This window comes from Molossus molossus, unplaced genomic scaffold (genome assembly GCF_014108415.1).
Source record: "Molossus molossus isolate mMolMol1 unplaced genomic scaffold, mMolMol1.p scaffold_m16_p_21, whole genome shotgun sequence".
In the NCBI taxonomy this organism is placed as follows: Eukaryota; Metazoa; Chordata; class Mammalia; order Chiroptera; family Molossidae; genus Molossus; species Molossus molossus.
In genome coordinates this window covers 30,382,063-30,494,884 of record NW_023425357.1, presented here as the reverse complement: position 1 = coordinate 30,494,884, position 112,822 = coordinate 30,382,063, and the positions used below count along the sequence as shown (strand labels likewise).

Below are 112,822 nucleotides of genomic sequence, written 5' to 3'. Positions count from 1 at the left end.
AGGAACAAGACCCTGTGGTGTCTGCAAGGCTCACGCAGGAGCATTCTGCCCAAGGCCTCTTCTTGATCCTGTGTGCTGGCAAGGCCCACGCAAGAGCATTCTGAGCGCTGGGCAAGAATGTATAGACAGTCTCAACCTTGAATTCAGAGGCTGGTGGAAACATTTGGTGTTTGAACTTCCCCCCTTCATTATTGCTATATAATAAACATGCTGAGCTAGCTCAGGGTCACTGTTTCTCCATCAGACAGCAGTGTCCCACCTGACGCCAGCTTTCCTCTCTACAATGTCTCTGTCTTTCTTGATCTCCCGTCACCCCTCCTCAGGTCTGGTTCAACTAGCCATGCAGGTCGCAGCAATGTGGTAGGAAACTGGAGTCCCTAGAGAAAACCCGTCCAAACTCCACACAGTGACCCTGGCTGCGAAGCGTTTTTCCCCCCCGATTATATCAATGTTATAAAAAAAAAAAAAACCACATTGAACACATCTATGTTATTTAAGGATCTGCTGTACTCACTGGTGTCAGGCCCTCTGCTTGGGGCTGGGGAATCAGAAAAGAATATAATGTCCTAGAGAGGTACTATAACCAGGACACAAAATGGGAAGGATTTGATGAGCAAAGCACCATGTGAGTCAGAGGGAAAGTTCTTGTGTCTGCTTCTCTGTGCTTGAGAATATTGGGAGGCTTGGGTGGGGGGAGTGAGGGAATAGATACACCTAAATGGGAAAAAAATTACCTCCTCCTCTAATGTCATTGCAATGAGTTCTGTTATATTGTGAGACATGCTGTGTCCCCAGCTAGAAAGTCTAAGTGATCTCATTCATTTACTCATCTGACTATTTTCCTATGAAAGGACAGAATTGGATTGTATTAAAATACTTTTTGGATTCGGAAGCCAGGGGTGGAGGATACCTAGGATACATTTGTTTATTCATTTATTTGTTCCTGACTTTTTTTTTATTCCTCACCTGAGGATATTTTTCTACATATTATCAGATAGAGTGGGAAGGAGGGAGAGAGAGAGACAGAGAGAAACATTGATGTGATAGAGACACATCTAGTGGTTGCCTCCCGCATGACCCAACCAGTGCCAGGGACAAATCACATCTGAGGTACATGCCCTTGACCGGAATTGAACCCGCGACTCATTGGTCTGCAGGCCGATGCTCTAATCGCTGAGCCTAACCGGCCAGGGCGTTTCTTTTGTTCTCCATCTACAGCATCATCAGTTTTCTTCTTAGGTCAGGTTCCCTAGAAACAGAGTTTGAGAAAAAGATTCAGATATATGAGATTTATTGAAGGAAGGCTCTCAGGACGGAGAGTAGGATACAACAGGGAAATATAAAAACTAAGCACGGATGTGCTCCTAGTGGAGACTAGCTTCAGCCCATTCCATGGGGGTATTTGGAGCACGAAGCTCTGGAGTGAGAACCAGCTTCCACTCTGCCCCAGATAGATCACACTTGAGATCACAAAGTCTTAACAAATTTAAGAAGATTAAAATCATACCAAATATCTTTTTTTTTTATCCTCACCCGAGGACATTTTTGCATTTATCTTCAGATAGAGAGGGAGGGAGGGAGAGAGGAAAGGAGAGAGAGAGAGAGAGAGAAGTGAGAGAGACACTCACATGACCCCAACCTGGACCAGGGACAAACCGCAATGGAGGTACGTGCCCTTAGTGGGAACCAAACCCAGGACTCTCTGGTCCGTGGGCCAATGCTCCAACCGCTGAGCCAAACTGGCCAGGGCACCGAATATCTTTTATGACCACAATAAAATAAAACTAGAGCTCAATAGCAGAAGGAAAACTGGAAAGTACATAAACATGTGGAAATTAAACAACTCTTGAATAACCACTGTGTCAAAGAAGTCAAAAGAAAATTAGACAATACCCTGAGACAAATGAAAATGAATCACAACACACCCAAACTTGGGGGATGCAGCAAAAACAGTACTAAGAGGGAAGTTCATACTGACAAATATCTACATTAAAAAAGAAGACATCTCAAATTAACAATGTTGTAACTAACTTTACAACCTAAAGAACTAAAAGAACAAACTAAGCCTAAAGTGAGCAGAAGGAAACTATAACAAATATTAGAGCAGATATAAGTGATATAAAAATAGGAAATAATAGAAAAAAAGTCAGTGAAACTAAGAGTTATTAAAAAAAAAAAAGAAAATCCAAATAAATTAAATCATAAATGAAGGATATTACAATTAATGTCACAAATAAAAAGCATCATAAGAGACTATGATGAACAATTATATGCCCACAGAAGGGATAACCTAAAAGAAAGAGTTAAATTTCTAGAATCATACAACCTACCAAGACTAAATCATGAGGATTTAGAAAATCTGAACAGATCTATAATTACTATGGATATTGAATCAGTAATCAAAACTTCCCAACAAGTAAAGCCCAGGGCCAGATGGCTTCACTGGTGAATTCTATCAAATATTTAAAGAAGAATTATATCAATTCTTCTCAAACTCTTGTTAAAAAAAGAGGAGCGAACATTTCCAAACTCATTTTATGAGGCCAGCATTACTCTGATACCAAAGCCAAACAAAGATACTACAAGAAAAGAAAATTACAGGCCAATGTCCCTCGTATATGTAGATGCAAAAATTGCTCAACACAATACTAGCAAACCAAATCCAACAGCACATGAAAGGATCATACACCATAACCAAATGGGATTTATTCCTGGTATGCAAGAATGGTTCAACATAAAAATCAATTATCTTGATACACTATATTAACAAAATAAAGGATAAAATACATGATCACCCAATAGATGTAGAAAAAGCATTTCACAAAATTTAACACTCCTTCATGACAAAACTCTCAACAGACTAGGAGTAGGTATATAATAAAGACCATATGTGACAAGCCCACAGATAACATCCTACTCAATGGTGAAAAATGGAAAACTTTTCCTTCAAGATCAAGAATAAGTAAAGGATGCCCATTCCCACTTTTGTTTAACATAGTAATGGGAATTCTAGCCAGAGCAATTAGGCAAGAAAAAGAAATAAATGCTATTCAAATGGGAGAGGGAGTGGTAAAGTTGTGTCTGTTTATAGATGACATGATCTTATATATAGAAAACCCTAAAAACTCCATTAAAAACTCCATGAAAAACACAAACAAAAAACAGAACTCATAAACAAATTCAGTTAAGTTGCAGGATACAAAAATCAGTGTGTTTCTATTCACTAACAACAAACTATCTGAAAAGGAAATCAAGAAAACAATCCAATTTACAACAGCATCAAAAAAGATAAAATACGTAGGGCCCTGGCCAGTTTGCTCAGTGGTTAGAGCATTGGCTTGTGGTCCAGAGAAGCCCGGATTTGGTTCCCACTAAAGACATGTACCTCAGTTGTGGTTTGTACCCGGCCCTGGTTGGTCATGTAGGTGGCAGCCACTTGATGTGTCCCTTTCATGTTGATATTTCTCTCTCTCTTCCTCTCTTTCCCTCCCACTCTGTCTGAACAAAAATGGAAAAAATGTCCTCGGATGAGGAATAAAATAAAAAATAAAAATAAATAAATAAAATACTTAGGAATGAATTAACTAAGAAGGTGAAAGAATTATACAATGAAAACTAAAAAACACTGATGAAGGAAATGAAACAAGACACAAACAAATGAAAAGACACCCCATGTTCATGAATTGGAAGACTTAACATGTTAAAACTGTCCACACTACCAAAAGCAATTTATAGAGTCAATGCGATCCCTATAAAAATCCCAATGTCATTTTTTACAGAAATAGAAGGACAATTCTAAAATTAAATATGGAATCACAAAAGACCATGCGTGAATACACAAATCACTCTTGAAAAAAAAAGAACACTGCCCTGGCTGGTTTGGCTCAGCGGTTAGAGCGTCAGCCTGCGGTCCACAGAGACCCGGGTTCGGTTCCCGCTAAGGGCATGTACCTTGGCTGCAGTTTGTCCCCGGCCCTGGTTGAGTCGTGTGGGTGGCGGCCACTCGATGTGTCCCTTTCACATTGATGTTTCTCTCTCTTCCTCTCTCTCCTTCCCGCTCTTTCTGAGTGAAAAATGGAAAAATGTCCTCGGGTGAGGATAAAAAAAAAAAAAGAAAAAAAAAAAGAACAAAACTGGAGGTATAATGCTTTCTGATTTCAAAATATATTACATAGCTACAGTGATCAAAACATTATGACACTGGCCCTAAAGGTCAACATATAGACCAATGGAATAGAGTAGAGAACCCATAAAGAAATTCACACTTATATGATCAACTGATCTTCGACAAAGGTGCCAAGAATACATAATGGGGCAAAGATAGTCTTCAACATATAGTGTTGGGAAAACTGGATATCCACATGCAAAGAAATTTTTTTTTAATTGGACCCTTATCTGACATCACACTAAAAAATCAACTAAAAGTGGATTAAAGACTTAAACGTGAAACCTGAAACTATGAAACTTCTAGAAGGAGACATAGGGGAAAGCTTTGTGACACTAGTCCTAGCAATGATCTCATGAATATGGTACCAAGAGCACCATTAACAAAAACAAATAAGTAGGGATTCTAAAATGGCAGCAGAGTGAATGGAAGCTACACAGACCATCTCCAAGGACCAAACTGGAATTACAACTAAAATAAAGACAAATTGTCGGGGAAAATCAACAGAAAAGCAGCTTGCAAGGACCATATAAACAGGGACACTGAATCGATTCTGGTAGGATTGCAGAGGCATGAGAGGTGGGCTGGGAGCCCATGAACAGCAGTGCTCTTAGCTGTGAGCAGTGCCTTGGGGTTAAAATCCCAAGCCAGCTCCACAGCGCAGAGGGCCAGGACAGAGCACTAGATTGGCTACAGCCACTCACCTGGGGCTCCGGCAGAGGGAGGGCAGACTGGACTGAAACTGTGTGGGGACAGTCAGCATTTGGAGGGTGCTCAGAGCTTTTGCTGAGTTTCAGCCACACAGGATGGTGGCCATCTTACTCCTTCCCAGGGTTCTAGGGAGAGGCGGTGGCCCCTCCCTTGGAGATTCAGTCCCACCCAGGTGGGCCAAAGAAATGCAAATTGAGGCTAATTAACAACCAGCATCTGCCCCACCCTTGGGAAATCCTTACGCTGAACACCTGAGGGAGTTTTTTTTTTTTTTTTTTTTTAATCCTCACCTGAGGACATTTTCCCATTGTTTTGTTCAGGTAGAGTGGGAGGGAGAGAGAGGAACAGAGAGAGAGAGATACATCGATGTGAAAGGAACACATAGAGTGGCTGCCACCCGCACAACCGACCAGGGCCGGGGACAAACTGCAACCGAGGTACGCGCCCTTAGCGGGAACCGAACCTGGGTCTCTCAGGACCGCAGGTCGACGCTCTAACCGCTGAGCCAAACCGGCCAGGGCCTGAGGGAGTTTTTCATTCAACTGAGAACCCAAGTCTCTTCAAGTAACCAAGTCTAATAGCCTCCAGGCAAAAAGCTAGAGGATAACTAAACCATTCCTGGGCTTGCAAATTTACCCAGGAAAGTAAGACTAGATAGTGGTGTTTAACGTGGGTCCTCCCACACTCATCCAAACCCAGTAGAGGGAGCCACAAACAGTAGAACACCAACATCCACAGGGAAAATTTGGCAGGCTCCAAAACCCACTGAGATAGCCAAATGGTGAAACAAAGAAACAAATCCCAAATAAAGAATATGAGATCTGTAACGAAGAAAAGAGAAATGAAATGCAGTTAAGCAAGTTATCAGAGGTAGAGTCCAGAGCCATAATCTTGAGGAAGCTCAACAGCATGAGTAAGGACATCAATACCATGAGTAAAGATATAGAAGCACTGAAAATCAACCAATTGGAAATGAAAAACCACAAAGAAGAAATGAAGAATGACAGCAGAAATAAAGAACACATTGGAAGGACTAACCAGCAGAGTAGAGGAAGCTGAGGACCAGATCAGTGAATTAGAAGACAGGGTAGAAAAAAATCAACCAATCAGAAAAACAAAAGGAAAAAACAATTAAACAACAGGAAGACAGCTTAAGAGAACTGTGGGACAACTGGAAATGTAATATGTATTCGCATCATAGGAGTCCCTGAAGAAGAAGATGAGCAAGAGTTAGAGAATATATTAGAAGAAATAGTGACAGAAAACTTCCCTAATTTGGTGAAGGAAGAAGGCATTTAACTTCAAGAAGCACAGAGAGCCCTGAGTAAGAAGAATCCAAACAGGCACACACCAAGACACATAGTAATTAAAATGCCAAAAATTAAAGACAAAGAGAGAATTCTAAAGGCAGCAAGAGATAAGCAACAGGTTACCTACAAAGGAACCCCCATAAGGCTCTCAGCTCACTTCTCAACAGAAACACCACAGGCCAGAAGGGAATGGCATAAAGTAATGAAAGTCATGAAAAACAAGGAGCTGAATCCAAGACTCCTCTACCCAGTAAGGCTATCCTTCAAAATAGAAGGTCAAATAAAGAGCTTCCCAGACCAAAAAAAAGAGGTTAAGGGAGTATATTAACACCAAACCAGCACTGCAAGAAATGTTAAAAGGTCTGCTGTAATTAGTAGAAGAAATAGAAAGAAAAATATAACCACACTAAACAAAAATGGCAATAAACCAATACATATCAATAATCACCTTAAATGTAAATGGTTTGAATGCTCCAATAAAAAGACACAGAGTAGCTGATTGGATAAGAAAGCATGACTCATATATATATTGTTTTTTTTATCCTCACCTGAGGACATTTTTCCATATTTTGTTCAGATAGAGTGCGAGGGAGAGAGAGGAAGAGAAAGAGAGAGAGAGAAAAACATCGACATGAAAGGGACACATCAAGTGGCTGCCACCCGCACTACCAACCAGGGCCAGGGACAAACTGCAACCAAGGTACGCGGCCTTAGCGGGAACCGAACCTCTCTCTGGACCACAGACTGACACTCTAACCACTGAGCAAAAGCAGCCAGGGCCATATATATATATATTTTACAAGAGACCAACCTCACAACCAAAGACTCACATAGGTTGAAAGTAAAGGGATGGGAAAAAATCTTCCAAGCAAATGGAAAGGAAAAAAAGCTGGGGTAGCAATACTTATATCTGATAAATTAGATTTCAAAATGAAGGCCATAACTAGAGACAAAGAAGGTCACTACATAATATTGAAAGGATCTATCCAACAGGAAGATATAACCTCGGTAAACATATATGTACTCAATATAGGAGTACCAAAATATATTAAAAATCTTCTGGAGGACTTCAAAGGAGAAATTGACAGCAATACAATCATAGCAGGGGACTTCAACACCCCATTGACATCACTGGATAGATCCTCTAGACCAAAAATTAACAAGGAAACAGAGACTCTAAATGAAGCACTGGATCAAATGGATTTAATAGCTATCTACAGAGAATTACACCCCAAAACTTTAGAATTCACATTCATCTCAAGTGTACATGGGACATTCTCAAAGATAGACCACATTTTAGGACACAAACTAAGTCTCTACAAGTTCAAGAAGATTGAAATCATATCAAGCGTCTTCTCAGATCACAATGGCATGAAACTGAAATTAATTACAACAAGAATATGCAAAGACATTTGACAACATGGAGGCTAAATAGCATGTTATTGAACAATAGATGGGTTACCATGAAGATCAACGAAGAAATTAAAAACTTCTCACAACTTAAAGAACCAGAAACCAAACAAAAAGAAAACCCCAGAACAAGTAGAAGGAAGGAAATAGTAAAGGTCAGAGCAGAAATAAATGACATAGAGACCAAAAAAACAATTCAAAGGATCAGTGAAACAAAGAGCTGGTTTTTCAAAAAGATAAACAAGATTGATGGACCCTGAGCTAGACTCACAAAGAAACAAAGAGATAGAATCCAAATACACAAAATCAGAAATGAAAGAGGAGAAGTAATAACTTATAGCACAGAAATACAAAGGATCATTAATTAACAAACACTATGAACAATTATATGGCAACAAATTTAACAATCTAAGCAAAATGAACAAATTTCTAGAAACACATAGTCTCCCAAAACTGGACCAAGAAAAGATAGAAAACTTGAACAGACCAATAACAATTAAGGAAATTGAAGAGGTAATCAAGACTCTTCCAGCAAATAAAAGCCTAGGTTCGGACGGCTTCACGGGGGGTTTTACCGAACATTCAAAGAACTAACACCCATTCTCCTCAAACTATTTAAAAAAATTCAAGAAGAAGGAAGACTTCCAAACTTGTTTTATGAGGTCAGCATAATTCTAATTCCAAAACCAGAAAAAGACACTACAAAGAAAGAAAACTACAGGCCAATATCCCTGATGAACACAGATGCCAAAATCCTTAACAAAATACTAGCAAATCGGATCCAGCAATACATCAAAAAAAGTATTAACCATGACCAAGTGGGATTCATCCCAGGGATGTAAGGCTGATACAATATTCGCAAATCAATAAATGTGATAAACCACATAAACAAAATAAAAGATAAAAACCACATGATCATATCAACAGACGCTGAAAAAGCATTCAACAAAATCCAGCGCCTATTTCTTATAAAAATGCTCAGCAATGTGGAAATAGAGGGATCATATCTCGACATAATAAGGCCATATGTGAAAGAACTACAGCCAACATCATACTCAATGGGCAAAAAATTAAAGAATTTCCCTTAAGAACAGGAACAAGACAGGGATGCCCACTTTCGCCTCTCTTGTTTAACATAATACTGGAAGTCTTAGCCACAGCAATCAGACATGAAGAGAAAATAAAAGGGATCCAAATTGGAAAGGAGGAAGTGAAACTGTCATTATTTGCAGATGACATGATATTATAAATAGAAAACCCCAAAGACTCCACCAAAAATCTACTAGACTTAATAAATGATTTGGCAAAGTAGCAGGATACAAAATAAATGTCAATAAATCATCGGTATTCTTATACACCAATGATGAACTCACAGAAAGAGAAACTAAAAAAACAATCCCATTTACCATTGCAGCAAAAAAATTAAGATACCTAGGAATAAACTTAACCAAAGAAGTAGAGGACCTATTTGTAGAAAACTACAGGTCATTGAAAAAAAGAAATAGAGGAAGATATAAAAAAGTGGAAGCACATACCTTGTTCATGGATTGGAAGAATTAACATCATTAAAATGTCCATACTACCCAAAGCAATCTATAGATTCAATGCAATCCCCATCAAAATACCAACGACATATTTCACAGAACTAGAACAAATACTTCAAAAGTTCACATGGAACCAAAAAAGACCCTGAATAGTCACAGCAGTCTTGAAAAAGAAGAACAAAGTAGGAGGGATTACAATATCAGATATCAGGTTATACTACAAAGCTACTGTAATCAAAACAGCTTGGTCCTGGCACAAGAACAGGCATATAGACCAGTGGAACAGAACAGATAACTTGGAAATTGACCCAAGACATTATGCCCAATTAATATTTGACAAAGGTGGCAAGAGCATACAGTAGAGTAAAGACAGCCTCTTTAATAAATGATGTTGGGAAAATTGGACCGCTACATGCAAAAAAATGAAACTAGACCATCAGCTTACACCACACACAAGAATAAACATAAAATGGATAAAAGACTTAAATGTGACTCATGAATCCATAAAAATCCTAGAAGAAAATGTAGGCAACAAAATTTCAGACCTCATACTGAGCAGAATTTTCACTGATACATCACCTAAGGCAAGAGAAACAAAGGAAAAAAATGAACACGTGGGACTACATCAAACTTAAAAGCTTCCGCACATCAAAAGAAACAACCATCAAATTGGAAAGGGAACCCACTGTATGGGAGAGCATAACTGCCAATGATACATCAGATAAGGGTTTAATTTCCAAAATATATAGAGTGCTCACACAACTCAACAAAAGGAAGATAAAGAACCCAATTAAAAAATGGGCAGAGGAGCTAAATAGACTCCTCTCCAAACAGGACATACAAATGGCCAAGAGACATATGATCTCACTCTCCTCAATCCCGCCAACCTTTTGCCAGTGCCTGTATTTGCAGAACTGGCAGCCAATGAACTAAAGAACACACTGATTCTGTTCACACAGATCAGCCTCACAGAGCACTGAGTGGTGTGGGGAAAGATGGAGAGTGAATCTGGAGAGCAAATGAAAGATCTCTAGCACATCCCACAGTTTCAATACCTGATGTCATTGTGGGTGCTTATAGTTCTTGGAATCTCAGTTGTGGGAATTTTTTGAGGGCTAGATTGAAGTTGCATTTCTCTAAAAATTTGTAAACGCATCTTCTGAGAGCCTTGTGATTTACCGGCCAGGGATATTTTACACCAAAATTTTGACTTGGAGTGTTTCAGACTAACCAGTTTGCATGAATTCAGGCCTTAGACCTCCAAAGGGTTGTGGTTGTTCTATATTATCTAAAGAGCCTTTCTCTGCTCCATGCAGGCAATTTTACTTGCAGTGCCCTGGAAGGTGGGTTTATTTGTGGTTCGGTCTCACAAAGAACTGTGAGGTCTGGAGCAGACTCATCTGATGATTCTTGTCATATTCCTTCTGTCCATCTCTGGTCTTTTTTTTATCCTCACCTGAGGACATTTTTTTTGCATTTATCTTCAGATAGAGCAGGAGGAGAGGGGGAGGAAGAGAGAGAGAGAAACATTGATGTGAGAGAGACACATCAACTGGTTGCCACCCACACGATTCCAACCAGGGCTGGGGACAAACTGCAACGGAGGTACGTGCCCTTAGTGGGAACTGAACCCAGGACTCTCTGGTCCGCAGGCTGACGCTCCAACCGCTGAGCCATACCAGCCAGGGCTCCATCTCTGGTCTTAACCTCAGTTGTCGTGGAAGGTTCTGCGTGAACACTGTCTCAGCTTTGATGTGTGCCATAGTTCTGGTGGATCGTTCCTAGCAAGCTCACATGCAACTTGTACTGACTGCATCCCACTTCAGGGACACACATCCATCTGTTTGCTCTTGCTCCAGGACTTCCATCAAAGCCAAGGAATTTGGTTGGCTTGCATGCCAGGACAGCCCATAAGTGAGGAGGTAGTTGACACCCCTGAAGACAGTTTTTAACCTATAGGAGAGGAAGCTTGTGGATAAATGTTTCGGCCTCTTGTCCTTTGGGTGGACAATTCTGGCAGTTTCTGTCTGCTTCTCAGGATGTCCCTGCAGAATCTGTATGAGACCCTCACATCCTCATTCTTATCTGGCTCCCCTACTTTCCCTTTCTAACTCTTCCCAATCTCACACTCCTTATTTCTGCAATCGCCTCCCAAATAAACTACCTGCATCCATGCTCCCATTTTTGGTTTTGCTTTTTAGGGAACCTAAATGAGGACATGATCCCCCCTTTATGCTTTTACCAAAACAATATATATTTTTTCTTTTTCTTATTGTTTCTTCTTTTTTCCTGCTACAAGCTTATAAGTTGTCTGAGATGGCGTGAAGACAACAGTCTTAGCATTTTCCAGATTTCACATCTATCCTGCAGCACCTTTAATAGATGCATTTTATACATTGTGCTGTTATTACCTAACTGTAAAGAAGATCCAGTCAATTTTTGTGCATCCATCATATCTTTATAGAAAGTTAGAACTGGGAAGTTCATATGTACACGGTTCCAGCCTCCTCTCAAAAACGGTAAATGAGACAAAACAGTAAGTCAAGGGAACAAGTAAGGTGAAAAAGTGCTGGAATCGGAGGGGGCGGAGGGGACATCTGTAATATTTTCAACAAACAATAAAGATAAATTTTTGAAAAAGAAGAAGAAAAGGGCTGGAATTTTACAATTACAGTCATCTGATTCCAAAACAGTCACCATGAAGGCAGTAGTAAGGAGGCAGAGCTTCATGCTGTCACAAGAGGGCAGCAGAGGCCAGGGAACAGGTAGAGAAGCAAGGCCCAAATAATGTAAACTGCCAGAAATCTGATAGAGGCAAGACTAACATTTATTGGGGCCTGTCACAAGCGGGGCATTGTGCTGGCACAATAAGAAATCATACAGCCCTGGCCGGTTTGGTTCAGTGGTTAGAGCGTCGGACTGTGGATCTGGAGAGTCTTTGGTTTGGTTCCCACTAAGGGCATGTACCTTGATTGCAGTTTTTCCCCAGCCCCAGTTGGGGTCGTGTGGGTGGCAACCAGTTGATGTGTCTCTCTCACATCGATGTTTCTCTCTCTTCCCCCTCTCTCCCTCCTGCTCTATCTGAAGATAAATGCAAAAAATGTCCTTGGTTGAGGATAAAATTAAAAAAAAAAAAATCGTACAAAGTTCAAAAGCAGAGATCAGAGGCCAGAGCCAATGGAGAAGTGAAACAAGTCCAGTTATGCTCAAAGACAGCAAGCATGTCTGGAAGAACAATGCCAGGAATAAATGTGTATAATGGTTATGGGTCTGTTCTCTGCCAGGGCAGCAGGGTTGCTGCTGGAGAATCAGGTAAGGTAGCCCTGGCCGGTTTGGCTCAGCGGTTAGAGCGTCGGCCTGCGGTCCGGAGAGACCCGGGTTCGGTTCCCGCTAAGGGCACGTACCTCGGTTGCACTTTGTCCCCGGCCCTGGTTGGTCGTGCGGGTGGCAGCCACTCGATGTGTCCCTTTCACATCGATGTTTCCCTCTCTCTCTCTTCCTCTCTCTCCCTCCCACTCTATCTGTACAAAAAAAAAAAGAATCAGGTAAGGTAAATTGCTAGGATCATTGAGAGTCAGTTAACCTGCGTATTTACACTGATTGGAATCGAAATAGCCTTTGCCTGAGAGAGCATTCAACTTTCTAGATGACTTTTGTGTCTTCTCCCACTACAGAAATAAACATAATCATGTGCCATAAGTTTCAGACTTTCCCATCTTGCTAGATGTGCTGGCATTTTTATAATATCCCATGCTTGTTTTAGCATCTAATCTTTGATTCTTTTGTCTCTTGCAATTGATAACATTCTCCAACTCTACCAGATGGTCACTGAATTTGGACTGCACCAGGACTGCCAACTGTCTTGCGATTAAGGGCTTTGTGGCACTTCCTATATTCTTCTCTTCTATAAGGTGGAGCTCACTCTCTTCCATAGGCTTTGTGGAAATTCCTAACCCTCTGGAAAGTTATAGCAGGTTCAAGTGGAAGTTCTGGGGGAATCCATCCTATGTACACTGAGTGAATCTTTGCATTTAGGTTTGCTTAGTTGCGTGAGCGCGCGTGTGTGTGTGGGAGGGGAGGTATCTCCCCCACCCCAAATCTTCTCATTGTCATGATACAAACTCACTTAGATTTGGGCATTTCTTATTAGTTCTTTTTCAATCTTTTTAAATAAGTTTTTTTCCCCCCAGTTAATTTTTTGCTCAAACTTGCTCAACTTAGACTTTTCTCTGGTGGACTTACATATTTACAACTAGTCAATCTCTTCCTTTGCTCCTTGTTTTTCTTTCTTCCTTCCCCTTGAGTGTGATGCTCCATGGTCAGGTTTCCAGTGTCATCTGGGAAATGGGAGATGTGATTTCTGCTGCTTGAACAGTCTGATTCCAGTGATAGATTCCAGGAGCTTGAGGGATGGGTGGCTCAGGCAGGTGGTCCTTATCTTCAGGCTTGAATCTGCAGGGACGAAGCCACCACATGGCTGCCGGAGCCAGAAGCAGCGAAGCCCGAGACTCCTTCCACATCGCAGGAACCTCACCAACATTACTTCACGTCGGCTTCTGCTTCTGCATCCTTGGGGAGGTGAAGCCAGGGCCCACCTTGCCGGGCCTGCTGAACCAGACTCTGTGTGTTGCAAACTTGGAACTGTATTTTGAGAGATTCCTCAGGTGGTTCTGGTGTGGTGGCTACGAAGACATCCTGAGAGACCGTTTCACCTCGACTGAGCCGTCCTGATGTTCTAGTTCCCACAGTGGGTGTTTGTTGCTAGAGTCTTCCTCCTTTGTGTTAGGAAAGTCAGCTGGAATTTCAGTTGGGGTCTGAGAGATTGCAGAGGAGCCGTCTCCCAGTGGTGTGCCAAGGTGGTTGATGGGAGTCATACTGCCCACACCCCTGCCCCATGTGCAGGCAGTAAGGGGGCATGCTGTCTGCGAGAATTTAAAAACAGTAACAGAAACAAGTCCGAGAATAGGAGTTGCTCAGCTTTTTATTATCAGCATGACCCCGACAAGTCTACACAACCTGGTCAGTGATAAATACTCCTCCTCCTGGATGGGCCATTCCCATCCCCTACCCTCCAGGATAAAGTCTGGTGAATCAACCTCAATAAGTAGCAACTACTCTTTGTTTCTTTTAAAATGTTTTTATTTTTCAAAATATACAATTTATTTTACACCTTTATTTCACAATTGTAGTTTGTATATTTATTCCAAAATCTTTAAATAACTCCACAGTAAACAGTACAAATCACAGGAGCGGTCAAACTGCTTCTCTTTAGCCTTTATGCTCATGGAGTTTTTGAAGTTTCAAGTAGTAATGGTTTGTGGGTAAGAAGGGAACAAAAATAGGATGAAAGGTTTACATAAGCTCAACACATAGGATTAGAAAGGGCAATCTGAGCAGCTACTCGAGCATTTATATAGTTTATAAATAAGACCCTCTTATGAGCAGTGAGGGTTTTGGTTATGAGGAAAAAGGGGCTGGAACCTCATCTGCTGGGGTGGGGGTTGGTAGGAAAGCAAATGGGGAGGGAGATAAGGCACTGAATAAAGTCTCCTTCTTGGCCTACGGAGGCACTGGTTGGAAGGGTCCTGGGTGAGGGGACAGGGGCCCACCTGTGCAGGTGGTGGTCAAGAATGGATAGAAATGAGGTGGGGCTCCCACCCATAGAGAGGCCTCTTTAGCCTCCCTTGGAGAAAAGCTTTGTGATTCTGGAGGCAGAGAAGAGACGGCCAGAGCAGCTGGTGGTTCCTAAAGAAAGAGCCCTGACTCCCGTCAGCCTTGAGGCCAAGGCCAGCTAGCCTCGGCCCATCTGCACAGGCAGGCGAGGGCTCGGCATGTGTCTCAGCCTGAGGCCTCTGGTGGTACAGCTGGCACTTGTGACTGGCAGTGGACAGAGGCACTGCCCTGGGACCTGGGATGGCATCATGCTATCTCTTCTTGTGAGAGCTCTTCATCCACCTCAGTGTTCTCCATTCATCAGGAGAAAGCCAGAGTCATCAAACCGTCCTCAGGAAGGGAAGGTGGGGAAGACTAGGGCCAGAGGCCGTGCATACCCCACTCTTTCTGTGGGAGTGGCTCCCAGGGAGCCCGAGGTGCTAAGACACAGGTGGGTCACAGACCTGTCAGAAAGTCACAGGGGTCCGTTTCCTTCATTCCCCTTGGGGCTGATATTGGCTGGGTCCTAAAGCAGTCCTGTGGCCTAAGACTCTGGGCAGAGATGCTGGTGGAAAGGCTGGGATGCTGCAGGAAAGAGCTAGTCCCTGAGGGCCCAAGTGGATGTGACCCTCATGTGGTGGGTTAGGAGGGAAGTCTCAGGGTCAGTCTCAGTCTCTAGGGTCTCCCAGCACCCTTCACCAAGCCCAAGAGCTGGACAAAGCTCATCCTGCCTGGCCAGGCACACCTTTGCAGGGTCTGGATGGGAGTGGGATAGGGCAGGGGCCACAGTGGGGCTGGGAGTTGTCACTGGATCTTCAGGTGGGGTTCTTCCGGCATATGAGTGTGGAAAAGGTAATCCCAAAATTTAGTGCTGATGCCAAATCCTAGAGAGGGAGATGAATAAGGAGAAGGTAAGGCACTGTCCAGGGAGGAGGATAAATCTGCTTAGAAAGGGAGCCAGGGTAGGGCCAGCACTGGGAAGATTTTAACATCTGTCCCCACTGGCCTTCCCAACTCTCAGGGCCATCCTGGCAGAAGGCAAGAGCAGCGTACCTGTGTTTCCAGTCTCCCAAGGATGCCATTGGAATAAACCCAAATTCTTTATCTGGCACGAGTTCCTGGGAGGGCCTGGCCCCTGCCTGCCTCTTCCTCTTCCTTCTCTTTGAAGGTGCTATGTTTGTTTCGGCTTCAAGGCTTTGCACCTGTTGCTCCTGAGATGTTCTTTCCCCAGAGGTCAGATGCTGGCTTTTTAAAATTTAGATCTCAGCTCTAACGACATCTCTGCAGTGACATCTTCCTAGACCACTTTATCTAGTGCTTTGCCATCCCACATGGTAGCCACTAGCCCACATGACTGCTAAGCACTGGAAATGTGGCTAGAGCAGCAGAGAGACTAAATTTCTAATTTCATTTCATTTTAATTAACTTAAATTTCAATTTTAAAACGTATGCTCAATTCAATTGCTGAAAACCTTTCAAGTATATTCAGAGCAATTCGGGTATGTGAATTTCCTGTTTTGTTTTTTTTACTGTAAATCTTATACACTCTAAATACAGATTCAATATTTCCAATGAACATTTAGCACCTGGATTGAGATGTGCAAAATACACACCAGACATGGAAGACTTAATATATGAAAAAGAAAGTAAAATATTTCATTAATGATGTTTTACATTGATTATATATTGACATGAAAATATTTTGGCTATATTTGGCTTAATATAATATGCTACTAGAATTAATTTCATCCATTTATTTTTACTGGCTAATGTGGCCACTAGAAAATTTAAAAATCACATCTGTGACTTGCATATTTTGTTAGACAGAGCTGGGCCTCTCCCCTGACTTACATGGTGCCTCTAGCATCATCTTGCTTTATTTGTGGCACTTGTCACCGTCTGAAATGATCTTTTACTATTGATTGATTTCCTCGTTTGTCTCTGCATAGCCCCCCACATTAGAGAGTCGGATGGGAACCCCAAGCTTGCCTTGCTGTCCGTGTATCCCCCAGTACCCAGAATAGTGCCTGGCCCTTGGTAGGGGCTTAATGGTAGCTGTCAAATGATTAAATGATTAAATGAGTGAGACTAGGAGGTGTTGGCCAAACCTCACCTGACTTCTGGTGTGCGAAGTGATGCCTGACGTGGTGGGCCTTCATGCTGTACAGGTAGGAGCCCTTGTGCGGCGAGCCAAAGTGCAGGTAGTAATGGGTCATGTCGTAGAGGACATAGCCCAGAAGGCCCCCGGCAAACACAGTGCCCCCCACCGCCTCAGGCAGGATGATCTGTAAGCCTGTGTAGAAGAAGGCAATCACCAGGGAAGCTGGCACAGGGGGAAAGACCAGGCGGGACTCATCGAAGGGTGCCTGTAGATGGAGAGGCTCGAGTCAGAACGCAGCCTGGGGCCTGCGTATAGTTGCAACAGAGATGTTCCCCACGGAGGATGGGGTGCAGCAGCCCAGATATCCCAGGCAGGGGGCAGTGACTTTCATGGGTAGGCTTGGCACTTTCAGTGGCTTTGGAGAGGGCAAGCCAACATGCCTGAAAGCCCCAGAGAGACTGTCCTGTTCCCAATTTCCAAGCCAGATAGGACCTGGAACACTGTCCAAGAACATGGGGGTGGATGTGATGTGGGCGGGATGCTCACGGTTTTGAGTCCTGCTTTATGCTCAAGCGGCCACTTTGGCTCTGGAATTTGTTAGGTGCTGGAGAGGAGCCCCACCTCTGAAGACCAGGCGGGGCACTTAGATGCTGTCCGGGAGGGCAACACACTGGCAAACTGAGGTTAGTGCAGATTCCCATGGCGGGATGATACTGGAAGTGTAACATACTTCCTCCACACCCCCTGGCCTACCAGGGGCCCTTCTTTGTTCCAAGCCAGTATTGTCATATTAAACAAGAGAAATGGGCTTTAAAAGCCAAAGGCCTGGCGCAGAGGTAAGATTTTAGTGACTACTTGGTGAGTATTCTGAGAAGAGACAGACACTCTCTGGGCTGGAAGAAAAGAGAGGAAGCAGGCAATAGTCATAAAGTGATATACCGATGAGGGCCTCTCTCCACACAGACAAGGAGCAACAGGACCAGTGTGTGCTGGAAAGCCAGCTCCTGGAGAGAGGGAGGGAGGGAGGGAGGGGTACCCTGGGACAGGCTGAGAACAGCATTGTATGGACAGTGGAATGCAGCTTCCTCAGGGCAGACCTGGCTTTCAGCCCCTGCCACTGGGATTGTCAGGTTGCCCTGGAAGAGCCTCAGAGTGGTGGGTGGTTGAGACTCTGGAATCCACAGAATGAGGCACAAGATCCTGGTTGTGACAAGTGTGACCTTGGGAGAGTTCCTTAGTTTCTTATTTTCCCCAAGGCTCAGTTTGCTGCTCTGTGTAATGGGAAGAATTATAGCATTGTCTTCGGAAGGAAGCCCCACCAGGGCAGTGATTTTTTACTGTTTTGTTCAATGGTGTCTAGAGTAGTGCCTGGTACAGAGCCAGCACTCAGTGAACATTTGTTTAATGAGTTGTTGTGAGGATTCAAGATGGTACATGGAAGGGACCTGCAGAGTGCCTGGTGTCAATAATGATGGCATCTAGACCCACATGCCCACGCTGCTTATGCCCGGTTCAGATGAGGACCCAGTCCTCCCTCTGAGCAACATCAAATGCCCCAGTCTCCTCCTGTTCCCAGCCCGCCTCCCAGCTGTGGGCAGCTCCTAGGAGTGGGTTATAGTCGCAAGGCCCTGGGTGGGAGCCCACCCTGCTCACCTTGTGGTGCTGGCCGTGCAAGATGAAGTGCAGCGTGATGAGGTAATAGCTGTTGCTGGGGGGTGTCATATGGAACAGGAAGCGGTGGAGGAGGTACTCTGTTAGGGTCCAGAGGAGCATCCCCAGCACGAAGAAGCCTGGGAACACGGACTTAGGCATGGCTACTGAGTACTCTGCAGGGTGGCAAGAGAGAGGCAAGGTCAGGGCAGATGGTCCCAATGGGCAACAATGCCTGGTGACTCCAGACATCCATCTCACTATCCCATCACCTTGGGATCTGCTACCCTCTGTCCAGCAGCAATGGAGCCAGGCCACACTGCTGGGGCTCTTAGGTCAAAATGGGAAGGAGGCTGTGAGGATCTGTGCTGGGCTTGGAGGGGTCCTCTCAGGGAGCAGTGGGGCCACTGGCCAGAGATCTGGGATCTTCTTTAAGGGGACTAAGTGGAGCAGCTGTGGCCAGTGATGGACCTTTGCTTAATGCTATGGTCTGAATGTGTCTCTTCAAATTTCTTACGTTGAAAGCTAACCCCCCAAGGTGATGGTATTAAGAGGGGGGACCTTTGGGAGGTGATTAGCTCACAAGGGTGGAGCCCTCTTGAATAGGATTAGTGCTCTTATAAAAGAGGGCCCCCAGCCTGGTCAGAGTGGCTCAGTTGTTTGAGCATCATCCTATGCACTGAAAGGTTGCTGGTTCAATTCCTGGTCAGGGCACATACATAGATTGTGGGTTTGATTCCTGGTCAGGGCATGTATGGAAGGCAACCGATTGAAGTTTCTCACACTGATGTTCCTCTCTTACATTAATGCTTCTCTCTCACATCAATGTTTTTCTCTCTCACACACTTTCTCTCTCTCTCCTCTCTAAGCATGTTCTTGGCTGAGGGCAAAAACATAAATAAAAAGAAATAAAGAGGGCCCACAGAATTCCCTTCCCCTTTCATCCATGTGAGGATGCAAGGAGTCTGTGACTTGGAAGAGGACCCTTACCTGGCACCCTGGTCTGAACTTCTAGCTTCTAGATCTGGGAGCAACAAATTTCTTTTGTTTATAAGTCACACAGTCTGTGATGTTTTGCTATAGCAGACCAAATGGCTAAGACACCTGAGAAGGGTGACTTTGCCTTGGGGGCATGGGGGAGAGCGAGGGACAATCCCAGTGAAGCCAGTAGAGCTGGGCAGTCATTGATGAAAAACGTTAACAACCAGGGACCGGAGAGCAGGAAGGATTAGGAAACACACAGAGAGAAATCTCAGTGGACAAGACTTGAAACATGAGAAAGATAGAAAAAAACCAACAACAACCAAAACTGAAGATGATTAGCCTGTAGACCAGAAGTCTGGAGATGTACTTGTGATCAAGTGTGAGGTTCCCAACACCAAACCCTCCCCCAACAGCCTGCAGTCCTTGGCGCTCCTGTTCCTTTGCTACACTTCTCTCATTCTGTGACTTCATGGGGACTTCAGGTCTTGTTACTGTTTTCTCCATGTCTATCCTCCACCTCTTAGCTTTACTTCTTTTTTTCCACAAGCCAATGCTTTGGCCATACTTTCTCTCTCTCTCTCTCTCTCTCTCTCTCTCTCTCTTTTTTTTTTTAAAAAAAGGAACAGCTTTATTAAAATATAATTCACATATACAATGCACCACTTAATGTGTACAGTTCAGTGGTTTTTAGTATATGCAGAATTGTGCAACCATCACCACAGCCCATTTTAGAATGTTCTTATCATCTAGGAAGAAATCCTGTACCCGTTAGCAGTCATTCCCTCATTTCCTCCAACCCCTACCATTTCCCAGCCCCTGAAAACCACACGTTTACTTCCTGTAAATCTGACAATCTGGACATTTTATGTAAATGGAATTATATAATATGTAGTCTTTCATGACTGGCTTCCTTTACTTATAATATTTTTAAGGTTCATCCATGTTGTAGCATGTGACACGATTTCATTCCTTTATAAGGTTAAATAATAGTCCATTGTATGGATATACCACTTTTGTTAATCCATTCATTATTTGATGGACATCTGGATTGTTTCTACTTTTTGGCTGTTCTGAGTAATACTTACGAACATTCACATACACTTTTACATCTCTAGGTTCAGCTGTCTCCCCTCTGCCCTCCAACATTCCCCTCCCCTTCCACCCAGCCTCCTATTTGCCAGGAAGGGGAGAGGAGAACAGCTCCCTCCACATGCTTGCTTCCACCTCAACCACACCTGATTCTGTTCCACCCTAAACTTTCTTCTTGCTCCTCAGGGAAGGGGTGTGACCCTAAGCACCTGTGCACTGGATGATGGTAATAATAATAATAATAGCAGATATGCATTGATCAATACCTATGTGCCAGGCACTGTTCAAGTGCTTTATGTGGACTACTTCATCTAAATCCAACCTCATAAGGGAAGCTCTGTCATTGCCCATATGAGTGAGGATGTGGAATTGCAGACAACTTACAGTACTTGCTCACTCACCCTGCTAGGCAGTGCACAGCCCTCAGCTTGCCTGTCCCAAAGCCCCTCCATCCCAATCACTTCCCTACGGGCATCTCCTTCTCTATTGGTTCTTCACTCGCCTTTAAGACTGTCCTATCATGGGCTCTGTCCCTTCGTAGCCAAGCCTACTGAAAAGGTAGGCTAGACTCATGACTCTAAGTCACTGCTTCCTATTTGCTCAATGAGACCCTACAGTCTGTCTTCTGTGAAGAATGGTGAAGGCCATTCATGATGTACTTCTTGCCAGATATAAGTAATTTTTTTCATTTGTCTCTAACTTGGTTGTGGCATATGATATTAGTGACCATGTTTTCCTTGAATCTGCAACTACATAGGTTATTCACTTGGGGCTTATGAACACCCAGAGAGTCTCCGGTTGGATTCCACAGCATCTGTGAATCTGCTGACATGATGTGTCTATGTGCATGTTCTCTGGGGAGCAAGCCCACAACTTTTCAGATTCTCAAAGGATCTGGGACCAGTAAGGTTTAGAATATGCAGCTCCCCTCCCTGCCTGCTGGGACACTTGGCATTTCTCCTCTTCTCTAAATGTCCTTGGTCAGGCTCCATCATGGACACTCTGCCTCTGTCTCCAGGGTCAAACCTGGACCCTCCCTTTCACCTGCTCTCTGCTGCATCCCAGATGTCAGTCACACCCACATGCCAACTATCCCCAGATCTATACCAGCTCTGGACAGCCACTTTCTACTGGCTATCTCCCTATAACTGTTCACAGGCCCCACAAAGTAAACAGCACCCAAATAAAGCCAATAATTTCCCTCTTCCTTCTTGCCTACAGCACCACCCCAGGCTGCTCCTCTTGGGTTCCTTCCTCAGGGAGGGGTATCAATGTCCACACATTACCAAAGGTTTCACTTATCCCTTTGTCCCACATCCAACCAGTCACCAAGCTCTGCTGGCTCCCCATCCTTAATATCTGTTGACCAAGTAAAAGAAGCAGATATGAAAGACCACGTGTTGTATAACTCTACTTATATGCAACGTCCAGGTGAGGGGAATGGATAGAGACAGAAAGCAAATTGGTGGTGCCATGGGCTGGGGGAGGTAGACATGGGGAACAGCTGCTCAGTGGGTCTGGGTTTCCTTGTAAGGTGATGAAAATGTTTTGGAACTAGACAGAGGAAGCGGCTGTACAACACTGAATGTGCTAAATGCTACTGAATTGTTCGCTTTAAAATGGTTAATTTTATGTTATATGAATTTCACCTATATTAAAAAAAAGTCTTGCTTTTCCCGTAAATGGCTTGAGGTGACCTCTGAAAACAGTTTACTATTCACTTGACCCAGAAAACCTAATAAAATCATGCAAATCAAGACATTTAAATATTCACGTGCACTTTAAGAACACTGGTGAAACTGCCCGGACCATAAAGGGTATGCATAATCGAAAAGCCACCACAGCCCTGGCCAGTTTGGCTCAGCGGTTAGAGCATCGGCCTGCGGTCTGGAGAGACCCGGGTTCGGTTCCCGCTGGGGGCACGTACTTCGGTTGCAGTTTGTCCCCGGCCTTGGTTGGTCGTGCGGGTGGCAGCCACTCGATGTGTCCCTTCACGTCGATGTTTCTCTCTCTCTCTCTCCCTTCCTCTCTCTCCCTCCCACTCTATCTGTACAAAAAATGGAAAAATATCCTCGGGTGAGGATTAAAAAAAAAAAAAAGAAAAGCCACCAAGTATCTGAAGGGTGTCACTTTCCTGAAGCAGTGTGGGCCATTCTGTTGTTCCAATAGTAAAGTTGGTAGGTGTGCCCAGGCCAAACTGGGGCTGGAAACAGGGTTGGTGGCCTAAAAAGGGTGCTGAGTTCTTGCTGCACATGCTTAAAAATGCAGAGAGTAACACTGAACATAAGGGTTTAGATGTAGATTCTCTGGTCATTGAGCACATGCAGGTGAACAAAGCTCCCGGATCCATCCCAGAACTTACAGAGCTCATGGGCGATGAACCCGCACATGAGGTCTCCCTGCCACAGTGAGATGATCCTCACTGAGAGGGTCCTCTTCCTAAACCAGAAGAGGAGGTAGCACAGAAGGAAAAGATATCCCAGAAGAAATTGAAGAAACAAAAACGTACGGCCCAGGAGTAAATTCAGCATAAAAGAAATACTAATATATGTCTCTCTCAGGTCAGTTCACTGCTTGTAAACTTTTCACCTGCTCCATGACTGCACCAGCTACCACCCTGACTCCCTGCCTCCGCACACTGTCTAAGCCCTTCTCTGGAGCCTTATGACCTTCAGGAAAATCAAGACCCCCAACATGTCCCTGAAGTTTCCTTAAGACCTGGCCATGTGGGCCATATCCCTGCCTCATCTCCCCATCACCCTGTACCGGGGCCAAACCAAATCACTTCCAGCTCCTTAGATGTACCATGTACGCCCCTCCCACCCCATATCCCTAACTTGCTCAGGTTTCCTTCAATGGAGCTCCCCCGCCTTATCCTTGGAGATTCAGCCCATGTGTATCCTGTGAGGAGCCTCTGCAGACACCCCCAATTCCACAGAGGCTTTGAGGCTCCTACCACACCCTCCCCATCACCCTCACATCACCGTCTATCACACTGAATTGTGGCTGCAGTTTGACTCATTCATCCCCAGTAGGATATGAGAATTGTATGGGCAGAGTGGGCCTTTTGTTTTATGTCTCCAGTGCTTGACCCATTAGGTGCTCAGACACTCTTTGGGAATTACAGTCGGCCCTCATTTATCGCCGTTAATCAGTTCCAGGCTCTACCGCGATAAATGAATTTCCGCGAAGTAGGATTCTTTAGTTATATGCAGTTGTCCCTGCCACTTAGCGCTTTGACTTTTGGGGTTTCATTCTTTTTTTTTTTTTTCATTTATCTTCAGATAGAGTGGAAGGGAGGGAGGGAGGAAGAGAGAGAGAGAAACATCAATGTGAGAAGACACATTGAGTGGTCACCACCCACACGACCCCAACCGGGGCTGGGGACAAACTGCAACCGAGGTACGTGCTCTTAGTGGGAACCGAACTCAGGACTCTCCGGTCCGCAGGCCAATGCTCTAACTGCTGAGCCAAACTGGCCAGGGCTGCGGTTTCATTCTATTAAAAACCGCGATAGACTGAAGTCGTGCAAGTCCAAGTGCGAAGTGGTGAGAGATGACTGTAGTGGGTGAACGCATGCCTTTCTGAAGGGTGGTACTGTTGTTACAAGGGAAGAACCAGGCCCAGGGGAGGCACGTTCTGGTTCTGAGTAAGGAAGCCCTTCTGAACACCTGTGCCCAGTGTGGATGACCACAGGAAGGCAGGACAGGGAGGTGACGATTCCAAACAACTCTATGCGATGGGGAGATTTTTCATGCCTCACCTGGAAAATAACATGTGATGCAGCTAAGATTCAGTCCCCAAACGGCCCTTCTCTCTCTAAACTAGGTTAAGCTAGCCTGACATCTGTCACCAGTGGGGCCTGCTGTGACCCTGTCTGGTGCAGGACACCTGCACAACAGCATTGCCTGAAAGTGGCTCCTCAGCCCTGGCTGGGCTGCTCTGGTTGGCCAGAGGCCCTGCTTCCAGGGAAGCCTTGGTCCTTCTGGGGGCCTTCAACACACCTGGCAAAGTGCAGAGAGTACAGGCCTTGGATTTGCAGACCTGGGTTTAAATCCTGCCTCTGCACCCTCTATGTGTTTGCTCAACAGTGAAATGTCCCATTGTAATGGCTGGTGTTAGAACAGAGGGAATGTAATACCTGATTATATGATAAGATTATATTATATTATATTATATTATATTATATTATATTATATTATATTAAACATATTATTATATATTCATACTTATAATACTCATACATAACAAGTAGCTACTATAATTTTTAAATATAGCCCTGGCCAGTTTGGCTCAGCGGTTAGAGCGTCAGCCTGTGGTCCAGAGAGACCCGGGTTCGGTTCCCGCTAAGGGCACGTACTTCGGTTGCAGTTTGTTCCCGGCCCTGGTTGGTCGTGCGGGTGGCAGCCACTCGATGTGTCCCTTCACGTCGATGTTTCTCTCTCTCCCTCCCTCCCACTCTATCTGTACAAAAAAATGGAAAAATATCCTCGGGTGAGGGTAAAAAAAAATAAAATAAAATAAATATAATGAGTCAAAATACATCTAAGCTCTACTTGTGCCCACTTTCTCTTGATTCTCCTTGAAGAGCTCTGGAGGGTCCCTGGTCTGGGGAGAGTTTCCCAGCCCCCTGCCTCCCAATCCCAGAGAGCAGGAGCCCTTCCTTGCTGCTTAGCTCTCTTGTCAGCAAGGAAAGGACTGGACCCACTGGAGCATTTCTGGCCTCAGGCATTTGTCTTGACCTTATCTGGGGCTCCCACAGGATAATCCTGTTGGAGACCTGCATCCCCACCCAGCATGCCACTTGGTCCCTGCCCAGCACTCACTGTAACCTGCTCGCGGGCACTGCTCTTGGGCCGTCCTGAATGAGCAGAACCCCTCTGCTTTTCGAAACAATTGCATGCATGCATCTAGGAGTTTCAGCCTTGAACTGGTGTCAGTTCAGCTTCCACTGCTGCTTGGCTCCCAGACTCTTCTGCATGGATTCTAGTGCGCCCTTTGTCCAGCAGCTGCGTGGGGACCTGCTCAACCTCCCCACGCCTTGCTCTGCAGCTCTTATTTTCTCTGCCTTGCCTGACAAGCTGGGAGGTGAGGGAGGCAATGGGAAGCATCTCTATCATGCCGCCATGTCTAGCATCATGGTCACAGGCTCCACATTGGACATTTATTAAACAGCACATCTCAGCTCTCTACAGAGGCCTGCAGTTCTGACTAAGCCCTCCAATCACCCTCTCTGCCACGCAGAAGAGCCCCCTCCTATAGGTCAAGTCTCCGCCTGCTCCATCACCCCAGCATCATCCCTGTTGGCACATCCCCCGGAGCTGGTACAGAGTGGCATCTCTAGAGGAATCCTGCAGAGGGACCTGGGCCAAAGCTCTGGCTGCCCCTTCCCCCTCCAGCCGCCAGCCCTGGTGGCACTGCCACTGTTGCTGATTGTTAGGGGAGCGCTGGGTGGACAGTGGGCGATTCAGTGAGCAGGCCTTCTGAGCAACAAGCCCTGTGCTATGCCTGAGCTATTCAGCGTGGGCAGAAAAGGGTAACCTTGGCTCGTGGGGCATGCGTGTTAACCCTTGGTGACCGGGAGCAGTTCTGGGCTCTGGGGCACTTCCCATAGTTTGTTCATCCCCCACCACGTCCTGGGCCAGGTGGGAAACCTGAGGCTCCCATCACTGTGGCCGCTTTCATCTAAACCATTCAGGTCCTCTACTTGCCACTCCCAAAAGAGGTGGGCGGGAGGGAAGCCTGAGTGTGGGGGGAAGGAGCCTGCATCTGGCAGAGAGGGGGCGCTCCAAAGGCTCACAGTCAGAAACATTACATGTGATCAGAAAAGGAAAGCCCTGAGCTGTCCCAGCATCCCTCTCCTGCCTGTCCCCTGACCTGGCCTCTACCTGGGCCACCGCCATGGGCCAGCACCACCCCGAGACAAGCTGTGCTAGGATGAACAGACCACCTGGGCAGGCAGCATGTACCTGGAGGCCCAAGATAGGAGTCAGCTGGGGCAGGCAGGCTGGCAGAGGTGGCAGCACCCAGACCCATGGCTGCCCTGAGAGACTTAGTCCCATAAGCTCTTTGGAAGTTGCCCCATGTCAGCCCTTCTCTCTATCCCCTGATCCCTGAAATTGGGGGCATCTGGCATCTACACCCTAGCCACATGACCCTGAATCGCTTGCTTGACTTCTCCGAGGCTCCATTTCCTCATCTTGAAACGGGCATGATGATAGTACCTTTGCCGTGGGGCTGTTGTGAAGGTTAACCAAGTTGGTCACTGGAAAGCACCAAGCTTGGCATGAGGTAATAGTAGAAGTTGGTTGGGTTGTTACTCTAAGTCAGAGGTTCTGCTACCTGGACTTTGGTCCAGGAGACACTGCAGGACACTCCCAGATCTTTCTCTTTTGGGTTCTCCTTTGTGCAGTGTTCACGGACCATCCTGGGTCCAGCTCTCAGCTCTGCCACCTGGTGACAGAGTTCATTTAGTTTCTTGACAATCCCAGATTATACCTTTTCTAGCATTCGCCTCAGTGATAAGCCTCTTTCTTTATTGCTACATCTCTTGACAAAATGGTTTCATTTAGTTTTTGCTAATGTGTTGCTGTTCTTTTTCTTCTTCTTTTTATTTTTATTTTTTGTAATCCATTTGGGGTTGGGGTCGAGGAAGTCTGACAGCATTTTTCTTTGAAAGACTATTTCCACAGAGAGGTCTCATTTAAAAATGTTTATGATATGGTTTTGGGCTCTGTTTTCTCAGAAACTCAGTGCCAAAAAGAACACCAAGGTCTCTCTCCCACCTCCGGGAGCCATGGGAAAAAATCAGGAAGGAACTGACATTACCTGTGGTGAAGGAAGCGAAGAGTCGGACATTGCCCTGGGCAAAAGTTCGGTAGTAGGACCAACTGAGGTACAGCATCAGGGGCATCCAGATGATGGGGACACTGTACCTGCAGGAAGGCCACCAGGGTGAGAAATACACATACATGGCCAGGGGCTCCACGGGGTCCAGCTTCCCCAGGCATACCTCTCGACGGGGGTGTGTGTGACATGATACCAAAGCATATGCCATAAGCATATGGAGATCTGGGGTCAAAGGGACACTGCTGGGGGTGGGGGGAGAAAACAAAAGAAAGGCCTTGAGTCTATCTGCCAGGTCTCTGAGATGAATTATTGGCAGAAAAGAACTGTCTCCCTGTGGCTACAGACTCTCTGCAGCTGGATAGATGCTGACCTCTTGTGGAAAAGGAGCTAATTGCAGGCAAAGTTGTTCTGGGCATTAGAGGCTAGAAACCCTTCATAGGAATCTGGAATAGAATAGGGGTAGTATTCAAAGTGGTTTCTGGCTATATAAAGTGGTTTCTGGCTACATGTTGGGGTGTCACTCACTCAATGAACAAACCATGCATAGAAATGTATTATACCTATGGCATGTTCCACTATCCATGAGAGCTTACAGTATAGCTCTGGGCTGGGGGAAGGGAGGACTCAAATGCCCCTTCCCCTATTGTAGCTGACTGATACCATTAGGAGAGGACAGCCCACCATGGGCCCAGCACGGGGCTCACCAGACAGTCTTGGTGAGGGCCTCGATGAAGTCTGAGTAGAAGAGGCGGATGGGCCTGGTCACTGGCTGGTGGACCCATTCATCGTACTTCTCTCCCAAGTGGCCTACCTGCCACAGTAGGGGCTTCTGCCAGTCTACCAGGTCCTGCAAGAGACAAAGTCAATGAATACTGGATATTCACACCTACACACATTCATTCTCCCATCTCCTAGTTATAGGATCCCAGTCACCATCCTCCACCTCATGTGGTCTGTGTGGGGCTACTGGCCCTTTCACTTCAGTGATTCAGGACTGACCAAGCCACTCATCTCAGCTCCCAGCCACAGAAATGGGACCCAGGATAGGCTCATGACCTAAGTTGGTACAATAATCCATCAGACATTCTCTCTTCCTGCTGGAGTTGCTAAGTTGGTGGGGCACGACCCTGAAGTTGCTAGCAGAGCCTGCCTAAGGACTTGATCAATACAGAGGGTGGCCAAGCCAGGATCTAAAGACACTGAATCCAGGTGATGACACCTGAGCACTCAGATTCAGCCATGCCTGAAGCTTGAGGTCGTGCCCAGGACTCTTCAGGGACAGGAGCCAATATATTCTGTACTAGAAATGAAATAGGTCCTTTCTCCTCTACCACAGGCTTTCTTCTTGGTATCGTCCTAGGCAATGCGTTCATCCATTTAAATATCCATTCATTCAAAAATTTGCTTGATATTTTATATATAAGATGCTGGGAAGAATAAACAGGAATGTGAGAGATCAACTTTGCTCCACATAGCTTAGTACTTAATCAGAATTCAGACTCTGGAATCAGGCCTGGGTACAAGTCCTGGCTCCGTCACTCACTGTGTGACCTTGGGCAAATCACTTGATCTCTCTTAACTTCTGTTTCTCCAGCTATGAAATGGAAGTAATAACAATGGTACCTGCATAAAGTGATCAGCAAGATGCGACATACTAGGCAAGATAGTTTAGCGTGGATATAGGCACGCTCAGACTGAGAGGCAGAATGACTGGTACAAATGCCTGGGTCCAGGGTAGAAGAAAGAGGCTTTGCAGAGAACCCGGGGTTTGGGTTGGAGCTCACACAACATGGAGCACTTGGTAAGGAGGAGAAGGAAATATGAGGGAGGGGATGTAGGCAGAAATGTGGGGTTGACAGTGATTGTGGCCCATTTAGTACTTTGACCTTGATTTGTGGGGCAGAGAGTTTTAGATGACAGAACACTCCTTACCAAGCCCAGGAGTTGGTATGTCATCCTCCAGGCCATTGTCTCCAAGGTGGGGATGTATGCATACCCCAGGGGTACTCACAGGCTGATCCCCAGAGGCATGGGGAGAATGTTAGAGACTCTATTTGATATATTTATCTCACCTTTAAACTGTATTAGAATATTTTCTCATGCACACAATACAATAGTACATTTGCACATGCAAATAATTTATAGATAATTAAAATGGAAGTACAATGGAAAATGTGCTCTAAATGTTTTACTTAGAGGGATATAAGATCAACAAGTTTGGAAGCCACAGCTCTAGGCAATGGGAAGCCCTTGAAGGTTTCTGATGAGTCGATGTATTGAAGAAAATTAAGCTGAACCAAGATCAGTAAACCAAAACCAGTAAAGAACAATGAAGTTGTAGCGAGGGATCACCTTCAAAGCCTGGCTCTGCCATAGATTAGCCGTGGGATCCTGGGCAAGTGCCTTTACCTCTAGGAGCTCCTCAGCTCTCTAGTCTATAAAGCTGATGTGCCCACCACCCATAAGAGAGAGGGCAAGACGTGTCCAGTGTTTGGTGCACAGTTGATGTCAATAAATCTCCAATACAAGGGAGTCAGGTGGCTGTTGCAGGTGAGAAGGGAGGTAGTGTCTAGAAAGAAAAGGAGAGGCGAAAGGGATACATGGAGGAAGAGGACACAAGCCTGTGAGAGTCAACAGAGTCAACAGTGATTCTGAAACCTGCCTTCCTGCATCCATGGCTGGAATCTCATCCTTGCACAGGCCTCCCCACCAAGGCTGGCTCAGTCCCAGCAGGTCTCCCAGCCCTGCCATCACAGCCTTCAGGAGCATAGGGGTCTTGGGCAAATAGGGAAGGTCACTGAGCACTCTCTCTTTGCCTGCCACTCAGGGAAAAGGTCTAAAGATGGTTGTGGTTTTCTGTTATGTGAACTTGGCAGTTCCCAGGTGCTGGCTGTCTTCCTGCTTCCCAGGCTGAAAGATGACTCTGGTCAGCCTGGAACCATCCAGTTAAACAAGGCAATCATCCAAACCCTACTTAGTCGCTTGACTTTCTCTAGTCCCCACGTCTCCTTGACTTTTTCCCTTGGGTCCAGCAGGAAACGAATTCATTGGATGCATGCTGCCTCATTCCTTCCTTCCATTCCTCTGCCTCAGATCTCTCCATACAAACACACACATACACAGCAACACCACCACCAAGAAAAAAAAAACTGGAGAAACCAGCTAGTGGCCTGTGTTTGCACCTTATCTTACGCAGCCTATGGAGCCCCACCTCAAAAGAAGCTAGGCCAGGGTCATGGTGAGGGCTTGAGGCTTTGCCCCAGTTGCAACACCATCGGGAGGTAACACTCACAGAGCCTTTGTTTTGTGCAGGCATGGTTCTAAACAATTAATCATTTGATCTTTATCATACCCCTAACTAGGCAAGTACTATAATCACCATCATTTTGCAGATGAGGAAATTGAGGCAGAGTAACTTGCCCAAGGTTACCCAGTTATGTCTTTTTGATAAATTGATCCCTTAATCATTGGGAAATAACCATCTTGGTCCCTGGCAATACTCCCTGTCCTGAACCTTTTTTTTTTTTTATCCTCAACTGAGGACATTTTTCCATTTTTTGTTCAGATAGAGTGGGAGGGAGAGAGAGAAAGAGAGACAGAGAGAAACATCGATATGAAAGGGACATATCGAGTGGCTGCCTCCCACACAACCCAACCAGGGCCAGGGACAAACTGCAACCGAGGTACGTACCCTTAGTGGGAACCGAACCCGGGTCTCTCTGTACTGCAGGCCAACGCTCTAACCGCTGAGCCAAACCGGCCAGGGCTGTTCTGAATCTTAATAGAGCCACACCAGGCTTCTTTATGTGTGGCATTTGCATGGTCTATTTTCCCATCCTTTTACTTTCAAACTGTGTACATCTTTACATTTAAAATGCATCTCCTCTTGCAGACAGCATATAGTTGGGTATTGCTTTTCTTTATCTAGTCAGTCTCTGCCTTTTACTTGAAGTATTTAGTCCATTTGTATTTAATGTTGCAGTAGACTCAACACCTTGGTATTTGTTTTCCGTTTGTCTCCTCTATTCTTCCTTTTTTGCCTTGTTTGTATTAATTGAGTATCTCAAAAATATTCTTTTTTATTATCTCTATTGACTTTTTAGTTATGACCCCCCCACCCCCCGCTGCCAGTTGTTACTCTAAGGATAATAATATACATCCTTAACTTGTCACCATCTTTCTCAAATGAAAACTGCGGTTTTCATATGGTCTACTTTATATGTTACACATGGCACTCTATGCCTGTTTTGCATTTGTACACTTAATTCAAATGAACTACCACAGACAATGAGTGTTTCCAGCTATAGCCCAGGGGTGCAGCCAGGCAGGCCTCTCTCTGAGCCTTGCAGTGGTTTGGGCAAATTTTCACCTGTTGATTCATTTTGCCCTTATTTCATAAAGAGAGTAGAAACAGCAGCAATCAGGGATGGACTCCAGCCTGAACCTGACACTCTCTTGTGAAGGAAACAGACACAAGGACAGAGCAGGTGTGCAGAGCTGCGGGTAGATTGCTGAAGAGGTGTCTGTGTACAGGTTTGGTGGGAACAGAGCCAGAACCACCCTCACCCCCAGCCCCAGCCCCAGCCCCAGCCCCAGCCCCTTTGAACACAGGGGTCTCTCATTTGATGTCCTGTTGCCCATCTGATCTTTGTACACGACTTTGGTTCCTCCCTAGATAGACCAGCAGGCACTGGCCATCATACAAATGGCAGACTCACTGTCTAGAGTTGGTTCTGAGCTGCCTCTGAGCAGCTCGCTGGCCTTGGAGGGCCTCAAACCCAGGCCCCGTGTCTAGTCCCCAGTGCATTTCTGTGAGGTAGCACTCCTTGGTGCCCCGGGGGTAAAGCACCACCCTGGAGGACTCCCAGGAAAGCTCACTCTTACTCTGCAAACGTGGCCACTGGAGCCTCAGCCGCTCTTCCAGGAGAAGTAGAGTGAGCCTCCATGTAAGTATAGAAATCCAGTCCTGCTGCCCTCTCCCCATCTTATGGATGAGGACACTGAGAGTTTGGCTAAAGCACCTAGTGCCAACAGTGTGTCCCGTTCCCCTCCCCCACCCAGCTCTGCCCCAGCCCCAATGGGAGGGGGAGGCCTCAGCCTCTCCCGGCTATGCCAGGAATGCAGCAGGGCCAGGCAGGGGGAAAGGGCAGTTTGCTGCCTGCTGCCCAGAGGGTGGGTGGAAGGGCATGCACGCTGCCAGGCTGAAGAGTGGGCCTCCTCTGCTTTCCTCCCTTCCCCACTTCCCAGGTCCCCCTCTTCCTGGGCAGCAGAGGGGCCGGGTGACACAGAACTCTTTCCAGGGCAGCCTCAGCTCTGGAGCAGAAGCTGGGTATCTGTATGGAGGGGTGAATTCTCCAGAAGGGGTAAATGTATGGAGAGGTGGCAGCTGCTCTGTGCCAGCAGCTCCCCCCATGACCACAGTCACAAGCTAAGGCAATTGTTTAAAGAGATGTCTGCCCAGACCCCAGAGCTCACAGCTCCAGAGCAGCTTTCTGAGCCAGGAAGGCCGCGGTGGGCTTCCAACCAGAAGGGCTTGGGGGTGGGATGGGGAGTGAGGACAAGAAGCTCGACAGGAATCCCAGGACATATTATTTCTGCACCCTTGTCACAGGCCCCTGGGCTCAGACCTCATGTCCATTTTCCTTTGTGAGCTGTGATTTTGACCTCATTTTACAGGTGGGGAGACTGAGGTCAGAAGCTCAGCTGTATGTGCTGGAGGTGGGACCTGCACCTCAGTCCATCTTAACCCAGGGCCAGGAGCCTCCTATCAGCTAGTTCAGGACCCCGTGTCTATGAGTTGCCAGCACAGAGGCTGTGAGGGACCCAGCAGAGGTGTTCAGTGCTCGGGTACATAGGGTTCTTGGAGGCCTTGCAGGGGTGGTTCCTCTAACTGGGAGCTTCTACACTGAGTCCACAGAGGTGGTTCTGGACCACCTGCCTCTTCCCTGTGCCCAGGTGATGGGGTGGCTGAGGTGGTGGCCTTAGGCTCCCCCTGTTCAGGGAGATGAGAGTGGACAGGAGCAAGGAGTGAAGGGGTCAAAGCCTCATCAGAGGAAGGATCGCCGTGCACCATGCAGAATGTGGCGTGACCTCCGTGCCTGGGACATAAGAACAGAGAAAGGGGCTCTGCCCCCTATCCCCATTCTAAAGCAAAGTAGGCTGGTCTTTCACTGACAGCTCGCATTCTGATACCCCTTGTACACTCTGCCGGATCTCCTGACAACTCCACACCATATGGGGTGGGCATAATTTCCTCCCTCTTGCTGATGGAGAAACAGAACATAGCTGCCTATGGTCACCCAGTGGCATCTCCTGACTTGAGCCTGTGTGGTCCACTGCCCTCAAAGGACACAGAGGGCAGCACCCAGCCCATCTATCTGGTTTCTCCCTGGGCAGAGGGTGGTTATTTTTTGAGCACTCCTGAGTGCTTTGGAAGAGGGGCCAGGGTCTCTGGGCAAGGGGGAAAGCAGAGAGAAAACTTGAGCAAGGACAGTCTTGAGGAGGCCCCTGTGGATCCCTCGGGCAGCCAGACCCTCCAGGCCCCTACTCTGGGGTGATCAAGGGGAGAAAGGATGTCCAAAGGGACCCAAGGTGATGGGCGTGGGTGTGGGTGCAGAATGCTGCAAGGTGAGCCAGGGCTGCACCCACAGGGCTGAAGTTGGCCTTCCCCTGAGGTGGGCTGGCCAAGAGGACCCTTGTTCAGATCCAGAGGCTATTTTCCCGAGAAGTGACTTAACTGAGGGTCCCAAAATGTTAAACCCATGTAGCCAATATCAAACTCTGCCAGGCCCCTGGGGACCCTGGGAGCAGCCCCAGATGCTAAGGAGCGTGAGTGTGTGCCTGTGCCTGTGTGTGTGTGTGGAGGTGGCAAGGGGGCTTTGAGAACCCACTGCTGCATTTTGCTTTGTGACACACCTGGCTGGATGATTTGAGCTGGTTCTGCTGGAGTCTGGCTTAGCCTGAGGGGCAGGATGGGGAGAGGATGTACAAAGCTTTGGAGACACCGCACCCCCAACCTGCTCAACCTCCTCCCTCCCTTCTGCCACACCCTCTTCCAGTCACAGGCCTTAAGGGTGGGCAGGTCCAGGACACATGGAAGGGTGCCCGGCAGGGGAGGGGCTCAGTGGTAAGCTCTGGCTGTGCCAACTGAACCAGCAGAGTGACTTTGGGCACAAGACCTAAGCTCTTCCTCATTGTTAAATCAGGATCTGATCATCTTATCTCTTGTGTTGTGAGAGGATTAAATTAGATAATTGGATCATACCTTTAAAGCACTTGTCCTGCAGTGCCTGGCACATGGTAAGAGTTCAATAACAGAAATGTTAATGTGGCCCTAACTCTGCTGCCCAGAGAGACTCGGACAGGAACTTCTACAAACCCTTCAAATCACACCAGTTCCATCTGGTTCCAGAAAGCTGGCCCCCACAAGTGAGCAGGGTGCAGGAGGCTGCCAGAGAGGGCTCTGCGACAGACAGCAAAGCAGTGAAAAGAGGCAGTGGGACAAAGGGACAGGTGCGCCCAGAGCCGGGAGCGGTGGGCAGCTCCTGCCACCTACGCTGGGGCGAGAAGCCCCAGGCTGACTGGGCTCCAGAAGACAGGGAGGCATGTAGGGTGTAGTGTAGGGTGAGGGGCTACAACCTAGATTCTCACCCCACAAGTAAACCTGGGTCCTGCCTGACTGGGTGATCAGAACTGGTTGCAGTAAACTTCCATGCAGAACCCGAGAATCAGACCTTACCCCACTTCTAAGCAGGGTGGGGCACCCTGGGCTGGTTTCCTGGCCCTTCTGCTCTCTTTTCAGAACCTGGGCCCCAGCACCCCAGCACCCCAGCTCCCCTCACTCTTTCCAGCATGCTGGGGAGGCTTGACCAGGAGAGCTTATCTTTGGCAAGTCCCTTTGCCCCAGGGGCGGGTGTGTAAATCTACTCCAGGCCCCAGACCCCTGACAGAGAAAAAGCTTCAGCCTCTTGGCCTCTCTCCTCAGCTCCTCAAGGTCCAGACCCAGTGAACCCATCCAAGCCCCTGGCCTGGGTCAGAAATATGCAGGGCTTAAACCAGACAAGGGGTTGGGGCACTTCCAGCCTCTCCACTCCCCAAAGGGGCTGAAATTGACCACATGTAGATGACTCTTTTTTGTTTTTTTTTAGAAAAGCACTGTTCACTCTGTCTGGGAAGCCCAGTTCCCCAGGCTGGGTCTTCTTAGGGAGCTGGGGAAGCAGGAAGCCCTCCCCCATCATTCCCTGGGGGGCTGGGAACTCCTTGCCAGAGGGTCTCCACACCCTCTCAGCTGAGCCCTTGCCCCTCTCTCAGCGAGATGGAAGGAAGACAGAAGGTGGTGAGAAAGAATGACAGAGAGGCAAGGGGAGGTGAGTCAGGTGTGACCTGTCTGAATGTGCTGGCAAGGAGCCAGAAGCAGGCCCTGGGGGAGGTGGGAGAGGGGAGGCCACTCACCCCTCCGGTGGGGACACAAATGATGGTGGAACAGGCCTGGGTGGCCTTGATCCCCACCTGCCCCACCCCCCATGCAGTGACAGGACTGGGGTCAGCCTTGAACCTGCAGCCCAGGTAGACTATGGGAGATTCTTCCCTGCAACAGGGTACTTATCCAGCCCTGGTCAGCTCTCTCTTTAAAGTATTTTCTTTCCACCCAGCCCAGCAGGTGTGGCTCAGTGGATTGAGCGTCATCCCATGTACTGAGAGGTCCTGGTCCAATTCCCAGTCAGGGCACATGCCTGGGTTGCTGGCCTGATCCCCAGTGTGGGGGAGGCGTGCAGGAGGCAGCGATCGATGTTTCATCTCTCTTTTCTCTCTCATAAAAAAAGTATTTTCTTTCCAACATTCAGCCTCCAAGCCAAGCCCACAGATGCTGACTCCCAAGACCCCTCTTCACGGCTCCTTTCAGTCCCATCCCCTAGCCCTGAGCCCTGAGCCCTGAGCTGGACCCTCTGCAGCGCCTTCTCCCGGCCTGCCCTCAGCCCCACACCCTCCTCATCTCCCTCTGAAGCTCCTCTTTTTCCAGGGTGAGGTCCTGACTCCATGGCTTTAGGATCCTTAACCCATTCAAGCTGGCTGTCTCCCCCTCCATCCTGCCCAAATGCAGAACAAGCCCAACTCCCAAAACTTCCAGAGAAGTTGGCTCTTTATACAAAGACCCCCCAACCTCAGCCTTGGTCTGGGCTCTGAGCAATCTTGGCCAAGCCCGGGGCTCAGAGTCAGGACACCAGGCTTTGGCGAGCCCTCTGGGGGCACGCTGTGGGGTCCAGGCTAGCCTTTTTCCTCCCTGGTCTCTTTCCCTGTTGTTTACATGCCTCTCGAAGGGGATGGGCACAGAACAGCCTGTCCCAGCCTTTCTAACAGAGCACACACTCATGTCTTTATCATGGGCTGATGGGCTCCCCAAAGGGGGTGGCAATTCCCATGTGACAGACACCATCCTGGAGTTCCTGGAGTCAGGGCCTCAGGAGTCCTAGCCAAAGGGGCCCAACAAACAATAATCTTTCTGGGGTCCCCATCTCTCCTCTGGTCGCCTGTGTTCCTTGGGCACAACTCCCCATGTTGTACTAACTGTGTATAGGGTCGGGGTAGGGTCTATCCTCCTCCTAGACGGTGAGCTGCCTGGGTGCAGGGGCCTGTCCTGTTTGTCTCTCGTCTGGTGTCCAGCACAGGCAGGGGACACTTACGGATAGACCCACTTGTGTCTTTCCCAGGAGGGAAATGGCTCCCATGTCTGGTTCCCTCCAGGGTTCCCAGGCCACACTGCTTCCTCCCCACCCCCACCCCCACCTTTCACTGAGCAGCTCCACTTCCACCTGGGACCACTCAGGACTCCCCTAACCAACAAAGGGGGTCTGCCTAATCCCCCAAGACGCTGGCCTCTGAACACCAAGAGAGGTTTGTTGCCAGGCTCTGCAGACGAACATTGCAGATGGCTTGCCCTGCCCCCGCAGGCTTCAGCCTGGTGCCTGGGTAGCTCTGCCATGTGTAAGGGTCAAGCTGGGCATGTTGGGCCTGCTGATCCTGCATTGTGCCCTTCTCGGCTTCAGGAGTCCTTGTGGGAACCCTTGCCCTGGGGTATTTGGGGCCTGGCTCTGCACCAAGGTCCTTGTGCACGGTTTTCCCACACCTAGCACAACCTTGGTCATGCGTGTGTGGCCCAGGTCATACTTGTACGCTGTGGGCACCTGCTTCCCAGTCTCATCTTTTCTGGGCAAACATTACAAATAACCACAGCCTTTGGCTCCACACACCTCCTTCGCCCTGGGAGCCCCGATCATCATTCCACCCCATCTGTGCCAGTTACCTTATCCCAATCTACCACTTTGAGCTTGGCCTCCATTGCTGGGTCTATCTTCTGCGTGTTCGCAGAGGCTGCTGCCCCCTTCTCCATGGGACCCTGGGGAGAGAAAGTACGAGGTGATTACTCACAGTGGATGAGGGCAGAGAGCCCAGAGCCGCCCTGAGTTGAGGTCGCCAGGAGAGGTGAGAGGCCTGTGGTAGGGCAGGGCGGGCGGAGGTGAAGGACACTGAGAGCAGTTTGAACACAGGTTGACAGTGATGTGCATGGTATTATTCTTTGCATTTTTCTTCTCCCTTAAACAAATATCTTTTTTTTTTTCTCACCTGAGGATATTTTTTCCATTTATCTTCAGATAGAGTGGGAGGGAGGGAGGGCGGGAGAGAGAGAGAGAAACACTGATGTGAGAGAGACACATCGACTAGCTGTGTCCCACACAACCCTGACCAGGTCCGGGGACCGAACCACAGCCGAGATATGTGCCCTTGACCAGAATCGAACCCGCAACTTTTGGTCTGCGGGCCAACACTCTAACCACTGAGCCAAACTAGCCAGGGCAACAAATAATTTCTGTGAAAACAAGAGGCAGAAAGATCTGGGAGAGAAAAGAAGCAGGAAAATGAGCTGTTCGTGGGAATACTCTGGGCAAGGAGGTCCCTGCCAGCTTCCCTGCTGGTCCCTGGCAGGGGTCAGGCAGAGGGAGTCACAGGAAGTCACCTGGCAGACTCACGGCGCCACACCCAATGACTACCCTCCTGGTAATTCCACAGAGCCCATGGGTCACAGGTAGGGTCATCCAGGTCCACGTGCCAAGAAAGAGAGGCAGCAGAGAGCGGGGAGACGGTCCCTCCAGGAACTCCCATGTGTGGGTCAGTAGTCAATATGGGTGAAACTGGCAGAGGAGAGCCCAAATGGGCTCAAGGTTAAATCACAGCAGCAAAGTGGCAAAGTCAGAAGGAAATAGAATGTGCTAGGAAAATCACGTGGTCCCAGCTGGCCCTGATATCACACGGGGTGAGGCTGGAGAGGGCAGGCTGGCAAGGACCTAAAACGCATGCTTCCTTGCAGGAAGGGTGGAGAAACCACATGCCATGGAGGCGAGGGCTGCCCTCTGAGTTCCTGTGACTAAAGGACACTGTGGTGCTGGTGGCCATGGAGGAGGCTTTGGAAGTTGGGTGCAGGCAAGAACCCAAGAAGACCTTTATTTGGGTTACAGATAGGTTTTCCCAAAAAAGGCCAGCATCACTGTCACTGTCCGATTCTCTTGGTTCATTTGGAAGCAAAAATGTAAGAATCGTGACAATAGAGACCCCAACTGGCTGCTCAAACAAAGATGGCTTTCATGGTCTTGCCTTGGTCTGGGTATCTCAATATTTTTAATCGGTGTCACCACGCTAATACCTGCATCTTTAAAAAGAGCATCTCTGGCCCTGGCCAGTTTGGTTCAATGGTTACAGCATCGGCCCATGGACCAAGGAGTCGCAGGTTCAATTCTGGTCAAGGGCACGTACCTTGGTTGCGGTTCGTCCCCAGCCCTGGTGGGGTCATGTGGTTGGCAACCAGTCGATGTGGCTCTCACATCGATGTTTCTCTCTGTCTGCCTCTCTCTCCTTCCCTCCCACTCTATCCAATAATAAGTAGAAAAATATCCTTAGGTAAGGAATAAAAAAAATAAAAAGAGCATCTCTGATGACCTCGTAAGGACAAAGAAGAATGGACTTTATAACATGTCATACAGTGAAACTACCTAAGTATCCAATATAAATGTCATATAATAATCTTGCCCCTTCTAATTCTGTTCCACCCTCAAAATACCCCAGAGTGCCCCCAATCACTGAGTTCTTGATTCTCCTTCCCTCCTGAATAGTTATTTTTCTCCTGGTCATCCCAAGTCCTTTCTTAAGTAGGATGGTCCAATCCTTCTCTGCACTCCCAACCCCGCTTACTGCAACTCCATCATCTCTCAACAAAACCAACAGCTCATTTTGGGACCCACCCAACCCAAGCAGGGCAGGGGTTCTCCCATGTATTATCTTTTCATGGTTTTGTCTGTGTACACTTTTCAGACATCCTTGAGTGGCAGACACAGATCTGTTTTGGGCACATCCACCTAAACAACCCCTGGAAGCAGGAGAAAGGGTGGTTGCCTCTGTCACCGGGCACAGCACCCGGCTACGCAGCCCACCGCTCACTGCAGTCTGGACTGCTTTCTGCGTGCTCTAGTCCTTGGCTCAGCTGGCTGCCTCAGGTTTCCAGGGAGCACTCCTGGTTCTGTTGCTCTGGCTGGAGTATACACATTTGCAGACAGCCAGTACCCACACCCCCTGCCATACCACATGGCTCACTTAGCATATGGACACCTGGAGCCTATTCCGAGGAACGCTGCTGCTGGCGTGGCGTGTAGAGCTTGTGTGCTCCCGAAGGTGACACGGACCGGCAGCCCTGTTCCCTGGAGGGGCACAAAAGATGTGTGAGGAAGACTGGGTCACCCTGAGTAGTGATGGATGGGAAGCAGTGGGCAGTGGGAAGCAGAGAAAGCCTGAGAAATGGGATTGGCAAGGGGAGTTTGCAGAGACAGGAAGCCTGGCTCCATGTCAGCCTCCTCTACTGTATGTCTTTCCCCTGAGTGTCCAAACTCCTCTCCTGTTAAGCCCTTGAATTAACTCTAATGTTTCCCTCTAGCCAGCAGGCATGGTTTTTTTAAAATCCTCATCTGAGGACGTTTTTCCATTTTTTGTTCAGACAGAGTGGCAGGGAGAGAGAGGGAGAGAGAGAAACATTGACGTGAAAGGGACACATCGAGTGGCTGCCACCCGCACGATCCAACCAGGGCCAGGGACCAACTGCAACCGAGGTACGTCCCCTTAGCGGGAACCGAACCCGGGCCTTTCTGGACCACAGGCCAACACTCTAACCACTGAGCCAAACTGGCCAGGGCCAGCAGGGATGGTTTTTCATTTTCTAAACACAACTTGCATTTTCTTTCTCACATGTCACCCTGTCCAGGATGATGACAGTGTTAATATTCACAGATGCTTACTACATGCTCCACCCTTTAATCTTCTCAACTGCACAAGGTAGGCAAGATGATTATTTTTACTTGACAGATGAGGGCACCTAGGAACAGGGCAGTCCCACAGCCTGTGACAGTCTGGACTCCAGAGTATTATCTCGACCACCATCCACTTCTTCCCTAGCCATTCCAGCCAGAAATACCTCTTCATTTTCCCACTTTCAGAAAATCCCGCAAATCCCACTTTCTGTGTGTCTCACGGTGTCGACTGGCATTTACAATTTCCTGCCTCATTGCCTTTGGATGTTTGGGTAGCTACGTTGTTCGTCCAATGGTATTACAGATTCCAATAGGGCAGGAAACTCCCGTTTCCTTTTCTCAGAGTGCCTAGGAGGGGCCCTTGATACTGTGAGATGCTCCATTCATATTTCCTGTGTGGACCATGTCCCTCAGTGCCAGATCTTTGCAAAATACCCAGCAATTCCTGCAGTGCTGTGGGCTGGGCTGCTGGGGAGGTGCTTCTCAGATATAAAACAAATGGGGTGGAAGCATTTGTTTAGATGAGAGAGGGGGCCCAGGACACTGAACACATCTTAGCACATCCCTCTGGGCTGGATAGGACAGTGTCCAGAAATAAAGGTAAAATTTCAGTAATTTGGGCCATATATTCTCAATACCCTTTGGCCAGGTACACAGGATAGGCATGGGCAGAACTAAAAGTACATTAGACTGATACAAGATTGTCAGCATTTTATTTTGCCAAATAAAAATATTTCCTACATTACCATCAGCGGCATTTCATAAATGAAAGGAAATTTAGCCCTGGACAGTTGGCTCAGTTGGTAGGAGTGTCATCCCATACACCAAAAGGTTGTGGGTTTGATTTCCTTTCAGGACACACACTTAGGTTACAGGTTCCATCCCCAGTTGGGGTGTGAGAGGGAGACAACTGGTTGATATTTCTCTCTCTCTCTCTCTCTCTCTCTCTCTCTCTCTCTCTCTCTCTTTTAATCCTCACCTGAAGATATTTTTCTATTTATCTTCAGGCAGAGAGAGAAGGAGAGAGAGAGAAACATCAACATGAGAGAGACACATCAATTGGTTGTCCCCCACACGACCTCGAGCAGGGCCAGGGACGAACTGCAACCAAGGTATGTGCCCTTGGCTGGAATCAAACCTGGGACTCATTGGTTTGCGGGCGATGCTCTACCACTGAGCCAAACTGGCCAGGGTTCGATGTTTCTTTCTCACATCGATGTTTCTCTCTGTCTCTGTCTTTGTCTCTGTCTCTGTCTCTCCCTCCCCTTCTCTCTAAAAATCAATGAAAAATGTCCTTGGGTAAGGATTACAAAAAAGAAAGGAAGAAAATGTCAATACCAAATAGGTAGAAAACTCACACTTTTAGAGTAAAAGTCAGTTCTTTCCAAGGAAGGGCAATTGGCAACTTTACACAGACATTAAAAAAAGAAGATTCTAGCCCTGGCCTGTTTGGTTCAGCGGTTAGAGCGTCGGCCTGCGGTCCAGAGAGACCCGGGTTCGGTTCCCGCTAAGGGCATGTACCTCGGTTGCAGTTTGTCCCCGGCCCTGGTTGGTCGTGCGGGTGGCAGCCACTCGATGTGTTCCTTTCACATCGATGTTTCTCTCTCTCTCTCTGTTCCTCTCTCTCCCTCCCACTCTACCTGAACAAAAAATGGAAAAGTGTCCTCGGGTGAGGATAAAAAATAAAAAAAAAAAAAGAAGATTCTATTTAAAATGATTTATTCATGTAAAAAAATTACAATTTAAAGTTCTCTTTTGTGAGCATAAATTGTACATCATTGCTTCTTTGGTTCAAGGTGGTTGGTGCAGGGCTCTCTAATCTATGGGTAACAGGAAGTAGATCAAACGTTCGCTTTGTTCCAGTTCTAAGGTTTTACTTTTTTTTTTAATCCTCACCTGAGGATATTTATCTTCAGATAGAGTGGGAGGGAAAGAGAGGGAAAGAAAGGGAGAGAAAGAGAAACATTAACGTGAGAGGGACACATCAACTGGCTGCCTCCCGCATGACTCCGCCAGAGCCGGGGACAAACCACAACTGAAGTATGTGGCCTTGGCTGGAATCGAACCTGTGACTCATGGGTCTGTGGGCCGACACTCTAACCGCTGAGCCAAACTGGCCAGGGCTCTAAGGTTTTACTTTAAAAATTACTAAAAATCCAGTTTTGCAGAGAGATGTTGGCTAAAAATGGAAACAATACTTTTGAGGTTTTTTTTTTCCTTCAACTGGAAATTTTCCAGGTAAAGCGAGGGATGTGGAGGAGCTCCAGGGCTCGCTGCCCCCTTCCTGGGAGCCAGGAGGAAGAGGAGCTGCTCACAGGCTGGCATCCCAGCACAGAGCAGTCAGGGGTGCTCTCAAGACACTTGTCACTTTCCACACAGTCTGTCAGTGTGTTCTGTCACTTAATATATGGCAGCACACACCACCTGCACCCATGTTTTCCCATGTGGCCTAGTGTTCCATTGCATGCACACGCCACTGTTTGATGAGCATTTAGGTTGTTTCATTTTGCCCCTCTGTAATTAACAATGTGGAAGTAAACATTCTCGTACAGACATTTTTGTGCCTTTGTGGAAGTGCATCTGTGAACCAGCACCACTGGGGGTGCGCTGCCCACAGAGGATGAGGAAAAGGGGGGAGGAAGAGAGGCAAGTAGGGGTCACTTTCTGCTGTCCTTCTCCTCCCTCCTGCTGCTGCCCCAGCTTAATCACAATTTAAAAGTCTTGGAGCCACCAGGCAGTCATGTCATGGGTGACAGGCTTTTGGCCAAAAAAAAAAAAAAAAAAATCCCCAGACTGACCATATAAACAAGGTGCTCTCGGGTGGCCTCCCTGGGACCACACCCCTCCCTGGCAGAAGCCCAGGTTATTAGTCACAAGATTGCACACACCTCCAGTGCAGGAGGAGACTTCAAGGAGAGCCAGAGCAAGCCGGCACTGCCAGTGGCAGAAATAACCCCGGGTGCAAGGAAGTGTCCTGTGGCGCATCTGTCATTGACTCTTTTCCTCGAGTCTAGTTGTGAGCTTTCAAAGGACCTAATATACTTCTCCACCTGCAGACCTCCTGAAGAAGGTCTCCCATTCCCTCTCAGGGGGCTGCTCACATCTGAACCCCAAGGCTGGGCAGCGGGTTCCAGGAGCCGAGTCCTGCTGGGAGCCGCTGCGCCACACACTGATCTGGGCCACATTTTCCAGACTTCCATGCCCCGGTGTTTATTTTATAGTTGAGCCAGGCTCACCCTTGAATTCCACAAGCAAACACCATGCATGAATCAGACGTGTGTAAAGGTCATTCCTGGGAACTAGGGTACTACTCAAACTTTAAAAGACTTTGAAAAAAGTTTCTAGAAACTTCCACAATGAATTATTTAAAAGCCTCTGCTGATCCTGGAAGCAAGCCAAAGGGAGCTTAAAACACCAAAAAGCATCAGAAAGTGAAGACGACGTGTGCTCTTTCCCAGTACTTGAAAATCGTTCCAGGTGATGCCTTTGGATTAAGTGTCAGTATTTTGGTGAGAGAAGTGGATAATTCTGTAGTCAGACACATTGGCTTTCACAAGGATGGTTTGCCCAAATGTTAATGGGTGTGGCTGGAGATGGGGTGCCCAACCTACCTGTGTCAGCTGGCAGTTTTCTTAGAGGGTCCACCTGAGGGACACAAGACTGTCCTGGGGCAATAAGAATGGAGGCGAAGACCCACCCCTCATCCTGGCCCCTCCTGACCCTCCACCCTGGGAAGGAAGGCTGGGACTTGGCTAGGAGCACGTATGTGTTCAGGCCCAAGGCTGTCTGGGAGGATCCTGGTGAACCTAGCAGGGTAGCGCTCAGGCCCAAAGCATCTCGCCCTCCTTACGTGTTTCTTTGGGATTGTCTCCCAAACTAGAACGTAAGCTCCATGAGGGTAGAGACCCTGCTGTTTTGCTCACTGCTAGGTCCCCAGTAGCTGGCACAAGATCAGCACTCAAACACTTGCCTAATTATCATTAACGAGTAGATGGTGGCCTGTTTAACTTCTGGGGGCCCAGGCCTGGAAAGGCCACCAAAGGGTGGGCAGGACAGGCAGGAAACGAGCTGCCGATGCCTTCCAAAGCCTGCATGTGCTTGGAGAGAGAAGGAGGTTGTGGAAGCAGGCACCGCCCATTCTGTGCCCATTCTGCGCTGAGAACCAGTAGACATGCTGAGCCAGGTGGTAGGGCAGTGAGGAAGGCATGTCGACCTCCTTCAATGCCCCAGCCACAGCCCAAGGCCGAAGGGAGAGAAGCCAGGGAGACAGGCATGTTTCCTAGCTTTTCCCAGCACAGTGCAAATTCCTGGCCGGTCACGAAGCATTTCCTCTCAGGTCAGCCCAAGCCCAGCTCTCCTCTCGTGGAGACGGCCCTGCTGATACCACCCCCCTTCTCCTGGACTCTGTCCTCCGCCTGCTTCTCTCACACTGGGTTTAGCACCCTCAGAGCCAAACTCACAGAGCACCCAGGGGTTGTTCCCTGCCAGCTCCCTGAGGTTCCAGCCAGTCCATGTACTACTCCTGTGCCCGAGGGAGGCAGTCCCCACTCAGGGCTACCTGGGGCAGGGGAAGACTCCAGAGTCAGTGTCCAGTCTTAGATGCCAATTTAGAACAACACAGTTCTTGTCCAGGCTCCATTACCAACATGGCGTGTACCCTGAGGATCTTCCTCTTGGAACGAGAAGTGGCTTCTCTCTGGCAAGGGCACCCCAAGTTCCTGCTCTGTCCTCAGAGGTTGGGCAGGTGACATCAATGAGTGAGGCAGGTGGGGTGTGGTACCTAATATGGACTCATTTTCTTTACATAATAAACATGTAGGAATATGCTTCATCTCCACAAGGAAAGATGCTCACATTCATTTTCCATAAAACACAAGGCTCCAAGAAACAAAAACAAAGAAAATAATGAGGTACCCTTTTTCTAGAGATGTTGGTACAGAGAAAAAAATGATGGATGCCCAGACTGCACCCCCATGGGCTAGCCAGGCCTGCGGGGTCAGCTGTACCAAGACCCTTGGGGGACAGAGGTTGACACGCTGGTACCAGAAGGACCAGAGCCCCAGCAAGGTTCAGTAAAGCAGGAGGTCTGAAAACAGAAGTGGGTGGTAGCTGCTGGTTTTACTGGTTCTCCTCCTCGTGGGGTGTCCGGAAAGGAGACAAAACCCATGAGGCGAAGGATCTGTAGTGGAGATGTAGGCCGTGTCCCCAGGAAGTTTTCTCTAGGGTCCTACTTTCCAGTGGAGAGGCCTGTTGTGGGTTGAATTGTGTCCACCTCCAACCCAAATTCATGTGTTGAAGTCCTAGCCCCCAGTACTTCATGATGTGACCTTATTTGAAAATAGGGTCACTGCAGATATAATTAGTTGAGACGAGGTCATTAGGATGGGACCTAATCCAATATGACTGGTGTCCTTGTAAAGAGGGAAAATTTGGACACAGAGACACGCACAGAGAGAAGGTCATGTAAAGATGAGGGCAGAGGTTGTGATGCAGCCACAAGCCAGGAAATGCCAAGGTTTTCCAGCAACCCAGCAGAAGCTGGGGAGAGGCCTGGAACAGATCCCTGCTCCCAGCCCGGAGAAGAACCAACCTGCCAACACCTTGATCTCGGACTTCTCGCCTCCACACTGTGACACGCACATTTCTGCTGCCTGCGCTACCCAATTTGGGGCACTTTGTTATGGCAGCCCTACAAATGAACACAAGGCCTGAGCCAGGGCCACAGAGAGAGAAGGAATTCACCCAGGAGCAAGAACAGTCACGGGAGGCCTCCAGGGAGGAGTAGTGAGCGGATTCTGCCTCTGCTCTGATGCCGAGGGTGTCAGAAACCAGGGTCTGTCATCAGCATAGCTGTCTTCCAGGCCCGAAGTGGCAGCCCACACAGATAGCTCCTGAAGGGGGTCATTCAAGGACCCCTCTCCCTAGCTCACTGTTTCCTGTCCAGGAGCTGGGGTGGCCTTGCTCCCCTTCTTCAGGACCTGAGAAGTCAGTTTTCCCCGTGGGGAGTGCTGTGTGTGGGAGGCAGGCTGAACTGGAGTCAGGCAAACTGCAGCCCTCTTTAGCCTCTTGGCCTACTTTGTCCTCCCCCCCTCCCAGCCATGAGGCCCCTCGGACAGCCATGCCACCTCCCTTGTGAGTGTCATTACAACCCTGGTATCTCATTGATATCAACACAGTTTTCCCTGAGAGACTAGCAGGAGGTATCCTTCAGATGGGGAAACTGAGGCACAGGGGGACCAAGTCACTAATTCAAGAACTCTCAAATGATTGCTGGGAGAGCCAGACAGGAACCCTTTACCAGTGCTGCTCCCATTAGGACCTCCTTTGCCTTCCTCTGTCCTCTAGAAGGAACCACCGGGGTGCTCCAAAGCCCCTGGCGTGGACTCTGCCGTCGACCCCAGCCCTCCTCCAGCACCCAGACCCCGTGTCCTCAGAGAGGGTTTGCTTGGACGGTACGTGAGGGGGAGAGAAAAGAGAAGAACAACAGAGAGCCTGCACTCTGCAAGGCAAACAAACAAGCCGACCACAGAGGCGGTGAAAGGAGGCAGTGTGCTGGGGGGTGGGGGCTGCCGGGGGAGGGGGAGCCAGCATAAAGGAATGTTGTTCAGGAAAGCCAGGGCTGGGCACCGAGGGATGGACAGATGGCCTTTTATGCTGAAGCCTGGGTTTGGCCTGAAAACCCCTTTTCTGAAATGAGATGGTGCCCCAGGCCCTGTGTCCAGCTGTCCCCGGCCCATGAAAGACCAGAGGAAGGTGGGAGCTCCGGGAGTCTGGGTAGCACAGGCCTTGGGCAGGTAGGAAGGGGCAGGCCCCGGAGGAGGAGCCAGAGCTGCACCTAGTCTTCCTGGGAGAGAAGCCTCTGTTGAGCCCACCTCGGAAGCCCCTCGGAAGCCCCCCCGGCAGCAGTCTCCTCAGAGATGCAGTTTTCAGCAGCCAGAAACTTGGGGCTGAAATGAAGACAGCAGGAGCTGCTAGTTTCCGTTTCTAACAAGCTGCCCTCTACCTGACGAGGCCGAGATCAGAAGCCAGGCCCAGCCAGGTCCTGTGGCCTAGCCTATCCTAAAACATTTTAAGTAAACCCTGTGTGCAAAAACAAAACAAAATGAACAAAAAGACAAAATCATACCTGGCAAACTGACAAGCCACAGAGCCCCAAAGCATAGCCACGCCCAGCCGCTGCAAGGCGGTCAGCTCTGCCAGCCACTGGCCCAGTATCCACAGTAGGAAGAAGAAAGGAGAGAAAAAATTGAGTAGAAAACGTGTGCCCAAGGTGTGACCAACTTCTCCGGCTCAGGAGATTCGGGGATCAGGACCAGATAAGCCAGTTCCAGCCACCTGGGTCCCCGATGTCAGTCTGCCATGGAACTAGTGTTGCCTCTACTTATGAAATGAGCGCCCCAGCCACCTTGTCACCCAAAGCAGAAGCCAGCAGAGGTGGGTAATCCAGGTCATCAGAAAAGGGGGCCAGGAGATTGAAAATACTATATTACCACTCAAAACTCGCCGGAGTGCGCCCCTACGTTTTCAGACTGCTGACCTGATTCTCCACCAGGTCTCGCTGTGGACTGCCTGCATCCACACAGATCCCCTCCAGCCTCTACCCTCACATGAGGGCACCATTTCCAAGAAGCCACCAACAGTCAAGGGACACATGTTTTTTCCCATTGAAAGCCTGACTCTGGGTGTGGAGCAACCAGCTGGGAGCGTGGGGTTGGGGGTGTGACCTGGGCTCGGTCTGGTGGACAAGGGGAGCTCTCTGAAGCTTGCCTCCTCAGTCCTGCCTTACAGTGTCCCACCTGGCACCACAGGGGTGAAGGGGCTGGACCAGAGTTTTAACTCTGATGAACAGCACCCACAGCCTGCAGGAAATGAGTTCCTCAGGGTTGATCCTTTTGTGGAGCTGATAGGACATTTCTGGACAATGGTCTCTTAGGACTTAGACCATGAGGCACCACAGGTAGGCTGATGGAATGTGCTATCTACAAGAAAATACACAAGCCGCCTACAATATGTTATCTCCTCCCTGAACCAACCTCCATAATAAAACAAGTTTCAAATTGATCACGTAACACTCCAGTTTGTAAGGATTATCCTCAAAACACTGCATTTTGCTGTGTTGTTGTTGTTGTTGTTTTAGGAAAAACAAGAGCATCAATATGCAAATGACCTCATATATCACTATTCAAGAAACAATATTCCTAAATTTTCCTTTTACACTCTAATGATTTAAAAAAGAAAAATAATTGTTCTCATCATTGTTTACAAAATGGCAAATGACTATAAAGTAAAAAAAAAAAAAAATAGGTCACTGAACTATTCTGTAAACAAAACAATAACAATAAGAAAACCTGCTGTACACCTAATTCTTTGTACTGCTGCAGAAACATGGATTCAATCCATTCCCTCTCCCCCAGCCAAGACATGGAATTTTCTCCCATTAATATTTGAGGATGTAGCCCTGGCTGGGTGGCTCAGTTGACTGGAGCATGCATATCCCTGGCACCACCTGGGGTCTCTGCAAGCCTCATCTTTGGAAACTGTCCCTCCTTGCTCAGGGTGAATGTCCCCAGGGCTGCACTTGTCCAGGTGAGACAGAATGAGGGCAGCAGGTAGATGCAGACCCTACCTGCCCAGGCTGGTGGAAGGGGCAACTCTGAGGGACTAGAATGTCACCACTGTCCATAGCCACCAGGTTCTGGAAACATCCATTTTCACCACCTAACAGGAGTCATCTTTTCTTAGCCAAAGCTGGGGCTGAAGGGGCTTGTAATCATCCTGTTTCAGTTTAACAGATCTCCCGATCTCATTGTAGCCACACAAAACCCTGCAGGGAAGAAGGAAACCAAGACTGGGAGAACTTAGACTCACCCACGGTCACACAGCCAGAGATGCAGAGCTGGACCCAGAGTGCTGTCCTGGGCTGTAAATCCCAGGCTGGGAGGGTGGGGAACAGGGTGGGCTACCCGTTTCATGTGCACTGCACACCTTCTCTGCACCAAGCCGCACGCTGGAAATTTGGGGATGCTGATCTTTAGTAATGCCAGGAGACCTGCCCCCTGAGCCACTTCCATCTCCAGTTCCCCCTGCCCTTAGCCTTCTAGAACAGTCGGTTATAACTGGTATTGCTGAGCCACACAGAGCGCTTGTTAAAAATACAGATTTCTGGGGTCTTGCTTCCAGTGATCCGGATTTTATCAGTTAGAGAAAGTTACCCAGAATGTATGTATACATATATAATTATAATATATAAATCCTTATTCTAATTAATTCTTTAATTTAGTTACATGGGCTTTTTTTCCCACTCAAATGAATCAAACTTTTCACACATCTTCAATATTGAAATCTCTGATGCTTCTAGTCATTTTTCTGAAATATAACACAGCTCTCCAGGGCATCTTCATGAAGATGGAGGCAGACTGAAGTGCTGTGCCTACAAGCCAAGGATTGCTGGCCCCGCCAGGAGCACGGAGAGAGGCAAGGAACAGATTCTCCCTCAGAGCCTCCAGGAGGAACCAACCCTGTTGACAGGCTTGATTTCGTTTTTATCCTCTTAATCACCAGAGTGGGAGAAAGGGGGTGGGGGAGAGAATGAGAAACATCGATGTGAGAGAGACACACTGACTGATTGCCTCCCGCACGATCTGACCAGGGCCGGGGACAAACCACAACCAAGGTACGTGCCCTTGACTGGAATCGAACCCAGGACTCATTGGTCCTCAGGCCGATGCTCTAACAGCTGAGCCAAACCAATCAGGGTGACAGCTTGATTTAAAATTTCTAGATGCTAATACTGTGAGAGAATAGATTTCTGTTACTTTAAGCCACCTAGTTCCTGGTACTTTGTTACAGCTGTTCTAAGAAACTAATCAGTATCACTAGAAATGTGATGTCTTGTTGTACATAACCATTCACCTGCTGTTACTTTGCTTTATTTTATTTTCCCACTCATCCTTTTAGAACATATCTGTGAGTAATGTCCACAATCTAACTACTTGGTACTTTTTTCCCGACATCTTATTATGAAAAAATTTAAACATACAGTCAAGCTGAAAGAATCTCACCTCAAATACCTGTATCCCTAATACCTACATTCTAACATTCACATTCTACTATTTTTTAAAAGAAATCTTTAAAGACTTACGTATACCAACATCTAACTTTAGCAATCATGAGGTCATATACTTAAAAGTGATTTCTAATATTTATTAAATTTGTTTGCTTCCATTTAAAAAATGGGTATATTTTTTATATCATAAAAATTACCAGTCTCACCCTGGCCAGTGCTGTTCAGTGGTTGTTCAGCATTGGCCCTCACACCAGAGGGTCACGGGTTCGATTCTGGTCAAGGGCAGAATCGAACCTGGGTTGCATGTTCAATCCCCAGCTCTGGTTGGGGTGCATGCAGGAGGAAACCAATCAATGTGTCTCTCTTACATCAATGTTTCTTTCTCTGCCCCCCCCCCCTTCCACTCTTTCTAAAAATCAATGGAAAAAGTATCCTCTGTTGAGGATTAACAAAAATAAAAATAAAAATAAACAGTCTTAAGTGTGTATCATTTGGTGAGTTTTGACAATTAAATGCCTCTTTGTAGCCAATGCCCAAATCAAGACGTAGAACATTTTTATTGTCCCAGAAGGTCTCAGGAATCTGTTTTAACAAGCTGCTTATTCGATTATGATGAAAGGAAGGTGAGGGGATAAGTATGCAATTCCCTTGGACAGAGAGACAAGAAGTTTGAGATTTTACTGGGCTTTGCAAGAGAGGTGCCAGGTTCCCTGTTAGCAAACACGGCTGCTTCCCTGCTCTCTTAGCCTCCGGCTGTTCACACCACAACTTGACCTGCAGGCCCCTCCTCCAACCCAGGCTGTGGACACAGTGCAGGAAAGGTACACAGGACCCACAGGCATGCTGAGTTCCAGAGGCAAGGCTGCTTCCAGACGCTCCCTCCTCACCCCCCCCCCCCCCAATGCCTGCATTCCCCGCTGAAATCCCTACCATTCCATGACCGCTTGGACACCCACTTTGGACCCTCCCATGAGCTTGCTGACTGGAGCCTGTCGCCTGCGTGGGCTTCCCTGAGCTGCTTCCTCCCTGTTCCAGCCACAGGACCTCAGGGTCAGGCATGCTGGGCAGCCTCAGCCCCTGAAAGTCAGACTCTCTATGTTTCCTCAAGGCCAGCAACATGGCCCAGAAGTGACACTCAGCTCCTGTCCTGCCCTTGACTTTCTCTAATGGAACAGGTGGGAGCAGAATTCTGGCTGGAATAAAACAGAAGGAGAAAAAAACCCAATGGCCAAAACCTGATAAAAATTGAGTAATTTCACTGGGAAAGAATAGAGGCCAAAAATAGACCAAAATATACCCGTGAATGATTAATGTGTGAGAAAGTGTTATTTAAATCAGTAGGAAAAATAGATTATTCCATACATCTACTGGGATAACCAGTTGGAAAAATTTGAACCTAAAATAATCTTTAGTTTTGTTTTTTATACCAAAAACATTATAGCTGGGTAAAACATTTAAACAAAAACAAAACATTAAGCATAAAATTATTACCAGAATACTAAAATATTTTGTTTTTATGCGCAAAATCTTAAAGTAGGGGTGGTTTTTCTAAGAATGATAAAACTTGATATCTTTTTCTACATGTAAATATTAAAGGTTTAAATGGACAAAAAAATCAAAGAAGTCAGAAGACAAGTGAACACTAGAGGACAAATAGTAATACATATGATGGAAAAAAGGATATAAAATATCCTTTATATAGAGAGAGTGATTATAAATCATTAAACAAAAGATCCCCAAGGTTTAATCTCATGCCTAATATTTATCCCTAATGGGTATGCAGAGGAAATACTGGGCACCTGGAGACCCATATTTCAGGATCTCTCAGAGCTATAGTTTTCTTTTTTTTAATCCTCACCCAAGGACATTTTTGCATTTATCTTCAGATAGAGTGGGAGGGAGAGGGGGGGAAGAGAGAGAAACATCAATGCGAGAGACACATTAACTGGTTGCCACCCACACGACCCCAACCGGAGCCAGGGACTAACCACAACCGAGGTACGTGCCCTTAGCGGAAACCGAACCCAGGACTCTCTGGCTCGCAGGCTGACACTCTAACCGCTGAGCCAAACTGGCCAGGGCAAGCTATAGTTTGCTTATCTATGAAATGGGAGAGCTGATATCTACCCCACCTACTGTAAGGGTTCAAAATATAAATATATGGGAAAATACTTTTTAAATGTTAATTGCTATATAAACTTATGTGTGTTACTACTAGTTGTATAGGGACTACTGCTGTCCAAGTGTTTTTGGATCTGAATCTCTGAAGATTTAAGTTGCAAAGGACAGTAAAAATCACCTAAACACGCAACTATTTATTCCTACTCAAAAAAGTCCCCTCAGTCCACCTAGGCAAAGTGATGGTTGAGGCTGCTATCAATGCAACTAAATGCAAACTGACTGTAAAGTAAAATTGATCAATGCAAAAATACAGAAAATTTTATGAAGTCAATGAGAATGATAGAAACTGTTTTACTCACAATTCCATTGCCAAATAAGGATCTGGCAAAGTTAATATGAAAATATAGGCAATCAACAAAGGATGAGACCCTTCAAAAGACAATGACCTGTTTATCAAAGGATCAAGAGAGATCCTTAGCCCATCAATACTCTTGCTAAAATGACCCTTTATGATCATGCTATGAACAGCCAATGAGAAGTCGAGAATGTCACATTGTGCTTTCATACAGTTTTATCAGAAAAACCACACACGTGCACAAAACAACACTACTTGATTCATTATTTGCTGAATTTATGAATTGGTGTGCAATTGCAATCTGAATTTTGCTGTCATGTTGAAATGAACTAAAAAAATATGTTTTAGCCCTGGCCGGTTTGGCTCAGTGGTTAGAGCGTCGGCCTGCAGTCCAGAGAGACCTGAGTTCAGTTCTTGCCAAGGGCATGTACCTCGATTGCAGTTTGGCCCCGGCCCTGGTTGGTCATGCGGGTGGCAGCCACTCGATGTGTCCCTTTCACATCTCTCTCTCTCTCTCTCTCTCTCTCTCTCTCTCTCTCTCTCTCTCTCTTCCTCTCTCTCCCTCCCACTCTATCTGAACAAAAAATGGAAAAACGTCCTCGGGTGAGGATAAAAAAATATAAAAATATATGTTTTAGTTTTGTTTTTAAAGATAACCAATTTTCTTCTCCCAACCCCCTGCCCCATTTTCTATAACATTTTGGTCTCCATTTCAAGCAAATTCATCTTAAGAGTTAAGGACTTTCCTACTCAGGTTCAAGGAACAATTAAATTTTTTATGGCACCCTGTCTCCAACCCACACAAGTCATTACATGTGGCACTCCAAAGGGTCTTGCCTGGGACAGGAAAAAGCAACCACTAAATCAGGTTAGTCTGGACTTTCCCCTGGTTTATAGGGGTGGATACAGAATCATGGAAGCTGTATTTAATCAGTCCAATGTAGGTGTTCCTCATTCCCTCATGGCAGCCAGTCTCAAAATGTGGGCCTTGAACTGACCTTAAAATTTGAGGTCATTCTTTGATCTTTGTGGATAAATGATGCCTGTTCATCGACTTCCATTATTACATAAGACTAGGGATGATTTATTAGCAACTAAGTGGGTTATTATGGACTATTAACATTTGGAATTCATAAAACTAAAACTAGCCATTCCTAGAGATCCCTAAATACTCTGATTCCATTTTTCCAATGGGAAATCTGAGCATTGTGCAATAATAAGCAATGTTACAAGGTTCTGTGTACATATTCAACATTAACAAAACTTGAAAAAAAAGGTTCTGCTAGACACAGAAGAATGTAGAAAGCTAAAATTCTACTCTTTTTTTTTCTCTCTTTAAAATATGTTTCTATTGGTTTTAGAAGGAGAGGAAGGGAGAAAGAGAGAGAAAGAAACATCTATGACAGAGAAACATCAATTGACTGCCTCCTACATGACCCCTGTTGGGGATTGAGCCTGCAACCTGAGCATGTGTCCTCACAGAGAATCAAACCAGCAACCTCTCAGTGCATGGAACAATGGTCAACCAACAGAGCCACACTGGTCAGGGCTAGAATTCAACTCCTTTTAAATTCTATTCCTTTCAAAGGGGGAAACTATGACTAATTCACTTAGGTAATTATCAATCAAGTTTGCATAGATTACATGATTCTCTCTAAGTGTGCAGTCACATGGATTTGCACCAACAGAATTTCTGGCTATTAGTGTTCCTATAACAGGAATTTAAGACATTCTGTGTGCATTGGTGTTCAAATATATTAAAACAAATCCCCCCAAATTTGTGAATCTGGTACCGCTACTTAGATACCTTGCAATATACTATCAAGGTAAGAAAACAAAGTATTTGGATAAATACACTTTAGGGCAATGCTTCACAACAAAAATTCCTGAGTATGAGGTTTCTATTCCTTATTGATAAACTTTATGAGTGTTGCTAGCATTAAGTTTGGTGTTCTCACCCTGGCCAGTTTGGCTCAGCAGTTAGAGCATCAGCCTGTGGTCCAGAGAGACCCGGGTTCGGTTCCTACTAAGGGCACGTACCTCAGTTGCAGTTTGCCCCTGGCCCTGGTTGGGTCGTGCGGGTGGCAGCCACTCGATGTGTCCCTTTCATGTCGATGTCTCTCTCTCTCTCTCTCTCTCTCACTCTATCTGAACAAAAAATGGAAAAATGTCCTCAGGTGAGGATAAAAAAACAACAAAACAAAACAAAACAAAAAAATTTGGTGTTCTCCAGTTTTATTTTTCTGACCAAGCTCTTTTTCCATTGTAGAGCAAGAGTGGACATTAGAAGCCTTCTGCCCATCTTAGATGAGTGGCAATTAGAGATCTGTCTGTTCTGAGACTACATGCTTTAGAGAAATTTACATGAAAAGTAAACAGAGCTGGATATCCAAGCAACCTGGGTCCTGCCTAGGTTATGTCATCCAGACACATACAGCCACATGGGGACTGGACACAGCTCTGAGAGCAGCAAGGGCTCTTGACTGGCATTTTCTATGGTTAACTTCACTTCTGTCCTTGTAGGGGCTCATGGGCAAGAGTGAACCACAGTAGCCTGGTATGGAAGATGTTTTGCCATCTCTCTCTGGTTGCAAATAATTGAGGGCAAAGGTAGAAATGAGGATTTACCTTATAGCCTCTCATCCTTTCCATCAGCTCCCAACCCTTTTAGCTAACAAAGAAGAAACTGGAGATTTTTTTTTAACATTTTAATTCTTGAAGTATCTTGTATGTGCTAATATTACCACTTCCCTTTTCAATTATGCATACATCCCAGTTTTCCAAGAAGCCAATTAATTCATTTATTCAAACATTTATTAGTTCCTATTGGCATGCACCAATGTGCTAGTGTGTCCTAGAGAAACCCAGATGAATCAGACAATTCCAGTCTTTAGAGAGTTTACAAGTTAGTAGAGAAGATAAGACACATAGTGAAAATACAGCAATTGAGGAAGAACATTATGAATACTTAATGTGGGTACAGGGAAAGTGCTATGAGAATTTGGGAGGAGAAAAACCAGTTCTAGGTGGGGAAGTAAGGAGAGAATCTATGAAAGAAATGGCATTTGAACTGGACTTTAAAGGATGTGGCAATAGGGAGCCATTGAAGACTTAGGAATACTGCTGTAACATAACCAAATTCTCTTTAGAAAAGTTCACAGGCAATGGGGTGCAGGACACATTGGCAGGAAGAGACCTGCCCAGGAGATAGCTGCAATAATAAGCATAATGATGCTCTGGCCAAAGTAGGGTAGGAGTGATGTCCTGGAGGAAAACTAAGAAGGCTCATCAGAATCAGCATGTGGTCTGTCCAATCCATGGGCTCTGCTTTTTTCCAGTTTTCCCCCTTGTCCCCCTTCTATAGTCTTAGCCTGTGGATTATCTAGGATAGAGCAGGCAATGGTGACAGTTGCTGTTAAGAGTAAAGAAAACACAGAATCTCCCAGACATCGTATCAAGTGAAAGAAGCTGTACAACAGAGTACAGACTGTGTGATTCCATTTAAGCTTTGTGCACTTTTATGAAAAATGAGGAGCAAGAGAAGCTAGTGATGGAGGCTGAGAAGTAATAACTAGGGGTCTAGGTCATAAAATAGGTGGGATAAGGCACTCCCTCCAAAGTCTGTGTCTCAATCTCTGGAAACTGAGGCTATGTCACCTTACATAGAAAAAGAGACTTTACAGATGTGATTAAATTAAAGACCTTGAGGTGGGGAGGTTATACTGAATTATCTAGGTGGGCTCGGTGTACCCACAAAGGTCTTTCCAAGTGAAAGACGGAGGCAGGACAGTCTGAGTCAGAGAAGAAGTGACATAAGAGGAGAGGTCCGAGCCATGCGATTGCTGGCTGGGGCCATGAGCCAAGGAAAACAGGCAGCCTCTCAACGCAGGAAAAGGCAAGAACATAGATTCTCCCCTAGAGTCTCCAGAAGGAAGGTTGCCCTGCCAACTCATTTTTGACTTCTGACCTCCAGAGCTATGAGAGAATATATTTGGATTAAGTCACTGAGTTTGTGGGAATTTGTTAGCACAACGATAGAAAACTAGTGCAGGTGGAAAACCAAAAGGGTGTGGAATCCAGGAGCCAACTGAGGAAAGGGTATCAAGGAGGGGGCAGTGATCACCATGTTACCAGGCCAGGTGAGATAAGGTGAGAACTGACCACCGGGTTTAGTGAGGTGAAGGTCCTGATGACCCTGGCAAGGGCAGTTTCAGCACCGTGGTAGATTTCAGAGGGAACAGGGTGCTTATTATCTGTCTAAATGAATGAAGACAACATATGGACCAACAATGAGTGTATGTCATATGAAAAAACCAATACAGAAAGGAAAGATGGTGGAGGCTGCTCAGGTATCAGTTGGGTTTTTTCCTGGGAATGTTCCCAAAGATGATGACTCTCGGGTATTTCGGGGATTCCTGTTTGTTTCTTTTTATTTCTCCTAGAGAGTCCTAATTTCTGATCTTTCCCTCACTGAATTCTGGGGTGACACCAGAGAGTACTCCTGAAGCCTGTGTTTACCCTGGTGTCACATGGAACCGCAGTGACCTGGGTCCCTAGACGCTCTCCCAGTTGGCCCTAGATTCATCCTCCAGATAAGACTTGCCTAGCACCACAGCAAGTCAGAGCTTGGAAATCCCTGGCAGGTATCAAAGGATGGTTATTGCTGATTGGCCAGGCAGGCTCAATTGGGAAGCCCTTTATAGGTGAAGCAAATCTCAACCCCCTTCCATTAGCGGACTTGTCACAGTCCTCAGTGCTCTACAGGTGGGGGCAGTTTGGCAAGTTCCCCAAGCACCATTTTTTAAAACTGAATTCTCAGCTCAGACAAGCTTTCCAAGTTGGGTTATGCTCAAGATGTTCTGGAGCCTGGGTGGGGTGAGAACCCCAAGTCTTTCTGCACTTACATCCTCTCCCTATTGTCCATCCTCATTTAATTACCCATGCCCTGCGCTCTAAATGGTCAGACCCCAAAGCCTGGCAGAAACACATGTGGCAGAATCTGTGGACTTCTCAGCCACTGAGAGGTAGGTACACCCTGTGGGATTAGCACATGGCACCCAGAGACGCTCAGACAACAGGGTGACATCAACAGCAGTGGCTGGAGAGCTGAGGCTTGCCTTCCTCCAGGGTCTTCTCAAACAGAAGGCTTTATCTGGGCCATGGTCAGATGTTTGCCCATGGGAGGACCGCTCTCTGTGTGTGAGGTGGGGAGGAATGAAAAACGCCCTTTCATAGGTACTATCCTCTTGGTGGCAGGTTTCTAGTGAGGGAAGGATTCTGGCTGGACTGTGATGAAAACTGTAGCTCTCACCAGCAAAATGCACAACCAGGCCTATTTACACACCATTTTATCTCTTTCATCAACTCCAGAAAATGATCCACAAACACCGGGGTTAAGAAGCTCTGCTCCATATGTTTTCCAAAGTGTGATATATACTCCAAGAAGATTTTAGGGGGGTATGAGGATGAGCATTACTTATTTTAATAGCTCAATATTTAAAGTGCATGTAAAACCTGTGATTTCACTGATATTATTGCCTTGAGTGACTAAATGGTAAAATAAAAGGTAAGTCTAGTTAATGAGAAATATTAAATAGACTAGCACAAGTGGTATGCCAATTCAGAAAAAATGGGGTCAGTGATTCATGGATGATCCAAGTCTGGGAAACACAGTACCTATGGCTTTAGGAGGTTGGACCCAAAGATTTTCCTTTCCTATGTCTTTCTTTTTTTTAAAGCTGGTTTCAGCTCAGTAAATGAACTTCGTGCCCTACCAACAATATGAGCTGCAGTTGGAAGAACATTGCTCTTCCCTAAGCTTGGAGTGAGGAGCTTGACCCTATTGGCACGTGAGGGCCAGGGTGAGAACAGGGCCTCGCTTCCCTACTCAGCCATTGTTCCCTCACTTGCTCAAGGCAGGCAGCTTGGCTTCCTCAAGTCCAAGGTCATGGCGACAGCAGACCTTGTGTCATCTCCACAGTATGCTGGCTTAAACAAGTTGGACTTGTTTTGTGTGTGTGCCTTCGTGTGAGTGTGGATGTGTGTGTGTAAGTGTGTACACAGAGGGGTGTGGCAAAGTAGGGAACAGGGGAAACCAATGGGGCCAGGCCTTCTCCCTGGAAGTTTCATAGTAGAGCTCCAGGAGGCTTCCCTCCAAAGACCCCCTAGAGGGGCACTGTTCAGAAATGAGCCCCAAACAGCAGAGTGGGTTCATGACACTACCCTTCCCATTAACAGTCCTCCTGGTCCCCACATTACAGGAGCTGGACCAGCAGGAGGAGAGAAGGGAGGTGGAGAAGGCAGCGAGGAGGTTGCTAGTAGGGCTTAACTAGAGAGAAGAACAGAAATGTCTTGTCTCCACTCAGGCCTTAAGAAAAGGGTTTCTCGCTCTGGCCAGTTTTGCTCAGCAGTTGGAACGTCAACCTGCGGTCTGGAGAGACCCGGGTTCGGTTCCTGCTAAGGGCACGTACCTCGGTTGCAGTTTGTCCCCACCCTGGTTGGGTCTTGCAGGTGGAAATCACTCGATGTGTCCCTTTCACGTCAATGTTTCTCTCTCTCTCCCTCCCCCTCTATCTGAACAAAAAATGAAAAAATGTCCTCGGGTGAGGATAAAAAAATAAAAATAAAATTATTAAAAAAGAAAAAGGTTTCTCTCTGAAAGGATACCCCTCTCCACATTTCTCCTATGATTGTCTTTCCCCCACAATTTAAAGACAATCCTATACCAGTTTCTAGAATAGACATCAGCAGACAGAAGCTGACAGGCCACTGGAGTATTGGGTGAATATAGCCATTGGTCAAGTTTGGGCCACGGGTTTGTGTGTTGTTTTTTAGTTTTCTTCCCAAATCCTCAGGTTGGGGCTTAGATATAAGGAATGCATGCAACATAGCCACAGCAGGACTCTTGGGGCAAGTGCAGAGGTAGGAAGCAAACTTGGTTTCAGTGTCTCTGAGTGCAATGCCTGAGAGTTGCAAAACAAAGCAAAATCAAACCACAGTGCTGGCTGGTCAGAAGCCACACTCTAAGGCTCCTTTTTATAGGACAGTTACAAGGTAGGATGGCTCCCATGTGTTATCACAGGCCTATAAGTCTCTAGTATTCTGGCCCCAACCTCTTATTTCCTGCACTTTAGTAACATCTGTGGCTAAACCTTCTGCCCCTTCAGCATGACCTAACACCAAACATCAACTTCCAAAATTACATTGGGCTCCCACTGAGTCCTGGCACTGTACCTATGAAATCTCCCAAATTCAATCCCATTCTTGCCTCAGTCACAGCCACCAGGCTGGCAACCACTACTACCTCTCACCTCGGGCTATACAGCAGTCTCCTGCCTGGTCTCCTCACACTCACTTGGGCTCCCTCCACTCTTTCTGGCACTGTAGCCAGGGTGCTCTTCTAAAGATGCAAATCTGATCACGCCACACCCATGCTCGAATCCCTTCCCTGGCTTCCCATTGTTCTTAGAATCAAGTTCTAAATTCTGACAGCCTAGGGGAACACGGCCCCAGCTGATCTCTGGCCTCCTCCCACTTCTGTCTCCTTGCCCACCAGCTTGTGGTCGCATTCGTTTTATTTCTGTCCCTTGACTGTGCCAACACCTTACCCTTCAGAGCCTTTGCACGTGCTGTTGTTCCCTCTGACTGGAATGCTTTTCCCACCACACTTCACCTCTCAGTGTAAATGTCACTTTCTCAAAAAGCTCTCCTTGAACCACTCCCCTCCAGATCCATTCTCTGATAGCATCAGATAATTAAATAATTACTGTGCAATTAGTATGTTCCCTCCCCCACCTCATTAGCCTGTTAGCTCCACAAAGACTGGTATTGGTTTTATCCATTAGTGCCTCCCCAGTGCCTTGCTCAGTGCTGCTAACCATTAAGGAACCAAGTGAGTGACTGAATAAATGATTGAAGAATTAGGTGACATGGCCCAGTGAGGAACCACATGGAACAGTGAGAGGCATGCCTTTTTTTCCCCATTTATCTTTAGATAGAGTAGGAGGGAGAGACAGAGGAAGAGAGAGACAGAAACATCAATGTGAGAGAGACACATCAACTGGTCGCTGCCCACACAACCCCAACCGGGGCCCGGGACAAACTGCAACCGAGGTACGTGCTCTTAGCTGGAACCGAATCCAGGCCTCTCTGGTCTGCAAGCTGACACTCCAACCACTGAGCTAAACCGGCCAGGGCAAGAGGCATGTCCTTTCATCCAAGGATCTAAAAGTACTTGCTAGGGCTATCTTGAAAGCAAGAGCTAAGAGGAGGGAACAACTACTGGCTTATGTCCTAGCATTATGGCCCAACTGTCACCAGTCCTACAGCCGGGCCTAGGGAAGGCCCAAGAAATCAGCTTGACCTCTGGCCTGGGCCTTTCTGGAGCCTTGTGAGTAGCAGCTGTCTCCCATGCTCAAGGATCCTTGGAATGGAGGCAGCATTGATTTTGGAATCAGATACACTTTGTTTTCCCACTACCTAGCTATTTGACCTTGGAAAAATTATAGAGCCACTTGAAGCCTCAGTTTCCACATCCTAAAATGGGAATACCAAAACCTACCCCAGGCTCACTTAGAGGCTTAATTACCATCGTGAAGCCGTATTGTACAGCAGCATGCAGCTCAAAGTGCTAATCCCTTCTCCCCAGCAAAACTGGCTTAGCCCTCTCATTTCACCCTTTTGGACACCCATGCCAGCAGGCAAGACAAGGAATGAAGGGAGGTTTGAGGGGTGGGAGGACATAGTCCACCTAAGACACTGGCCTGACATTTTCACCCACCCAGAAGAGCCCTAGAGCAAGACTAGGGAAGGACCAGGAAATCCTGACTAGCTGAGAACGGTGACTCATCCGTGCCTTTAAAATTATATATATATATATATATATATATATATATATAAAATATATACATATACATATGTATATATATATTTTATTTCAGAGAGAGGAAGGGAGAGGAGGAGAGAAATAGAAACATCAGTGAGAGAGAACATCGGTTGACCACCTCCTGCATGCCCCCCACTGGGATTTGGGCCCACAACTTGGGCACATGCCCTGACCGGAAATCGAACCAGTGACCTGTTGGTGCATGGGTTGATACTCAACCACTGAACAACACTGCCAGGCTGATCCATGCCTTTGAGGAGCAGGAGTAGGGTGAGATAGGAAAAAGAGAACAGGTGAGCTTGACACTTATTATTCAACCAGAAATAAAGAGCAGTTGCAAAGAAGAAGAGGCCAATAAGGGAACAGGAAAGAAAGAATGGGCAAGTGAGGGTCTGAGAAAAGGTGGTCCAAGTTGTCAGACGGCAGAGGCTGCAGGAAGATCAAATAGGAAGGAAGGAGTAACTTCGGTGGTGGGAGAGGTGGCAGATACAAGAGGGTCAGGGTTAAGGCTGGAGAGGAAGGGCAAACTCCTGGTGAGGAGTTCAGGGGTATTGACTTGCTTGCTGGACAGAAGAGAGGAGAAGCGGAGGTGAGGGCGGAGGCTGTCACCTTGAGTCCTCCTAGAGGGCAGGTGAGCGGGATTTGCGGGGAGTGGGGAGCAGGGGGAGGAGAGATTCGGGGGAAGGTGTCTGTGACCCCGGGCACCGCTGTACCTGAGGGTCTCCTTGCAGCTCGCCCACGTAGTACTGCTCGAGCCAGAGGCGCGCGTTGGCCGAGTGCCGGTGCGGCGGCCCGTCCAGGTCGGCGCTAACATCCTCGCCAGCCCGTGCCCACAGCAGCTGCTCGCCCCCCGGGTGCTGCCGCAAGAAGCCGGTGAGGTCGTAGAGGCGGGCCCCGCAGCGGACCCAGCAAGCGCCGGCCGCCAGGCGCTGCTGGACCTCGGCGGGTGAGAAAGAGGCGGCCGGGGGCGGAGCGGGGGCCATGGCGGGAGACCGGAGCTCACAGCTCGAAGCCCGGGCGTCTGCTCGGCGGCCGCCCAGCGCGCCTCTAACATCCCCTGAGCCGCGGCCGCCCTGACAGGCCGGCCGCCACCGCACCTGCTCATTTGCATGCCGCGTTCCCATTGGCCATTCCGCGTGATACTGCCCGAGCCCGGAGGGGCCGTTCCCATTGGCCCTCAGGAAGCCTCGCAGACCCGAGTGGGAGGGCCAGTTGCTGCCCGCTGGCAGCCAGGTGGCCCAGGGCATGTAGAGGAAGCGTTCGCCAGGTGTGTCCCGTTGCAGGAGGACAGCCAAGAGGGCGGCCAGATGCACATGGATCAAGTCTTCCAGTCTCCAGTGGCTGGCTGGATGGACATCCTCGGTGGCCTGATAGCCACTAGGGGAACTCTTAGGCTCCAGGAGAGGGTAGGGAGGACGGAGGCTGGGTGAGGGCTAGAGTTAGGCGAATGAGGCACTGGCTTCTCATGCAAAATTTCAAAGGACACCTCCAAACTCAGTAATTACAATATATAACTTTTTTTTTTTTTTAATCCTGACCTGAAGAAACTTTTTTCATTTTTTGTTCAGATAGAATGGGAGGGAGAGAGAGAAAGAAAGAGAGAGAGACATTGATGTGAAAGGGACACATTGAGTGGCTGCCACCCGCACGACCCAACCAGGGCCGGGGACAAACTGCAACTGAGGTACCTGCTCTTAGTGGGAACTGAACCCGGGTGTCTCTGGACCGCAGGCCAATGCTCCAACCACGAGCCAAACTGGCCAGGGCACAATATATAACTTAAAAAAAAAACCCTCACTCGAGGATTTTTTAAAAAACTGATTTTAGAGAGAGGAAGGGATGGGGAGAGAAAAAAGTCATGTTTGAGAGAAACATTGATTGGTTGCCTTCCGGTATTGGGGATCTAACTTGCAACCTAGGTATGTGCCCTGACTGGGAATGGAAGGGCAACCCTTCTGCACAGGAGGAAGCTCCAACCAAACCAGGGCAATATATAACATTTTAAGGTTATATTTTAAAAATAATATTGTTGCACAGCAATATAAACATACTTAATGCCACTGAACTATAAATTTTAAAATGGTTAAAATGGTAAATTTATATTATGTATATTTTACCACAATAAATATATATTATAAAGAATTTCTTTAAAAAAAATCATATTGGCAAACCACAGCCTGCAGGACTAGTGAGGTGAATGAGGCAGGATGGTAAAAGTGAAGGGTAAGAGAGATCTTGTCTTTAATATATAAGGTTTGGGGATTTTGTTCGTCATGAATTTTTTGCCTTAATTATGAATTTTTAAAATACTGCATTAAAATATTCTTTATCTTGATTGCTAGGTTTTGCATCCAGAGTGACTGCCTCACTTGCCTTACTCTGGTCTCACCCTGCCGGGAAGGCCCTGAGGACAGAACAGAGAATTCTGTCTCCATTACACAGGAGAAATAGGGACCTAAAGGAGAAAAGCCCACTGGTTATGCTAGATGGAAAGGAAAATAGTGTGATCTCCAGTTTTATTTATATGAGGGAAGAACTTCACACCACCTTACTTGCCCAACAATTGGGGATCTCCCTTGAACTCATGATTTGTAATCAAAGGATCTTGGTACTGAGGTTGTCCCATTCCAGCTGGCTTCCACCTCTCCCAGAAAAAAAGTATTTTCAGGACCACCCTTATTATTATTATTTTTATCCTCACCCGAGGTCACCTTTACATTTTTTGTTCAGATAGAGTGGGAGGGAGAGAAAGGAAGAGAGAGAGACAAACATCGACATGAAAGGGACACATCGAGTGGCTGCCACCCGCACGACCAACCAGGGCCGGGGACAAACTGCAACTGAGGCACCCTTAGTGGGAACCAAACCCTGGTCTCTCTGGACCACAGGCCAACACTCTAACCACTGAACCAAACCGGGCAGGGCAGGACCACCCTTATTTATACTCTCCTAGGACAGAGCATCTAAGTCAGGCCAGCACAGTGGGGGAAATCTGGTCCAGATGTCTCAGGCCATGCCAACAATACACATGCCCAAAGTCAGGAGAGTTGTCTCTTCCTTCTCTCCCTTCCAGGCCTCTCCTGGCTCACCCTCAGGGAGTAGGCAAGAGTTGGGCTAACTCCATGTATCTGCTATAAAACTGCTGCCCAATAGGCCTAGAAGCCTTAGATCACTAATACTGCTTTTCTCAAGTGACAAATACATAGTCACCCTTACACCTTTATACCACTTCCAATCTACTCTGTTCCAAATACCTTGCATGTGCAAAATCAGTCAAACACACACTCATAGGTGTCCTCGGGTTCTTTCTGCTGACAATATCTGCAGGATATTCCCATTTGGATTTCTAATCATTGCCTTAAAGTCCTATTGTCTCAAATCGAACAAGCAATTTAGCCATCTATTCAGAATTGTAGCACATTTCTTGCCATAGGTAATTCCAGTTTTAGTTTTGATATTAAAGACACACTATATAAAGATGTATGCATAATAATATTAATGGCAACCTTGTTTGTAGAATAGAAACAACCCAAATATTCTTTATTAGGGAGGACTGATTGAATAAATGTTGTATTCAAACAGTTAAATACAATGTAGCCATTAGAAATAATGATATAGGCTTATGTGTACTGATAGGGAATAATCTCCAGGACATTGTAAGTGGAAAACAACAAGAATGGTGTGTATAGTGTGCAAACAATTATTTTGCTATTTTTAATTCTTTAATCATTTTTTCTTTTAATCCTCACCCGAGGATATTTTTTCATTGATTTTCAGGTAGAGTGGGTGGGAGGGAGGGAGAGAAAGACAAAAATATTGATGTGAGGAAGACACATCAATTGGTTGCTTCCTGCACAACCTGGACCAGGGCTGGGGATTGAACTGCAACCAAGGTACATGCCCTTGACCGGAATCGAACCTGCTTTGGTCTGAAGGCTGACAGATGACATGATTGTTTGCATAGGAAACCTCAACTAGAACTAGTAAGTGAATGTAGCAAGTTCTCCGGATCCAAGGTCAAAATACAAAAATCAGTTGTATTTTAATCACTAGCAACAAACAAATGGAAACTGAACATTTAAAAATCCCATTTATGCCCTGGCCAATTTGCCGAGGCAAACTGACCAGGGCTAATTCTTTAATCTTTAAAAATACTTTTAATGCAAACAAAAGTGTATATGTAAAGTATAAAGCAAAAATAGTATAATTAGCCCTGGCCAGTTTGGCTCAGCAGTTAGAGCATCGGCCTGTAGACCGAAGGGTCGCAGGTTTGATTCCCAGTATAGGACACGTACCTAGGTTGCAGGTTTGATCCCTGGCCCCTTGGGGTCGTGCAGGAAGCAACCAATGTGTCTCTTTCACAGTTAGAGGTTAGAGTGTCAGCCCGCGGACCAGAGAGTCCTGGGTTCAGTTCCCCCTAGGGGCAGAGTTTGTCCCTTGCCCCTGTTGGGGTTGTGTGGGTGGCGACCACTAGATGTGTCTCTCTCACATTGATGTTTCTCTCTCTCTCCCTCTGGCTCTATCTGAAGATAAATGCAAAAATGTCCTCGGGTGAGGATAAAACAAAAAATAGAACTCCACTCTCTAACTCAGATCGTCCCCTCATGCCTAGACCAGAGCAATGGCCTAACAACCTCTCTTCCTTCAAGCTCTACTTCTTTCAATCTGTCTTCAGTACCTCAGAAGAACTGAAACTCAATTTAGCACGTCATCACCCTATTCAGAAACTGTCAGAGGTTCTCTCTTGCAAAAATGACGAGATCCAAATTGAACCTGGGATGTAGGCCCTAACTACCTTTCAAACCCACCCCACTCTCATTGGGGTGGAAAGATCCTTGTATCTCTGCCTGGCAGGCCTGACCCCTCCTAGGTTCAGGGACCACCTCTCCACAGAATCTCCCCTGATTCCTTTACTGCCTGTAACACAAATTGCCCTCAGCATATGGTGTCCTGTCCTTTTACCCTCACTCCCTAACTAGACTGGAAGTGCTTGAAGGTAGGGAATGTTTCTTGCGTTTGAATCTCCAGCACTTAGCACACAGTTGAAAATTGACAAATAGGTAATGATACCAGTAAAGATAAACACAAATTCCCCTCAAGCATACATGCACACACAGAAAACACACATATATGCAAACATTTTAAGCACTCTTTTGAACACTAAACATTTTGCCTATATTAGGAAATCTGAAGATAATACATATCTTTTCTTCCTCATTTATTGAATATGTACCTTGTTTATTGTGGGACAAACCCTAGGTTTATTGTTTATTTATATTTCTCGTGGGGTTTTTATTGGCTGCTTGATCTCATTCATATGTAGAATCTAAGAATAAGTTCAAACTCATAAAAAAAGAGATCAGATTTGTGGTTACCAGAGGTGGAAGCATTGGTTTTTCAGTCAGAAGCCCTGCATCTACTGTGGATCCTAATATTGACCCTGGTGACTTTAGCAAGTTTCTTAAGCTAGTGAAGACCAGTTTCTTCTTTTTTTTCTCCAGATTTTTTTTGTTTAATTATTAAACATGTAATATGCATACATAATGCATTCACGTTTCAATATTCACAAAATGTCCCCCAGCATCTAGACTTTTTCTTTTTTCTTTTTTTTTTAACTAAGGTAACATTGGCTAGTAACAGTATATAAATCTCAGGTATACATTATAGTTCTGTATTTGTATACCCTAGGAAACAAAAGTTTAGTTTCCTTCCATTACCATACATTTGACTTACTCAATTAGCCTTCCCCCACCCCCAACTCCTTTGGTAACCACCATTCTGTTGTCTGTATCTATGAACTTGTTTTAGCTTTTTTTTTTTTTTTTTTTGGTACATGCCCCTAGCAGGAATTAAACCCAGGACTCTCTGGTCCACAGGCCGATGTTCCAACCTCTGAGCCAAACCGGCCAGGGCTAGTTGTTTTTTTTTTTAATTTTTAATTTATTAATGTTTTTGTTACAGATGTTTCTCACTTTTCCCCCATTGATATCCTCCTCTCCTTCCCCACCTCTGCCCCATCCCCAGCTTTGTTGTCTATGTTCATTGGTTATGCATACATGCATGTAAGTTCTGTGGTTTATCTCTTCCACCACAAACCTCCCTCCTCTGAGGCTTGTCAGTCTGTACCCCACCTCTATGTCTCTGGGTTAATTTTGTTCAGCAGTCTGTTTAGTTCATTATATTCCACCAATAAGTGAGATCATGTGATATTTGTCTTTCTCTGCTTGGCTTGTTTCGCTTAGCATGATACTCTCCAGGTCCTTTCATGCCATCTCAAAGGATAAGAGATCTTTCTTTCTTACAGCTGCATAGTATTCCATTGTGTACATGTACCACAGCTTTTTTATCCACTCATCTACTGATGGACACTTGGGCTGTTTCCAGATCTTAGCTATTGTAAATAGCTGCTATGAACATAGGGGTACATATATTCTTTCTGATTGGTGTTTCAGGCTTCTTAGGGTATATTCTTAGAAGTGGGATCACTGGGTCAAATGGCAGTTCAATTTTTAACTTTTTGAGGTAACACCATAGTGTTTTCCACACTGGCTGCACCAGTCTGCATTCCCACCAGCAGTGTACTAGAGTCCCCCTTTCTCCACACCCTCGCCAACACTTGTTTGATGATTGTTGATGACGGCCATTCTGACAGGTGTGAAATGATACCTCATACAGTGATACCTCGGTTCTCGAACATAATTCGTTCCAGGAGGACGGTCGAGAACCGAATTGTTCGAGAACCGAAGCAATGAAACCCAATAGGAAAGCGTGACTCCACAAAGCGTGACTCTCTCTCTGCACTCACACTGATGACGCAAGCAAGGCGCGCTGGGCCGAATGAACGCCATTCGGCTCAACTCGGCTCATCTCGGAAGTTCGAGTTCCAAATATTTGCTCGGATTCCGAGACAAAAGTTTCTCGAATCTCCTGGTCAAATACCGATTTGGTCGAAAACCGAGGCGTTCGAGAACCGAGGTATCACTGTAGTTGTTTTAGTTTGCATCTCTCTGATGATTAGTGATGTTGAGCATCTCTTCATATGTCTCTTGGCCATTTGTATGTGCTTTTAGGAGAGGTGTCTATTAAGGTCCTCTGCCCATTTTTTAATGGGGTTCTTTGTCTTTCTTTTGTTGAGTTGTATGAGCACTCTATATATTTTGGAAATTAATCCCTTACCTGATGCATCATTGGCAATTATGGTCTCCCATATAGTGGGATCCCTTTCCGTTTTGATGGTTGTTTCTTTTGCTGTGCAGAAGCTTTTTAGTTTGATGTAGTCCCATGTCTTCATTTTTTTTTCCTTTGTTTTTCTTGCCTTAGGTGTTGTATGAGTGAAAAATTTGCTGCGTATGATGTCAGATTTTGTTGCCTACATTTTCTTCTAGAATTATGGATTTACAAGTTACATTTAAGTCTTTTTATCCATTTTGAGTTTATTAAAAATATAGAACGCTTCATGAATTTGCGTGTCATCCTTGAGCAGGGGCCATGCTAATCTTCTCTGTATTGTTCCAATTTTAGTATAGAAGCGAGCACTTGTTTTAGTTTTGTTAACATACATTGTATATTTTAATCATTTTGACATGTACAATTCAGTGGCATTTAGTGCATTCACAATGTTGTGCAAACATCACATCTACCAAAACATTTCCATCACCCCAAAAGGAAACTCTATAACCACCAGCAGTCACTCCCCATTCCTTTCTGACCACCCCCACCCAGCCCCTGGTAGCCAGTAATCTGCTCTCTGTCTCTATGGATTCTGAGTATTTTATATAAATATAATTATACATGTGATTGTTTGTGTCTGCTTTCTTTTACTTAGAATAATTTTTGAGGTTCCTCATGTTGTAGCATGTATCCGTATTTTATTCCTTTTGAAGGTTGAATAATATTCCACCATGTGGAAATAGCACATTTTCTTTATTCCTTCATCAGTTGATAGACATTTGGGCTGTTTCCATCTTTTCACTATTGTGAATAGTACTGCTATAAATATTCGGCTTCTTTCTATGTAAAATAGGGATTAAAAAAACACACACAAAAAATCCCTGGCCCTGGCCACTTTGGCTTAGAGGTTAGAGCGTGAACCCGTGGACCAAAGAGTTCCAGGTTCGATTTTGGCCAAGGGCATGTACCTCGGTTGTGGTTCATCCCTGGCCCCAGTTGGGGTCATGCAGGTGGCAAGCAATGGATGTGTCTCTTTCATATCGATGTTTCTCTCTCTCTCCCTCTCTCTCTCTCCCACTCTATCTGAACAAAAAGTGAAAAAGTGTGCTCGGGTGAGGATAAAAAAGAAACACACACACACACACACACACACACACACACACACCTCTGGCCAGTTTGGCACAGCTATTAGAATGTCGGCCCACAGACTGGAGAGTCCTGGGTTCGGTTCCCGCTAAGGGCACGTGCCTCGTTTGCAGTTTGTCCCGAGCCCTGGTTGGGGCCGTTTGGGTGGCAACCACTTGATGTGTGTCTCTCTCACATCAATGTTTCTCTCTCTCTCTCTTCCTCCATCTCTCCCTCTTGCTCTATCTGAACATAAATTCAAAAATGTCCTTGGGTAAGGATAAACAAAACAAAAAAACAACAACAAGCAAACCCTGGCCTGGCTGCCTTGAGGGCTGTTATGTAACCCAAATGAGAACACATAAAAAAAAGCACCTCGTGAGCTGTCTGGCCCCATGCATGTATGTAGTGGGAGTTGCTGGTGGTGAAATATTATGGTTATGGTCAGGATGATAAATATGGGTATGGGCAGGCTCACCTGTCCCGGCCTTATGGGTGGAAAGACAGGTGTCTCTGGCCCCAGCCCTCGCTCAGTGCCAGGTCTGGTGGACACCAGCTGCTCACAACTGAATCTAGAAGTCCATGCTTGGCCATTTCAGATAAAGCAACCAGAGCAAAGGCCAATTATCTACAAGGACAATAACTTGCTTTGGGGTTCTGAATCATAATTTGACTTTGCTACCACTGGGCCTAGTTATTCACAGGTGAGTGGAATAACAGCTAAACAAGTCTGCTAGGTGCAGTGCATCTGGACAGGAAGGATGGGCATGAGTGATTGGGGTTGTTGAGAAACTCCTTGGTACTTGATGCTAGCCCAAGTTGTAGTGCAGAGAGTGGCCTTCATTGCCTTCATTTGGGCCAGCAAGGTAAAAGAAGATATCACATGATGATGGAGCATATTTGAGAAGCAACTTATTAAAAAAAAAAGCCCTGGCCCTGGCTGGTTTGGCTCAGCAATTAGAGTGTTGGCCCGCAGACCAGAGAGGCCTGGGTTTGGTTCCCACTAAGGGCATGTACCTCGGTTGTAGTTTGTCCCCGGCCCTGGTTGGGGTTGTGTGGGTGGCGGCCACTCGATGTGTCTCTCTCACATCGATGTTTCTCTTTCTCTTTTCCTCCTTCCCTCCTGCTCTATCTCAAGATAAATGCAAAAATGTCCTTGGGTGAGGATTAAAACAAAAAACAAAACCCCTGGCCAGTGTGTTAGGTGGTTAGAGTATCGGCCTGCACACTGAAGGATCACAGGTTTGATTCCCAGTCAAGGGCACATACTTGGGTTGCAGGTTCAATCCCCAGCCAGCCTGGTCAGGACACGTGCAGGAGGCAACCAATCAATGTGTTTCTCTCAGATCAATGTTTCTCTCTCTCTCCCCCTCATTCCCTTTCACTCTCTCTAAAAATCAATGAAAAAAAATATCCTAGGGTAAGGATTAACAACAGCAACAAAAAACCTTTCTAGAGCTGGTTTTTCAAAAAGATAAACAAGATTGATGGACCCTTAGCTAGACTCACCAAGAAACAAAGAGAGAGAACCCAAATACACAAAATCAGAAATGAAAGAGGAGAAGTAACAACCAACACCACGGAAATACAAAAGATCGTTAACAACTACTACGAACAACTATATGGCAACAAATTCGACAATCTAAGCGAAATGGACAAATTTCTAGAAACACACAGTCTCCCAAAACTACTCCCGGAAGAGACAGAAAACTTGAACAGACCAATAACAACTAAGGAAATTGAAGAGGTAATCAAGACTCTCCCAGCAAACAAAAGCCCAGGCCCAGATGGCTTCACGGGGGAGTTTTACCGAACATTCAAAAAAGAACTAACACCCATTCTCCTCAAACTATTTCAAAAAATTCAAGAAGAAGGAAGACTTCCAAACACGTTCTATGAAGCCAGCATAATTCTAATTCCAAAACCAGAAAAAGACACTACAACGAAAGAAAACTACAGACCAATATCCTTGATGAACATAGACGCCAAAATCCTGAACAAAATATTAGCAAATCGGATCCAGAAATACATAAAAAAAATTATTCACCATGACCAAGTGGGATTCATTCCAGGGATGCAAGGCTGGTACAATATTCGCAAATCAATAAACGTGATACACCACATAAACAAAATGAAGAATAAAAACCACATGATCATATCAATAGATGCTGAAAAAGCATTCGACCAAATCCAGCATCCATTTCTGATAAAAACGCTCAGCAATGTAGGAATAGAGGGATCATATCTCGACATAATAAAGGCCATATATGAAAGACCTACAGCCAACATCATACTCAATGGACAGAAACTAAAAACATTTCCATTAAGAACAGGAACAAGACAGGGATGTCCACTTTCGCCACTCTTATTTAACATTGTACTGGAAGTCTTAGCCACAGCAATCAGACATGAAGAAAAAATAAAAGGGATCCAAATTGGAAAGGAGGAAGTGAAACTGTCGTTATTTGCAGATGACATGATATTGTACATAGAAAACCCTAAAGACTCCATCAAAAATCTACTAGACTTAATAAATGAATTTGGCAAAGTAGCAGGATACAAAATTAACGTCAAGAAATCGACGGCATTCTTGTACACCAATGATGAACTCACAGAAAGAGAAACTGAAAAAACAATCCCATTTACCATCGCGCCAAAAAAATTACGATACCTAGGAATAAACTTAACCAAAGAAGTAAAGGACCTATTTGCAGAAAACTACAGGTCATTGGAAAAAGAAATAGAGGAAGATATAAAAAAGTGGAAGCACATACCCTGTTCATGGATTGGAAGAATTAACATCATTAAAATGTCCATACTACCCAAAGCAATCTATAGATTCAATGCAATCCCCATCAAAATACCAACGACATATTTCATAGAACTAGAACAAATACTTCAAAAGTTCATACAGAACCAAAAAAGACCCCGAATAGCCACAGCAATCTTGAAAAAGAAGAACAAAGTAGGTGGGATCACAATACCAGATATCAGGTTATACTACAAGCAACTGTAACCAAAACAGCCTGGTACTGGCACGAGAACAGGCATATAGACCAGTGGAACAGAACTGAAAACCCAGAAATGGACCCAAGGCAATACGCTCAATTAATATTTGACAAAGGTGGCAGGAGCATACAGTGGAGTAAAGACAGCCTCTTTAATAAATGGTGTTGGGAAAATTGGACAGCTACATGCAAAAAAATGAAACTAGACCATCAACTTACACCATACACAAAAATAAACTTGAAATGGATAAAAGACTTAAATGTGACCTGTGAATCCATAAAAATTCTAGAAGAAAATGTAGGCAACAAAATTTCGGACATCATACGGAGCAGAATTTTCACTGATACATCACCTAAGGCAACAGAAATAAAGGAGAAAATGAACACATGGGACTACATCAAACTAAAAAGCTTCTGCACAGCAAAGGAAACAATCATCAAAATGGAAAGGCAACCCACTGTATGGAAGAGCATCATTGCCAATGATATATCAGATAAGGGGTTAATTTCCAATATATATAGAGTGCTCATACAACTCCACAAAAGGAAGACAAAGAACCCAATTAAAAAATGGGCAGAGGAGCTGAATAGACACCTCTCCAAACAGGACATACAAATGGCCAAAAGACATATGAAGAAATGCTCAACATCACTAATCATCAGAGAGATGCAAATTAAAACAACAATGAAGTATCACCTCACACCTGTCAGAATGGCCGCCATGAACAAATCATCAAACAACAAGTGTTGGCAAGGGTGTGGAGAAAAGGGGACTCTAATACACTGCTGGTGGGAATGCAGACTGGTGCAGCCGCTATGGAAAACAATATGGTGCTACCTCAAAAAATTAAAAATTGAACTCCCATTTGACCCAGTGATCCCACTGCTGGGAATATACCCTAAGAAGCCTGAAACACCAATCAGGAAGAATATATGTACCCCCATGTTCATAGCAGCACTATTTACAATAGCTAAGATCTGGAAACAGCCCAAGTGCCCACCAGTAGACGAATGGATAAAAAAGCTGTGGTACATATACACAATGGAGTACTATGCAGCGGTAAGAAAGAAAGATCTCTTATCCTTTGAGACGACATGGAGGGACCTGGAAAGTATTATCCTAAGTGAAAGAAGCCAAGCTGAAAAAGACAAATACCACATGATCTCACTCATATACGGAATATAATGAACATAACAGTCTGAGGAATACAGTAGACCCAGACACATGGAAGTAGGGCACAGACTGACATCCCTCAGAAGAGGGGATGGGGGGGTGAGGGGGTGGGAAGAGATAAAGCACAGAACTTATATGCATGTATGCATGACCAATGGACATGGACAACTAAGCCGGGGACGGGGCGGAGGTGGGGTGGGGTGGGGGGTGCCAATGGGGTAAAAAGTTAAAATATCTGTAACAAAAAAATAAATAAAAATTCATAAAAAAAAAAACCAAAACAAAAAAAACCTTTCTAAACCGCTATGGTGCCGAGTGCAGAGAGCAGCGAGAATATTTACATTAAGAAATTATAGTTTAGTGGAATTAAATAGAAAAGGCCCCCAGGCAGTGGGCAGAAGGCTGGGATTGATATAAATAACTCTAACAATCCCAGGGTACTTGCTTGGGAGTCAGAGTCACCATCTGATCTTTTGGGACATCTGCACACTTGCTGGGACACAGTTGGTGTGTGAGGCTGGAGTTTTCCTCCCTGTCCACCAGATGATAGTACCATCCACACCACCCATCTCCGTGTTCCCACATTCACCTGCCAGATTAAAGATGGAAAGGGAGCAAGGGAAGTTGGAACCATGGAGTCTTTGGGCCTTCTAGCAAGGTGGGGCCTCTCTGCTCACTTGCTGCAGACCTGCGCTGGCCCCAGTGCGCTGATGCAAGTGCGTCCACCGGCATCTTAATGGTGGCAGATCTCGTTCCATTCTCACTCTTGGCTGTTGAACACAACCTCCTTGTGGATTCTGGCCCCTTCCCTGACATTCACACCCCTAATTCTTTGACGGCACCTTCTTTATTTCCCTCATTAGCATATTTCCTTTTTCCTACTACCTCTGAGGTAGAGCTATTTCACATGGTGGCCCCCCCGTCTGTCTTTCCCACACTCTTTCCCTTAGTGACTGTGTCCACTTCCTTCACATCAACAGCACTCCTAGTTGTTGAATTCTGAATCCATAGCTCCTTCTCTGACCCTCTCTCCCGTCCAGAGAAATATTTCTGACCATATGTGAGCCTCCTACATGCCCAACATGGCAAACTCAAACCCATTATCTTGCCCATAAAACCAGCTGCTCCTGTATCTGCAGTGACATCATGAAACTTTGAATATTCAGTGAAAAACTTCAGAACCCCCTTTTATTTCTTCTCTCCCACACTACCCAAACCAATCAGCTGCTGAATTGTGTCCATTCTACTTCTGAGATGTCTCTCATCTTCACCCACCTTCACTGTCCAGACACAGATCCTTGCTTCACCCACCTGGACCATGGAACCTCACATTACTTCATTCAATAAAGGGTGCTGGGGTAACTAGTTAGTGACTAGGGCAAAGTCAAGTATGTGTGTCAGTTTGGAAAGTAGGAAGCAAACATACTAGCCAAGTGTGGTAGAGCGGCCTGGTTCAGCTGAATATTTGACAGTTAGAAGAATATGCACCAAGGTGTTATTGGAAGTTACCTTCCATTTCCATATTTATATTTCGTGGTCATTTTTCTGAAACAAGCATTTGTGGATAGTGGGATGAGGAAAAATAACCTTATTTAGATTAACAAAATTATTTACACAGGTGACACACAATGTGTTATTACTATATAAAAGTTTTACAAGGCAAAAAAAAATCACATAAAGGGCTGGGGGTGAGGGAGAGGACAGATTACTCAGGGGCAGGAGGAACCTTTTTATGGGTGATGGAAATATTCTACATCTTGATTATGGTGGTAGTAACATGACTGTATATATTTGTCAGAACTCATAGAATTGTATACCTAATCAGGGTGAATTTTACTGTATGGAAATTATAACTCAATAAACCTGACTTAAACCTAAAGAAAAGAGTTATATAATATAGCAGTTTTATTTTTGTTTTGTTTTGTGTTTTTAAAATCCTTACCTGAGGATATTTTTCTATTTATTTTCAGATAGAGTGGGAGGGAGAGAGAGGAAGAGAGAGAGAGAGAGAGAGAGAGAAACATCGATGTGAAAGGGACACATCGAGTGGCTGCCACCCGCACAACCGACCAGGGCCGGGGACAAACTGCAACCGAGGTACATGCCCTTAGCGGGAACCGAACCCGGGTCTCTCCGGACCGCAGGCCGACGCTCTAACCGCTGAGCCAAACCGGCCAGGGCCATTTTTCCATTTTTTATTCAGATAGAGCGAGAAGGAGAGAGAGGAAGAGAGAGAAACATCGACGTGAAAGGGACACATCGAGTGGCCGCCACCCACACGACCCAACCAGGGCCAGGGACAAACTGCAACCGAGGAATATGCCCTTAGCGGGAACCGAACCCGGGCCTCTCTGGACCGCAGGCTGACTCTCTAACCGCTGAGCAAAACCGGCCAGGGCACAGCAGTTTTTAGAGTGAACCAGGCAAGCCTTTTTTCATCCATCATGTCCCCAGCCCAGTCCCCCCAATTCTACCTCCCTGACCGGAAGTAGTCACTATTCAGTTTGCATATTTCTTTCTAGTTCTCTCCCATCCCCACTTCAGCCCCACATACACTTTTTTTTTAGATGTAACTGACATATGACATCATATTAGCTTTAGGTCTACAACATAATGATTTGATGTCAGTATATATTGTGAAATGATTACCATAATAAGTTCAGTTAACATCTGTCACTATAATTATAATTTTTTTCTTGTGATCAGAACTTTTAAGATCTATTCTCTTAGCAACTTGCACAGTATTGTCAGCTACAGTCATCTGCTATACACGAGACCCCTAAGACTTATTTATCTTGTAACTAGAAATGTGTACCTTTGACCACTTTCACACTTTCCACACACCCTCCCACCCCCTGCCTCTGGCAACTATCAAATTGTTCTCTGTATCTATGAGTTTGTTTGTTTGTTTGTTTTTAAGATTCTACATACAAGTGAGATCATACAATATTTGTCTTTCTCTATTTTACTTAGCTTTCAAGGACCATTCACACTGTCACAAAGGGCAAGATTTCCCTTTTTATGGTTGAATGATATTCTATTGTATATATACCACTTTCTTTATCCATTCATCCATGATGTACACTTTTTCATGTCTGCACCTTTCTTTATCTACTTGACAACATAGCTTAGATATCACCTCGTATCAATTCATTTTCTTCATTTTCTTCTACAGTTTCATCGTATTTCACTGTGTGGCTATAACACAGTTTATTAAACCAGTCTCCTTCCTGCGTGTGTATGTTCAGATTATCACCGGTATTTTGCATTTACAAAATATTCCAGAATGAGTAGTCATATGCATACTATTTTCATATGACGATGAGTATCTTCAGGGTAAATTCCTAAAAATAAAATTGCTGGGTTAAGGGGCAAATGCATTGATGGTTTTGTTAGGTAGGATCAAATCCCATTCCACTAAGGTAGTGCCATTCTGCCCTCCCGCCGGTAATAAATACTTGAGAGTCAACAGGGTGTGTAGTCAAACTTTACAATGCTTGCCCATCTGATAGAAGAAAAATGATGTAGTCTTCATTTGCATTTGTCTTGTTATGAATCAGTGTAACTGTCTAAAAGCTTTCTGCTGTGAGTCTCTTTCTATTTAAATATTCCCTACATATCAACTGTTGCCAGGTTAGATATCTTTCCTAAAGCTTGCTGACTATAACCCAGCATCAGAGTCCTCAGCCATTGATCTCAATCTGCCTTTCAACTGTACCTCCAACCCCTGTCCACATACCAGAAGAGCAGACAGACTGGCTTCATTACCCTTAGTAACACCTCACCTTTTCTTGCCTCTGAAGCCTTACTCATTTGTGAAAATGCCCTCTTTGGGGATGGCAGCTATTTTCTTTCCATGAGCTGATATTTTGTCTATATTTCAGGGCCCAGCTCAAACATCTACCCTGATTTCCCCCATGCATATTTGTTGTACCTGTTTTGTAAGTCATTCTCCCTACAGATGGTAGATATTATACCAATGACTTTCTCTAGGGAAAGAGAGACAGATCAAATCACCTGAGGAGGACTTTCCTTTTAACAAACATATTCATATGTTCAGCTCATCACTCAACAACCAGGGGTATGAAGATTTCTGGGTGCAGTTGGTTGGAACATTGTCCTATACACCAAAAAGTGGCAGGTGTGATTCCCAGTCAGGGCACATACCCAGGTTGAGGGTTCGATCCCTAGTCAGGGAGCATGTGTGAGGCAACTGATCGATGATGTTTCTCTCTTACATTGATGTCTCTCCTCCCACACTTCCTCTCTCTGAAATTATAAAAATAAAAATCATAAGAAAATAAAACTTAGAGGTCAGCATTATCATTATCATCGCAAAAATTCTTAACAAAACAAATAAAAATTAACACAACAATATATTAAAAAGAAAATATATCCTGACCATTTGAGGTCTGTGAGAAATTCAAGCTTGGTTTAACATTAAAAATTTATTCAATAATATCACCATATTAACAAGCTGAAAAATGCAAAACCCAATGATCATCTTGATAAATGCTGAATAGGCATTTGACAAAATCCAATATCCATTTTTCTTTTTTCCCCAATTTTTTATTGTGGTATAATGCATATAACAAAATTTATTATCTTAACTATGTTAAAATGCACAGTTCAATGGTATTAAATACATTCATATTGTTGTGTAGCCCTCACAATCATCCAGCTTTGTAAGTCTTTTTGTCTTGCAAAACTGAAACTCTATACCCAATTTTTATTATTTATTTATTTATTTATTTATTTATTTCCTCACCGGAGGATATTTTTCCATTTTTTGTTCAGGTAGAGTGGGAGGGAGAGAGAGGAACAGAGAGAGAGAGAAACATCGACGTGAAAGGAACACATCGAGTGGCTGCCACCCGCACAACCGACCAGGTCCGGGGACAAACTGCAACCGAGGTACGCGCCCTTAGCGGGAACCGAACCCAGGTCTCTCAGGACCGCAGGCCGACACTCTAACCGCTGAGCCAAACCGGCCAGGGCTCAATTAAACAATAACTTCCCGTTCCCTCCTGCCTCTGGCCACCACCATTATACTTTCTATCTATATGATTTTGACTACTCTACGCACATAATATAAGTGGAATAATACAGTACGGTATTTCTCTTTTTGTGAGTGGCTTATTTCACTGAGCATAATGTCCTCAATGTTGTAGCATAGGTTGGAATTTCTTTTCTTTTTAAGGCTGAATAATATTCTATTGTATGTGTATACTACATTTTGTTTATCCATTCATCTGTCAACCAATATCCATTTCTATCATCCGATCATATCCTCTCATCAAAGTAGGAATAGAAGGAATATATCCACTCATTAGCTGATAGACCTTTAAGTTGTTCCAACTTTTTGGCTATTATGAATAATACTGCTACGAATATTCGTAGTTTTTGTGTGGACATATGTTTTCATCTCTATACCTAAGAGTGGAATTATAGTAATTCCATATTTTTCTATCAGGAAGTTTTCCAAAGTGGCTGCACTATTTTACCTTCCCACCAGAGTATATGAAAGTTCTAGTTCTACATCCCACCAACACCTGTTATTAGCTGTTTGTTTGTTTGTTTGTTTGTTCAATTATATTTATCTTAGTGGTTCGAAGTGGTATCTCATTCCTGATGGCTAATGAAACAAAGTATTAGCACAAGGACAGACAAATTGACTAATAGAACAGAACAAAAAGCCCAGGAACAAATCTATGCCTGGAAGGAAACGACATATGATAAAGGTGACTTGCAAATCAGCATTCCTCACTTGTGGCTGGGAGAGCTGGTTATACATATGGAAAAAGAAAAATATATCCTTATCATGTGCTTATTGGCCATTTGTATATTTTCTCTGGACACATGTCTATTAAGATCTTTGCTCATATCTTAGATTGGGCTATTTGTCTTTTTAAAAAATTATTTATTTATTCATTCATTTATTTATTATTAGCTTATTTTTGTTACAGATGTTTCTCCTTTTTCCCCCATTGATACCCTCTTCCCCCTTTCCCTATCCCCTCTTCTGAGGATTGTTAGTCTGTACTCTACTTTCACGTCTCTGGGTCTACCCTGTTCCTCAGACTGTTATGTTCATTATATTCCACAAATAAGTGAGATCATGTGACATTTGTCTTTCCCTACTTCGCTTGTTTTCCTTAGGATAATACTCTCCAGGTCCCTCCATGTCATCTAAAAGGATAAGAGATCTTTCTTTCTTACAGCTGCATAGTACTCCATTGTGTATATGTACTACAACTTTTTATTCATTCATCTAATGATGGACATGGGCTGTTTCCAGATCTTAGCTATTCTAAATAGTGCTGCTATGAACATGAGGGTACATATATTCTTTCTGATTGGTGTTTCAGGCTTCTTAGGGTATATTCCTAGAAGTGGGATCACTGGGTCAAATGGAAGTTCAATTTTTAATTTTTTAAGGTAACACCATAGTGTTTTCCATAGTAGCTGCACCAGTCTGCATTCCCACCAGCAGTGTACTAGAGTCCCCTTTTCTCCACACCCTTGCCAACACTTGTTGTTTGATTTGTTGATGGTGGCCATTCTGACAGGTGTGAGGTGATACCTCATAGTTGTTTTAATTTACATCTCTCTGATGAGTAGTGATGTTGAGCATTTCTTCATATGTCTTTTGGTCATTTGTATGTCCTATTTGGAGAGGTGTCTATTTAGCTCCTCTGCCCATTTTTTAAATTGAGTTCTTGGTCTTTTTTGTTGAGTTGTATGAGCACTCAATATATTTTGGAAATTAACCTCTTATCTGATGTATCATTGGCAATTATGCTCTCCCATACAGTGGGTTGCCTTTTTATTTTGATAGTTGTTTCTTTTGCTGTGCAGAAGCTTTTACGTTTGATGTAGTCCCATGTGTTCATTTCTTTCTTTGTTTCTGTTGCCTTAGGTGATGTATCAGGAAAAATTCTGCTGTGTATGATGCCAGAAATTTTGTTGCCTGCATTTTCTTCTAGAATTTTTATGGATTCATGAGTCACATTTAAGTCTTTTATCCATTTTGAGTTTATTCTTATGTATGGTGTAAGTTGATGGTCTAGTTTTATTTTTTTGCATGTAGCTGTCCGATTTTCCCAACACCATTTATTAAAGAGGCTATCTTTACTCCACTGTATGCTCTCACCACCTTTGTCAAATATTAATTGAGCATATTGCCTTAGGTCCATTTCTGGGTTTTCAGTTCTGTTCCACTGGTCTATATGCCTGTTCTTGTGCCAGTACCAGGCTGTTTTGATTACATTGGCTTTGTAGTATAACCTGATATCTGGTATTGTGATCCCACCTACTTTGTCCTTCTTTTTCAAGACTGCTGTGGCTATTCGGGGTCTTTTTTTAGTGAACTTTTGAAGTATTTGTTCTAGTTCTGTGAAATATGTCATTGGTATTTTGATGGGGATTTCATTGAATCTATAAATTACTTTGGGTAGTATGGACATTTTAATGATGTTAATTCTTCCAATCCATGAACAAGGTATGTGCTTCCACTTTTTTATATCTTTCTCTATTTCTTTTTTCAATGACCTGTAGTTTTCTGTAAATAGGTCATTTACTTCTTTGGTTAAGTTTATTCCTAGATATCTTAATTTTTTTTGCTGCAATGGTAAATGGTTTTTTCTTTTTCTTTTTGCATTTATCTTCAGATAGAGCTGGAAAAAGAGAGGGAGGAAGAGAGAGAGAAACATCGATGTGAGAGAGACACATCAACTGGCTGCCACCCACACAACCCCATGGGGCCAGGAACAAACTGCAACCAGGGTACGTGCCCCTGGTGGGAAAAGAACTCAGGAGTCTCTGGTCCGAGGGCTGACGCTCTAAATGCTGAGCTAAACAAGCCAGGGCAGTGACTGTTTTTTCGTTTCTCTTTCTGTGAGTTCATCATTGATGTATAAGAATGCCGTCGATTTCTTGATGTTAATTTTGTATCCTGCTACTTTGCCAAATTCATTTATTAAGTCTAGTAGATTTTTGACAGTCTTTAGGGTTTTCTATGTATAATATCATGTCATCTGCGAATAATGACAGTTTCACTTCCTTCTTTCTAATTTATATCCCTTTATTTTTTCTTCATGTCTGATTGCTGTGGCTAAGACTTCTAGTACTATGTTAAATAATAGTGGTGAAAGTGGGCATCACTGTCTTGTTCATGTTCTCAAAAGAAATTCTTTATTTTTTGCCCATTGAGTATGATGTTGGCTGTAGTTCTTTCATATATGGCCTTTATTATGTCGAGGTATGATCCTCTATTCCCACATGCTGAGCATTTTTATCAGAAATGGGTGCTGTAACCAACGGACATGGACAAAAAAGCTGGGGATGGGGTGGGGGTGGGTGGAAAGGAGGGTGTCAATGGGGAAAAAAGGAGAAACATTTGTAACAACAATAAATTAATTATAAATTAATTAATTAGCCCTGGCCGGTTTGGCTCAGCGGTTAGAGCCTGTGGTCCAGAGAGACCTGGGTTCGGTTCCCGCTTGGGGCGCATGCCTCTGTTGCAGTTTGTCCCTGGCCCTGGTTGGTTGTGTGGGTGGCAGCCACTCAATGTGTCCCTTTCACATCAATGTTTCTCTCTCTTCCTCTCTCTCCCTCCTACTCTATCTGAACTAAAAATGGAGGAGAGTGTCCTTGGGTGAGGATAAAAAAATCAATTAATTAATTAAAAAAATAATAAAAGTGCTTTCTCACTCTTAAAAAAAAAGAAATGGTGCTGGATCTTGTCAAATGCTTTTTCAGCATCTGTTAATATGATCATATGGTTTTTAGCTTTCATTTTGTTTATGTGGTATATCACATTTATTGATTTGCAAATATTGTACCAGCCTTACATTTCTGGGATGAATCCCACTTGGTCATGGCGAATAAATTTTTTTTTTTTTTTTTTTTTTTTATATTTTAAAAAGTTTATTAAGATAAAATTTGCCTACAATGAAATGCACAGATCTTAAATGTGTAATTCAAGGAGTGCTTACAAATGTAAGCACACATGTAAACAGAATCTCAGTCCAAATATAGAATGTTTCAATCTCTGAGTAAAGTTCCTTGTACGTACCACCCCCATTGATGATCACTATTTGGATTGTGTACAAGCTTGATGTAGGTAAAATAATAGAATATGTACTATTTTGTGTCTGGCTTCTTTCGGATGCATATGTTTTTGAAATTTGTCCTGTTGTTTTTATCAGAAGTGTGTCCCCTTTTTTCATTCCTTATTTTGCATAAAAAATATTTATCCACTCTCCTATCGATGGATATTTGGGCTCTTTCCAGTTTTGGGCTGCTATGAATAAAGCTGCTATAAACATTTTGTACAAGATTCTGTGTGCATATACGTTTTCATTTGTCCTGAGTAAACACCCAGGAGCGAACCTGCTCAGTTATAGGTACCCATATATTTAACTTTATTTAGAAACGGCCAAGCAATTTTCCAAAGTAGTTGTACCATTTCATAATTTCACCAGGATTGTTATGGGAATTTCAGTGGTACCATATCCTCAACAAAGTTTGAAATTGTTCATTTTAGCTGTTCTAGTAAGTGTGAAACAATATTGTCACTGTGGCTTTAATTTGCAATTGACTGTTGATGAAAGATGCTGAATACTTTTTTTAAATACTCACCCGAGGATATTTTTTTTATTCATCTTCAGATAGGGTGGGAGGTAGAGAGAGAGAAAGAAATATCGATGTGAGTGAGACACATGATTGGTTGCCTCCCACACGACCCTGACCAGGGCCAGGTACCAAACTGCAATCAAGGTACAATTCCCTTGACTGAAATTGAACACAAGACTCTTTGGTCTGAGGGCTGACGCTCTAACCACTGATCAAAAACAGTCAGGGTGATGCTGAGTACTTTTTAATATGCTTTTTATTACCTTTTTGGTGTAATCTTTTTCTGATTTGAAAAATTAGACTGTATTTCTATTAATTTATAGCAGGTTTTTATGTATTTTGGGATGTATATATGTGTTTGTGTGTGTACCTTGACCTATTTTTAAACATATCTTTATAAGCACAAACATTTTAAATTTTAATAAAGTCCAGTTCATCATTTTGTTGCTTTTATAGTCAGTGCTTTTTGTGTACTCTCAAAGAATCACGATTTTCCCCAAAATTATAAACATATTCTCTCATGCTTTCTTATAGATTTATAGCTTTAGCTTTTACTTTTATGATCTATCCTAAATTGAGATTTATTGTGGATTAAAGTAGCTTGCATTTTGGTCAGTTGTTCCAGCACCATATACTGAAATAACTCTTTCTCCACTCACTATATGTGTGTTGATCCCTTGAAGGATATTTGGTCTAGTACAAAATGTCCACTGACACATTTGGTCCATGCCCAAACTTCCCTGCTATTTGGTCCTGTCCAAGACATCCATGGAGACATTTGGAAGTTAAATATTTGTATTATTTAATGAATCATGGACCAAATGTGTCCATGGATGGTTTGGACAGGACCAAATATCTGCTAATCATGTTGGTCTAGTTAGGATTCCCTATTCCATTGATTTATTTTTCTATATTTATGCCAATGCCACATTATCTTAATTACTATAACTTTATATTAAATTTTGAAATAAGGCTCTGTAAGTTCTCCAACTTTGCTTTTGAAATTTATTTATTAATTTTTTTGCCATCTCAAATCCTTTGGAAATTTTTATATATTTTAGACTTTTCTTATAAATTTGTATTAGAAAACCTGCTGGGATTTAGGTCACAATTGTGTTCAATCTATAGATGATTTGGGCAGAACTGACATTGTTTCAATGCTGATTCTAATATGTGAACATGATATATCTCTTCATTTGTTTAGGTCTTCATTAACATGTGTAAAATGTTTTATAGTTTCAGTTTCCAGGTATTTTACAGTTTTGTTATTGCAGATAAAATTATTTTTAAATTTAATTTTCAGTTTTTTGTTCCCAATATACAAAATTACAATTGTTTGTTCTATATGAACCTCTTATCCTACAACCTTGTTAAATTTGCTTATTAGTTTCAATATTTTTTCTGTAGCTTACTTAGGATTTTATACATAACATATAATAAACACATTTTTTTAACTCTGTGACTAAAAATAGTTTAATACTTCTTTCTAATTTTTACACCTTTCAATTCTTTTTATTCCCTCTTGCACCAAGTAGGACTCCTGAACTTATAGGACAAAGTGTATGATTCAATATTTTTCCAATAAATATAATGTTAGCTATAGGTTTTCATAAATGCTCTTTATCAGAATGAGGGGTTTCTCTTCCATTTTTAGTTTGTGAGTTTTTATCATGACTTGATCCTGAATTTTGTCAGATGCCTGTTCTTCTATATTATTTTAATATAATCAAATGTATTGTTTTATTTTTAAATGTTAATTATACTTGATTATGATAAATAATTTTCATGATCAATTATTTATTTTCATTTATTCTTTCAAATTTATTGGCATTAAATTGTTTTATATATTTCTAGATTTGATTTACTCATATTTTGTTAAGTTTTCTATCTAGCCCAGCCAATGTGGCTCAGTGGACTGTGCATCGTCCCATGGACTGAGAGGTGCCAGTTCAATTTCTAGTCTGGGCACATGCTGGGGTTGTGGGCTCCATCCCTACTAGGGGGCGTGCAGGAGGCAGCCAATTCACATCAATGTTTCTCTCTCTCCCGCTCTCTCTCTCTCAAATACCAATAAAAACATATTTTTAAAAACTTTTATATCTACATTCAAGGGGATATTAGTCTGTACTTTTTTGCTTTTTCGTTTAATTTAAAAAGTGTACAATTCTATAACACATCATCTGTACACTGTATTGGGTGTTTACTACCTCAAGGCAAGGCCCTGTCCATCACCCTTTATCCCCTCTCCATCTCCCTAAATTCCCTCTCCCTTTGACAATCACTGCACTGTTGTTCATGTCCATGACTTTTTTCTATTATGCTCAGTCCCTCCAACCCCATGCCTCCATTCAGGTACTACCTCCCCAATGCTGTCAGTCTGCTCTCTATCTATGAGTCTGTCACTATTTTGCATTTTAGTTCATTAAATTGCTCATCTGAGTGAAATTATATGGTACTTGTCTTTTTCTGACTGGTTTATTTCACTTAGCATAATGCTCTCCATACTGTTGCAAAGGATAAGATTTTCTTCTCTTTTTATGGCCGTATAGAATTCCACTGTGTAAATGTACCACAGCCCTTTTTATCCACTCATCTACTGATGGGCACTTGGGCTACTTCCAGATCTTGTCTATTGTAAATAATGCTGTGATGAACATAAGATGCATACAGTCTTTCAAATTAGGTTTTGGGTTTCTTCAGTTAAATTCCCAGAAGTGGAACTGCTGGGTCATAAGACAGTTCAATTTTTAATTATTTTAATGTAATTCCATACTGCTTTCCACTGTGGCTGCACCAATCTGCATTCCTACCAGCAGTGTACTAGAGTTCTCTTTTTTCCACATCCTGTCCAATGAGTTTTATGCTACCTTCATGTTTTGTTTGTTTGTTTGTTTTTGTAGGTAGCTTTGGTTAATAACATCATATATGTTTCAAGTATACAGCATAGTCATCCATGTTGTATGCATTATAGTGTGCTCACCACCAAAAGTCTAGTTTACATACATCAGCATATTTGACCCTTTACCCATTTTTCCCTCCTTCATACCCCTGGTCCTCTGGTGAGCACAAATTTGTTGTGCGAATAAATTTTTTAATGTATTTCTGGATCCCATTTGCTAGTATTTTATTAAGGATTTTAGCATCTGTGTTCATCAGGGATACTGGCCTGTAGTTTTCTTTCTTTGTTTGGAATTAGAAGTATGTTGGCTTCATAAAATGAGTCTGGAAGTTTCCCTTCTTCTTAAATTTTTTGGAATAATTTGAGGAGAATGTTTGTTAGCTCTTTTTTGAATGTTCAGTAAAACTCCCTCGTGAATCCGTCCGGGCCTGGGCTTTTGTTTGCTGTGAGAGTCTTAATTACATCTTCAATTTCCTTAGTTGTTATTGGTCTGTTCAAGTTTTCTATCTCTTCCCGGTTCAATTTGTTGACATGTAATTGTTCATAGTATTTGTTAATCATCCTTTGTATTTCTGTGGTATCAGTTATTACTTCTCCTCTTTCATTTCTGATTTTGTGTATTTGGGTTCTATCTCTTTGTTTCTTGGTGAGTCTAGCTAAGGGTCCATCAATTTGGTTATCTTTTCAAAAACCAGCTCTTTGTTTCATTGATCCTTTGAATTGGTTGTTTTTTGTTTTTTTTTTTTGGTCTCCATGTCATTTATTTCTGCTCTGATCTTTACTATTTCCTTCCTTCTACTTGCTCGGGGTTTTTTTGTTTGTTTGGTTTCTAGTTCTTTAAGTTGTGAGGTTAGATAGTTTAATAAAAATTTTTCTTGTTTCTTGAGATGGGCCTGTAGTGCTATGAACTTCCCTCTCAGAACTGCTTTTGCTGCATCCCATAGATTTTGTGTTGTGTGTTCATTTCATTGGTTTCCAGGAAGTTTTTAATTTCTTCCTTGTTCTCCATGGTAACCCATTCATTGTTCAGTAACATGCTATTTAGCCTCCATGTGTTCAAATGTCTTTGCATATTCTTGTTGCAATTAATTTCTAGTTGCATGCCATTATGATCTGAGAAGATGCTTGATATGATTTCAATCTTCTTGAACTTGTAGAGACTTAGTTTGTGTCCTAAGATGTGGTCTATCTTTGAGAATGTCCCATGTGCACTTGAGAAGAATGTGAATTCTAAAGTTTTGGGGTATAATTCTCTGCAGATATTTATTAAATCCATTTGATCCAATGCTTCATTTAGAGTCTTTGTTTTCTTGTTAATTTTTTTATCTAGAGGACCTATCCAGTGATGTCAGTGGGGTGTTGAAGTCCCTGCTATGATTGTAATGCTGTCAATTTCTCTTTTGAAGTCCTCCAGAAGATTTTTAATGTATTTTGGTGCTCCTATATTGGGTACATATATGTTTACTGAGGTTATATCTTCCTGTTGGATAGATCCTTTCAATATTATGTAGTGACCTTCTTTGTCTCTAGTTATGGCCTTCATTTTGAAATCTAATTTATCAGATATAATATTGCTACCCCTGCTTTTTTTCCTTTCCATTTGCTTGGAAGATTTTTTCCATCCCTTCACTTTCAACGTATGTGAGTCTTTTGTTGTGAGGTGGGTCTCTCATAAACAATATATATATATATATATATATATATATATATATATATATGAGTCATGCTTTCTTATCCAATCAGCTACTCTGTGTCTTTTTATTGGAGCATTCAATCCATTTAAATTTAAGGTGATTATTGATATGTACTTATTTATTGCCATTTTTGTTTAGTGTGGTTCTATTTTTCTTTCTATTTCTTCTACTAATTACAGCAGTCCTTTTAACATTTCTTGTAGTGCTGGTTTGGTGCTAATATATTCCCTTAGCCTCTTTTTTTTGGTCTGGGAAGCTCTTTATTTGACCTTTTTTTTATTTTTTTATTTTTTTTTATCCTCATCCGAGGACATTTTTGCATTTATCTTCAGATAGAGCAGGAGGGACAGAGGGAGAAAGAGAGAGAAACATCAACATGAGAGAGACACATCAAGTCACTGCCACCCACACGACCCCTACCAGGTCCAGGGACAAACTGCAACCGAGGCACGTGCCCTTAGCAGGAACCAAACCCAGGTCATTCTGGACCACAGGCCGACTCTCTAACCGCTGAGCCAAACTGGCCAGGGCTTGACCTTCTATATTGAATGATAGCCTTGCTGGATAAAGTAGTCTTGGATTCAGATCCTTGTTTTTCATGACCTTGATTACTTCATGCCATTCCCTTCTGGCCTGTAGTGTTTCTGCTGAGAAGTCATATATTAGCCTTATGGGGGTTCCTTTGTAGGTAACCTGTTGCTTATCTCTTGCTGCCTTTAGGATTCTCTCTTTGTCTTTAATTTTTGGCATTTTAATTACTATGTGTCTTGGTGTGAGCCTGTTTGGGTTCTTCTTACTTGGGTCTCTCTGTGCTTCTTGAACTTGAATGCCTTCTTCCTTCACCATGCTAGGAAAGTTTTCTGTCACTACTTCTTTAAATATATTCTCTGACCCTTGCTAATTTTCTTCTTCTTCAGGGACTCCTATCCTGCGAATGTTATTATGTTTCCATTTGTCCCACAGTTCTCTTAAGCTGTCTTCCTGTTTTTTAATTGTTTTACCTTTTGGTTTTCGGATTGGTTAATTTTTTCTACCCTGTCTTCTAATTCACTGATCTGGTTCTCAGCTTCCTCTACTCTGCTGGTTAGTCCTTCCAATGTGTTCTTTATTTCTGCTATGTCATTCTTCATTTCCACTTGGTTGGTTTTCAATGTTTCTATATCTTTACTCATGGTGTTGATGTCCTTACTCATGCTGTTGAGCTTCCTCAAGATCATGGCTCTGAACTCTACCTCTGATAACTCACTTAACTGCATTTCATTGATCTCATCTTCAGTAGAGTTCTCTTGTTCTTTCATTTAGGATTTGTTTCTGTGTTTCACCATTTTGGCTATCTCAGTGGGTTTTGAAGCCTGTCAAATATTTCCTGTGGATGTTGGTGTTCTGTTGTTTGTGGCTCCCTCTACTGGGTTTGGATGAGTGTGGGAGGACCCACGTTAAACACCACTATCTAGTCTTACTTTCCTGGGTAGATTTGCAAGCCCAAGAAAGGTTCAGTTATCCTCTAGCTTTTTGCCTGGAGGCTATTAGTCTCAGTTACTTGAAGGGCCTTGGGTTCTCAATTGAATGAAAAACTTCTGCAGGTGTTCAGTGTAAGAGGATTTTCCGAGGGTGGGACAGATGGTGGTTGTTCATGAGCCTCAATTTGCATTTCTTGGACCCAGCTTGGTGGGGTTGAATCTCCGAGGGAGGGGCTGCTGCTTCTTCCCAGAGCTCCCGGAAGGAGCAAGATGGCTACCATCCTGTGTGGCTGTGACTGAGCAGAAACTCTGAGTGCCCTCCAAATCCCAAGTGTCTCCACAGTGTTCCAGTCCAGTTCACCCTCTTTCTGCCAGAGCCCAAGGTGAGTGGCTGTGGCTAATTTAGTGCTCTATCCTGGCCCTCTCCACTGTAGAGCTGGCTTGGGATTTTAACCCTGAGGGCACTGCCCACAGCTAAAACCACTGCTGTCTGTGGGCTCCCAGCCCACTGCTCTCTCCTACCTCTGCAGACCTATCAGGCTCCATTCAGTGTCCCTGGTTATATGGTCCTCTCAAACTGCTTTTCTGTTGTTTTTTTTCCCCCACGATTTGTCTTTATTTTAGTTGTAATTCCAGTTTGGTCCTGGGAGATTGTCTCTGTAGCTTCCATTCACTCTGCCACCATTCTGTCTCTTCCTATTAATTTATTTTTGTTACAGATGTTTCTCCTTTTCCCCCTATTGACACTCTCCTCCTCACCCCACCCCTGCACCGTCCCCAGCTTTGTTGTCTATGTCCATCAGTTATGCATACATTTATATAAGTTCTGTGCTTTACCTCTTCCCTCCCCCCCACCCTCTCTTATGAGGATTGTCAGTCTATACCCTACTTCTATGACTCTTGGTCTATTTTGTTCATCTGTTTGTTTAGTTCATTATATTCCAGAAATAAGTGAGATCATGTTATATTTGTCTTTCTCTGCTTGGCTTGTTTCACTTAGGATAATACTTTCCAGGTTCTTGCATGTCGTCTCAAAGGATAAGAGATCTTTCTTTCTTACAGCTGCATAGTACTCCATTGTGTATATGTACACAGCTTTTTTATCCACTCTTCTACTGATGGACACTTGGGCTGTTTCCAGATCTTAGCTATTCTAAATAGTGCTGCTATGAACATAGGGGTACATATATTCTTTCTGATTGGTGTTTCGGGTTTTTTAGGATATATTCCTAGAAGTGAGATCACTGGGTCAAATGGCAATTCAATTTTTAATTTTTTGAGGTAACACCATATTGTTTTCCATAGTGGCTGCATCAATCTGTATTCTCACCAGCAGTGTGCTAGAGTCCCCTTGTCTCCACACCCTCATCAGCACTTGTTGTTTGATGATTTGTTGATGGCGGCCATTCCAACAGGTGTGAAGTGATACCTTGTTAATTGTCTTTTCATTATTGAGTTGTAAGAGTTCATTCTGGATATTTTTTATCTTTTTCTGTGAGTTATCTTTTCATTTCCTTGGAGATGTCCTATACGGCATAAGATTTTTTTATTTTTATAATGTCCATTATATCTATTCTTTCTTTTGATTCTTGAACATTTGTTTTCATAGGTAAGGAACAACTGCCTGATCCAAGGTCATGATATTCCTTTGTTCTCTTCTAAGAATTTTATAATTTTAGCTTTCACATTTAGGTATTTGATTCATTTTAAGTTAATTTCTGTATATGGTGTGAAACAGAGATTGAACTTCATTCTTTTGCTTGATTTCCAGAACCATTTGATGAAAAAACTATTCTTTCTCCATTGAATGGTCTTGGCATCCTTGTCAAAAATCAATTTACCGCCCTCACCAGTTTGGCTCAGCAGTTAGAACGTTGGCCCGCGGTCCAGAGAGACCCAGGTTCGGTTCCTGCTAAGGGCATGTACCTTGGTTGCAGTTTGTCCCGGCCCCAATCGAAGTTGTGTAGGTGGCAGCCAGGTTATGTGTTTCTCTCACATCAATGTTTTTCTCTCTCTCTTCCTCCCTGTCTCCCTCTCGTTCTATCTGAAGATGAATGCAAAAATGTCCTCAGGTGAGGATAAAAATTTTTAAAAATCAATTTACCATAAACGTGAGGATTAATTTCTGGACACTCATTGTATTCTATTGATCTATAGGTCTATCCTTAAATGAGTACCACACCAACTTGATTCTTGTAGCTCTAAAGTCAGTTTTGAAATCGGTAAATATATTGTTGGGTTTCAAATACATATAGATGTAATGTGTATAACAATAATAGCACAAAAAAGTAGGAAGCTTGTCAGCCTTCCAACTTTGTTCTTTTTTCAAGATTGTTTTTGTTATTCTGGGTCCTTTGAACTTCCAGATGAATTTTAGGATCAACTTTTCAACTTCTTCCAAGAAATCAGCTAGATTTTGATAGGGATTGCATCAAATCTGTAGATCAGTTTCAGGAGTGTAGTAGTCTGCTCAGGTTGCTATAACAAAAGATCATAGATTGTGTAGCTTAAAAACCAGAAATTTAGCCCTGGCCAGTTTTGGTCAGTGGTTAGAGCATCGCCCTGCACTCCAGAGAGACCCAGGTTTGGTTCCCTCTAAGGGCACGTACCTCGGTTGCAGTTTGTCCCCGGCCCTGGTTGAGTCACGCAGGAGGTGGCCACTCAATGTGTCCTTTTCACATTGATGTTTTTTTTCTCTCTCTCCTTCCCACTCAATCTGAACAAAAAATGGAAAAATGTCCTTGGGTGAGGATTAAAAAAACAAACAGAAATTTATTTCTCACAGTTCTGGAGGCTGGGAAGTCCTCAATGTGTTGTCAAGGTATGTTTTATTCGGAAGCTTCTCTTGGTTTGTAGGGGCCATATGACTTCTTCCTGAGTTCATGAAGAGAGAAAGAGAACAAGCTCTATGGAATCTCTTCTTATAAGAGTATTAATCCCATCAGACCAGGGCTCTACCCTCATAACCTCATCTAGCCTTAATTAACTTCCAAAAGCCTTATCTCCAACTACCATCACATTGAGGGCCTCAACACAGGGATTGAGGGACAGGGGGACACAAACATTCAGTCCATAACTGAATTTTAAAATATAAGTTCTGTACATGTTTTGTTAAATTTATTCTAAAGTATTTTATTTCTTTTGGTATTACTTTAAATGGAATTGTTTTCTTAATTGTATTTTCAGACTCTTCATTGCTAGTGTATAGAAATGCAATTGACTTTTGAATATCGATCATATATTACACAATCTTTGGAACTTATTTATTAGTTCTAATGTTTTTTTTAAAGTATGTTTTTATTAATTTTTTTTTTTTTTTTTTTTTTAGAGAGAGAGAGAGAAACATGGATTGGCTGCCTCCTGCACGCCTCCTACTGGGGATCGAGCCTGAAACCTGGGCATGTGTCCTGACCAGAAATCGAATGGGGACTTCTCAGTTCATGGGATGAGGCTCAATCCACTTAGTCACACCGGCTGGGCAGTTCTAATAGTTTTATTTTTTTTATCCTCACCCGAGGACATTTTTCCATTTTTTGTTCAGATAGAGTAGGAGGGAGAGAGAGGAACAGAGAGAGAAAGAGAAACATCGATATGAAAGGAACACATCGAGTGGCTGCCACCCGCACCACCCAACCAGAGCCTGGGACAAACTGCAACCAAGGTACGTGCCTTTAGCAGGAACCAAACCCTGGTCTCTCTGGACCACAAGCTGGCGCTCTAACCGCTGAGCCAAACCGGCCAGGGCAGTTCTAATAGTTTTAAAAGTGAATTCCTTAGGATTTTCTACATACAAAGTCGTCATCTGCAAATCTAGTTTTACTTCTTCCTTTCTGATCTGGATGCCTTTTGTTTTCATCTCTTGCCTAACTGCCCTGATTAGAACCTAAAATACAATGTTGAATGAAAGTGGTGAGAGAAGACATGCTTGTCTTGTTCCTAACCTTAGGGATAAAGCTTTCAGTCTTGCACTAAGTATGATGTTAGTTATGGGTTTTTCATAGATGTCCTTTGTTAGGCTGAGGAAATTCCCTCCTAGTCCTACTTTGTTGAGTGTTTTTAGCATAAATGGTATTGAATTTTGTCAAATTCTCATTAGGCATTTATTGAAAATTCACATTTTTCCCTTTAATCTATTGATGTAGTGTGTTACATTAATGTTTTCAAATATCAAATGAAACTTGCATTCCTAGGATTAATCCTACTTGATTATGTTGTATAATCTTTTTTATATGTTGCTGGACTTGATTTGCTCATATTTTGTTAAATATTTTGTTTATATATTCATAAGAGTTATTGGTCTGTAGTTTTCTTCTGATGTGTTTTTTTGGGGTATCAGAGTAATACTGACCTCGTATAATGATTTGGGAAGTGTTCCCTTCCTTTTATTTTTTGGATAAATTGAAAAGAAGTGGTATAAATTTTTCTCTAAGTGTTTAGTAGAATTTACCAGTAAATCTAGGCCTGGGCTTTCCTTCATGGGTGTTTTTTAAAATTAGTATTCAGTGTCTTCACCTGTTATAGGTCTATTCAGATTTTCTATTCCTTCTTGAATCAGTTTTAGTAGTTTGTGTCTTTCTAGAAATATGTCCATTTCATATAAGTTATCTAATTTGTTGGCATACAGATATTTTCTGTAAGGTCATAGTAATATTCCCTCTTTCATTACTGATTTTTGTAATTTAAAGTCTCTCTCTCTTCCCTCTCCTTCTCTAATCTAGCTAAAAGGTTTGTCTATTCTCCCACCCCCCAAAGAATAAACGTTTGAATTGTTTATTTTCTCTATTGATTTTCAGTTCTTTATTTCATTAATGTTCACTCTAATCCTTAATATTTCCTTCTTTCTGCTAGTTTTGGGTTTAGTTTGCTCTTCTTTTTGTAGTTTCTTAAGGTGTAAGTTTAAGTTATTGATTTGAGATCTTTCTTCTTTTTAAATATAATTAGTAATAGCTATAAATTTCCCTCTAAGTACCACTTTCACCACATCCCATAAGTTTTGGGATGTTTTATCTTTTTCATATATTTCAAAATATTTTCTAGTTTCACTTGTGATTACTTCATTGACCCATTAGTTACTTAGAAGTGTGTTATTTAATTTTACATAGTTACAAATTTCCAAAATATCCTTCTGACATTCATTTCTAATTTTAGCCCATTGTGATTGAAGAGCACTCTTTGTATTATTTTGAACATTTTGAACTTATTGAGACTTTTTTTATGGCCTAGCCTGTGGCCTATCTTGGAGAATATTCCATGTCCACTTGAGAAAAATAAGTCTTCAGCTATGTTGAGTGCTCTAGATGTGTCTGTTAAGTCTAGTTGGTTTACAGGCCACTCAAGTCTTCTATGTTCTTGCTGATCTGCCTGGTTGTTCTATGTATTATTGAAAGTGGAATACCGAAGGTTCTGACTAATATTGTTGAATTGTCTATTTCAGTCTTCAAATTTTCCAGTGTTTGCTTTATTTATATTCAGGCTATGTTAGTACATGCATATATATGTATAATTTTTATATCTTCCTGATAGGTTCATCCATTTAATATTGCAAAATGTCCTTTTTTAAAAAAATTTATTTATTTATTTTTTTGTTACAGATGTTTCTCCTTTTTTACCCCATTGGCACCCCTCTCCCCACCTCACCCCCACCCTGTCCCCGGCTTTGTTGTCCATATCTACTGGTTATGTATACATGCATATAAGTTCTGTGGTTTATCTCTACTCCCTCCCACCCCCTCTTCTGAGGGATGTCAGTCTGTGCCCTACTTCCATGTTTCTGGGTCTATTGTATTCCTTAGACTGTTATGTTCATTATATTCTGTATGTAAGTGAGATCATGTGGTATTTGTCTTTTTCTGCTTGGCTTATTTCACTTAAGATAATGCTTTCCAGGTCCCTCCATGTCGTCTCAAAAGATAAGAGATCTTTCTTTCTTACCGCTGCATAGTACTCCATTGTGTATATGTACCACTGCTTTTTTATCCATTTGTCTATTGATGGACATTTGGGCTGTTTCCAGATCTTAGCTATTGTAAATAGTGCTGCTATGAACATGGGGGTACATATATTCTTCCTGATTGGTGTTTCAGGTTTCTTAGGATATATTCCCAGCAGTGGGATCACTGGGTCAAATGGGAGTTCAATTTTTAATTTTTTGAGGTAGCACCATATTGTTTTCCATAGCGGCTGCACCAGTCTGCATTCCCACCAGCAGTGTATTAGAGTCCCCTTTTCTCCACACCCTCGCCAACACTTGTTGTTTGATGATTTGTTGATGGAGGCCATTCTGACAGGTGTTAAGTAATACCTCATTGTTGTTTTAATTTGCATCTCTCTGATGATTAGTGATGTTGAGCATTTCTTCATATGTCTCTTGGCCATTCGTATGTCCTGTTTGGAGAGGTGTCTATTCAGCTCCTCTGCTCATTTTTTAATTGGGTTCTTTGTCTTCCTTTTGTTGAGTTGTATGAGCACTCTATATATATTGGAAATTAACCCCTTGTCTGATATCATTGGCAATGATGTTCTCCCATACAGTGGGTTGCCTTTCCATTTTGATGATTGTTTCTTTTGCTGTGCAGAAGCTTTTTAGTTTGATGTAGTCCCATGTGTTCATTTTTTCCTTTGTTTCCGTTGCCTTAGGTGATGTATCAGTGAAAATTCTGCTCCGTATGATGTCCAAAATTTTGTTGCCTACATTTTCTTCTAGGATTTTTATGGATTCACGAGTCACATTTAAGTCTTTTATCCATTTTGAGTTTATTTTTGTGTATGGTGTAAGTTGATGGTCTAGTTTCATTTTTTTGCATGTAGCTGTCCAATTTTCCCAACACCATTTATTAAAGAGGCTGTCTTTACTCCACTTATGCTCTTGCCACCTTTGTCAAATATTAATTGAGCATATTGCCTTGGGTCCATTTCTGGGTTCTCTGTTCTGTTCCACTGGTCTATATGCCTGTTCTTGTGCCAGTACCAGGCTGTTTTGATTACATTGGCTTTGTAGTATAACCTGATATCTGGTATTGTGATTCCACCTACTTTGTCCTTGTTTTTCAAAATTACTGTGGCTATTCAGGGACTTTTTTGGTTCCATATGATCTTTTGAAGTATTTGTTCTAGTTCTGTGAAATATGTCGTTGGTATTTTGATGGGGATTGCATTGAATCTATAGATTGCTTTGGGTAGTATGGACATTTTAATGATGTTAATTCTTCCTATCCATGAACAAGGTATGTGCTTCCACTTTTTTATATCTTCCTCTATTTCTTTTTTCAATGTCCTGGTATCGTTTCCTTTCTCCAATGTAAGTTTGGTTCTACCTACCTCCTTTATACTGTTATTGTCACATATATTACATTTCTATGTGTTATAGGTCCAATGAAACAATTATATACATATTGTTTTATACACATGGAGGGGAAGGCTTGTCATAGGTGTAAAGATGTCTCATCCATGGCAGAGAGAATCTGACACAGATGTAAACAGATATTGCAACAGCATGGACATAAAGTCATTGTCTGACTTCTCTACTTTCTCAATAAAGTATGAGGCAAGTCCCCAAGTAATGATGAGGCTTGGGACCAAAAGGGAGGGGCAGGTTAGTATTGGTGCTGTAGACAGTAGATGAACCACCTGGGCGATCATCTTTACAGCTGCTTGCTTAGAATGTTTGTTGGGTAAAGTCCCAAGTCTATTAGTAAATATTACACTGATATAAACGATCAAACATAATACTATGTTTATATACACATACAATGGTTACTTTGGCCAGAGACAATCCCTCATCTATGCATAAAATATGTGCATATAGTAGTCCTTTCCAGTGCCTGATACACAATAGGAGCTCTAGGAATGTTATTAAATTGATTTGGATACAGAATATACATTCCCTTGTCTACAAAGAGAATCTTCTGATGAACTCTCAGAAAACATAGACTTTTAGATGTATTTCTAAGATTCAGGATAGCTTTCTGGAGATCTGTCCACACATTCTATCCAGATTCCATAGTACACAGTAGGGACACAGACATAAATATCTGTCTACATGGTAGATACGATATTAAAAATAAATTAAGCTGGACATTAGTTAAAACCGTAAAAACAGATTTTACTCAGTAACTACTGACAATGGTGGAAAGAACTGAGCTCCCTTCTGATTCATGCAGATGTGACTTGGCATTTTTAAGGGAGGGACAGAGAGTAGGGGCTCAAGTGAAATATGACAAAGTGTTGGTCAATGTAAATACTGATTAGGCCAGCTGTGTCTGATAACTGGCAATTATGAAAGTTAGGGTTCTATGTTCTCTCAGAGACTGGGAGATAGGGGCCCTATCCTTCCTAATCGTAATGGCTTTCTGGTCCTTGGGAAAGACACTTCTGAATTGTAGGAGATATGTAAACATCTCAAAGGGACAAAGAAAGGATTCACAATTGTAAGTCCTTTTCAGTAAATGCTCTAAGAAAGGATGGTCAAGGAGGACCTAGAGCAAACAGTAAATTTTCCTGGCAGCCTCAAGCTTTCTCAGGCAGATATCTTAGGGGCCAGGGAGCAGAAGGGGTGGGGAAGGCACACTGGAGTCACCCCAGGGACATACCTTAATGCTGCTAGAAGCCATGTTCAAGTTTGGACAGAGTCCTTATGTGCTGAGAATTCTGCCGTTCTGCACACGCGCATGCACACACACTCTCATTCTCATTCAGCACTTTAGTCCGCCCCAGTGCTGCAGGAGCCATATTCAGATTCTTTCTCTCCTTTGGAAAACCTGTGGGTAAGTCTTGAATGGAGCAATGTGTAGTCCTGAGGGTCAAATCCTGGTGCAAACCATGCTGAGGAAGGATATTGGCCACACAGTGAACTTGTAGCCAGGCCCCTTCTGTCTGCTACCACACCCATCTTGTAGCTGCCCTGAGCCCAACCACACATCCAGGGAACACAGCAAGTGGCTTCCCAGCTTCAGCCCAGGAGGTGGACTTGTGAGTCCATGGGGGGAGGGGGGAGAAGCTCTCCAAAATGCCCATCAACTATACAGCCTATGTAACCCATCCCTCCAGCACTGAGCACGCCTAACCTAGGACCTGTTCTGCATGGTCAGTCCTTCTGCCTTCCTCCTTCAGTGTTCCCCAAATTGTAGGATGATCTTACTGTAATAGTACTGAATGCCACCGTAAGCAAGTCACTTCCTTGTCACTCTTCTCTTCATCCTTCTGCTTATGTCAAAGGGAAAGCCCTTGTCTGATGCTACTAAGGCTTGAACACCTTGCTGGAGATTAGAGCCTTTGGTAGTGAACCAAAGCCTAACTAGAATTTATTGACAACGATGTGACTGTTTTGTTTTGTTGTATTTTTGTTTATAGTCACTGTATACTTTTTTGCAAGGGATACTGGGTTTTCCTTTTGTGATAGTGAGGTAAAAATTTTCTTTTTATCTGCATTTATTTCTTTTTTTTTAAAGTGGGTTCATTAAAGAAAATTACTGCATCTTTAAATAATGATGGTATGGCAAAATTCTTGAGGGTAGTTCTGACTGTGCTTAGAAATCAAAGACAAGACCACTGCATATGTCCCAGGTGGGTGTCACCAACCCTGAGAAAGCTTCCTGGGGCAGGAAGGCTTTGGACACATGCATCTAATTAGAATAAAGGTAACTGTCTCTCTGCCCCGTGATCTTGGGCTGTAGCCCAGTATCATTGGGGAAGAGCCACGTCATCAGGGGCCACAGACACTGACACACGGAGGGAGATGCAGGAGAAGAAATTTAAATGGGAGTTGGGAGAAAATCATCAGCCTTTGGGGTCCTGGGAGCAAAGGTGGGGTTGGGGGCGCTGGATGGCCTCCAGGCTGATGTGACAGGAGCGCGGCACCTGTGCTCACCGCCCTTTACCACTGGGTGGTGGGCTTGCGCTCCAGCAGGAGATCGGGGACTGGGGGGCAGGTGGCCGTCTTGCACCCTGGATCAGGCCACTCGCTTGCCCCTGTCACAGCACTACCTAAGGGTCAGGCACGAGGAAGTCAGTCACATTCCCCTTCAAAACCAAATTCCAGAACAGGAAATGAACATGACCCTCACCAGGGATTCTTTACCTTTTTTGTGCACAAATACATTTAGAAGCCTGGTGAAGCTGTGGTGCTTTTTTTTCCAAATAATGTTTTCAAATGAATAAAATATATAGGAATAAATAGCAAGGTCTAGTAATGAAAAAAATGATGGGCACAAGTGACTTTTCTAGCTCTCTGCAGTAATTGTAATATGACATAAAAATGTCTTCAATTTCTATCCTGCCAGTGTGGCTCAGTGGTCGAGCATCGACCGATCCACCAAGAGGTTGCCGGTTCGATTCCCGGTCACAGCACATGCCCAGGTTGTGGGCCCAATCCCCAGTGGGGGGCATGCAGGAGGCGGCCAATCGATGTTCTCTCTCATCGATGTTTCTATCTCTCCCTCTCCCTTCCTCTCTCTCTAAAATCAATAAAGGAAAAAAATTTATTTTTAAATGTACTCAGTTTCTATCAGTATCATTAATACCACCATAGTTTATTTGTTGCTTATATCCATCATTGAAAACAATCCTAAATGTCACTTAGGATATTTAGTAAGAATAAAGACTTAATTAGTCTCTCATACAAGTTTAATGACTCTGTGAATTCTGTGAACCTGAGATTAAGAAACCCTTAGCGCCCTGGCCGGTTTGGCTCAGCGGTTAGAGCATCGGCCTGCGGTCCTGAGAGACCCGGGTTCGGTTCCCGCTAAGGGCACGTACCTCGGTTGCAGTTTGTCCCCGGCCCTGGTCGGTTGTGCGGGTGGCAACCACTCGATGTATTACTTTCACATCGATATTTCTCTCTCTTTCTTCCTCTCTCTCCCTCCCACTCTACCTGAACAAAAAATGGAAAAATGTCCTTGGGTGAGGATTAAAAAAAAAAAAAAAAGAAATCCTTTTGCCCTGGCCGGTTTGGCTCAGCGGTTAGAGCGTCGGCCTGCGGTCCGGAGAGACCCAGGTTCGGTTCCCGCTAAGGGCACGTAGCTTGGTTGCAGTTTGTCCCCGGCCCTGGTTGGGTCGTGTGGGTGGCAACCACTCGATGTGTCGCTTTCACGTCGATGTTTCTCTCTCTCTCTCTCCCTCTCACTCTATCTCATATCGAAAAATGTCCTCGGGTGAGGATAAAAAAAAAAAAACAAAACCCTTAGCAAAAACAGAAGTAGTGAAGATGAGAGAAATCTAAACTGAGTGCCTCAAGTCCCACGCAGGGTCGCTCCAGCCGCTCCACGCAGCACGTGCAGGCCACTTCCTGTTCTGCCCCAGCTTCAGCGCTCAGTGCTTCCCCAGCCTTGACCCTAGGACGCCGGCTATGAGCACCACTGAACAAGACGTAGCCTGGGCCACCAGGGATGTGGGGGTCATTCCTAGAATAAGTGGAGATTGGAGCAGTCTAAAATATCATTTAATTGCACCCATTTCATTTCCAGACATTGAGACACAGGAAGAAGTCAGTGCCCAGATCCATGGTCCATACCCATTTTCTCATTTGAGTCTAGAGGACAATCTGGGAGGGGCGTGGTAAGGGAGACCACCCCAGAGCAGGCCAGGGGACTCTCCAGAAGCTGCCAAATCACCTGAGAGCCACGATGGGGAGTCTGGTTTCTGTGGGAGTAGGGTTGAAATTCTGAGGTGCTCACCATAGGCCTTCCCAAGAAAATGACATTTGACCCAATACCTGAAAAAGGGAGGAACTGAGCCCGGAGGTCAGCAGAGGAAGAGTGTTTCAGAAAGTACAGAGGCGGCAATACACCTGGTGTATTCCCAGAAGGAAGCCACACAGCTGAAGCAGACAGAGCACCAGATGAGCAGGGAAGAGAACAATAGGAAATGAGGTCAGAGAGGTAAACGGAGACTGTTTCCCAGCATAGCTCCTATGCTATGGGCAATGTGGACCCAGCAGAGGGTTTTGAGCAGAGAAGGAACACAACCTGACTTCTGTTTTAACCAAGGTGATCACATGTTCTGGTATGCAAGGGCCAGTGCTGGCTTACTCCTGTTGTCTGATGTAATTATTATTATTATTATTATAATTAATATTGGTGTCAGAGAAACACCTTTTTTTTTTTAATCCTTACCCCAGGATATTTTTCCATTGATTTTTTTCAATAGAGTGAAGGGGAGGGAAGGAGAGAGAGAGAGAAACAATGTGACAGAGACACATCGATTGGTTGCCTCCCGCCTGACACCAATTGGGGTCAGGGATTGAACCTGCAACCCAGGTACATGCCCTTGACCAGAATTGAACCCAAGACCCTTAAGTTCGTGGGCGGATGCTCTAACTAACTGCTGAGCCAAACTGGCCAGGGCAGCAATGTGATTATTATTAGCACTCCTTTTTGCTCTCAAAGAGGATGATAAATTACAGTCACTTTAGCAAGATCACCTGGCTGCTGTGTTGGAAACAGACTGAAGGGGAGCAGAGGTAGCAGATGAAAGATCAGTCAGGAGACCCCAGCAATGATCCAAGCAAGGTGAATGGTGGCTTTGACCAGGGTGGTGGCAGCAGAAGTTATGAAAAATGGAGAAATAGATCTGGAATTTATTTTTTGACATGTTAATTTGAGATGTCTATTAGACTTCCACATAGCCATTGACTAGTAGGTAAATGTTGATGGTCTGTGATGGGCCTCTGATTCCTTGTGCCCTGTCCCTTGTGTCTACTACTGCCTGGCCCATTGAGACTTGCTGAAGGGGCAGCTGGATATAGAGAGGAAATGATGCTACAATCTGGGAATAGAGGAGACAGCCCTGGCTGAGCCTGGACCAGAAGATCTCAAATGTCCAGCAGTGATCCAGCTGTAGCGGGTTGCACTCTGTTAGTGTCTTCCTGTTCTTAGCAGAAGCTCAGAGTTTAAGAGGGCACTTTATTCATTGCTGCAACATCACTAACTGGACCTTCATCCCATGACTTCTCATGGTATGTCTCTGGGCTCCCATCAAAAAACATTTCCTTTCTGTAGGTTCTTTCCATGTCTATCCCCCAAGGTTTCTTGAGGTGTCTTATCAGAGAAGATCACTTGACCCAATATTTGCATTTGCATTTTGCACTGGGCCCCAATGCAAAATTCAGGGCCCCATGTTAAAAAGAATTATTAGAATTTTCAAGATGGGGACAGCAGAGCATTAAACCAAGTATGAGACTCTATGCAATGTCACAGGTCACACGTCCATGAAGTCGGCCCTACTTATGACTGCCAGGTGTGCCATAAACACTCTGGAGTGAAGGTCACAAATATAAGAAAGGAGAAGAGAGTGTAAGCCCAGGTTTACAAAACCCTGGATTTCAATTTCCACCTCCACCAGGGATGCAGCTGCAAATATTTATTTTCTGATGGACTTCCTGTTGAGAATGAGCATGCCAGAACCAGTGGGTGTCTCTCTTAAGCTGTTAGGTAATCTAGAGATTTGGGTCAAGTGATCTTCTCTGGTAAAACACCTACAGAAACTCTAGGGGATGGACATAAAAAGAACTTACTGAGCCCTGGCCTGTTTGGCTCAGCAGTTAGAGCGTCGGCCTGCGGTCCAGAGAGATCTGCATTTGGTTCCCGCTAAGGGCATGTACCTCGGTTGTGGTTTGTCCTGGCCCTGGCTGGGTCGTGCGGGTGGCGGCTGCTCGATGCGTACCTTTCACGTCATGTTTCTCTCTCTCTCTCTCTTCCTCTCTCTCCCTCCCGCTCTATCGGAACAAAAAATGAAAAGGTGTCCTCGGGTGAATAGTAGAGTAGGTAAAGCCAAGAGGCAAAACTTCGATTTGGAATATAAGGAAGCAAAAAACACTCAATCAGAACAGCAAAAAGAAAAAAGAATTAAAAAAAAATGAGGATCGTGTAAGGAGCCTCTGGGACAACTTCAAGCATGCCAATATTTGCATCATAGGGGTGTCAGAAGAAGAGAGAGAACAAGAAATTGAAAACCTATTTGAAACAATGACAGAAAACTTCCCTAACTTGGTGAAGGAAACAGACATACAAGTCCAGGAAGCACAGAGTCCTGAACAAGATGAACCCAAAGAGGTCCACACCAAGACCACATCATCGTCAAAATGCCAAAGGTTAAATACAAAGAGAGAATCTTAAAAGCAGCAAGAGAAAAGCAGTTTGTAACCTACAAAGGAGCTCCCATAAGTCTGTCAGCTGATTTCTCAAAGGAAACTTTGTAGGCCAGAAGGCAGTGGCAAGAAATATTCAAGGTGGTGAAAAGGAGCAACCTACAACTAAGATAACTCTATCCTGCAAAGCTGTCATTTAGAATCAATGGCCATATAAAGAGTTTCCCAGACAAGAAAAAGCTAAAGGAGTTCATCACCACCAAATCAGTATTATATGAAATGTTGAAGGGTCTTCTTGAAGGAGAAGAACAAAAATATGAACAATAAAGTGTCAATTAATACATATCTATCAACAACTGAATCTACAAACAAAATGAACAAGCAGAACAGAAACAGACTCCTAGATCCAGAGAACTTTTTGTTGCTTGCCAGATGGGCAGGGGCTGGGGGGATGGGTGAAAAAGATAAAGGAATTAAGAAGTACAAATTGGTTGTTAGACTGATGAACTTCAAAGGGAAGGGGGGAGGGCTGGCGGGATAAACCAAAGATCTTCTATGCATATATGAGTAACCAATGGACATCGACAATAGTGTGGAGAAGGCAGGAGGGGGGCAGGATTGGGGAGGAGGGGGTCAAATCAGGAAAAAGGGGGGAACACCTGTAATACATTCAACAATAAAGGTGAGTTAAAAAAAATACACACACACACACAAAACAGATGGCCAATAGACATATGAAAAAATGTTCAATGTTAATCATCAGAGAAATGCAAATTAAAACCACGATGAAATATCACCTTACACTTGTCAGAATGTCATCAATAAATCAACAAACAACAAGTGTTGGAGAGGTATCTGCGCTACTGGTGAGAATACAGATGCAGCCACCGTGGAAAGAAGTATGGAATTACCTCAAAAAATTAAAAATGGAACTGCCTTATGACCCAGCAATTTCACTTCTGGGAATATATCTGAAGAAACCCAAAACACTACTTGGAAAGAATACATGCACCTCTACATTCATTGCAGCATTATTTACCATAGCCAAGGTTTGGAAGCAACCCAGGTGTCCATCAGTAGATCAGTAGATAAAAAACCTGTGGCATATTTGCACAATGGAATATTACTCAGCTGTGAAAATGAAGGAAATCTTACCATTGTGACAGCATAGACGGACCTGGAGAGTATTATGCTACGTGAAATAAGCCAAAGAAAGACAAGTACCATATGATTTCATTTATATGTAGAATCAAATGAACAAGCAAAATTGAGACAGACTCATAGATAGAGAGCAGGCTGACAGAAGGGTACAGGGTGGATAAATGGTGATGGACGGAGACTTGATTTGGGGTGGTGAACATGATACAGTGTACAGATGATGTATTGTGGAATTGTATGCCTAAAACCTGTATAATTTTGTTAACCAGTGTCATCTCCAAAGATTCGATTAAAAAATAATATCTATAATCGTCAAAAATGAAAGTCAAAGAAAGGCTGATTCTTCTAGATTTCTGTACATACAGAATTGTTTTAAAATAAAATACAAAGGACTGGAGGCATGGGATTTTTCTATCCTTCCCACCTGTTCCTTATAAACCAAGGAAGTCCTTTTTTGGCTCAAAACCCATTTCCCTCAGAAATCTCTATTCTACATACACACACAGACGAGAACCTTTCATTCTGACTTCATAGTCTTACATCTTCAAGGTGGAATGTCCCCTTCATTTTGATAAGTTCTTTCTAGAACAGTGTTTCTCAACCTGTGGGTCGCAACCCCTTTGGGGGTCAAACGACCCTTTCACAGGGGTCACCTAAGACATAACAGTAGCAAAATTACAGTTACGAAGTATCAATGAAAATAATTTTATGGTTGGGGGTCACCACAACATGAGGAACCATATTAAAGGGTTGCGGCATTAGAAAGGTTGAGAACCACTGCTCTAGAATAATCTATCTGTCTTAGAGATAATGGAAATGTGGAGTGGGAAGGGCCAGCTGAATAATGTCCGATGCTCCAAAAACTAGTCTGATTCTCATTCAACCTTGAGGGAAAGCGATGGACAGGACTGAGACTTGGCACAGATTTTCCCTAGTGTGACTGTAGCAGATCCCCTACCTGGCCAGTGCACCTGTCCTCCAGCTCCTGGGTGTTGGTTGCTAACTGCTCACACCTACACCTGATCCTCTTGCTCTTGGCTGACCATGGCTGCCTTGCCTAGAGATGCCTGGGAAGTGATGCACCATCCTCAGAAGGCGGTCTGTAACCAGTGACTGGTGGGTGTGGGAGCATGACAGCCTAGCCCCTTTGCCTCTGGGTGTGTGTGTCTGTGGGGGGGGATAACCTCTGGGATACATTTCACATTTCAGAGTTCCCCTGGAATCAGGCTGAGACTAGCCTTAATTGGAACCTACATCTTGGCTTGGCTCATCCCCTTCCCTCACTGCCTTAAACCTTCTGAACAAGAATTGCCCTGGGTCTACTGCCATACCACTCTGAACATGCCCGATCTTGTCTGATCTTGGAAGCTAAGCAGGGTCAGGCCTGGTTAGTACTTGGATGGGAAGAATTGCCCTGGCCAGTTTGGCTCAGTGGTTGGAGCGTCAGCCTACAGACCAAAGAGTCATGGGTTTGGTTCCGGTCAAGGGCATGTACCTCTGCTACAGTTCAGTCCTGGCCCTGGTCAGGGTCATTCAGGAGGCAGCCAATCCATGTATCTCTCTCACATCAATGTTTCTCTCTCTCTCTCCCCCTCCCACTCTATCTGAAGATAAATGGAAAAAAATATATCCTCGAATGAGGACTTAAAAAAACAACTTCTTGCCCTGGCTGGTTTGGCTCAGCAGTGAGAGCGTCAGCCTGCGGTTCAGAGAGACCCGGCATCAGTTCCTGCTAAGGGCATGTACCTCGGTTGAGGCCCTGGTTGGTCATGCGGGTGGCAACTACTCGATGTGTCTCTTTCACGTTGATGTTTCTCTCCTCTCTCTGTTCCTCTCTCTCCCTCCCACTCTACCTGAACAAAAAGTGGAAAAGTGTCCTCGGGTGAGGATAAAAAAACCCAACTTCTTAACAAGAATCAATCTTTTCAGTCCTGGCCAGTTTGGCTCAGCAGTTAGAGCATCAGCCCATAAACTTAAGGGTTGTGGGTTCGATTCCTAGTCAAGGGCATGTACCTGGATTGTAGGCTTGATCCCCGTCCCCAGTTGATGTTTTTCTCTCTTTCTGTCTCCCTCCCTCCCTCCCTTCCACTGTATCTAAAATTCAATAAAAAAAAAAAATTCTCAGGTGAGGATTAACAAAAAAACAAACAAAAAAGAATCAACCACTTCAGGCCCCGCTTCTGGAAAAACCATTCCTATAGTAGTGTCCTGCCCAATATCAGACCTATAAGATGATCGATAAGAAATGTTTCATGGTCAAATATTCTGAGCAACTGCAATTTTTGTTTCCCTCTTAGAGAGTCAAATGCATATTTAAATTTCTGAGAAATGTGCCCTGGCCAGTTAGAGTATCAGCCCGTAGACCAGAGAGTCCCGGGTTCGGTTCCCGCTAAGGGCATGTACTTTAGTTGCAGTTTGTCCCCGGCCCCTGTTGGGGTCATGGGTGGCAGCCAGTTGATGTGTCTCTCTTACATCAATGTCCCCCCTCCCGCACTATCTGAAGATAAATGCAAAAAAAAAATGTCCTCAGGTGAGGATTAAAAAATAATAATAAATTTCTGAGAAATGTGGCAATAAAGAAACCTGTTTAACTGTACTTAGTCCTGTTAGTAGCTATTAATATCATACACTTTAGGAAAACTCATCTGAGCAATGTGCCCCAAGGAGCCAGTCAAGTTCAGGAGGAGGAGGATGGGAGCGAGAAAGGATTATAGGGAAGAATCATTAATCTAGAATATTTTGAGACTAAGTCTATTTTGAGGCTGGCTTAAAGTTTGGATTCAGTTTGGTTGGGGATTAGAGAAAGGATTGTTCTGTGACTGACTGTAATCCTGGGAAGCTTTCAGGCTGGTACTTACCAGAGTCCCTTCCTAAACACAAATGACAAGACTCAACCAACTTGGTAACGGGGAAGCATCATTCCTCTCACCGTGCCAGCTGCACGGCTGACTCATGGTCACGACTCTTTGTACCTTGTTGTCCTCAAGGACCACCCAGGATACCGCCTCTCCTCCTTTCACTGACAAATGCGAAGGATATAATTTACCTATAAAAAACTTATGGCTTTTTCGGAATTGAAGAAATTTCCAAACCAAATTCAGTCTGGGAAATAAATTCATCGTAATCTATCTTCTCTCTGCTCCAAGAGGGGGTGTGTGTTGGGGTGGGGGTAGGATTGTTCTCTATTCACAAATGGGTTGGCAGTCCACAGTAATGGAGAAACATGATGCCAACATGAACAGAGCAGTGCTGGGAGGTCAGAGGGCGATAAAGGGAGCAGGACAGGCAAGATGGAACCCATCTCTTCTAGTTGACCTTTCCCCGGCCCCCAATCCCCTGAGAGTCTTCCATAACCCTCCTTGATGGGCCGAGCTACCCAGTCCATTCCATCTGATCAGGGAATGTGCATTTCCTGGCTGTGCCTTATGGAGAATGTTGGGCCTAAGATGAGAGATGACCCCAAAGGCGTAAGGTCCTACTTCTGGGGAGCTCATGGCTTTAAAAGGCATCTGAGGGAGGCAGCTAGCTTCCATGCTCAGCCCTCAAGGCTACCCTGAAAACTCTGAGCCTCCAAACAGCAAGGAAAAAGCCAACGCACACTGAAGAAAATAACTTGAAATGTCTGAATGTCTGATTGTACAATAGCACTTAAGATCATAATATCACATACAAAATCTACTTGAACAAGCCAGCTTATACTTAATCAGTCGTTGAATTGTCCCCAGATATGAAAAGGCAAACAACTTTTCCATCAATGTTTATCTACTACCCACTATATGACAGAAATACTAAGCACATGAGGCCAAATACTAAGATTAAGGTTCAGATATCAGCATATCCCTTACCTTGATTTGGCACTTTGCTAAAATGTCCAGACTTGTCTAGCTTTCAGGTTTTCATAGGGTAGAGATGTATGATGATGTCTTCCATGTTTTAAAATGTGGACAAAGGTTCTGAAAGGAGTAAAGCCCACAGCAAGTCAGCACCCTTGACTTTCCTATTGATGACTAGAGAGAGTGAGCACCAGCTCAGATGCCACCTCCTCCAGAAAGCCCTCCCTGATAACTTGGACAGAGCTCTTTTCCATGAGTACTCTTGTGGTAGTTGGTGCGTTCATCTCCAAATAGCCTGGTTCAGAGTAGATATTCAATAAACTGGTTAAATGTAAACCAAATAAAGTATGTTTTACAGGAAATTATGTGGAAGCCTCTAATGCAAGCCACCTATAGAAACTTAAATTTTCTAGAAGCCCCATTTAAGAATATTAAAAAAAAAAAAAAAAAAAAACAGGTGAAAATAAATTAAATGATTAATTTTATTTAACCCAATATACCCAAAATATTATTTCATCGCTATAGAAACCTTTAATGAGATATTTTATTCCTTTGAAATATAGTGTTTTACACTGTCAGCACAATTTTTTTTTTTTTTTTTTTTTAGAGAGAGAGAGAAACATCAATGTGAGAGAAAAACATTGATTGGTTGCCTCTCATAAACACCCCAACCAGGGACCAAACCTGCAACATAGGCATGTGCCCTGACTGAGAATCAAACCCATGACCTTTTGGTGCTCCAACCAACTGAGCCACACCAGCCAGTGCTCTCAGCACATTTCTAGTGCTCAGTAGCCACATGTGGCCAGCATCTTTAGAGCACCTGCTACACAGTAGCCACTAAACTGAGTACTTTCTAACCATATTGCTTAATAAAAAACAACTATAATCAGCCCATAATGCATGGTTCATACTTATGCCATGCCAGGCATTATACTTAGAGCTTCACTCGGATTATTTCATGAATCTTCATGAAGCTCTGTGATTACACACCATTGTTATGCTCACTTTTCACATGAAGGAACTGAGGATTAGAAATGTTAACAAACTAGCCCAAAGCTGCACAGCTACTGAGCAAAGGGGCCAGGCCAGGAAGCCTTAGGCAGAAGCTGCACTCATAAAAAGCTTCCACGTGGTTGCCCCAAATCCCCACACTCAGCTTGTAAGGCAGGTTCTTATAATGAGTCTTCTTGGAAAATATGTCTACCTGTACACTCTCCAGGCTGAGTTAGTAAAGACTGAGCTCTATATGCATTCATTTTCACCAACTGTACCTTCACCACCATAACATCACTGACTGCTTAATGTATTATTAAGAAATAGCCCTGGCCGGTTTGGCTCAGCAGTTAGAGCACAAGGGAGACCTGGGTTCGGTTCCCGCTAAGGGCATGTACCTCGGTTGCAGTTTATCCCCGGCCCTGGTTGGTCGTGCGGGTGGCAGCCACTCGATGTGTCCCTTTCACGTCGATGTTTCTCTCTCTTCTTCTCTCTCGCTCTCACTCTGTCTGAACAAAAAATGGAAAAATGTCCTCAGGTGAAGATTAAAAAAAAAAAGAAAGAAAGAAATAGGGTGTGAGCTCAATTGCATCCATCTATTCACCTTTAGTTCAGAAGTAATAAACTATAATTTATGTCCTGGGTTCAGATCCCGCTAGGGGCCCATACCAAAAAAAAAAAGTACAAATTGGCTGTTAGACTGACAAACCTCAAAGGGAAGGGGGGAGGTGGGGTAGGAAGAGAGAAACTAAAAAACTTATATGCACGTATGCATAACCAGTAGACACAAACACTAGTGTGGGGAAGCCAGGAGGGGGATGGGATTGGGGAGGAGGGGGGTCAATGGGGGAAAAAGAGGGGTCATTTGTAATATATTCAACAATAAAAATAACTTTTTTTTTAAAAAAAAAGGAGGAAAATTTACATTGAAAATATTCCTCCCTATCACACGTTCCACAATTCTTATATTCATTCTTATCCTGCTTCTCCCTTTCACTCCATCCTTCCATAAGGTATGGTGACCACTTACAAGATTTCATTCATTTACTCAACAAACACTAATGCACTGCTCCATTCTTTTAGGTATTCAAAGATGACTGTGTTAGCCATGATTCTTGGTTGTAAGCAGCAGAAACAACTCTACACAAAAAGAATATTCTGGAAGAAGTAGATAGGAAGCATGAGAACTGGGCTTGGAAAATGGACAGGAAACAGGGCAGCTGTGGATGACCAGTAAGCAGGAAGACAACCATCACTTTTTAGCAGAAACCACTTGGTCGGGATGCTCCCACCGCTCCCATCACAGGCCACTGCTGGACATCACCACACTATGAACAGGTCTAACCATCTCATCGTCTTTGTGTTGCTAGCTTGATATTCTGTGGCTGCCCCAGGTGAGAAAAGTAACTGGCCAAGCCAGGTCCTATGTCCATGCCCTGGTGGCTCAAGACAGGAAAAGAATGTTTCTTGCACTTTTATGCTTCCCTCAGGGAAGTAAACTTACTTAACAGCAGGGGGAGGAGAGAGCTCAAAAATAGGAAGGATTTTGGCAGCCAAAAACAACCACACATTTCAGTAAGTAGGGCACTGAACTTGTCCTTTAGAAGTTCCCAGTCTTGCCCGGCCGGTGTGGCTCAATGTTTGAGCATCAACCCATGCACTAAGAGGTCACCAGTTCGATTTCCGGTCAGGGCACACACCCAGGTTGTGGGCCAAATTCCCTGTGAGGGGCATGCAGGAGATGGCCAATCAATGTTCTCTCTCATTGATGTTTCTCTCTCTCTCTCCCTCTCCCTTCCTCTCTCTCTCTAAAATCAATAAAGAAAAAAAATAAAAATAAATAAATGAAAAAGAAGTTTCCAGTCTTGAAGGAGACACACAATAAATAGGTCAAACCCAACACAGAATAATAAACACAATACCAGAGACATGAACAAGAAAAAGCAGAGTGCCAAGGTTCTGAGCACAAGCTCCGGAGTCAGATGAACTCAAGTTAAATCTTGGTTCTGCTAGGTGTAACCTCTAGTTGCCTCCTCCCTTGTAAAGAGAAGTTAGTAACAGTAATCTCTTTGCAGGATTGTTATTAAAGTATGCTAAGCAGTTAGCATGGTGCCTGATACATAGTAACACCGCAATAAATGTTAGCAATAATTATTATAATAGAGGGCCATGGGAGAGCTACTAGAATTGGCTGAAAAGTTCATATTCACTCACACAAAACCCAGCGCCAAGGGCTCTCTCTACTCACATCTTTCCAGAAAATAGATTCATTTGAACTTTGTCTTTGGAAGCAGATAAGTGACCTTGCCTAAAGCAGGGCCATCAACTACAATCATGTCTTTCAATCTTTCT

At 44.3% G+C, this 112,822-nt stretch overlaps 1 protein-coding gene and 1 pseudogene across 1 annotated transcript; both read right to left on the bottom strand.

The window, feature by feature from the left end:
- Positions 1–14,335: 14,335 nt before the first annotated feature.
- FA2H (fatty acid 2-hydroxylase) lies at positions 14,336–63,220 on the bottom strand. The gene is made up of 7 exons (XM_036275450.1): positions 62,951–63,220; positions 37,766–37,858; positions 28,170–28,312; positions 27,445–27,551; positions 18,547–18,719; positions 16,906–17,158; positions 14,336–15,676 (listed from the first exon to the last, which is right to left on the bottom strand). The coding sequence occupies exons 1-7, from the start codon at positions 63,218–63,220 to the stop codon at positions 15,597–15,599; spliced, it is 1,119 nt and encodes a 372-aa protein (XP_036131343.1). The 3' UTR covers positions 14,336–15,596.
- A 6,455-nt stretch (positions 63,221–69,675) lies between these two features.
- LOC118639717 lies at positions 69,676–69,775 on the bottom strand (annotated as a pseudogene).
- Between the last annotated feature and the right edge of the window lie 43,047 nt (positions 69,776–112,822).

Excerpts from the sequence above, each read along its gene's own strand:
- FA2H (XM_036275450.1), bottom strand. The coding sequence starts at position 63,220 with ATGGCCCCCGCTCCGCCCCCGGCCGCCTCTTTCTCACCCGCCGAGGTC. Across the intron at positions 28,313-37,765 it reads AAGTGGTAGATTGGGATAAG|GACCTGGTAGACTGGCAGAA; the intron begins GTAACTGGCACA and ends TGTCTCTTGCAG. Across the intron at positions 18,720-27,444 it reads CTTCGCTTCCTTCACCACAG|AGTACTCAGTAGCCATGCCT; the intron begins GTAATGTCAGTT and ends GCCACCCTGCAG.